The 144179-nt window shown below is 37.3% G+C and overlaps 1 protein-coding gene across 1 annotated transcript; it reads right to left on the bottom strand.

Annotated features, from left to right (window-relative positions):
* Nucleotides 1-42118: 42118 nt before the first annotated feature.
* Nucleotides 42119-126318, bottom strand: vegfc.S (vascular endothelial growth factor C S homeolog; the record flags this gene model as incomplete). Its single annotated transcript, NM_001095814.1, is given in 5 exon segments — nt 42119-42256; nt 42629-42783; nt 53966-54156; nt 56258-56459; nt 125745-126318. Coding segments are annotated over 5 exon segments (720 nt in total). The 3' UTR covers nt 42119-42201.
* Between the last annotated feature and the right edge of the window lie 17861 nt (nt 126319-144179).

The following is a 144179-nucleotide window of genomic DNA, read 5'->3' as shown; positions in this document are numbered from 1 at the left end:
AGTGATAAGCAGAAAAATTTTACTGCAATATATTGTGTAAAAAAAAAAAAAGTTGCCACAGGGGAAAAAAGTAGAACGGTCACCACCCATTTTTAGAATTTTGCTATTTTGCACATTTTTGCCAAAGTGACACACTACAGGAGACTCTTTCTGCTCATTTACTTAATTTTCTGAACAGAGAAACGTCACAAGAATTTCCTTTTTTACTAACAATTTTGTAACTACTGTGTCCAGTCAGCCAAAATGGTGGTACTGTTCATTATAATTTATTATATTAGCAGTGTAAAAATCTGAAAATAATTGCAAACCTACAAAGACAAAAACAAATTTTAAGTTGCAAAAGTGCACAGAAGAACACTGTGAGAAATTTTACTTGAATTTCTTTTGAAGGTTTGCATTCCCTTTAACTATGCAATAATCACTAGAGCTACTGTACTTCCATAAAAATGTTGGATATAACCAGCCACTAATATTTAAACAACATAGTCTAGCCCTCCCCTAAAGATATATTTAAGGCAAATTCACTTATTGATAACAATTTATTTTAGAAATAATATATAATCATTGTTGCATTGTCCAAAATAGCCAATGGTCATAGGTTGGTCATATTAGCAATAGGGAAGTATATGTGTTAAGCAAAAAAAAATTAGAAAATGTGGTCTTAAATGGCTAATTTATGAGCAAAGTACTAAAAAGGAAGTAAAATCGTATATGATTGGACAATATTCACAAAGGTACTTTGCTGCCATATCTGTGCAGTATCTTACAAGTACATAAACTAATGCTGTGCTTAATAACAAACAACACAATTTGTTCTCACGCTCAGCCGTGCAGGGGTTAATTCCTCAATGCTTCGATCCTCAGCAAAGGATTACCGCAATCCTATGTAGACTCAAAATTCTGCAGAATAGAGGAGAGCACTCAAATAGCAGTTACTGCTAGAAAAATATTTTATTGACTACAAATCACACGACATGTTTCGGGCTTAGCCCTTTCTCACTTGAGAACATGTCGTGTGATTTGTAATCAATAAAATATTTTTCTAGCAGTAACTGCTATTTGAGTGCTCTCCTCTATACTGCTGTGCTTAATAATGCAGCCTTCTCTGACAAGTTGCCTAAAACTACATGCAATGTTTACATACTATAGGTCACAGCTGTGAAAGGTGAAACCTCAGTTTTACATTCCCTGATTATAAGTTTAAATCTTTTTTGTGGTCCCACCTATGTATTTATTTCTCAGATTTAAATTTTTAGCAAAGTGCAGCAATAGGCAAAAAGTTTGCCATTCTTTGTACCAATTCTGGTTCCAAACTCTCACAAACACACAAATCTAATGCCAGGCGTTAACTGAAGTGATATAAAGGCTACATTACTGGTGTCTGGAGCAATGGAACTTCACCATATGGTAATCTGATGGATGGGGTTGGTTTTGGATGTCAGGGGAATCCCATCTGCCTAAAATATAAGATGGCATTCTTGACAAGTCTATGCTCTCTGCTTTGTGGAGAGTTTGGGGAAAGCTCTTACCTGTTTTAGCATGACCTTGTGAAAAGTCTGCACAGTATTTTCTGAGATGAAATTGAAAAGATCCTGATGCCTGACCTCAACTTAGTGAACACCTATGGGGTACACCTATGGGGTGAATTGAAACTCTGTACAAAATAGGGGTGTGGAAGCACTCTAAAGTCTAAGTAATAGTATATTTAAGTGTAATGGAAGTGCTAGTTTTAATGCACATTCCCTGGTCCCCTGTCTCAAAAGTAAGTTTACAAAACAGGGGTTTTTAGTTACAAAGTTATGATCATAAAGTTGAAAAGCCACCATACCACGTCAAGGTAAACCCCACATGGCGGTCCCTAACTTGTTTGCCTTTCGGCCATAGTATAAAAAGTCTTACTGCATAGTAGCATTCAGTGTAATCAGTGTCTGTTGAACCTTGGTTTCAGTGAAAAGGATCTATCCTCCCCCGCCAGTATGTGGCTTTTAAGGGAGAAGAATTGTCCAAACCAACGCCCATTTTTAAAAGTATAGGGCCCCATTAGTTTAAGGGGGGTATGGGGTGCTATTAAAAACCACATGAAGCTCAGCCACAGCTTCCGGCAACAATACAATGTACAAAATAGGGGTGTGGAAGCACTCTAAAGGCTAAGTAATAGTATATTTAAGTATAATGGAAGTGCTAGTTTTAATGCACATTCCCTGGTCCCCTGTATTTTGTACAATGAATTGAAACTCTGACTGCTTTCAGGCCTGATCACCCAACCTCAGTGTGGCCTACCTCACTAATGCTGTTGGCACATGCCAACAATGTGATGACACTCTCGAGAAGCAGCAATTGGCAAATCAATCTCATATAAATACATTTGGTTTTGCGATGGTGGACAGTATGATGTCTAGATACTTTTGGTAATACAGTGTATAATAAATAGCATATTTATTTGCATTTTGATGTTGTCACTTCATTTTCCATGTAAGGGAATATGTTGAAACATTTCATAAGTGTTACATTTTTACATGTGTGTGTTTTTTTATGCTTGTTAATTACATATGGGTAACTCAATCACATCCAAGGGTGCCTGAACAATTTCAGAAAGACTGTATGACTCTGCTTTTACAGAATAGCATTGAACCCTGTATGTGTAGCGTTCTAGCAGTAGTCTTCTTATTATTCTTGACCGTTGGCTTACTGGCACTTACATGATTTTGCAAAAGAGCAAACAGATTTTTTATATTTAATTTTAAAATCTGACATGGGGTTAGATATATTGTTTGTTTCCCAGGTGCCCTCAGTCATGTGACTATTAATCTTCAGTCACTCTTTTCTGCTGCACTGCAAGTTGGACTGATATCACCTCCCTCCCTTTTCCCCCAGCAGCCTATCAACAGAAAAATGGGAAGGTAACCAGATAACAGCTCCTTGACACCTGCATTGCTAGGTGTAAATATGAGAATAGCACTTAATAATAAAAATACATATCTCAACCATATCGTAAAATACATGTCAGGTGGAACTGAAATGTAATAATCATGGAAAAACAAAAAAATTAGAATGTATTTTTATTTTTAAAAATGTAATTAGATATAAATATTTAAGTGGTAACAAAATTTGAGTCATCACAAATGCTGTCCTTTAAATCACTAATCAGCCAGCTTTTTACCACTCTGTATCCCCTTATGCCAACAGTGTGAGGGAATAGAGCGCTAGAGGAAATCCAGATTAATTGTGATATTGTACATCTCGTTATATTCAAACTCACAAACATGAATATAAGAAGTGTAATTATATCACAAACATGCCAACCCTGCCTTTACAAATAGACTAGATATTGTATGTATAATGTATTTTACAATTGTGCTTGTTTAGGTTCAAATCAGCAAAGTTTGTTGCAATTAATTTCATGTCGCACTCTGGCTTCTACACAATATTTATTGATGATTTGATTCAATGTGGCTGAATTTCCCATGCCGACTCCTTATCAGATTTATATCTCTGTTCTGAATTCTTACAGCCCTTCATATATCATTCAGACATGAAAGATAGCACTTTAGCGATTCCTCATAAAGCATCCTCCCACTAATCAGCCCTCACATTTATTTGATTTACTTTAGCTCTCCCCTTAGCAAGGTTTAGGAACAGATGTGTAATAATAATAATACAGAGTTATTATTTTTCATTTGTGATGATATATTTTGTTTTCAACGTATCCAATTAATAAGCACCCATCATGAAAATATCAATATCATATAGTCATGGTTTCTGTTTATTACATGCCTCACAAAATCCCAACATTATTTAAAATGATATTCATGGAGATATAATGGTTTTACTTGTGTGTGAGTCCACATGAGTTTACTTGTCTGAGAAACAGATATTTTACTTTTAGTTGTGTGACTTAGGGATGGTTAACTTTTTGTATGTTATAGAATGGCTAATTCAATTGGACTTCATTTTTTCTTTTTTTAATAGTTTTTTTTAGTTATTTTCCTTCTTCTTCTGATTCATTACTGACTCATTCAACACTGAAAAAATGTTTATTAAAAATCAATTCTACCCACTCTAAGGGGCCGATTCACAAAGGGTCGAATATCGAGGGTTAATTAACCCTCGATATTCGACTGGGAATTAAAATCCTTCAACTTCGAATATCGAAGTTGAAGGATTTTAGCGCAAATAGTGCGATCGAACGATCGAAGAATTATTCCTTCGATGGAACGATAAAATCCTTCAGATCGAACAATTCGAAGGATTTAAATCCAACGATCGAAGGAATATCCTTCGATCAAAAAAACTTAGGAAAGGCTAACATTGAGTTCGGTAGCTTTTACATGGCGTACTAGGGGGTCGAAGTATTTTCTTAAAGAGACAGTACTTTGACTATCGAATGGTCGAATAGTTGAACGATTTTAAGTTCGAATCCTTCGATTTGAAGTCGTAGTCGAAGGTCGTAGTAGCCCATTCGATGGTCGAAGTAACCCAAAAAACACTTCGAAATTCAAAGTTTTTTTTACTTAGAATCCTTCACTCGAAGTTAGTGAATCGGCCCCTAATAATAGAACTGCATAAAGTTTATTAATATCAATGCTTTATTAAAAAAATACTGTTTGAGAACACTGCTTCCTGTCTACTGAAAAACAGCGATAGGGCGACTCACTCTGTAGATCTGCTCTCCATATTGATATCCTCGAACTAAATGGTTTTACTGGGAAGTGTAGATAGTTAGTCAAATGTAGGAAGTTGCTCCAAATATGAAGCAACTTCAATTTCGCCAAAGCTCAAAAAATAACATAGGCCAGAGGCAAAAGTATGTTCAGCACAAGCCCTATTCATTGTATTGATGCTGAAGGGGGTATACTGCCCCTTCAATACTATAATGCTCCTTACAATAACAGCTTATTATGTATGTCTAATGTTGTTCCATCCATTCCAGTAAGAAAGATAAATGTTCATTTAAATATGCATTAGCAACATAGCACTGGATAGAGTAATGTGAAAGGTTATGGACACAGGAAGGGAAAGTGAAGGGGGAGGAACAGACAGTGTGGAGAGCACAGCCGGGAATAAAGTTGACTTCTACCCTACAGTCTAACATCTCTGTGTTCATTCTTCCAGTTTCACAACACCCTGCACTGGGTTATCACATCTAGCTAGGGTTGCCACCTGCCCCCTCCATGTCTGGACCCACCCCCTATGCATCACAATCCGCACGTCCATGTCAATTGATTGGTTGCATAATACGTCATTGGATTAGGAGGCATATTTATTATACTGCGGGATAATACAACAAATTTCATTTTACACAACATAATAAATATGGCCCTTAAAGTGTACCTGTCACCCAGACATAAAAAGCTGTATCATAAAATGAAACATGAAACCTTTTTTTTTTAATTAAACATCCTTATCTGTTATGATAATATTTAGAAACCTGAGCTGTCAACCATATCTTGCCTGCCCCACCTCTATGCCTTTCACTTTTCATTCAGAACTTCCTTAATGTCCCTGCACTCATCACATTCCCCTCCCGTCTCACACTCTATAATTATATAGCCTGTATATGGGCATGGACATTAGATGCCGTATTCTTACACATGCACAGGATTTTAGGGTGCTACAAATCTTGCCTTGATAACAGGGTCCACAAAATGATTCCTGCCTGTCTGCTGTGAGTGCAAATTCTAGGGCTGAAGATTTAAATAATTTCTATAGTTTAAGTAATGTTTATTTTGTTCAACTAATATAAAAAAGAAATTTGGAATTTAAAATAATAGGCAGAATGAATGTCCATCATTTCCTAATTATTTATTGTGCTCATGTTGAGCTAAGGTTTATATACAGGAGGTATACTGACTATTTAGGAGCTGGGTCATAATTCCAAGAAGGTCTTTAGATCCAGCCTTAAACTGTACTGAAACATTTGTCATTCATATTCAAGCAAAAACATAAGACAAAAAACATAAGACATCAGAGTTTTCAGGTGAAAAATCCAAAAAAAAAAACGTGGAAATTTTTTTTCCCACAAAGCAAATTTTCGGGAAAATGTAATAATAAATAAGCTTAAAAAACCAGAGCAGATTTGATCGGAGTTTGCAGCAGAAAATGTTAGAATGTTGAGATAGAATCGGACTTTGATAAATAACCCCCTAAGTCTTTGGTCAGTTATTTATCTTGCAGTTGCCAGGAATTTTTTTCTTTGACCAATGTAAATAATATGTTCTCAGTAGAAATCTGTATTTTCTCAATTATTAATTTAAATTTTTTTAAAGATTTTTCCTTTTTTTTGTCCTCACAAAACTGATTTTTTGCAGTATGCTGTATCCACCTCTATATCTTCAGCTTGTTAAATTGACACCTTTCCTGAAAACTGCATTTAATTTTCTTATGAATTATTTGGCATTTCTGCTGGCATATGTATATTGTGCTAATGCCAAAGATATATTAAAATGGGTTGAAGATCCAAAATCTCTTGCTTTATAGTAATAGTACCAACCACTCCTCTTATAAACCAGAAGGAATTCCTTTTCTTAAATTCTAATTTTCCTTATGGGAATAAATGTTGATTAGATCTTTATATTCCATCCTTGAACTTTATCCAGGAGGCCTGTGTATATTTATATTTTTATGGTAAAACAACCCCCTTTTTTTCATGTCTACAAGAGTAGCCATCTGGTTAATGTTACATTTCTGTAAATTCCAATGTATTGTTGTATGCATGTATCTAGGTGGGGCCTTTCTTAATATCCTACAGATCTTAATATCGTACAGATACTGGGATTTACAAGGTGTCTGTATATCTTCATATTTAACACTTCCTTAACTGTTTTTGGTAAACCTAATTATAACTGCCCATAAAAATATTTGCGATGGTTCATTGAGGATTGTGTAGTAAAGAGATTATGCTTGCACAGAAAACTAGAAAAGTCAACTAAAAACGATTAAAGTGTTCTATTATATGCAGGTTTCTTATTTTGTAGAATTCATTGAGTTGTACTTAACAGGAGCCATTTATAAACATTAAAAACATTCAAATATTTCATGGAAAATTGAATAACTTTTAGGGGCAGATTTACAAAATTCGAGTGAAGAATTCGAATGTAAAAAACTTCGAATTTCGAAGTATTTTTTGGGTACTTCGACCATCGAATTGGTTAAATTCGATCGAATTCGAACGATTGAACGATTCGAAGTAAAAATCGTTCGACTATTCGACCATTCGATAATCGAAGTACTGTCTCTTTAAAAAATACTTCGACCACCTACTTCGGTAGATAAAACCTACCGAAGTCAATGTTAGCCTATGGGGAAGGTCCCCATAGGCTTGCCTGTGATTTTTTGATCGAAGGATTTTCCTTCGATCGTTGGATTAAAATCCTTCGAATCGTTCGATTCGAAGGATTTAATCGTTCGATCGAACGAAAAATCCTTCGATCGATCGATCGCAGGATTTGCGCAAAATCGTTCGACTTCGATATTTGAAGTCGAACGATTTTAGTTCCCAGTCGAATATCGAGGGTCAATTAACCCTCGATATTCGACTCTTGATGAATCGGCCCCTAAGTCATTTATTGCATTAAATGTTTCTTGACCAACTTGTCATAATATGTTATTTTCTGATTTGTATGATTAGTAGACATTAACTTAAGATGGCACGTCATTTAATAATTGGAAGACAAAAAAATCATGTTATCAAAGTCTGATATTATCTTAACATTTTCTGCTACAAACTCCGATCAAATCCACTCGGTTTACATTTTCCTGAAAATTTGCTTTGCTGGAAAAAAATCAGATTTTTTCGAATTTTTCACCTGAAAACTCAGATTTCTTATGCTTTTTTGCCCAAAAACTCTGAAAACTTTGGGGTATTGCACGAAACCCATCAAAAAAATCATTGGGACTTCTCCCATTTTCTGATTCAGACATTTCCATCCTCAGGGTTTAATAAATTCCGAAAAATTAGCGATTTTTTAAAAGTCAGATTTTATTAAAAAAAATCACAAATTTTTCAGGATTTTGGCATTCGGAGTTTATAAATAACCCCCTAAGTGTGCCCTCTATTTCAGCCTCATGAAAGAAAAAGAAAGAAAATCCAGGATTTGGGTAAGTCTACTAATAGCATAAAAAGATCTCTTTGAAACATAAAGTTAATTTTGCAGGTTTAATATGACCAATGCACTCCAGAGTAGCTGAAGCGAACAGCCATTTAACCATGAACCTGTCACCTCATTGTAATTGTATTGGGGCATTGTATTGGTACCATAAAATCTTTCTGGGAGTAGTGCCAAAGCTTTAACTGGCTGGGTTATATCAGTTCATATAACAGAACAATTATTTTTACCATAAAATCATTTGATTTAGGAAAACAGATTATATTCTTGACCGCTACATAAAGCTTAATATAATGTGTTCAGTTAATCCTGCCTAACCTTTATTGTTGTCTGTGGAAACTGATAACACCAGTTCAGTTTGAAGTGATTATGTCTGAATTTCATAAAAATATTTAATAGAATGCTGCAGCCTCCAAAAACTCAGATTTTTGCCCAAAAACTTGTCTTAAAAACTTGACTTATATGCAACCTTGGCAGGTCTAAAATGCCGGATTTTCCATCCTTGGGGGTTTAAAAAATTCCAAAAAAATCATGATTTTTTAAAAATATGATTTCATATAAAAAAAAAAATCGTGATTTTTGCATTCGGAGTTTAGTAAATAACTCCAAGCTCAAATAAGTAGCTTACTCTTTTCAAAACTAGACCTACATTAAGGGGGTTATTTATCAAAGTCCGAATTTATCTCAATATTTTCTGCTACAAACTCCGATCAAATCGACCCAGGTTTTTTGTGCTTATTTATTATAACATTTTCCCGAAAATTTGCTTTGTGGGAAAGAATCCGATTTTCGCGATTTTTTCGGAATTTTCACCCGAAAACTCCGATTTTTTGGGTGATTGGACCAAACCTAGCACACATCAAAAAATAATTGGGACTTCTCCCATTGACAAATATGCAACCTCGATCGGTCTGAGATGCCTGATTTTCTGATTCTGACCTTTCCATATTCGGGGTTTAATAAATTCCAGTAATTCGGGGTTTAATAAATTCCAGATAGTAAGTTGCAGGTAAAAATTAATCCCTTTGTAAAATGTATAATGAAGCAATAAAATTCTTAATGAATCAGATGAAAATTAAGCGTAGGACTGGCCAGATATGGGATGAGTTTGACGCAGTTGGGCAGCTTAAATATATTGCAATATATGGACAAATAACCCCTATTTTGTTTAAAGGGTAAGGCATTTTTCAGTAGCAGTATGCACAAAATGTCTCTGTCTTAAATATATTGATAATGGGTTGAGTGCAGAGGACTCTTGTATTTGTCTATATGTATTTTGTGGTCGCACCCTCATTGCACCCCCACCTAATGGTTTTAAAAATTAGTGGTGAGCACAACTTTCCCTTGTTTGTTGTCAATTGTGATGCAGAATCCACCGGTTTTTACACTTCCACTAAAAATTAATCTGAATGTGGGGGTGAAGAATTCTCACTTGCTTATTTTGCGATTATGGGTACTCCAAGCCCCAGAGGGGGTGACATGGTGGCCAAATTTCTGAGGATACTAAGAAAAGAAAAAAAGTGTATCTTCTATCTCAACAAAAGACAGCCAAATAGGATCAATTTAGAATGACGTTTCTTGATATACTTAAGCTTTGTCTTAGCTTTAGTGGTCTTATAGCTATGCTCATAATTTTATACTGAATGCTTTACAACTGTTATTTACAGTATATCTAATGTTTCTTGTATATGTATTTTGTAAAGATTGTTTTATATATATATATATATATATACATATATACATATATATATATATATATATATATATATATATATATTTTTTTTTTTTTTTTTTTTACCAAGAATCATAGTGATATATATATATATATATATATATATATTTTATTTTTTTTTACCAAGAATCATAGTGATTGGCCAGTCTTCTTTCCTGGATTGTCTCATTAGCACGCAAATGGCACACATTAGGCCCTTTTGAAAGATGTAATACAATTTTTTTTTTAAATAAAATAACTTTTTAATAGCTTTTTTTTTTTTTTATACTGTGGGCCGGTTTTTATACATGGTCAGTTTTATACATGGTCATGTGACTTCTCCCATTAGCTGAAGGTCTGGGGCATGTGTACCTGGACCCACTGAATGTACCTGAATGTACTTCTGTTTGTTCTTCATGTCAATAGTGTGTTAGACTGATACACATGAGAACCATAAAATCCACCCTATGCAATCAAGTGAACTTCCCTGTTTTACAAAGTTGTAGATACATCAGTCTTTGGAGAAAATGCCCTCATGAACACTGAAGTCACAAAGTCTGTAATAAACTTACTTTATGTTCCATCCATTCAAAACTCTGAATTCAATATCATCAACATCTGAAGTAAAAGTGTTACTGTTTAATAAACAAATGCAGCCACAGCTCCTTATTCTCCATGCCATTCTTACTGAGGTATTTGTGCGTGCAAAATATTTCCTATTAGCAGCCAAGTTTGTTTCAGAATTGCAAATAAGCATAAGATTTTGGAAGAAGTCATTCTCATCGCACACTGAATAAATAATATATAAGACAACAATTTGTAGAAAGTCTTATCAACAATACTTGTGTTTATAATATACTAAAAGGAAAGCCAAACATTTTCATTCATTTGCAGAGAGTTTGGTTCTGCTACAAATGATACGTAAGATGAGAAGAAGCGATAATAAAGCTGAAAGACATATATCACAGCGGACAAAGACCAGATGATCTCTGAGCCTTTCCTTCCATGTTGCAAAGAACATCTTTCTTGTACATTTCTCAGTTCCATTAATATATTATTATCCACTGTTCATACTGAAAGCCAGATCTAATCCGTACTTTGTCAGTTTTTTTCTCACAACATTATATATTTATACTTTTCCTGTACAAAATCCCTGTAGCAAATGTCCTGGAATCTACAATCTCATTTTATTCTGTTGAAGGGTTGGACAGCTGTAGTATAGTAATGGGCGAATTTTCCAACGAAATCCGCGAAACAGAGAAAAATCCTCGATCCACGACTTTTTGATGATTGCGTCAATTTTGACGCCAGCATTAAATTAAATGGGTGTCCGAATAATGTTTATGGCTGCTAATGGGACCAAACCCCATACCAATCTGTGACCAGGTGTATAACAAATAAGACACTTGATACTGCTCTCGAGGAAATAAAGGCACAGCTTTATTCATTATTATAAACATTATTATAAACATTATAACCAAGCCTAAAGCTGGCCATAGCCGCAAAGATAAAGTCATATGAATAATGTGGATCGTCCTGACATTTTTCGTACCATGGAGATTGATCGTTTAGTCAATGGGACAGGTTAGAAGATAACAATAGGTGACTGTCACTACTATTTGTCAGACATAACTTTCATACGATTGCTGTCACAGCCAGAACATCATGAGATTTCGTCTTTTGCTACTTTATTTAATCTGAATGGTTAGTCACAGGTTGGAGGATTGTGACGTAGGATCGTTCACGGATACAAGGCTAAAATCTGCTATGGCCAGCTCTACACATTATGCTGCCATGAAGTGACAACATTATATACAAGAGTCTCCTACCACAAAATGGGGCAAGCCATAGGTTCCCGCCTACCAAATTTGAATCCAGAAATATTCGTTGGCAGTGCAAAGCCCCTAAAGCTGTGGCACAAGAAAATAGTAAAAAAAACAACCCATATCAATAACAATTGAAACAGTGCATTGCAATAAACATATGGAGACATAGGAAGCTGCCTTCCAAGCATAGGGTGAGTGGGAGAGAAGCTGCCTTCTCTGCGCTCTTCTATGCCTAAGTGATGTGGCAAATATAGTGAGAGGGGACTAACTGGCTGCCTACCAAAGGCCAGAAAATGATGTTAGCCTATACAGATGCAGCCACTTTGGTTTGTCTGTTTGACACAGAATAACTAAACACAGATATCCCATTTATCTCATTTAACACAGAAAACTGTGTCACAACAACCCATCTAATTAAAGCATTCACCATTGTGAACAATGGAGCTTTGGTATGCTAATGAAAAGGTTAAATGCATTAAATGAGTTAAGATGACTTAAGATAACACAGTTTCTTCAATTACCCCTGAGTCATGACGCATTTAACTCATCATTAACACAAATCCAAGTGGCTTCATCTGTATATGGAAAAACCCAGAGGGTTGGCCTGCTCTCATCTACCTTGTTATGGGTGTTAGGCAAGCTTTCTCATAATTTTTATTTGTTGCCATTATTTCCAGAGAAATACAGAAAGAAATTGTCAGCGCTCAGTCTAAGTCACTCTGTGGCTTTGACCAGCTGCTGTAAACACCACTGTGCCAGCACTCGGTCTAACCCACATTCTGGAGTTGACCAGCTGCTATAAACCATAAAAAGCCAATATTTGTACACAAAGAGAGAAATTTTGCCAGCACACAGTTTGCCTTTTTGCAAAAAAAAAAAAAATGAGGTGTTAGTACCACACTTTGGCCAAAAAATGTAAACTCATGTGCCTCGTCAAGGCCCCTCATTGAACATGAGTCCTAAATCAAGTCCCCCAGCAAGCAATGTGAGTAGTAAGACTATTGTGCACTTACCCTTAGTTCTGGAGCTCTAGTTTGAAAGGAGGGAACTTTTAATCCCCAGCCAACAAACATTCACCTGTGAATAATTACCTTGATTCAAATTCGATTCGAGTTTTCAGGTCGATTTAATTCTTCCAAGTTTTACTCTTTTTTTTTTTTAATACATTTCGAATTTCGAATTTATGGGAGTTTAGGGGAATTTTTAAAAACTGAAATTCAACCTTTGATGTGCCTCTCAATATTGGGAAGTATGATTCAGTTCTCAATGCAGCCCCCAACCTTGCAGCAGTTTTTCAATCACCTGTGAGTGGAACCCCACCTCTGGCTGCAAGTCCAACCTGAATGAGCATTAAGGGACTCACTTTTGCATCCCAAAGTGCTCTTGCACTCATGGCAGGGAAAGTTGTTAATGACCCCTGTAGTTACTGTGTTTTCCTATGTCTAGACATAATAAGGATTGAAAAAAGGAGACTTCAACAATTCAAAACTTAATCGTAAAATATAGTCCTTAGAAAGTAGGATGCATTTTTCATCCTTTAGTATGGACTTTAGTCCATACCAACAGACTGCCCCGTTCAGCTAAGCTTTACTTTCCATAACATTTGGAAGGAATGTAGTGATTTGTATCTGCTTCCAAAAGCAAATAACTAATGCATTTTATAGAAACTATACTACATCCTTCTTAATATCCTGTACTCACAGTGACTGCCAACAAGTAGATCAACAAGTGAATATGTCAGCAATGGACAATGTACAACAAATACACATTAAAGTCTAAAGACTGATTTGTGCTAAGTACATTTGGAACCAGATAAAGCAGTAGTCTAAATCTGGAACATAGAGAGTCATTGTTGTTTCCTTAAATAGCCAAGCAGTCGTCCAAATATCAGACCTGTAGTTTGTGTTGACATAAGACTATTTAGTAAGAGTGAGCCTTTTGATAGACCAGTAAATCCTCATAAGGCAACTGTGTCAGACATAAAGGAAAAGGGGATAAAACAAGTTCTACATTCAGCTCAAAGTAGGAATATGTTAGAGAAACCGAGCAATACAAAAACAAACATTATTTCAGTTTTACGATCACTTCTAGATCACATTTAACATAATTTCTTGATCCCCTACAGCACCCCACCATGCACATAACTAAATTATTAATAATAACTAATCATTCTAATAATTCTGAATTGTTCACAGGGTTTTAAGTTTAAAATAGCACATCTGCACAATTATTCCACTCTTCAATCCATACCTAATGGCATGCATAGTTTTTTTTTTTAGTTTGACATGCTCTATAGGAAACCAGAGTTACTCTTTCTCCTCTCGAAAAAATGTAGTTATTGTAGTTATAGGAACTGTTAAAGGCTAGGATATAGGAGACCTGTAAAAAACAACAGAAATATTTTCTAAGGAACTGTAATCATGCATCTTTCACTCCCTAATGATTCACTGAGCAAATGCTCCTAAATTATTATCCTTTCTGTTGTCCCTGGAAGGCTCATAGCAGAGTGTGATTACTGTAGCTTTACATTCAGTGGTCGATCTTGCTTGGTGCATGGGTCAGTATCACATTCTAAGATATAGTTCACCTCATCCTAAGGGCACTAAATCAATTTCAGAGAAAACTTTATCCAAAGGTGGTTATTTGAAATTTTCAGGTGAGTCAGATGAGTTCACAGTCTCATGTTTAAAAACCATGCTGTTTCTCAGTAGGAATTCTGAATAAATAAGCTAAAAGCTCATCAAGGAAATAAATCTGTTTTTATTCAAGCATTCTTTCCAAAGATATGTCATTTTCACTTCTAATTACATATCACTAAGTCATGACATGCTCCTGACAAGCTGCTGGAAACTAGGTCTTTCAGACATACAGTATCAGCCATAATATGAAGCCAATATTCCCAGCCCAGTATCTTGAGCATTAGCGATATATATTCTGTGGATCTCCGGCTGTTCAGAGATTATTTAAATTATAACATTTTTGAGCGGTACCATATTGAATATTTTCACACAATTGTTAATTATTATTTATAAATGTCTAAAGAATCATAGATACCAGCTATATTTATATTAAAATCCCAACATTAGTTCGCTACTAAACTAGAAAAGTGTTTCTTCTTTCTCTGGCATTGTTTCAAGAATGCTATCGAATCAATAAAGACCAAAAAAAGATGCACAGATAACAGCGGGAACAATGAGTTGTTTAAAAACACTAAACAGATGTTTAAATAGAAAAGGTGGTTCCATCCTGATTAGAAACACTCAATCAGCTATAGGGTGTGTGCAAGCTTGCAGAAAACATGTCCATAAATTCAGCTATGGTCTAAAATACTGATAGACTCTGACAATTTTATTTCTTAAAGGAAGAGTAACATCAAAAAATGAAAATGTATCAAAATAATGAAATATAATGGACTGCTGCTCTGCACTGTTAAAAGTTGTGTGTTTCAGAAAGCTAAAAGTTTATATAAACAAGGTGCTGTGTAGCCACAGGGACAGCCATTCAAGCTGGAAAAAAGGCACAGGTTACATAGCAGATAACCGATAAGCCTGGTAAAACACCATTATATTCTACAGGGTTTATCTCTTATCTGTTATGTAACCTGTGCCTTTTCTCCTTTTTCCAGCTTGAATGGCTGCCCTCATGGCTACACAGCAGCTTGTTTATATAAACTGTAGTTGTGTTTCTGAAGCAAACACACAACTTTTTACCCTTGCAGGGCAGTAGTACATTAAATTTTAATTAATTTGATACGCTGTAATTTTTTGTTCTTCTTCTTTTAAGCTTAAAGGGGAAAGAAAACTATTTGGCGCAAACCCCCCACCCCCCTCCCGTTTGTTGCCCCCCCTCCCTCCTCCCCCCTGGCCTACCCGTCCCGCTGGGCAAATGCCCCTAACTTGTTACTTACCCTTCTGCGCAGGTCCAGTCCAGGGAGTTCACCGACGACATCTTTTTCCACGTGATCTTCTTCCTGCTGTGAACAGCGTTTTGGCGCATGCGCAGTAGGAGCATTTCGCCGGTACGGATCTACTGCGCATGCGCCAATAGTCACGCGCATGCGCAGTAGATCGTACCGGTGAACTGATCCTACTGCGCATGCGCCGGTCAAAGCAGGAAGAAGATCGCGTTGAAGAAGATGTCTAGGTTTCCTTCCCCTTTAAACAGTTCTTCTCATGATGAGAAGCCAAATAATTTGAAGTGTTCTATGTACCAATGCAGCCATATACAATCAACTTGACTAAAGTTGCCAGTGGCCATTGATGCCTGGAATTAACCCATTCAAAATTTGCCATAAACAAGTACCCAATCATAAAAAAGTATTGCCATCACATCCATTTATTAACATCACCATTTTTGTGGTTTTAGAACTTTTAAAAACCATGAAAAACCCAATTTTCACGAAGTCACAAAGGCTATTGTAAAAAGTTAATAAAAAAATTATCAAAAAGAATGCGAAAATTATGAGAACTCAATTTGCACAAGAATGTTTGTACAAATGAATGTTCTGTAAAATCCAAACACCTCTAAAAGCATGAAGGAAAGAAAAAATTTCAGTTTGAAAAAGTTTTTTGGATTAGAGATTTTCGTGTGTTTTTCTTCATTTGATAAATTGATAACGAAATTCAATAGTTTATAAATCAGCCTCTTAGTCGTGAATTTTTTGTGCTTCCATTATCGGCTTTCATTATCGGCCCACCACCACTTAGGTCAGAAAAGATCCGGCTCTCGGTTCCACAGTGGTTGGACAGCTCTGGTCTGGACAAATGTGGAGTATGGAGACAAGCATGGAGAAGCTGAGAGGTGCAGGTATGTTGAAGCAAGGTGATGAAGATAACAAAAAATATCATGTTGGCATCATAGACTGCTCTTTAGGAATCAAGAAAGTAATGTTAACATAGTGGAATATCCCCATAACACTGGTTTTAAATGCCCACTATAATGTCATTTTATGGCTATAATAATCCTCTTTAACATTAGGAACATCTCTGTGTTGTTGGGTGTGCTTTAATATAGCGAAACTTCAAGTTTACATCCACCCATTGTAAGTATTCCCACATATTACACTATTTTTTTGTGGTTCCCCAAATATATATTACATTTGCATAGATTCTTTACACCAAGTTTTTCAGATTTTGCACCCAAATGGTGTCCTGATTTTTCCAAAAGAGGTTTGTTCTCTATGAAAGTTACAATTTATTTTTAGTTGTTTAAAAACACTAACCAGATGCATACTTTGCCCTGGATCTATCTGTAAATTGTGAATTCCGAATAGTCTGACCCTCATATAGTCATACACAAATCACTTATTGCTTTTGGTGAATGTAACAGACAGAGAGGCCTTACACATGCCCCTCTCTTTGTCGTGTAACATTAATGATTTAATGCTCAACCCTATTCATTAACACTGTAAATATTGGATTTCAAAGTCAAACAGCCTCCTGTGTTTATAGCCTTTCAGTGCTTGAAGTATACGTTTCTTTAACAAATTTCCTTGATTTGTAACTACAATATGAAACAATGCAGTACGACTTATTGGTTCTAAAACTACGTTCTAAAAATCAAAACAAATACAGAGTAAAAACACTTCCACTGTAGTTGGAAAAATGCTAATGTCAAAATTGACCATACTTATAGAATAAAAACAGTTTGAAGAGGTCCCAAGACCTTTTTAAATAAGAATAATGTATAACTGCTAGGTTAAAATAAACTTATTTTCACCTTTAGCCTTTTCCCACAAAACCCCTGTCTCTACTCTACTGACGTATTCCTGTGCTATTCCTTTTATATCATAATACTTTTTTTTCTAAAGGCAACACAGTCTCAAAAATAAGTATATCATTTTTATAATATAATATAATTTATTCAGAGTAATTACCCTGTGGTGTTTTTTTCTGAATTATTTCACTGTACCATGCATTTAATATTAGATGACCCTTTGCTCATACTATAAAGTCACTGCCTTTTTTTGTTTTATAATCTGTATATTTGCTGGCAAAACCATGGGAATGGTATGATAGGTAGAATATATGTTTTAGGTAATGCTTTGTGGGTTCAAATCCTCTTTGTGTTAGGTAACAAGGTTACATAAAAGGATATAAAAGACATTCTCGTTATTGTCACCCTATGTCTCAAGTAGAACATGGAGCCCAAAGTTTACCCTCTGGCTGTGCCTCTTTGTCTACTGCATTGAGATTGTTTAGAAAATAACTTCCACAGTCTGGGAACAGTTGCTGTAGGTGGTGAAAAAAACGCAAGTTGAGTACCATTGCATATTGCTTTGTTGATACCATTCTATTTCAGTGACCGACACTGTAGATCATATACCTTGACAAAGGAAGGATGCAAAGTGAAACAAATGGTCACAATCCACCATTTTTTGCACTATTTGAGTACCTGCAAATCTCTGTGCCTTAAAACAGAGCATCCACCCTGTCAGTGGACATCAGGTCAGTGTGCAAGTGTCTTCATGGCAGAGTAGAGAAAGGGAAATTGAGAGATTACACGATAAAAGATCAAATAGATTGAAAGGCTATGGCTAGACTGCCACTGATCTGTTGCCAGTAGGTTAACTGAGCATCCAAAATGCAGGCATGGGTACTGAATTCATGGAAAGTAAACAAGGCTGGAGCACATACGCACTGAAACCTGAGGTTAAGAACTAGCTCTACTGGGCAACAGGAACAGGGAAACTTTGAAAGAAGCAGTGGGCTCAAAGGTCAAGATGACAAACACAATTGGGCATATTTAAGACCAGGGACAAACTGAAAGGTAGAACAAGAGCAGAAGCTGGACAAGACCAGGGGAGGGATGCAGGATCATAACAAGTGGAGCCAAATTATATGGACAAATCATGGTTTCACAGATTTTAATCACTTTGAAGATTGCTAAATAAAAAAGACAGGTTTTGGTTTGAAACGTTAATGGAGCTCTGGTCAGAGCCGATAATTAAATAAAGGCTTTTAAGAGGATTTGCTTCTGGCGGTGCTGTCAATTGTATGTGTTTAACAAGTGGATGGATGTGGCCATCGTGTGACTTGCACCCTGTGTATACTACCAAAAAAGTGCTAATAAAAATATACTTCACAGATTTGAACAAACACCATGTCCCCATGTCAATTGAGTGCAGGCACACGGAGCAGAGAGCTGTCTGAAAATGCCTGCCTTCATGTTTTCAGGCCAATGTCAGCTCTGCTCTGTGTGCTTGCACTAAAGTGGAGGCTGCACTTTTCAGAGCTGAGGAGAGCAGTGGAGCCAACGCTCCATGTGCCCTCAGCCTTGTGGACGCTGTAAATTTGAGTGCAGACAAAAGGACCTGAGAAGAGAAGTGGACCCAACCTTTCATATGCCCTCAGCATTATGGAAGCTGTACTTTTAAGAGAGCTGAGGAGAGCAGTGGAGCCAATGCTCTGTGAGCCTTAGGCTTATATAGGAGAAAGTCTACAGGACGTGTATGGAAATGTTGCATAATGCTGTACAGCTGGCAGAAATGAAACTGAACTATAATCTAACTTTGGCGAGAACAACGTTTTGGGAAGAATCCTGACATTTTTAGACATACTGGCAAAGGAACAGCAACAAGAATGAAGCAGGTCACACACTCAAGCCCAGATACAGTAAGTACAAAACACATAAATGGTGAATAGAATGACCATAATTAATGTTTGGTGAAATGTACTGATTATTTAGAGGGTGTGGAAAGAAGGAATGGAAAAGGGATTTGACATGTGAGACTACAGGGCTTAATTATAACTCTTGGGCAGAAGTGCAGGAGCAAGAGGGAGGCACTTAGTGATCATGCACAGATCATTTCTGCCCAGGCATAGGCTGCAGATAAAAAAATACTGTGCAGTGTGCAGAGCCAAGCATTAGCTGGCAAAGGGGGTCCTAGTTCTTACCACGCTATAGGATAGAAAATAATTGCAGGGTTTGTCAGAATGACATGCAAGTGAGGGGTCGTTTAGCTGGCAGGAGACCTACATGCCTCCCCCCTCCAGCAACTCAAGAATACGGCATTGTATTCATAGGAGAGGCCACAGTCTCTGGGCAGGATTATGCAGCAACCCAAGGAGAGAGGAAGCCATTGTGTGCAAAAAATAAAAATGGCAGATTGCACCTGTTTTTGCACTTTCAGCACAGACGTTGAACACTGTACACAATTGTAAATGAGCCCTCATGTAATGAATCTTCACAATCTGGAAGTACGTTTTTTTATTATATTTCACAAATGTAGTTAGCGTTCCATCCCTGTTGATCATTTACCACAGACTGAAATATTCCATTATTGTAGAAATGATAAAAAGGGCATGAATTCTACTCATTATTTCAAGATTTGGACACAGTTTAGGTAGAAAAACACAACTGGCCATGTTTTTATATTGTTTGGCTCTCTAACTCCAAATCCCAGAAGTACTGGAAACAAACGACAGTATGTAAACAGAATTTGCAACAGAAATGATTACACATTTAGCAGTTGAAAAAAAAAACATATAATAATTTGATTATTTCATGATATGAATCACTAACAGTTGTGGTAAAAACAGTGAATAAGTTGTCAAAGTATTATTGTATGTAACATAATCACACCAGGCATGTGGCCCTGAGAGGAAACCAAACACTGTAGTTTATGAGATTCTCGAACAACAGAATGCCTGAGAAAATACTCAAGGAGCAGATGAATCATAAGTAAAAAAATCACCTAAAATGTTCTTTTGGTACTCTACCATAGTATAAACTGGCTTGATATTGAAATATACATACGGTATAGTTGGGTAATGTTCCTTAAATATAACTGGGTTTTATATAAGTGTAGAAGAATGATTTAATTCTGCATTACTAGGCATTTCTATGTCGGTTACACACAGTGTCGGACTGGCCCGGCGGGACACCGGGAAAAAACCCGGTGGGCCCCGAACCTCGTGGGCCCCCGCCGGGCCAGACCCCCGTACATATAGAAATTTTCGGGAAAAAAAAGTTTTCGCCGATGCGCATCGCCGCTCGCGCATGCGCACAAGAAGCGCCGCTCGCGCATGCGCAAGAGAAGCGCCGATCGCGCATGCGCATGGCGGCGTTCCAGCGGCCGAATTCGGTGCGGCGCAGTAGGAGGCGGGGGGCCCTGGACCAGCAGTCCCGGTGGGCCCCGGGCCCCCCAGTCCGACCCTGGTTACACATTAACTAAATAATCTGGTAAAGGGTACACAATCATGCAATGATATAGACAAGAGATAAGATCTATGATCACCATTATAAAGATGCCATTAAGCATGAACGAGCTGATGCTTCGTGAGGCAAAGGATGGATAAACATCAATTTCCTTAAGTCCCACAAGAAAGCAAAATACTATTCATATACTATTCACATTTTACTAGTGAAATATATTCAAGTAGACTATAAGGCCAGTTATCCCCACACGCCCCTATAAGGCATTTATTACTAATATAAACAGTCAAAGCAGAGAAACCAACCTGGTTAAGATGAGATGTGCTAAAAGGAGCCAAAAAGCCCATTAACAATGCAAGACATTGGGGGCCTTGTTTATAAAATTCCAAATTTTCTGAGCATTTAATAAAAAAAAAAGTCAGACTAAACTAGAATCCACGATTGTACTTTATTTGTTATTTAAATGGCAAAATTTAATCAGATTGGTTAACATCTCAATAAATCGAGCAAAAATCTAAATCGTATGATTTTTTTCTGAATTTTTTGCTGAATTGCTCAATTCTTTTGGACAGATTTGGTCACATTTTTTTTTTTTGGATTTTTGCATAAAAAGCCCCAAATAGTTGGATTTTCAGGCTAATTCCAGTGCAGAACAGGGAAACTTCCAAATAGGATAGGGATTTTTCCTATTGCCTCATTTACAACCTCAGTAGGTCTGATTCAGACTTTTTCCATCCTCTGGTTATAATAAATCTCGAAAAATTTGAGGTTTTTTTCCCTTAAAATTTGGATTTTATAGCTAAAAAACACGATTTTATTTGGATTCAGACTTTAATAAATAACCCCTATAGTGTAAAGCCTTCTGAAAACAGAATGTATGCCTCATGCTACACACATAGCACTGCCTTCAAACCAAAAGTGAGAGCCATGTTCCAATATCTTGAACAAGATTGAAACAGGTTGGAAATATGGCTCTGAACTACTAGGCTGTATCTGTGCTATAAAACCAGTGGTTCTGGATGCATAGTCGGCCACAGGGATACAAAGGAGTGATTTGCATGTCTTCACCCATAATGTCTTATGTGAGAGTTAAAATCTCATTTTTGGTTTGAAGACAGAGCTATGTGTGTAGCATGAGGCATGTCAATACCTTCAGAAGGCTTTGCACTAATATAAACGGTCAAACCTCTCTGTTGATGAATATCAGTTTATTTGTATATACTGTATGTATTCACTGAGAAATTCATCAATAAGTAGAAAAAAATGAATCTACCGAATGTAAGCTCAAAGTTCATGGTAATGTATGTGTTAGTTTTTTAAATGTTCTGTAAATAAACAGTTGGAGAACCTATATATGTCCTTTAGCACATGCAGTGAGAAGCTTGGATGGACTCTGTTCTCTGTAGCCTTGGTCACTACTATCCTGGCCTTGAGGGCAGAGCCACCTGTTTGGCTGTAAGGCAGTGCTTTGGTTTTTTTTTTGCGCTGTGAAGAGATATCTCTATGCTCTCCCACCATGTCCAAGGCTATTAAACCTCTGTAATTCCCTTGTTCAGGATTCTGACTCTTGACAACAGAGCCAGGCCAACCCAGCCGGCTGAGTATGCATGTGCGTAACCCTGCTCTGGTGTGCATGCACGAAACTGTGTGCGCACATGCGCAGAAGCACAGTTACAAAAATATATGCGTGGCAGTCGGGGAGACGGGACCGGACAATGGGGTAGGCGTCAGAGCAGGTACGTGCCTGGCACCCCCAGCTTTGCACCCTAGGCACGTACCTACTCTGCCTACCCCTAGTTCCGGCCCTGCTTGACAAGCTCCATTGAGTCCATGTAAAAATGAACTTTGTTTTTCACCTCAAGTGGTCTCCGGTAACTGAATTTCCCCCAGAACATTGTGTTTTTTTCCATTGATTTTGTACCACCAGGCTTTAAAGAACATATTCCACCTTTTTATGTCAGTATTTATGCACATACATACACCCAATCCTTGGATCTCCACGGGATTTGTTCTTGATGTTACTCTTTGTGCTTTGGCTGCTCTGAAAGAGTATTCAAATCACAATCTGCCTTCTGGCTTTAATATCAGTTTGTAGACTGGATGCGTTACTTACAGTCTGTGATGGCAATGAAGCAATAATGAGCAATAAAGCTCTTTGTGCAACAAAAGGGAATTTGATTCCACTGTATAAATATAGAAGGTCAACAGAAACAATTGCCAACTAACATCTTTCCTTGCAAATTGGCAGCCCCCCAGTAAATTTGGTTTGTATTGTCCATTAAGTGGCAGTAACATGCACAAAGAACCAATTTATAGTGCACAGAAATAAGGAGGTGTCACAACCTCGATGTTGTTCTATTACATTATATCTACAGACACAATGTATGACTCACCTGATCTATCGCATTACAACAACATGCACTGTAACTGCAAGAAATCTACATAGACCAAATTGTTTACCATTATTGAAACCAATTAATCCGTAACCCTGGTAATTGTAAGGCAACTAGTAAACATTACATTTGAATGTCTGATAATGGCCTTACAACTACCAGGGAAACGGTTTAATTGATTTCATTAATGGTATACAATGTGGTTTATTAAGAAGTGGGAGACCAAGTTTCCCTGGTAGTCAGGGTATTGCTTTCACTTGTTGCATAGAGATTAAGTTAGAAATCATACATAGGTGGCGACAGAAGGGAAAAAAAAAGCAGGTGGTTATTTCTCACATCACAAGATCTGGCAAATTTATGAAAATATAAAATAAACAGTCATGTAAGTAACAGGCATCATGGGAAAGGTGGGTTTTCTGGAAGTAGAAAATTTGTCTCCCAGGATATGGAAATAAGTTTCATGTACAAGTAGCTGAATAAAAAAAACCTGATGGTGAAAGATGAAAGGACAAGTATCCATGAAGAATACAGAGGCTGTAAAGGGCTATATTTGTAAATAAAGTGCTCCTAGCACTCAGCACTTCCAAACCACTTGAAGAAAATTGTGTTGAACTGCTCAGAGCAGATTTGTTCTTTTGATAAATGTGTCACTTTATTAAACGCTTTCCAGACTGCCAGAAAAATAATGTTCCTCTCAGCTCTGATGAATGGGGAAAATACTAAACTGCTGGGAATTTGTCCTGAATCCCCAGTCTGTTATCTGATAAATCAGTCCCACTGACTAAGCAGAGGTGCCTTATGCCAATTTGTTTTGTTTTTTTTTTTTTTAAAAAAAAGGACTGCTTAAAGGAACAGTAATACCAAACAATTAAAGTGTTTTAAAGTAACTAATACATAATATACTGTTACTCTGAACTGGTAAAACATTTGTGTTTGCTTTAGAAATACTACAGTAGTTGATATAAACACGCTGCTGTGTAGCTGTGGGGAAGACATTCAAGCACAGGATACACAGTAGATAACAGATAAAACTGTAGTCTACAGGGCTTATCTATTATGTATTGTGTATCCTTTTTTTCCAGCTTGAATGGCTGCCCCCATGATTACACAGCAGCGTGTTTATATAAACTACTGTAATATTTCTAAAGCAAATACAAAAGTTTTACCAGTACAGAGTAACAGTATATTATGTATTAATTGCTTCAAAACATTTTTTGGTGTTACTGTTCCTGCTAAATGTAAATAAAAGCCTCTATGCTGCAGTTCTGCACGGTGTCACATCATTCTGACTTATCATCACCACATACAGAAAGCATAGATTGCAAAGACTGAGTACATTAAATCTGGTCCCGATTCCATAATACTGTAAGCATTTCTGGCACCTTTAGTGCCGCATGCAAGATGGTGGCCTCCATGGCAGCAATGTCATCATTGTTTTATCACTGTGATTGCTGCCTGCCTTTACCATTTCCTGTCATCTGAATATGATTAACAATTCAATTATCTGGCTTCTGTACTTTGGCCTGTTCTTTCATGTTAAGGTTCCTCAATATAATCCCAACTACAAGTTCAGTATAAAAACTGGGTAAATAGATAGGCTGTGCAAAATAAAAAAATGTTTCTAATATAGTTAGTTAGCCAAAAATGTAATGTTTAAAGGCTGGAGTGACTGGATGTCTAATATAACAGGCAGAACACTACTTCCTGCTTTTCAGCTCTTTAACTCTGAGTTAGTCACTGACTTGAAGGGGGCCACATGGGACATAACTGTTCAGTGAGTTTGTAATTGATCCTCAGCATTCAGCTCAGATTCAAAAACAACAGTTATGGCCCATATGCCTCCCCCCCTCAAGTTACTGATTGGTTACTGCCTTGTAACTAATCAGTAGAAACCAAGAGAGCTGCAAAGCAGAAAGTAATGTTCTGGCTATTATATTAGAAATCCAGTCACTCCAGCCTTTATCCATTACATTTTTGGCTAACTAACTATATTACAAACATTTTTTATTTTGTAAAGCCTAGCTATTTACCCAGTTTTTATTTTTATACTTAACAGTTCCTTTAAGGGCCGGGGCCTTGACAAATACAGAAACGAGTGGCACAATTAGGAGGCAAATGGGGTTGGTCATTGCTGTTCCTCTCTCTATATCTAACTATACTTATCATGGTTCTGCATGTACAGTATACCAATCAGACTTCATTAACACAGGAAAATTGTTTCCAAGAATCAACATTAAAATGGATGATAAACATAGAGAAAAATACATAAACTTAAATTAAATGGGTACATAACATCAGCATTCCTAGTAATCATGGTAACACATTAGAAAAACTATTCAGCATTTTCTGCATTCTAACTACAAAGATTTACCTATTATATAGATACTGGGGGTGAAATTCACCATGGAGCTCATTCAGGCATCATATCTTCTGTGGCTCTGGCTGTGCTCTCCTGCACTTTGGACAAAAGAACTTACCTGTGTGAACTGAGGTTAAAGCTATAAAAGGTGGGAACAATGTGCATTTTTATTCCACGTGCTTGAAGAAGCAAAGAATATATATATATATACCTCACCTTGACTCCAGAAATAGTAAAACTTCCATTATAATATGTTTTAGAAATGACTGGGCAGATTGGAAGGAAAATACAATATATGAGAGAGTCATTTGTAAACTATTATGAAACCCACAAATTGTCTCATTCATAGTTCCAGGTATGGGACCTGTTATCCAGAATGCTCAGGACCTGGGGCTTTCCTACTTTTTTTTCCTACTTCATAGCTTAAGTCTACTAGAGAATCGTGTAAACATGAAATAAAACAAATAGACCAAATGGAACCAATAGGTTATGCTTCAAATAAGCATTAATTATACCTTAGTTTGGATCATGTACAAGGTATCGTTTTATTATTACAGAGAAAAAGGAAAGTATTAAAAAAAAAAATGTAATTATTTAGATAAAACGGAGTCTATGGGAGACTGTCTTTCTGTAACTCAGAGCTTTCTGGATAATGGGTTTCCAGATAACGGATTCCATACCTTTTTCTGATCTGTTTTTCTGTAGCTCCTCAGCATTCAGCCTTGGGAAAAGTTGTTGAAACCTGTATTCACCATATGCTAACATCTCATTCATAACCAACAGTATTAAAGTGGACCTGTCACCTACACATAAAAAGCTTTATCATTAAGGCTCTTTGCAAATTAAACATGGAACCCAAATATTTTTTTTCATTAAAACATCCATACCTGTTATAAAGGTATTTAAATATCTGAGCTGTCAATCAAATATTACCTGCCCCGCCTCTATGCCCATAAAGGTGGGGCAGTCAATTACTTTCACTTTCCATTCAGCAATTCCTACGTCACTGCACTCCCCACATTCCCCCTTCCTTCCTCACACTCTAGAATTCTGTTGGGCACTGCACATGGGCATTAGGTCCCCCTTCTGGTGCATAGACAAGATTTTGGGGTGATACTCAATTTATCTTAATAACAAAATGGCTCCTGCCTGCTTGCTGTGATTGAGTAATTCCAAGACTGAAGGGAACAAAATGTAACTAATAAATACAGTGTAAGTAAAGTTTATTTTGCTCAACTAACATAGAAAACTAACATAGAAAACAATTTGGAATTATTTCTTAGGGTTACAGGTACCCTTTAATATTAAATTGGTCCTTTCATTGCTATTGTAAAAGACTTTACTCTTCTAGAAAGCTTTCTAATAGATGCTGCTACATTGTAGGAGTTTGCTTCATTCACCTTTATGGGCAGATTCACTAAGCGACGAATTTGCGTTAACGTCCGCTTCGCTCATATCGGAACACTTCGCCAGGACAACGCTAATTCACTAAAATCAGAAGTTTTTTTCCGGGTGCAGAATGCTGGCGAAGTAGTGCTAGCGTTACTGTAGCAAGTGAAGCTTAATAAAAGAAAATAAAGTTGTTATATTGCCCTACACATGAGTCCACTGTATAGTTTATGTGCCATATGTTCGGAAACGTATGGGGGAAGCCGGGTACCCCAGAAAAAATTTACGATCTTTTGCAGCCTCTCACCCTGAAAAATGAAAAGTCGCCAGCGTTTTCGGGACTTAGATAAATATTCAATTATTGTTTGCGGAACTCCTATTTACTCTATTGCACTTCGCCTGGTCTGAGGTGGCGAAGGCAAATCTGGTGCAAGAGGTAACGTTCAGTAAAATCCACATCTTAGTGAATTTGCATAGTTACGTTCATTCGTGATTTCTGAGACCATCACGAAATGGGGCTCAAGGTAAAAGAGCAATATTTACTGATAGTTTTCCTTTAAGTTATATTACAAGCCTACATACTGTATTAAGCCACAGTTTTTTTTTTATGATTCTCAAAATAGACCCAGGAAATTCATTAAGTTAGACCACATGTAATTTTTTGGCCATACAGAATAAGCTTTTCCCTTTAATCCTACATTAAGGGGGTTATTTACTAAAGTCTAATTTTTTCTCATTATTTTATTAAAACACCTTGAACAAACTCTCATTCACAATTCAAACTTATTTAACATACAATTGTGAAAAAATCTAAAACATATGATTTTTTTGGATTTGACACCCGAAACTTAAATTTTTTTAATATTATTGCCCAAAAACTCAGTGCAGATCATGATATCTTCCAGTTGTAAAAGGGACATCTGCCATTGATCTACATGACCTAAACTTCCTATAAAAACTGGTTAAATGTTTAAATGATCTTATCATACAATAAATGACTGAGCGTGATGTTAGTTTATTGGGCGCCAATCCTGGGACTCACCAGCTTCAATTCCCAAACATGACTTTCCTGCAAATACAGCTCGTTTATGTAGATGTTTGACTCTCTTGAGAACATTGTTTCGTTCAGAGTCTGTGCTATGAGTTATGGAATCCCACTTAGTAGTATATAGTACAAGTTTTGTCTTTTTTTATTTTAAACATATTTTACATGATATAAAAATATTGGTCACAGTGCACCTTTACATTGTTACTGTAAGAAAGAGGAATGCTGCAAAATATTTTAGTGGAAATAAATTATATAATCATTATCTGAATAAAAAAAATCACATGAAAACCTTGGCTTTGCTTTGCCTTTGGCAGGAAAGTCTTTGTGTGTCCGTAGAATGACAAAAGCATCAACGGAGCTTTTAAACTTGTATCCCATACTTATACATATATCACAATCTGTGTCCTTGAGAGCCCCGTAGGGTTATGTGATGTAAAAGTATATCCAAGTCAGTAAAAAAAAGTCTTCTTGTATTTGAAAGGCAATGACTCTTTCATATTCTTTTGCTTATAACACTAGTTCATATGAGGTCTTTTCCAGTATGTGGGGACACAACGACACACTTCTTCACTGTAATAAAAGCCTGGTTCACAACGTTTCGGTCGAGTTGAACATGGTGGTCTGTAACAGCTGGTTGAAAAATAATAATAATAATGATAATTACTATGGTTTCATTGCAACGGGCTAGCATCATATACATTTATTTAAGGTCAGCAGATAAATTGCCTGTTCATTTTCACATGCCACCAGCAGAATGGTAAGAATACAAACAGAGGATCATGAAGGTGCTTCTCCTTTAAGTGCTTTAGGGAACCTTGCTATCCTAGAAGTCTAGTAGAAACAAGTGGGACCTGATTTAAAGTAGCACAGTGAGAAATTCTGTCAAGGGAAAACATGTTTTTTTTTTCCAAAAAGCATCAGTTTTGCATTTGTGTGGTTCCGACAGAATTCTGCACTGAAAACCATTTTTCAAATGAGAAAACATATTTCTTTAAATGGGACATGTTATCAGTTTCCCAGGTGCCCCCAGCCATTTGACTTGCACTCTTATAAACTCCAGTCACTCTTTACTACTCTACTGCAAGTTGGAGTGATATCACCACCCAGTGGTGTAACTAGATATTACTGGGCCCCACTGCAAATTATTTTTTAGGCCCCCAAAATATCTAGACGTTGACCTGTTTATCAATATCTATTGCAATTCTATACTAATGGGGCCCCTTTACCTCCTGGGCACCCCCTGCAGCCGCAGGGTCTGCTTCCTCTGTAGTTACACCCCTGTCACCACCCCTCCCCTATCCCCCAGCACCCTATAAACAAAACAATGGGAAGGTAATCAAGTATCAATGACACAAAATAACAGCACGCAATAGTAAAAATCCAAGTCTCACCCTCCAGTTACAGTACAGTGTGTAGAAGAAACAATAGCTTATCTAAAAGCAGTTCCATTGTGCAACACTGGCTTATTCTAAAAGGTCATGACCAGGTAAAATAACTTGGGATGGCTGCATATACCAAAATCAAAGCTAAAAATACACCAGTTGGTTCAGGAATAACATTTTATATAGTAGAGTGAATTATTTGTAATGTAAAACGTGTAATTTAGAAATAAAACTAACACCATAAAAATCATGACACAATCCCTTTAATAATGCTATTTCATCGTTTTATGATTATAATGCACGCAAGCTGGAATACCATATAAAGATGAGGTAATAAATGGTGCTTAGTGATGCCATGACTTGTAATCTGTTATAGTGATGTCACTTTGGTCATTGTAATCATTTAAAAAAATCAAGTGCCATTTATTTTAAAATAAAACATTATTATACATCACAATGAGTTACTTGACCTGTAAAAGCTCTTGGTCTGCTGTACCTATGATTGGGGTGTGAGAAAGCGATGCTTGGGTGGAGGATGACCTAATGCTCTGCAGTTTAAATCAGTTTATGAATTCAAATATTGTTTGAAATTAGATGTGAATTAGCCTAATAAAGAAACACAACTGCTGGTCCCAAATTGCTATACCTTATCTTGTTATAGCTGACACCCCAATTAGTCCTACATCCATACACATATAGCCTACCTGCATGTTGAATGATGAAATTTTTTCCCCTTTAGGAAGCATTTATTTGGTGATTCCGTGCACTCACAGGCACATCTTGCACTGTTTAATGGTTGGTGTTTTGGACAGGATTTTTTGCACACGCATCGGCATCTTTCCTCATCGTACTCTTTATTTGGTCCACATGAGCTGACGAGGAGTTTATTCTTGCAGACACACTGGCATGATGTTCTATCGAGTTCTTTTTGAGGGCCACAGCTTGAAGGTACTAATCCACCTTTACAGACACACTGACAGGTCTCTTCATCAAGCTCCTTGTTTGGGCCACATATATCATTAAAGTTCTCTTCATTATCTATAGGAAAAAACATAAACCCGCATTTATTGTAGTGCAAAGTAAAATATACATAATGTGTATATTTGGGGTGTCTAATAAATAACACAGTGGGCTTACTTTGGGTTTTTTTCCTGGATCAACTACAAGCCAAGAGCTGCATTATTGATGTGTGTGTCTTTATTTACTTTTATCACCAAGTAACAGTATTTATAATCCTGTATCCAACACAAATTTATGTTGTACAAACAAATGCCATTGGAATACATCAAACATCCCCATTTCAACACCTATTAATCTGCACTTGCTGCTTTTTTTCAGCCCAGCATTAGACAATGGGAGATTTGCTCTCTGTATTTATACTATATGGGCAAAAGTACTGGGCAACCCTTCTAAAATTGCATATACACAGTGGGAACACTTAAGGTGGCCATACACCTAACAAGAAAGATTGTTTGTTTCAATACACACATGTAGAGCTAAATCGTCAAACATACAGGAAGAAACAATAGAATTCTACCTGTATCTGACGATTCAGCACTAACAGTGGCCGATGTATGGGTCCCTTCAAAGGCACCCGATCAAAATGTTCTGTCCAGCCCGATCGATGAGCCGACCGCTATCAGTCGGCTCTTTTCCCACCATACACGCACCGAATATCGTACGAAGATTTGTTTCGTAAGATATTATCTGTGTGTCTATGGCCACCTTTACTGTTGGATACTAAACTGTCTCTGATAACAAAAGAGCTATTTATCAGCACCATATATGTTTGTGTACTGCTCAAAGACAAAACCTAACATAATCATGCATATTCCAAGTGTTTGTTGCAGTTGTCTAAAGGTTACTGCAATTTAATTAGGAAGTGGTGGGTGAGTAAGAGTTTCATGGATGCCAGTACAACCTCTGCGTTTATAATTCCAGCTATAGGTTATGGCTTGGGTTAAGACCTATGGTACCAGTGATTGTACAGTGTGCACAAAGTCCATATACATGATATTAGTTTGCAGAGATGAGGATAGAAGAATCTGACTGGCCTGTACAAAGCCTTGAACTGAACCCAACAGAAGATCCACAATATGAATAGGAATGTTGAGCAGGCATGAGCCCAATCAGTGCTCAACCAACAAAGTTTCACCATATAGTGGAAAGCATTCCCAGAACAGTAGAGCTTGCAACAAAGGAAGGGGACATACTTCATATCAATATCCTTTGTTGAGAATTACACTTATGTTTATATGAGTAATAGCTGCCATGATTGCTCTGACAAGTTACCCTCACTCTGTTAGGGTTGTGACATACTAGCTTTGCATATTGCTTTCTGGTGGGGAAAAATGGGAAGACTACAAGTAGATCGGGGTCCTATGCAGTCTAAATAATAAGCCAATGTGTATTTTAGTCAACAATTTGGAAACAATCTGCTGCCGTCTGTTCACTGCTATTAGTTCTGGCAATTTAAATAAATATTTTGCTTTAAACCTAATGAAAAAGTTAAGAAACATCTCAGATAAGGGAGTTCTGTTCATTTACGTAATATAAAAATCCTTGAAATATGTTTTGCACATAAAATGAGCCAAAGGAAAACTTCAAGCCTATAATTTGCTGATAAGGTTCCACCTGGAACATGAAATATGAATTATGGCACTGGTTAAATACAATTTTGAAAAGATTGCAATGACAGGCAGCAAAATAATGTAAATAAAGGGAACAAGGAATGACTCACAAAATTTGATTGTTTACACAAGAAAAGAGCTGGCTATGAGAAGTTGAGCTTATAATTTCCAAATTCATTTCAAGTCAGTAAAGAGGAAATTCTCCTTAAAAGAGCTTTCAGAATGCATAAAGGAATTTATACTGGTTAGAGTGAAAAGATTGCTTGAAAGAAGGCATTACATATAAATGCATCTATTGTGCATGCACACACATAGAACATAAGAAACAATATAATAGACAATATAATGTGGTTTTCATGAATGTCATTGCAGACCAAAATATCAATTGTGAAATCATTTTGTGTTGTCTTTTCTTACATACAGCGAATATATATATATATATATATATATATATATATATATATATATATATATATATATATATATATAAAAATATATACATACACACACACACACATACATCTACTGTATATATATTTATATCAATCCTTGATTAGACGCAGGGGGTAGATGTAATATTGGTGGCTTGTGCAAAAAGCATTCGCAATTCATTCGCAATGCAAATAAATGTTCACAAAGTGAAAAATATTTCCTATGAAAACACTTCGCCCCTCACATGACAGTAAGATAGCAACTGCGAATTATATAGTTTGCGAACGCTCACAGTGTATGTAATAAAATTTTGCAATTGCAAACCAACAGAGCAGGTGCTAAAGGTTTACAATGCCCAATTACGATTCGCAATGCAATAAAAGCAGAATGAATATTAGATCGTGACATGAATTTTTATTCGCAAAGTTTTTCTCTTTGTGAATTTTATTACTTTTCCCCCCATAGTGTTTCGGCACTACAAAAACAATTTTAGAAGTTAATTGGCATGCTGAAAATAGAATAACAGAGAGCACCCCTTTGCCACTTTTGGGAAAGGCATGGGACCTGTTATTCAGAATGCTTTGGATAAAAGATCTTTCCATAATTTGGATATTGATACATTAAGTCTACCAGAAAATCATGTAAACATTAAATAAACCCAATAATCTGGTGTTGCTTCCAATAAGGATTAATTATATCTTAGTTTGGATCAAGTACAAGGTTCTGTTTTATTATTACAGAGAAAAAGGTAATAATATTTAAAAATTTGAATTATGTGATTATAACAGAGTCTATGGGAGATGGCCTTTCTGTAATTTGGAGCTTTCTGGATAATGGGTTTCCAGATAACAGATCCCATACCCTGTATAATAAAACTCAATTTAATTGCATGTGTTTAAAAGAACAGCCTTGATGCTTCATGAGCTAAAGGCACATAATCATAGGCCCCGGTGGTATTGGTCCTTCATCATCTTCTGCTTTTTACGGTGCTCCTCCACCAAGTTTTGGTCTGAGTGAATATTATTTTTGAGTCATCACCAAGGCCACCTCTCTCTCTCTCTCTCTGGCTCCCCCCGTCTTGTCTGTTTAATGCAAGATTTGGTCAGAAAGTTCTGCTGTTTTTGGACAGAACTGCCCAACATTACATTATTAAATAACCCTTGCTGATATATAACCCATGCATTTTATATCTGTTTGAAAAATAATACAGTTGCCTAATGAAATACTTAACCTTTGAAGAAGTGAAGGCTGTCACAGAAAAAGCCCATGTATTTTGTTTTAATATATGTTTTGATGATTTTTGCCTTACCTTCTTCTTCTGGACTAGGTGAAAATTCAAAATCTCGATGCATGATACATCTGCATATATGGTTGTTCCAAATGTGATTCCTAGGGCAAGTCTTGTTTGCCACCTGACACCTATAAGAAGCATATGTTACACAGAATTAAACATTTTTGTTGCTATCAATTTCAAGGACAAAAAGCACTTTGTTTTTTTAAACGAATCTCAAAGTGGGGTTATGTTTCCACAGCAGGGGCTCACCCAGCAAGCAAGGCATAGGTTCTGTGCTATGACTCCTGGAAGCCTATTTTTGATTGGTTGCTCTCTGAGTAACAAATTATAATTTAGCGCCACCAGAAATCACATAGGGGCAGTGTAAAAGGAAACGCAGAAATAACATTTTCTATGACACTTTTTACAAAGTCCATAACCATGTAAAACATGCTGGATTAATTATTCTGAGAAGTGCCTGTGATGCCACAAATAAAACTGTAAAACAAAGTGGTGCAAATCAAGTAGAAACATACAAACTGTCATAGCTATTAAAACTATATAATATGTGCATATTGTTTTGACACCAGTTTCTACATAAGTTTACTAGACTCGTATCACTTTTTACCCATACACTTCAATCAACACTGGCAAGTCCAAAATGAATCATTCTACGGGTACATTGCTGAATTACTTTGGGGTATGCACCAAATACAGGTAAATACAGATATGAGATCAGTTATCGGGAAACCAGTTATCCAGAAAGCTCCGAAATTACAGAAAGGCCATTTAATCAAAATTTTTAAAAATCATTCCCTTTTTCCATAGGTACAATAAAACAGTACCTTGTACTTGAGCCAAACTACAATATAATTAAGCCTATTAATTAAGCCCAGTCTGTTTGCATTATTTAATGTTTACATGATTTTCTAGTAGACTTAGGGGCACATTTACTTAGGGTCGAATATCGAGGGTTAATTAACCCTCAATATTCGACCGTCTAAGTAAAATCCGTCGACTTTGAATATCGAAGTCGAAGGATTTACCCCATTTCCTAATGATTAAATCCTTCGAATCGAATGATTCAAAGGATTTTAATCCATTGATCTAACGATTTCCCTTCGATCAGAAAATTGTTAGGAAACCTATGGGGACCTTCCCCATAGGCAAACATTGCACCTCGGTAGGTTTTAGGTGGCGAAGTAGGGGGTCGAAGTTTTTTTTAAAGAGACAGTACTTCGACTATCGAATGGTCGAATAGTCGAACGATTTTTACTTCAAATCGCCAATTCGATGGTAGAAGTAGCCAAAAAAATCATTCGAAATTCGAAGTTTTTTTTATTCTATTCCTTCACTCGAGCTAAGAAAATGTGCCCCTAAAGGTATGAAGCTCCAAATTACGGAAAGATCCATTATCTGGAAAACCCAATGTCCTGAGCATTCTGGATTAACAGGTTCCATACTTGTACTTTCCAAAGGATAAGCAAAGGGATCCATTTCCAGCTAAAATTAGTTCCATGACAAGTAGCTCATTACACAGAAAACGTAATCTTGCTCTAGATACAGTATACGTCTGTCCAGTCATTGTGAAATGATCACTACTCTTGGGACACTGAGAGGCTTGTTAGGCTTTTATTCATCTATTTGTGTTATCTGAAAGCAAGCTTGCCTTAGGCATTGTGTAATACTAAATATAATGATAAAAAAAACACTAATGGCACCAGCCAAAATCTCCAAGAATGCACACTGGTATACATTAATCAAGTTAATTTAATTTAGCCATATCTGTTCAGTGACATAGTTCAAATGTTACAAGACAAACATTAACCATTATTATCAAATGGCAATTTCATACAAATTCTTATGTTTCATCCCTTCATTTTAAAACATATTGGGTGTATTTTTCCACTGGGAGCAATTTTCTTCATTAGAGATGGTGACAGACAAGGTTGTAGAGTTAGAGAAGGCACATTCATTTGATTTCTTAAAGGGAAAATACAGTTTGTCTTCTTTGTATGTTGGTAGCTGGAAAGAAGAAATGAAAAAAAACAAGGGAAACCTAGATAAAAGGGGCAGTTTCGGGATTTATACACTTCTGCTAAAGACATTTAGGGGCTGAATTATCAAAGGTCAAGGTGATTTTTTTGAATGAAAAAAATGAGAATTTCAAGCTATTTTTTGTGTACTTCGACTAGGGAGTAGTCCAAATTCGATTTGAATTTGAAAAAAATTCAAAAATTATAAAATTGAAATTTTTCATGTACTGTCTCTTTAAAAGTTTGACTTCGACCATTCGCTGTATAAAACCTGCCAAATTGTTGTTTTAGCCTATGGGGGACCTCCTAGAACCTGTTTGGAGTCAATTGGTGGACTTTGAAAAAGCAAAGTTTTTTTGGGAAAAACGCTGAATCGAATTCGATCGAATGCGCTGTTACTTCGATTCATACAATTCGAATTCAGCCGAATATGGACCTATTCGATCAAAAACTGACCTACCCGACCAAAAAAAACCGACTTAATTTCAGTTGCTCTTTTTGAATTCGAATTTCAAAGTTTTTTCAAGTTTCGAAATTCGACCCTTGATAAATATGCCCCTTAGATTTATAGAAGGCAGCTTTCTTTCTGACTGACAATGACGGTTTTCATATCTACAGGAAAAGTCTGATCACAATAGGAACTGACACCTTCAGCAAATGTAAAATTATAGGCCTGCTGGCAGTTTTGTTAAAACTGACATTTTCATCAAGTTTGTTAAAATGTGTGCATCGCTAACAACTTTCAGATTTGTGCTAGAATAGAACATCATTGCCTCTATCTTCTGAAATAAAAAAGGAATTTTGCTAAAAGCAGGCTTATCTAGACAAGTAATCAGGACCAAGCCATAGTTTATTAATCCAGGTTATGTATATATATATATATATATATATATATATATATATATATATATATATATATATATATATATATATATATATATATATATATATATATATATATATATATATATATATATTCGTAATCACACACATATTGTTGAAATGCCAAGCTATTTGTAGCATTTAAATGACAGAAGGAACTGGTATGCCTGCCGTTAGTGTATTACTAAACATGGTTGAATTGTAGCAACTGGCCTGGGGGGTGCACTGTATCCAGATCATACAGACTAATTGAAAGAGTGCTATGTGATGTGTGTGTTGTTTTAATATGTGTCTAATTCAGGCATATACTATACTAGATACATGGCTACCATTCTAATATACCCTGCATATAGTTGTTAACCAGTGTAATGGAAAAGGAAGCAGCTGCATGTTTCCCATTGCAAGAGCTACCTAATGTGTGGGAAGTAGTTATCACTATGAGAAATGTACAGTGAGAAGTACAGTTGCCTTCCACCGCAAAAGGAGCTTCATGAACATGAAGAGCAGACTATTCTTCAAAATGAGGTAAGTGCAGGGCTGGAGAGGGAACAGACTTTTGTATTGTAGATGCAGCACAGATGCATTAGCTGCATGTCATATTTTGTGAAACAATGTTTACCATTGTTAAAGGGATACTGTCAGCGCCGATCCGCGCCTTTATGCCGCCTGAGGCAGCCTTCCGTTGCCGCCCCGACCCCTCCTCACGGCGCTCACATTTTCTGCGCAGGAGGGGGTCGGGGCGCTGCACGAGGCTAGTGCAGAGAGCGCAATTGCGCTCTCTGCACTAGAAGAGCCGAATTTCCGGGTTGAAAACCGGAAATTCGGCTCTTAGTTACCAGGAGCGTCATTTTTGCCGCCCCTGGTAACCAGGGGGGCGCTGCCGCCTGAGGCGACTGTCTCAACTCGCCTCATTGGTGGAGCACCCCTGGATACTGTCATGGTTTTTATGATGTATTTTTTTTTTCTAAATTACATTGTTTACACTGCAAATAATTCACTCCACAATATAACATTTTATTCCTGAACCAACAGGTATAACTTTTTTAACTTGTAATTTTGGTGTGTAGGCAGCCATTTCAGAGTACAGCAAAGGAATTCCAACGGCACACAGGACTATGAGAAATCTTCAAAAATTTATTTCAATGCATCGCACTCCGCATTGAAATAAATTTTTAAAGATTTCTCATAGTCCTGTGTGCCGTTGGAATTCCTTTGCTGTACTCTGTTGTGGGGCTGCCGAACCTCTGCCAGTGAGCACCTGGCATATTGCTGTTATCTGTTGGGTGTGCGGGATCCTGCTTTGTTCCTAGCTTGGCAGCCATTTCAGGTCATTGTGCCTGACCCTATGCTTTCAGAAAGAGCCAGCACTTTACAATGGAACTGCTTTCAAGTAGGCTATTGTTCCTCCTACTCAATGTAACTGGCGGCGTCACAGCGTGACTTGGATTTTTACTATTGAGTGCTGTTCTTATACAGTATCTACCAGGGAGCTGTTATCTTGTGTCAGGGAGCTGCTATCTGGTCACCTTCCCATTGTTCTATTGTTAGGCTGTTGGGGGAAAAGGAGAGGGGTTACATCACTTGCAGCAGTAAAGAGTGACTATAGTTTATAAGAGCACAAGTCAAATGACTGGAGGCACCTAGGAAAAGGACATAATGTCCCCCATGTCAAATTTAAATATAAAAAAATCTATTTGTTCTTTTTAAAAAAGATTTCAGTGCAGAATTTGGGTAGAGCAGCACTATTAACTAATACATTTTTTTAAAAAAAAAACAAACATTTTCCTGTGACAAAATCTCTTTAAGACAATAACACTCCTTTCAAATTTAGTCATTTTACCATACTGGGATGATTTGTTCTAGTGTGAATAATAATAATCTGAATAATTATTCCATGTGTGCAATTTGCATTGGGTATGATTCATTTGAATGTTGATGCTCAGTGCTTCTGTTGAGCTGCACTGAGCACTAACACACCTTTTAAAACATAAGTGTGTGAGATTGCTCAAAGCAGTCATACAGATTGAGATTAATTGTGTTAACTCATCAAGTGTGATAAATTCAGATTCATTTATCAAATTTGATAAAAGAGCCAATTCATTCTTGATTTCCTGAACGTCACAAAATTTTCCTGCAACTTGGTTAAGTGTTGAAAAATGTGACAAAAGATAGAACTACCGTACATCCTTCTAAATTCAATCTTCGATAAATCAGACAAATAGCGCATAACGAATATTGCATTTAATCTAGATATCTGAACAGTAGTCAGCCAGCTCAGCAAAGTAGTCAGACAGAGTAGTCAGCAGGAGAGCAGGGGGCTAGGCTAAGGGAACAGAAACCATTAAAAATCATGAAAAGTCTACATATTTAATGATATATATTGCAAAGTTGCTTGAAATTGTTTACTTTTCAAAAAGCTTAAGTTATGTTTTTGTGGAGTTCCCATTTAAGAACATTTCTGAAAATGTTAAATTCTATGAAGCATTTGCACAGGCAAAGAAGATGGTGTTACATCCATTATCAACAAAGTATTCATCACTCTTTGATCATTTTTATAGAACATACATTTTTTAAGCCTCCCCAAAAATCACAATTTGAATTACAAATAAAAAGACTTGTATGTAATAATGTGATCTATAGCCTTATGAAATAAAGATATATATTTATATGTGAAAACTAGTGATTAGTGAGTAAATTCGGCAGGCATGGAATTGCTGCGAATTTCCACATTTCGCAGCCAACAAATAAATCCATGAAACTGCGGCAAACTGCCGGTGAAAAAAAAATCTGCCATGACAAAAAAAAAAATTAGCGTGCATCAGAATTGTAGCACGCATAAAAATTGTCGCGTTAAAATTATTTTGACGCCCTTGATTTTGATGCATTTGCAAATTTTTCAACGTTTCGTGAATTTCTAGGTAAATTCGCGAATTTTTCGGTGAAGCAACACGCCACAGATTCGCCCTTCACTAGTGAAGACTTTTATCTAGGGATAAGTAATATGAATATTTAAGAATTTGAAATCATATAATGACATCATGGTCCAAGCACATATCCCAAAAGCCTTTAACACTAAAAATACTGCACTTAGACTATGCTTAAAAAGTGGTTGATGTAAAAAAATGAACAGTTAAATGTTTGGTCTGCTTTCATGCAAGCAGATAGTGGATGATGAAGAAGGCTGATATCCCTTGAAAGTACCACTGTTTTTTTGTTTAGTTCACATTAGGGTTGACACATTTCCATGGGATGAATTCCAGACAGGTGACCAGGCCATGATGTCACATGGGCGTGGCCAGAAATGTCACAGAGAGACAGATTGGCCAATCGCCATGTCAATCTGAGAATCCTGTCCAGGTTTCCATATTTAGAAAACTGGGCAGGAAGGCCCAAAACCAGGTTGCCGGGGTCAAAACTGGACAAGTGGCAACCCTAGTTCACATGTTCATATTATCTAAAGAAAACATACCTGGGATAATGGTGCATGAATCAGATGGGGAAACGTAAAATAAAGTAATATGCAAAAGGCTAAATTTTTTCTTTGAACAGGAATTTAGTATCCCTCCACCAGTGAAACTAAATTTTAATTGTTTGCTGAGATAGTCAACTGAGATGTTCTGAGGTTCCCGACTGACTCTCATCCAGCCCACCTTCTGCTTCCAAGATGCAGCACTTTACTTGATCAGAGCTGGTTACATGAGACAAAGCCACACATGTCAGCTTTCTCATTCATGTTGACTAAGCCTTAGGTGTAAGAACTGGGGGTGCCACTGAATGTGGGGGAGCAAGGGGACAACAGAGGCTAAAAGTAATTGTTGATCACTTGGGATTACATGTATAATGAAAAAACAACATACACACGTGAAATAGAGCGTGAGAGATGGAAAGAGGAGATAAAGAGATATTGCAACAAAATCAGTATTCTGTTGTTTTCTTGGCAGAATATAATCTATCTTGTATTCAACACAGATGTTGCGGAAGAAAAATTTTAATTGGTTGCAGTGCGCCATGGAAAAGTTACGTGTCTGTTAGTAGTAAGAGTTATTCATGGCATTGCGCTTAACAAGAATGAGCCCAAACAGCTAGCTTTATAAAGTAAACCATATTATATAGGTCCTATTCAAACAAATAGTAAGGGTTTACACTTTACAGCCGATAATTTGCAGTGACCTATTAGAACTAATAAGATGGATTTATTACAACAGATCCTTCTTGGAATATCTCAGTATCCGATAAGTAAGAGCTTGCCACCGAACATATGAACTGTTCTACTGAGAATTATATTGAGATTTCAGCCCTAGAAGCAGAAGTGAAGGGAAACATAAATGAAAGCACATTTTGCAGCCAATGGCATGCACAGCCCTCTAACAACCAAAGTGTTTCCTCAGGACCATCTGTGTGTGAGCCGAAGATAAACGATGTTCACTCAGAACAATGGAATGCACAATAACTCTGTGGCAGCATACTTTACATTTTATGTCTTTAAAATCCAAAGTGTTGTAGAATTACCCCAGGCACTTGATGCTACAACACATGTACTGTGTGATAAGTTGTGCCAGATGACCTGATCTATAAAGTCCACTAAGGCTGTATTCTCAACACTGTACAATGTAAACAACACATCACTCCCTAACAATAAATGATGAAATTTAAAGTGCAGTATATAACTGTGCTTAGTATATAGAAGGAGACTGGCACAGGTATTGTTTTAGGGGTAGATTTACTAAGGTTCGAATGGTAAATTCAAATTTAAAATTTTTTCTTTTTGGTCAAAACTCAAATTTTAATCCACCAACTTGAATTTGAATGTGAGATTTATCACAACCTCGACCCTGGAAACAGTTCTAATTTGAATATTCGTCACCTAAAACCTGCCAAATTCATGTAGATGTCAATGGCCTTGAACTATTTGAAGATGATAATAGTAGTGATACCCTGTGAATAATTCAGAATTATTAGAATTATTTGTTATTTTTAGTAATTTAGTTATATGTATGGTGGGGTGTTGTAGAGAAGCAAGAAATTATGTTAAATGTGATCTAGAAGTGATAGTAAAAATGTAATAATATTAATTTTATAGAGTAGTGTTGGGTGAATTTATTTGGCAGGCATGGATTCCCAGTGAATTCACGCATTTTGCCACCTGCAAATTTTTTCTCGAAATTGCTGGAAAAATTTGCAACAAAAAAGTTGTAAAAATTGTCGTGCGTCAAAATTATTTTGACACATATTGACATTAATCCATTCAGAAAATAGAGTCACACATGTAAAAATTGTTGCACATGTAAAAATTGTTGCACATCAAAATTACTTTTTACATTTTTCGCCAAGTTTCAACATGAAAATGATGTCCCCATAGACTCCAATGGGAGAAAAAATGTAAAGCACTATCTGCAAGTTTTTTTTTCTTTTGAGTTTGAATTCGGGTCGGGACTATTTGATAACATTTTAGATGTTTAAATTATACTATTAATATACTATAATAACATACAATTGTTAGTAAAATCAAATTTATTATCGTTTAAAAAAATTAACATTCACAAAATTTGCCCTTTGATGAGGTATGACGATCCGGAGAATTACGTTATCCGGAAAACCCCAGGTCCCAAGCATTCTGGATAATGGGTCCCATACCTATACATATTAAAACAAATTGTACTAGTGTACAGTGTTCTTATCATTAAACTCTACAATTTTGTTCTAAAATGCTTGAAGACAGAAAAGAAAATTCTAGAGACAATAAGATCATAAAATGTCTTAAACCATAATCATTTCTGAAATGTATTGAATGTTTTATAGAAAACACAATCAGTATTCAGTTCTGTCTTCACATTTACATGGGATTCTTACATCTCCTGGTGCTTTTTATGATGTTGTATACACAATGTCCATTTTAATATGACTGCCAGTGTCTGAGATGCACATGGCGTGACATATCTTTAAATATTTTAAAGAAAAATCCAAATAGTTTTATAGGTGAGAAACCAAGATTAGTTTGATACTTACTGCAACTGGGTGGCTGGCAAGGATCGTCTAATAATGGAGTGAACTTGTCTGTAAACATCCAGCTTAGACATGCACCGGCAGGATGTATGGTTTGCAAAACTAATTGTGACTGGTTTTACTGGTCCTTGAGATAGCGGGACTGTAATCTCAAACAGCTAGGAAAAGAGAAGAAACAGAATGGGCCTTTCAGAATGCAACAACTTTAACAAAGACAACCCTAAACAAGCTAAGGAAAATAAATGAAACATAAAGATATATATATATATATATATATATATATATATATCATTTATATATATATATATATATAAACTGAGCTCACAGGAAAAGTTTAATAAAAAACATTTTAAAAATGATGAGTGACACTTACGACTTGAGGATTGCGTAAACGCACAGACGATAATATACCGGAAGATAATTAAACTTTTCAAAGTATGTCATCAGTTTCTTATGCCTGATTCCTTTAGGGTAAGGCCACACTAAGCGATAGCGCGGCGATTTGACTCGCGGCGACTTTTCGCCGCGACTTTTAATCCACAATCGCTGGCGAAACTTTGGCGCTGGCGTCTATGGGGAATCGCGCAAAATCGCCAGCGTAAAAACACACGCGGCGATCTTTTTTCTATTGTCGCTCGAAATCGCCTAGCGAGGCGATTTCGAGCGACAATAGAAAAAAGATCGCCGCGTGTGTTTTTACGCAGCGATTCCCCATAGACGCCAGCGCCAAAGTTTCGCCAGCGATTGCCGTTTAAAAGTCGCGGCGAAAAGTCGCGGCGAGTCAAATCGCCGCGCTATCGCTTAGTGTGGCCTTACCCTTAGAAGGGCTTCCTTTTAGGCTGTGCTCAGGTTAACATGCATATTGAGATAAATGAAAAATAGGTGTCCTTGTCTTTACCCTATTAGGCTCGTGTCACAGAGGAAGATAATAAGCTGCTACAGACAGCTGGTTCCATCAATAACATAGTTGGCAGAAAATATCCTTGTAGAATATGCATCATGCAGTCTTACAATCATTTATTTAATGTCTGAACACTGCTTTTTGTGTTTGTCTCCCTGTGTTAAGGAATTGTGAGGGAACTATGTAATAGAGAAACTTGTACATAGCTGTAGATTTAATCATGAGCCAAATATTGGCAGTGTAACTAGACAGCAGTGTAACAAGAATCGGCCCCTTGCTTGAAAATCTTCGGAGGGGCCAGGCTCATGCTGCTACCTAAATGACACCCTCCAAACTCACACACGCTCACTGCTGAGCATCAACATTTTTTGGAAGTAGAGTAGCTATAGAGTAAGCACACCCCGCGGTCCAGGATCCCTGTTCCCAAGCCCCCCGTGACCGTGGGGTCTGCTTTTTCTATTGATACGCCACTGAGAGATGATCCAGTTTGTGAGGGGCTAGATGGATGCATAAGACATGACCAAAGTCGCCATTTGTCAACCTGAAGGCAGGGAAAATAGGATTTAGAAAAAAAAAATCCACTCATTTATTAAAAATAGAAATGCACTAAAATGATAATAAACTTATGATTAAGATGATTAAGGGATCTCATCCCAAAACGCGTTAGGTGTACAGCTACCGGCTACAATAAAACAAGCCCAGAAGTGCCGTCTATTTCTAGTTTTTTGTGTGCAATACAGTGGGGATACTGGAGACTGAGCACCTGGCAGAGGGAGAAGTTAGCGGTGAGTTTTTTGTGTTTTTTAAAATGATAATGTCTAAAAAGTCAAACCTAAATTATATTCTATTATTATTATATTATATATTTTGTCTGAAATTAGAAAAATTTTCTTGACAATTCTTAAAAGTTACAGAAATCCTCAGGAGACCGTCCCACTCACCAAAATCTGCATGGTTCATCTGAAAACATACATTAAGTTTGCTTACTTTAGTTCTAGTCTTCAAGTAAAAACAAATTGTCAAAGTGGTGATAATACATTTTTAGGGTGAGAACTGCTCCTAAATATTCTGGAGGGCTTTTTTTTTGTCTTGTGTATTGGTTCATCATTTAATTTGGACAATGACTTACTGAGCATAATTTTGCATCAAGGATTAAGGATTCAGATGAGTGATAGAGGTCAGTGATACTTCCCCCATAACCACAGGGATATAGAGTAAAAAAAAATAGTATTGGAAAAAGATGCCCTGGTCTATGAAACAGGGATCATTTATTAACACTGGGCACATTTGCCTGTGGACAGTAACCCAAAGCAACCAAATTGTTGCATTCATTGATCTACCTGCAGCTGACTGAAAGAAGCTAATCACTGATTGGTTGCTATGGGTTACTGCCAATGGGCAAATGGGCCCAGTGTTGATAAATGAGCACTACCGATTATTTATCAAATTCCAAATTTTTCTGATTATTTAATTTAAAAAAATCTGACCAAACTAGAATCCACAATTTGACCTTATTTATTGTTAAAAAAAGCTCGATTTAATCGGATAGTGGAAAAACTCAAAACCCGAATCATATGATTTTTTAGATTTTTTTTCCTGAATCATTCGTTTTTTTTTCAAGCTTTTTCCTGAAAAGTCTGAAATTTTCAGATTTTTGCCCAAAAAAGTTGTATTTTCGGGCTATTTCCAGTGCAGACCACGAAAACTTCCAAATAGGATAGGGCCCTCTCCCATTGACCTATATACACCCTTGGCAGGTCTGAGATGGCAGCTTTTCAGATTTGGACTTTTTGCAGTCTCGGGGTATGATAAATCCCGAAAAAAAATTTTTTTTCACGTTTCTAGCATTCGAACTAACCCCCTTAGGTCTAACATTGTCTAAATCATGATAGCAAATGTATATGCTAAATTTGTATTGGTTGTAGCAATACATGCCCCTATGTAGAAAGTCACCTACAAAGCTATATTAGTGTGTATTAGAAAGTTTGTTTGGGTGTGCCGGTTAGTTTGACTGCCCCGGTGACTCAAGTAAAAACCTATGTCAGAGGAAATTGCAGCAGAGTGAAAGCAAAATGTTTGCTTACTCCCACTTTTCAGCTAATTGCATCTCATCATCTTTTTCCAGAGCCAAACAGGAAACTATTAATAAAGGAATCCAAGAATGAGATTGTGCTGAAGGAAGTGAGATAACAAAGACCAGAGATGAAATATACCCACACATACACATAGGAAAATAGCTAAGGATGGCACAAAGGTGGAAGTGTTATTAAAATGTGCTTCTAAAGACTGGAAATATATCTATAAATATTAAAACAGAAAGAAGCGCAACAGAAAGATTAGTCTAAAATGAAGGACACTGGTGTAAATGCTGCTATAAAATATTTGTACAATTATATGCAATCCAATATCTGTTATACATATTGCCACTTCCAGAATTGTTCTCTTTATATTTAATTTAAATGATTTAAAAATATATTACACGTGAGCAGTGTCCTAAAATCTCCTATGAGACAAATGCTGACGTTCCTTCTGAACAAGGATACAGTATTTGTCCACAGAAATTCCCCATGACTGTAACATTATTCCTAATAATGTTTTATCGTTTTTCCAGTATCTTTCCCCAAGCTGTGAGCGAGTAGTAATTGATATAGCAAAGCACAGTCAGGACAGTTTTACAAGAAACTCCCTCTTAGCTTTTCATGTTAATGCGCCTACTGTTAATAAAAAACGAATAATAGCTGCACGTAGCATTTGAAGTGGTTTATTATTAGACAAATGACTTTTCTGGTGAGCAAAGTGATCGCTGTTTTTCTTTAATAATGGCTTTTCAGGCTGACTTGTAGAGCCTATTAAATGAAGAACCTGTGACTTACAATCTCTATTTGTCCCTATTTTACATTTTCCTATGCAGTATATACAAGGTTGATATAAACGGTGCTCAAACTTCACATAATTACACCACAGTTGGTTTCCTCCTTTCCAGTAAAGAGGACATCATAATTGCTTTTTTACTGATCAGCTCATTGGTGGTGAAGTGAAGGCTGGGAACTGAGAGACAAATGGATAATGGGTTTAAGTGGAGAGCACAGGATAGAGTGGGTGTTAGGGGTAGGAAGGAAAGTGGTGGGATAACAGGAAATGTTATAGGCTATTGCTGCAAACCTACAACCACATGTTTACAAATCATGATTAGGTGGCTTATCATGACTTGGATTGAAATACGCCAGGACTATTTAATATAATTTTCTTTTGCCAACATATTAATGTCTCAACACATTTGCGCAGAGATTGTCCATCACACTCAGAAGAGCATGCTCTAGTTGAGCTTACAGGCTACATGCATGCATGTTTTCCACAGTGGGAAAAAACCGAAGTACAAAGAGAAAGCCCATGCAGACAAGCCTAATGCTAGGGTACAGTATAGAAGGGTTCAGGCCCGGACTGAGAATTAAAATAGGCCCTAGCATTTCAGGTACACAGAGGTACCAAACAGCCCCCACCAGCCCACTAAATACTGACTTTCTATGGCACCTTATAGCAGCCCCTCTGGCATTTGCCAGAACCCACAGATTGCCAGTCCAGGCCTGGAAGGGTTACTGTACTATATACGCTGATGCCCATGTTCATGAAATGCTGGGATGGCTGTGTGATGGAATTCTGGGGTTACTGTGCCATATGTGTTGGGGTCACTGTGTGATGAAATGCTTTGCCACTATGTAATACGTTGCTGAGGCAACTGTGTTGTGATGTGTCTTAAAATTTTGTGTATTGCTGGGGCCATATATTGGCAAGTTACTTATAAGATATTGAGGCTTCTGTAATAAAATACTGGGATCAATTTGCCATATACATGTAACTAGAGCGACTGTACAAGACAGAGCCAACTGGGCGCCCTAGGCAGCCCGAACGGCTAACCCTTCCCGCCCACGTGCGTGTAGAAGTGTGCATGTGCCATATTGAAGGAGGAGGGCAGCGAAGGGGAATGAAAGGAAGGGAAGGAGAGGGGTAGGAAGGGGAGAGTGACAGAGGAAGGAGGCAAAAGCGGCAGAGGGTAGTGAATCCGGATTACGATTAGGCAGAAGACTCTTGAACTGGCACCTGCTCATTCCCCCCCCCCATCGTTGTGCCTCTTCTGCCTACCCCTAGTTCTGGCCCTGCCACTGTATCACAAAACAACTGCCTGGTTGTTAGGGTAAATTTGATGATGCGGAAGCTGCAGAAATACTAAACAGTTTTGTTTAGCATGTTAATAAAAAAAACACACAAGAGAGCAAAAAAAAAATGTCAACCAATGTCAACTTATCTCACGATATCACTGTCTGCATCACACAAAAATATTTTTAGGGTTAGGTTAAAGGTGAACTACTCCTTTAAGGATTCAAAATTAGAGCATTAAGAAATGATGTCTTCTGAATAATATATCCCACACCTGTACAGAAAATGAATTTGCTTAAGTTCCAGGTGAAATGGATGCCATTTTCCAAGAATGTTAAGCAAATACATTTTCTGAAATATTGTATGTATACAGTGCATTGTGTAAATAAATATGTATGTGTATATGTGTATATATATATATATATATATATATATATATATATATATATATATATATATATATATATATATATATATATATATATACACAAAAATATTATACTTAGTAAAAGGCAAATTATCACTTCATGATACAAAAATGTACCACTGATAAACACTGATAAAATAAATCATTTAAGTGCTCTGACTGTGATTGATTCAGTATGCCGAATAAGACAGCCTGGAATTTATACATCGGAAAATATTTTCATGGTCTGGAAAACAACGTTTATAAAAATAAACCTAAGCAGAAGCACAGAATTTCACGTGAGTCCAAGCACAAAAAAAAGGGGGGGGAGATGTGTTAATACTAGCCTAACTGCAAATCTGGAGGAAAACAGACTAATTCAATTGTGAAGAAAATATGTTATTTCATACTCAAACGGAAAACGATACCATAGCTATTATTTAAAATATCTGCTCCACAATACCTTGACCATAATTCTCTTAAAGTATAGCTCACATTTTAAAGTCATATTATCCACGATATTCAGAAATATGGCATAGTTAAGTGCTTAGTTGCCATCAAACAATTCGTCATTTTGTTTATTTGTCTTTTCGCTACAGTTATATAAAAGTACAGTAGTTGATGTCAACTAAACTATGGTTTAAGGTTTAAAGAATGAAAGCTCCAATCCAAGGGGGATGCAGCATGTTAGGGCAAGGATTGCAATGAAACTGCACAGCCCGGGTACATGCAAGCAAGTGATCCTCTTCCTCCCTTCTTCTTTCTTCAAAATCATGCGGTAGACGCATGCGCAGTAGAGCGAAAAAGCCATTTTTTTTTGTTAAAGTTTACTGCCCATGCACACCACATAAAGAAAGAAGGAAGGTAGAGGATTGCTTCCTCGCATGTGTCTGGTGCAGTTTTCTGTCTGGGATATAAGGTAAATTATTACAATATTACAAATTATGGAATTAATAAATCCTACATCTGAACTAATTTTTAAGAATTATAGCCACTTTTTGTGTGTTCACAAGGAGAGTAAATTTATGGTAACAGTCTTGTTTCATGTTGGCTGAATTAAGCAATTGGATCAAAGTAAGATCAATTATCTCAAAAGACTGACTAATAATCACCTTTCTTAGTAGTGAGTTATGTTCATACCAAAGCTGTAGGGGAAGCGTAATGTTAAAGTCACATAGGTCAGGTGGTTTCCATTAAAGTCAAAAGGGAGTGCCACAGGCAGTTATAGGTGATTCGCTGCCATGTCATACACTATATGGCCAAAATATCCAAACCCCTGCCTGTTCAACAACCAAACCAATGGTATTTATATGAAGTCGGACCTTTACTCTTCTGAAAAAGCTTTCCATCAGATTTTGGGATTTTCTTCCACTCAGCCAAAAGAACAGTTGGAAAATACACTACCCTCAAGAATCAAATGTTAAGAATTACATTTGCAGGGGTTGGTAAATGCTTTTTGTGCCCTCTTCACTTTTTTTTTTGGAATTTTAATGTGGAACTAGTTATTAGAAAGTAGTTTGTATACACTGATTAAAATTGTTTGGATTCAGAGTAACATACCAAAATGCTTTAGTCACCACTCTCGGCTCCACATGCAAATTGCTACTGCCATGAAGTCCACCAACAAAAGTTTAATCCAAACACTGTGCATTTTATTTTGTGCTGTAAAAAATGTAAGTATAAAAAAATAAATACATTGGGCAGTAAACTCATACAGTGTAATCATATGCCAAGTACACACTGCAGACTGGAACAGCCAACATACTAAGATATGTCCATGGGCTAAATGTTCACATACTGTAGCTGTAGGCAGTTTTGGAGTAAGTAAAAATGTACTCTGCCAAGGATATATATTAATGTGATGTTGATTCTCCCTTGTCAAGAATGTCATTGTACAATGTAACCATAAGGTTTGCATTCGACAGAACCAGGGACCTGAGCCCTAACCAAGAAAAACAGCCCCAGACCATTATGTCTTCTCTGCAAAACTTTACCATCAGCATTATGCATTCAGGCAGGTAGTGTTCTCTTGTCATATGCCAAACCCAGCCTTTTATTTTAGGCTGCCAAATTGTAAAATGCCATCTTACTCTATGATTCCACTGTTCCTGAATCCAGTGGTAATGACCTGTGCACTAGTACATTGACTGTGAATAGTTATTGTGTTGACATTGTTTCCAGAAACCGTAAGGAACTGAGCAGTGGGTGTTCCAACTGAGGACATATCACTTTAGACAGAGTGCCAGGATTCTTTAAGTAAAAAATGTATATAAATTATTTTACCCATAGAATGTGTATGATGAGCGCCACTCTCTGGGTAGATTACTCTCTGGGTAGATTACAAGATAGTTGTATTACACAGTGGTCAGTGTTTCTACAGGATCCAATTATTTAGTTGTTCACAGGTGAGAAAAATGCTGACACACATAGACAAATTACACTTAAATACATTGATAATGGGTTGAGTGCAGAGGACCTCTTGTATTTGTCTATTAGTATTTTGTGGTCACAGCCTCATTGCACCCCCGCCTAATGTTTTAAGAACTAGTGGTGAGCACAACTTTCCTTGTTTGTTATAGTTATACAGGAGCAGTGACCAGCTCCATGTTGTAGCTCCCACCCTTCCCAGCTATAGTCAGGTGATCCCACTGGTGTCTAATAAAAGAGCAGCCAAGTTTGGGAGTTTTACTTTGAAAGCAGCTAGTAAGTTGCAGGTAAAACTTAGTCCCTTTGTAAAATGTATAATTAAGCAATTGAATTCTTAATGAATCAGATGAAAATTGAGCATAGGACTGGCCAGATATGGGATGACTTTGACGTAATTGGCCATCTTAAATATATTGCAATATATGGACAAACAATCCCTGTTTTGTTTAAAGGGTAAGGCATTTTTCAGTAGCAGTATGCACAAAATGTCTCTGTCTTAAATATATTGATAATGGGTTGAGTGCAGAGGACTCTTGTATTTGTCTATAAGTATTTTGTGGTCACAGCCTCATTGCACCCCCGCCTAATGTTTTTAAGAATTAGTGGTGAGCACAACTTTCCCTTGTTTGTTACAAATTACACTGATCCAGGTGATGAGCCCTGGGTCAATAAAGCTTTGGGATGAGTTACAGCTAGAGTTTATGCACTATTTTTTTCCCCTTGTCATATGTTAACATCCCACACATGCAGAAGTATGTTAACCAAAACAGACCATGGTCCATCGCTACATTCTGAAAATCTAAGGTATAGCTTTCAGTATTTTCAGTAATTTGCCACCAAGAAATTGGTGCTTTATTAGGCCACCATTGTATTAATTTTTATTGCTTAGCTTTCTGTTCAGGCTAATCTTTGGATGTTGCAGTGCGAACAAACCTCCACAGATAAAAACTGTAAACTTCTATTGGCAATTAAAGAATGTTTAGTTATAAAATAACCTTGCAAAGAAACATATCTTAGGAAGCAATTTTTTCCACCAGCGCAAAGATACTAGGCATCCTCCAGTGATTCTAATCGCATACAGGCACCACCTAAAGATAACAGTTGCTTACCTGTTACCCTGGGTTGGAGCCTCATCTTCTTCCAAAAATACACCAGACTGGAGTACTGTTTATTAAGGGTTGCACCATTTTCTTTCATCATTCCAGGTGTCCCTGCACCAATCCTAGAAGAATGCATGTGCAGTAGTGATATGCAGGCTATCCCAAAGTCCACAGGACCCGTAGGTTTACCCGTGGGTTGGGCAGATCTACCTGTGGGTTGGGCTGGTTTGGGCCTATTTGTGCACAAAGCCTTCAGGCCGCAGGAGGGTGCAGGCTGAACTTTAGCCTAAGTCCACCCACAACCTTCTACTGCCCTAATTACACCTCCATGCACACTTTTTTATGCACTCATGCCAAAACTTGCTCCGTCCTTTTCTGTGACATCACAGTGGGGTGCAGGTATATAAATGAAACAGGGTTAGGGTCAGGTGCGGGCACTGCTGGACCGGGTTAGGGTCAGTTGTGGGCCGAGTTTTAATTGATGCTCATTTTACTCATGTGCAGAATTTTGTACTGCACATGTACCCATCAAACCTAATGTGGGATGCCTGGAGGAATGGCAAAAAATGGTGGTAAAGCACTCAACAAACCATACCGTGAGCTGGTGCATTATTTGGTGAAGGAGAGTAACAGCTCAAGGTAGCAATTAAGCAACTAAAAGCACTGGGTACAAGCCATAAGGCATCAATAGACAAAATTTTCTATTACTATATTTAGGTAAGAATCTTGCATTCTCCTGCTTGCACAGATACCCTATACCTCCTCCCTGTGCTTTTCCTTACACACTCCAAAAACATACGTTAATGTTGGCTCCTGATAAAACTGACCCTAGTGTGTGCATGTGATAGGAACCTTAGACTGCAAGCTCTACTGCGGCAGGGACTCCTGTTAATGTTAAATAATCTCTGTAAAGTGATGTGTAAATGTGTCAGTGATATAGCAAATAAAGTATAAATATTTTTTAAAAAGCTACTTTTATTGGAAAGGCACTTTATTTTGAAATATTTACAAGTATAAAGTGAATCATGCATGCTGGCCAATTTCATGTGAGCAAGTCTGTGAGTTCCCAGGCATGCTGTGTAATCTAAACATAAATCCAGAAACAGAGAGTCTACAGCACTGGCACAGTGTACATTAATTGCCATGCTAATTTATGGCTCTTTCAGGATTACAATACTGAATATCTTGGGAATCAGATTTAGGGGCAGATGCATCAAGGGTCGAATATCGAGGGTTAATTAACCCTCAATATTTGACTGGGGAATGAAAATCCTTCGACTTCGAATATCAAAGTCAAAGGATTTTGCGCAAATACTTTGATCGAAGGAATAATCGTTTATCCTTCGACCAAAAAAAGTTAGGCAAGCCTATGGGGACCTTCCCCATAGGCTAACATTGAGCTCGGTAGCTTTTAGGTGGTGAACTAGTTTTTTCTTAAAGAGACAGTACTTTGACTATCGAATGGTCGAAAAGTCGCACGATTTTTAGTTCGAATTGTTCGATTCGGTTGAAGTAACCCATTCGATGGTCGAAGTAGCCAAAAAAACACTTCAAAATTTGAAGTTTTTTTTCTTCTATTCCTTCACTAGAACTTAATGAATGGGGCCCTTAGTGTGGCCAGTTCAAGGCTAATGTAAAATACAGCAAGACAATTAAAAGAATCATGAAAATGTTACCAGGGCAGAGAATGAATGTAATAGATATTGACTCACTCATTTTGAAAATAAATTAATAAATAAGTATAATGAATACTGTATAAAGGTAATATAACAACATGCAATTGAGTTACTGGTTTATTGTAAAAGAAGAGGAACAGCAAAAATGCTTATAAACTTAAAACCAATTACTTGCTCACCATGAGGAAGATTTATCAGCTATGGAAATGTGGAATCCAGAAGGATTCACAGTATTTTGATCTTTCTCCATTTATCAACATTTTCGTGATCATCAGGAAAAACTTCAGCAGTCAAATGTGATTCTGCTTTGTAGGGGGGTTAGAGCTCAGCAGCAGCAAAATACCTGATTTACCTAATCATTGTTACCACTCAACAAAAAAATTCAGGGCAATACTAGATAAAGTACACTGGTTTTTAATTTGTAAATCCAAGATTCTGGATATTTTTTTTTTTACAGCGGTTAAAATGACCTTAGCATAGCTTGACATTTAGCAGTGAAGGAAGATGAAAAATTTACAAATACCATTTAATTTTCTTTTGATCTTCAGAAGGGTGCAAATCAATGACAAATGAAGCATTTCCTTGTAAAGAAAATGAAAGTTTGTGTAATTGAGAATGTACTGAGAATGTGTTGTATGCCCTATAAAGTAGATATGGGTCATGAATAAAACTTACAGTTTTGCTGATAAAAGTCGAGCTGGTGTTCATACAGTGCATCCCTTCACTGTTACAGCAGCCCCCACATCTGTAGACGGATACACATGGGGGTTTAAAGAAGGTGTTTGTTGGTGCTCCAAATTCTTTTCCTACGTCCACACATACTTCTCGGGGCATGCACTGGGTTTTTCGCCACTCATTTTCAATACCTGCCAGAGTATAGGGATAAATAAAAGTTTCAATCCAGCCCCTAAAGCAATAAACATGAGAATGTGTTAACAATGGCCAGGAGACAACACTTAAGCATTTAAAGAACTTCAAGAACTCACTAACAGAGACAGTTCAAACTGTAATCATCCTTTTTCAATATTCTCACAATTTCCTTTTTAGTTTACCCATTCTCTTGTATCTGCTTTCATTTCCCTTTCCTTTTCAGTATTCTTTTCTCTCTCTTTTTTCTTTGATCACCTTACAGTTGCCTGTCCCCCATACATCACATGGCAGCAGCACACCCCAGACCAGTCATTCCAAAACTGTGAGACAGTACCCAATAGTGGGCACAGAACATTAGCTGGGAGCAAACCTCAAGGGTAGATAGGGTGAAATGTGGGGAAGTATGCCAGTTTGCTCTCCTAGAAACACAACTTGAAGTTTAATTGTCTGAAAATGTTCATTTAGATATTCTTGAAACTACTGCTAAAAGCCTGATATTCTGTATTTGCGAAAAACGATCAACATGACCTATAGATAACTTTTATAAGTACTGCAAGTTAAAAAAACAAAAACAGAGACCGCTCAAGCTCACCGCAGACTTCTCCCTATGCCAGGTGCTTAATCTCCATTGTCCCCACTGTATCATACGCAATAATCTGAATAGACGGCACTTCTGGGCTGTTTTTATTGTAGCAGGTAGCTGATCACACACCTAACGCGTTTCGGGATAAAATCCCTTAATCATAGGCTCAATAATTAAGGGATTAACGGATTTTATCCCGAAATGCGTTAGGTGTGTGATCAGCTACCGGCTACAATAAAAACAGCCCAGAAGTGCCGTCTATTCGGATTATTGCGTAACTTTTATAGGTATATATTTTGAAAAGTATTCTATAAGGGGGTGATTTACTAAACTCCGAATGCAAAAATCACAAAAAAAATTGTGATTTTTTTTTTTTTAGAAAATCAGACTTTTAAAAAAATCACAAATTTTTCAGAATTTATTAAACCCCGATGATGGAAAAGTCTGAATCTGAAAATCCGGAATCTCAGACCTGTCGAGGTTGCACATAAGTCAATGGGAGAAGTCCCAATGATTTTTTGATGTGCGTTGGGTTTCGTGCAATACCCTGAAGTTTTCAGAAGAAAATTCTGAAAAAAACTTGAAAATTGGATTAAAAAATCATGAAAATCTGATTTTTTCCCGCAAAGCAAATTTCGGGAAAATGTAATAATAAATAAGTGTAAAAAACCCGAGCAGATTTGATGGGCGTTTGTAGCAGAAAATATAGCGATAAATTCGGACTTTGATAAATAGTGTCAGTATCACTTTAAATTAGCTAAATATAAACAATCTTTTGGCGTATTTCTTGTTTGCTAGATCCCTTTCAAAGAGTTAACTGACATTCATACCAGTACCATGATACCAGTACAGGTATGAGACATGTTATCCACAATACTTGGGACCTGGGTTTTCTACTAGAAAATCATGTAAACATTAAATAAACCCAAAGGGATGGTTTAGCTTCCAATAAGCATTAATTATATCTTAGTTTGGATCAATTACAAGGTACTGTTTAATTAGTACAGAGAAAATCATTTGTAAATTTTGGATTTATTTTATCAAATGGGGTCTATGGGAGCCATTCTGTTATTGAGAGCTTTCTGGATAACAGGTTTCCGTATAACTGAGCCCATACCTGTACCACAAAATTCTAAAACAGACATTTTTAATCAATTATCTTTTAAAAAATATGACCTACAAAAACACTTTGGTTCAGCAGTGAGGAATGAACCCCATTTTTTTCAGACCATTCCCTTATAATACCTTGAGCTTCGCCTCTGAAACAACCTTATTTACTGTTGTTGACTAAATATAGTAGAATACCAATTTTATGTCCCTGCATTTTATATTTGCCAGGAATTTACATATTTTGAGTCCCATTCAGGCAAGCTGCCTTTTTTCTTTCTATATTCCTGGAATTTATGCTGATTTGGTGTGGTTCCCTTGGAAATGTAACTTTGGGGTTCTACTGCATTTGATTTGCATGATGAGTGGATGTGCATGTGCCACTTTTGCACTTCTCCTTAACTCACTTTTCCAGATGTCAGCGTTGTAATTATAATGAGCAGCTGCAAATTTAAAACTGTCATCCCTCCTGGTGTCAAATCCGGTGGTGCCTCCTTGTCGTAGCTGGCACTTAAACATTTTCCAGGATTCGGGGTAGAGGAGAGTCATCAGTTCATCCACACTGGACACTGACCTCAGCTGCTCTTCCAGTTCTTTTCCTGGTTGATCCTTTCAAACAGAAAATAAAGATAGTTTAGCTTTACAACTTCTAATTTATAGCATTAGCAATAAACATGACATAGTTAATAGGCAAATATATTTTAGATATATGGGCAGGTGTTAAACAAATTAGGGTCAACCTATTCAGGTTGCTGCCAGAGGAAGAAAGGGAAATTTTTGATCCAAATGAGGGCCCTGCTATGTATCGTCAAGTTACACAAATTGTGTAACCTACACAATGTAGAGTAGCGCAACAGAGTTCTAGGGCACCATCTTCCACATCTTCGGTTTTCTTAAGAAAAGGACTACCGATACTGAGCTATTTGACACATGCGCAGTTGGAGTCGGTCAGATATTTGCACCAACTACGTGCCACAAAACTCCGTAAATGGCCAAAGGGAAGGAAGAGGATCCAAAGAAAACCAAAGATGCGGAAGATGTTCTATAGTTAAATCCCTGCTTTTCAGTAAAATAATTTGTACATTTGTGGTTAAAAAAAGATCTATACAGGTCTGAAACGTTGTGTTTTATCTGGGTCAAGAGCCTATGTCTCAATAAAGGCATTTTAAGAAAATACATTCATGGATGGTGCTGTCTGTGATACAAAGAGTTAAAAAACAACAACATCCATCTACTGCAGTCTTTTTTTCCTAGCAAAACCTACCTACCTGCTAGTTGATCTTTTGTGTAGCACATATAATAGGTGTGGACAAAAATATTGGTACTATGCACTTGTTTTCATCGGAGGCCCCACAGACAAACAACTTCTATGGGGCCCTGCATAAGCATCTGGTATGAACAGTAGCAGTCATATAAATATATTTTGTAGTATCTATTACGATTGCCTTTGTATTTGTAACAGGTAGGAATAGGCCTATTTTTTTAGATGATTTACCAGATTGTGTTTGCCTACAAGCTAACATTAAAAAAAATCATTGTTTGGGGGGAGAGGTGCTGAAGCATATGCAGCTCTGCATTAACTAAGAGGGTGATTTATCAAGGGTTGATTATAATTTTTGCCACAATTCAATTTTTTTTAACAAAAACTCACAAATTTAAATTATATTTTTAAAAACTCTAATGTCTTGTATTTAGTAAGCAAAAAAACATTGAATGTAATAAATTGGCATCTAAAAGCTGGCAAGGTCATGTAGAAGTAAGTGGGAGTTGTCCTAGGCAAAATCAAAAACATTTTTTAAATTTGAGATTTTCAAGTTTAATTTGAGTTTTTTCACAATTGTATTCAATCACGTTTTTTACATTCTGATTTTTTTCATAAATAAGCAAGCATTCTATTTTAAAAAAAACCTACCAACTTCAATTTTTGATAAACAAGCCCTTAAATTTCATATAAATGTACAAGTTACAATATAATTTGTTTGGACTGGCTCAATGGTTGTGATTATTCGGGTGAGATAAAAGCTCTAAAATGCCTCAGAGTAGGTCTTAAAACTGAAAAAAGTAGGAAAAAAGAAAAAAATAGAACTCATTTTAGGAATGTGCAAAGGCTTACACTTTAGCACAAAATGGCATGTTCTAATAAAAAGTATTCTACTAATAATTAAAGCTACTTTACTCTACTAATATCCCAAAGGTACTTTACTCTTATAATATGCCAGTGGGCAAATGCAAGCCTCATAATTAGTGATGGGTGAATCTGACATGTTTCACTTCGCACAACGATTTTTTTCACCCACTGGAGTCTATAGACATCATGTTTGCTGCAAAATTTTGCAAAAATTTCCATAATTCTTACTCCAAGGCTCATCTACCATTCCATAAACTTCGTGTGCCAGCAGAAAAATGTATAGTGTGGGCATTGTGAGAGGAGTGAGCAGGGAACACTTTACCACCAACATTTTAATTTAAAAAACAAACAAACTCTGAGCTGGCACATCTGGCAGTAAGTGTCTGTTATGGAATATGATAATCCAACACTATACCACTGTACATGATCAATAGTTGTGATTACATTGTCATGTACCTCTGCTTTCAAGACTTTGTAGAGTCACCATGGGAGAAGAAGATTTGATCTATCATATGGAAATCATTAACAAGGTTTTTCTAAAATATCACTTTTCCATTTTCCATAGTGATCAATTTAAACAAAAAATGTTGAAACAAGATCTCACTTTACTGGGGTTTTCCATGGAATACGTTTATTAAAGGGAGTGGATCAAAGAATAAACACCTTTTTACAAACAAGGTTTCGTTACCCTTTAAGTAGGCAGTGTTGTCCAGTTGGTTCTTATTAGAGTTTGCATTTCCAGGTGAACTCATGGAGTTCTCAGTGCTTGTTGCATTCAGCAAGTATTTCATTTCTGGCATGCACGCAGCACTGCCATGCTAAAGTAATTTACAGAAATGATTATGAGAATGACATGGCCTTTTAGAGATCATTGTCAAGTCATGTATTTCTCTGCACAATGTTCCAGATTGAAATGAAAGATCACAGCGAAGGCTACCCTAATAAATTTGTTTCATGTGTCTGCATTAATGCTATTTAAAGCCCTGTGTATAATTGGCAAGAATTTAAACTATGCCAAACAGAGAAAAAAAAATGCATTCTGCAGACGAGTGGCCAAAACGGAGACCTTTCTTGCTATTCTAACTATAAAATTAGCAGGGTTGTTTGTGCATTCCAGATGTCATTTCTCAGCAAATGGAACTGTCTGCTTAACGCCAGTTGGTTGATTTTGAAAAATGAATCTGCTCCGAAAAATTACATCCTGATGTTGATCCAGTTTATTGCCATTGCTGGGGCTTCACTTTTTCCTCCACATGTCCCTCTCAACAAGTATGAAAAGGTCAAAATGCTTATTTTTTTGGAAAATGTGCAAGCTCTGAATTGGCGATGAAACGTTATAACAATTTCTGTCATGTATTGTACTGCCATCCTTGGGAGGATCGTGAGCTATGGAATTCTCTGACCCTGCTACTTCAAATCATTAAAACCATTTATAAGATTTCAGTTTTCTTTAATAGAAACATATCAGAAGGTCTGACATTATAAACATGTCTGTTTTCAGCTGTTTCCATGTGCTTGGCTTGGTGACTTCAAGCTGTTCTCTATTAATGAAATATAAATATTTTTATTTTAATGTAAAATATTCTCTCATATATTAAACAACCAGAATATATGCTCATTAAGGACCAGAGTCCTTTCAATTTAATGATTTAGTTGTTGCTGATATAATAATTCCACTTCTACCACAGCATGGGGCAGCAAAGGGACAACAACCTCTCTATTAGGACTGAGTCTGCAGCTTTTATTTGCCTGTGGATGGCCTCCTTTATTATATTTATATAATAAATTATATAATAATTATAAATAAATAAAATGAATAATTAGTTAACATATATATGATTAATAGGCAGTATAATGTAAGGCATGAAAGGGAGTTGCCATGTTGATTGCCCTTACTATGACAAGCTAATATGTGTTATAAATAGATATGCTGTGGTTACTGATATCAGCTGACAACATGTAAATGGGTACAAGTCACGACACTTAGGGGGTTATTTTTTAAGGTCTGAATGCCAAAAACTAGAAAAATGTGAGTTGTTTTTTTACTATAAAATCCGATTTTTTTGTGATTTATTATACCCCTAGGATGGAAAAAGTCAGAATCCAAAAATCCGGCATCTCAGACCTACAGACGTTATATATTAGTTATTGGGAGAAGTCCTGAAGATAACCTGGTCTGCACTTGGTTTCATGTAAAAATAGATTTCGTAGTTTTCTGCTGGTAAAATTTGTTTTTTGGGGCAGAAAATGCGAAAAAAATTATACGATTTGAATTTTCATACAATTTAAGTTTTTTTTTTTAGTTTTTACCTGCACTGGAATTTTTCGGGAAAATGTATTGATAAATAAGGGAAAATAACCTGTGTGGATTTGGTCGTTGTATATTTCAGAAAATAATGAGATAAATTAGAATTTTGATAAATAACCCCCTAAGGTTTAAGAATACTAAATGGAATGAAATAACCAAATTTGTCTCATATTGTGATTAAGAATTGTGGTCCCCAAAAGGGCTGTTATTAAGCTAATTGCAATTGGCCTGTAAGAATCATAATAGTGACCAACATTTTTTTTAATATGTTAGGTATGTCTGTAATTGATCTCTTACTCACATTCCTAGATTTTATCCCACAAGATCATACACTCTGTACTACCCCATTGAAGGAGTTTACTCTGCCCTCTGTACTTTTGTTTTCTCTGCAATCATGGACAGACTCCTTAATTATTCTCTATTTCATTAAATTGTTCTCGCTAGTTTCCCATAATACACATAATTAGAGACATTAATAGCGTATAAATGCCTAATCAAAGGAAAACAGTCTCCATTCATGTATATAATTCTTTATGGTCTAGTTACTGGAGAATAAACCTTGAATATAAATAGGGTGTAGTTCCCTTTGACCTTATTGAGTGGTTGAAAGTAAATCAATGTCATAGTCAACACTGTCAGTAGAGGCAGAAATGTGTGTGTGTGTGGGGGGGGGTCTCCAACTCCAACAGCTACAGATCAAAGCATGTATTTATATATTTATGTCTAAAAACATGTAAATGCATACCAATTTTTGGAAGTCACCCAATCCCTACTCTACCATCTGCTGGCCCTAACCCACTCCCTGCAAGCCTTTTCCTTGTCATGCATATAAGAAAGAGCTGGCATTCCTGAACAGTAATATCATATACAAGGGTGTTTCAGGAGATGCTATGTGGTACTATTTAGAATTTAAAGCTACAAGTGGAAAGTTTTGGTAAGTACCGATATAAGATTTTTCTCATTTGCAGCATTGCTTAACAGTAAGTAAAAAATTATCATCAATAAGCAATTAAATATGAGAACCATCAACAAATTCAAGCAGTAGTGAGAATAAATGGGAAGTTAAAAAGTCATAAGTCATATCTCTACACACCATTTATACTTATTACTTGTAAAAAATGAGTGCCTGAATTATTGTTGTTCAATATCTTAGCTGCTTCTTGCCCCCCCCCCCCTCGACAGATGCTTTGTCTATATAAGATTGCTATTTGTGGTTTGGGGTAGCACATACGGGTAATGCCAGGGTTTATTATCTTGTATTATATACAGTAAGTAAAGAATATGTGTGCATCATCAGGGTGTGCTTTGTTCCATCTGGCTCTATCTATGAGTGTGTGCCAGCACGGTTTTATGCATAATAGATCTTGCCAGACTAACTTCATTTCTTTTTATGAGAAGGTGAGCAGGGACCTCGATTCTGGGATGGCAAATAAAGTTCTGTCTTGCATAAAAAAGGGCATTAACTCAAGGGATGAAAACATAATTATGCCTCTTTATAGGTCCCTGGTAAGGCCTCATCTGGAGTATGCAGTGCAGTTTTGGACTCCAGTCCTTAAGAGGGGTATAAATGAACTGGAGAGAGTGCAGAGACTTGCAACTAAACTGGTTAGAGGGATGGAAGACTTAAATTATGAGGGTAGACTGTCAAGGTTGGGGTTGTTTTCTCTGGAAAAAAGGCGCTTGCGAGGGGACATGATTACACTTTACAAGTACATTAGAGGACATTATAGACAAATGGCAGGGGACCTTTTTACCCATAAAGTGGATCACCGTACCAGAGGCCACCCCTTTAGACTACAAGAAAAGAACTTTCATTTGAAGCAACGTAGGGGGTTCTTCACAGTCAGGACAGTGAGGTTGTGGAATGCACTGCCGGGTGATGTTGTGATGGCTGATTCAGTTAATGCCTTTAAGAGTGGTTGGACAGACATAATATCAAAGGCTACTGTGATACTAAACTCTATAGTTAGTATAGATATGGGTATATATAATTTATGTGAAAGTAGGGAGGGGTGTGTGTATGGATGCTGGGTTTTCATTTGGAGGGGTTGAACTGAATGGACTTTGTCTTTTTTCAACCCAATTTAACTATGTAACTATCCAATGGTGAAGTAAACAAAGGAGCCCTATATAGGACCGTCCACAAAATGGTAACAAATACCAGGGCGTTGCCAATAATGGCATCTATTACATATTCGATGAAAACAGTGTCTGGCCAGCCTACTCATAGTACACTATATTAGCAATAAATGCATTGTTGAAAGATTATATAAATACCCCATAAAAACATTCATCAGCAGTAAAATGCATCAATAGCTATTATATGTTAAAAACCCCTCATAAAGTTCATAAATAGTTCATTAACACAGATTTGTGCATTAGAATTTTCTCCTTTCCACATCTGGTATTCAAAGCAGTTATTAGAGCAGAGTATTATATGGTACTTCAATAAATAAACCAGTACCATACTGTAAAATACTTTGCTAGAATATTATTCTAATCTGCTCAATCTGCTGTGTTAATGAACTATTTATGAACTTTATGGGGTATTTTTTTAATATATAATTGCCACTGATGAATATTACTGTTGATGAATGTTTTATGGGCTATTGATATAATCTTTTAACTGCTAATGTGTATTTATTACTAATATACAGTGAGTAGGATGGCCAGCCACTCTTTTTAAATTATGCAATTTTTGATTTTTTGATGGATTGTTTTTTTTTAGCGTACAAATCTAATTAAGTTTGGGTATTTTTACTCCCACCTCTTAACCCATTTGAACCACTAATATGTTTCTGAAACCATATAAATGAAAACCTTTGATAAAGGGGCAAAAGATCCCCAAGAAATGCTCAAAAATAGTCATGAGAAAGTTGACAACTATAAAAGTCTCTGCACGGCTCCATCCCACCATTGAAAACAGTAGAAATTTATAAGGTTTTGAATGCTCCATTTTTTGGAGTAGCAATTTCATACAAGTGGTTACCATAATTGTGTAAAAAGTTTACAAGCAGGCAATATCTAAACCCATAAAATATATAAACACTGGGGACGTGCAGCTGGATCTGGAGTTTTAGAGGTGTACTGAAGAAAGTGCATTCATCTATGTTAAAATGAAATTACAAAAGGCAGGCCCAGGTACTGGTAAAGATTGAGAAAGTACCCCATGGCCCTCTGTATTCCCAAATGCCTATTAGGTATTACTATTTGGTGAAATGTATCATATTTAATTTGCATGACCCAAAAGGTAAACCAATAGTTCATCAACGTGATATTAAAAAAAAAAAATTCAAAATGCATCAGCTAATAGTGCTGCTCCAACATGTATGTTCCATGGGTGGCATCCCAGGGGTGGACCTTATTTTTTAAAATGGTAATTTTCTATTTATGATTAGCCAATGGCACATACTACTAAAATGTATATTATTATGAAGATGGTTTATTTACATGAAGCAGGTTTTACATATGAGCTGTTTTATTCAATATATTATTATAGAGACCTACATTGTTAGGGGGTATCATTTCCCTTTAATTATATACGTCTGAAAGAGGACAAGGCTGCAGGGCTGACATACAAAATACCAATATTTCTTCACTAGTTTCCAATAAAACTATATCCTGTGGAGTGTGTTTGAAAGGGCACACGATGATATGAAAGCAGATATATAAAACATCAAAACACGTTCCTGGACCATAGGAATAACCTGCCCACTTCCTTAGACAGATATCTATCTGATTTAGATATTATGCCCCTAAAATAGCCTTACCAGTGGGATAAGTTCAATTGTACATTTCTGTATTTCATTGTGAATCTGGAGTTATCCATTCATTTTACATTATATTTCAACACAATTAAGTATATACCTGAAGAAGACTTGGAAAAGTGTGAGGGAGGAGAGAAAAATGTAAAGCGCGAGACCTTATAGATCTCTGCCACCAGACATTTGTTTTCATTGGCTGACAAAAGCTGGCAATGAAGTCACCAAATCAGCAGATCTCTTCCTGATATGGCAACCTATGTAGACCTCCGGTGACCTGTTGTGGAATGGCATCAATGTGCCAACGCAGTCCATGCTAGATGATATTTTAAAACCTGTTGTTATATATTTTGGTGTTTATTGTCAGATATGATTCAAGAAAGGCAGGCCAATAAGCTGCCACACACTTATATTAGTGAGTGTAAGCATATCTTTAGTCATGTTGTTTTTAGAAAAGAATATTGGAATGTATATACTCAGCATGCCAGCACAAGATAATTGTTATGATCTTCTTATGCTTGTGTGCAAGCTACTTGGTACCTTGGACTCAGATCCTGAATTCCTTGAATCCTGATTACAAGGGATTTTCAAAAAATGAGTTTGAAAACAAAGTCAGATGATCCCATTGGTGGCCAATAAAAAGGCAACCAAGTTTGGGAGTTTTAACCTTTAAAGCAGCATTTTAAGTCTCAGATAAAACGTAGTCCCTGTGTAAAATGTATAATAAAGCCATTGAATTCTTAAAGAATCAGATGAAAGTTGAGTGTAGCCCTGGGTAGCCCAGGGATGGCTTTGAAGTAGTTGGCCAACTTAAAGGAGAGCTAAACCCTAAAAATGAATATGGCTTAAAATGCCATATTTTGTCTAATGAACTTATTGCACCAGCCTAACGTTTCAGCGTCTCAATAGCAGCAATGGTCCAGGACTTCAAACTTTTCACAGGGGTTCAACATCTTGGAAAGTGTCTGTGATGAGTGAGCTCTGAGCAGCTGTTGAGAATCTAAGCTTAGGGGTCATTACAAATTATCAAGCAGAAAATGAGGTTCGCCTGTAATATTAGATGATGCTACAGGGCTGATTATTAAATTCTGATGCTAGTTGCACTGGTTTCTGTGCTGCCATGTAGTAATTATCTATTAATTACTAATCAGCCTTATATTGTGACATTTATATTCTATGTGTACTGTATATTGTGAGTCGGCCCCTAAGCTCAGTAAGTGACAGCAGCACAGAGCATGTGCAGTGAATCAGCAGAAAAGAAGATGGGGAGCTACTGGGGCATCTTTGGAGACACAGATCTTTACTGTAAAAGGGCTGTGGTTGCCTTGGGCTGGTACAGAAGCCCTTACCATAATGTGCAACATTTCTAGCAACTTCTTTTGTTAAGCTTTAATTTTCCTTTAAATATATTGCAATATATGGACAAACAATCCACATTTTGTTTAAAGGGTAAGGCATTTTTTAGTAGCTTAAGGCACAGAATATTTCAATGTCTTAAATATATTGTTATTGGGTTGAGTGCCGATAACTTCTTGTATTTGTCTGTATGAACTTTGTGGTCACAGCCTCATTGCCCCCCTGCTTAATGTTTTTAAAAATTAGCAGTAAGCACAACTTTCCAATGTTTGAAAACAAAGAACAGTAAATATTTGGGATCAATTAAGAATTGATTTAAAGTGAAACAAAATCCAGTTCAAAAGTTTTTGATGTATACAAAAGTATACAAATCCGCTACGTGGCCAAAAGTAATTATCATTTGGTTATACCCTCTGTGTTCCTGCTTGCAACACAAGTGCTGCTCACGACCCTATGGGGTCCTCCAGGTCAGGTATGGATAACTAGCAGCCTTACTGAAGTTCATGGTCTGAATATTTATCGGATGAAGCAATTCTCTGAGGGACCTGCAGTGGGGGGGGGGGAAGAAGCAATTCTTAGGCAGGCAAGTAGGTCAGAGGCATTTGCTGACACATGCATAAGTCACATAAATCTGATAGATGCTGAGGGTTAGATAACTTTAAGGCTGGGAAAAAGAACTTCAAACTCTCCAAAATTCTTTAAAAATCTATACTCGTACATGGAGTGCAAATCTCCAGCCTCACATAAGGTATTTTTCATTACTTTTACAAAATAAATTACTCATTTTGAAAGTTTGTCATGTTTTCTACATAGTTCACTTAAAAAGTATCGAAACAATTCGGAGCCCCCCCCATCAGTAAGGTTTTAATTTTTTCATTATTTAATAAGAAGGCAGCAATGCATTTGTGAGCCTTTAAAACACTAAGGGGGTTATTTATTAAAGTCAGAATACCCAAAAACTAAAAAAAACCTCGAAAAACTTTTGACTATAAAGTCTGAATTTTAAGTGGAAAAGAAAAACTTGAATTTTTCCGGATTTATTATACCCCGAGGATAGAAAAAGTCACAATCTGAAAATCCAGCATCTCAGACCTGCCAAGGTTGTATATAAGAGTAAGACCAAACTCGCCTGCACACCTTGGCCCTCCTTAGTAGCTGTTGCTAGGTGCTCAGTCCTTGGGGGATACGGCTCTCCCCACTAGTATAGTACTGGCACACACTAGCTTTGAAAATGGGTGATTTCCCTACGTGTTTATTACGTCAAACAAAAGGTTCACAACGTTTCGGGGGTGAGGATCATTTGACGAAGGGGCCAGCCCCCAAAACATTGTGAACCTTTTGTTTGACGTAATAAACACGTAGGGAAATCGCCCCTTTGCAATGCTATTATGTGCCAGTAGGTTGTATATAAGTCAATGGGAGAAGTCCCAAAGATATCCTGATCTTCTCAGGGTTTCTGCAATAATCCGAAGATTTTGTGGTTTTCAGGCAAAAAAAAATCTGAGTTTTTTGGCGGAAAATCTGAAAATCCGAAAAATGTGTACAATTCGAATTTTTGTACTATTTTCACGAGGTTTTGAGGTTTATTTCTATGAAAAAATTGTGTTTTTCTCCTTTAAAGTCCGACCAGAAAAAACAGAAAAAACTTTGGGTCTTTGCGCCGCTTCAGGACTTCGGCTTCGGCTGTTTTCGTGTCTTTTCGGCGCTTCGTGACTTCGGGTCTTTTCAGCGCATCGTCTTCGGCTTTTCGCACTTCCGCATTCGGCAACGCAGAGGCAAGACGTACGGCTCGGGCACCCGTAAGGGGGGCCCGGATCTTCAAAAAATGTACAGTCCTTATTTGTGGCAAGTCCGACCAGAAAAAACAGAATTTAATAAATAACCCCCTACAACTTGAGTGCCAGTGCCATCAGGTTTACATTTCTGGTTTAGATATCTATTAAGGGGTGGGGTGTGAGTTGTCTACCAGTTGAAAAAGGAATGATGACTGACTGGAAATTGTGAAGGGGTTAAATGTTAGCCTATAAAGAAGTCCCTTCTTGTGGCTGGCTCTGTTTTAATAACATATGTCCAGAAATAAAACTTGAGATTAAAATAAATACCGATACCTCACTGTGTCAAAAATAATCACCATGAAACTTGAGCGACTTGCCTCTTTTAAAGTGGGAGAAATATTTGTTGAATGAAAACTATTATTATCCTGCATTGTCATAGAATTGGAGAAAGCAAAGCCATGATGCATTTCATAAGCATTCCTTGTAGTGTCAGGGGGCGCACGCTCAATTCTAACCAATGTTATGCTGGAACACCAAGCTTAAATGTGGAACATTTTAATTACAATAAAACTGCCAACAAGATCAAAGAAAAGCTGTAATATGTTACAATGTTACATCAGAAATGGAAGACTGTGCTTTACGTCACTAGAGGAACATATATAAATATTTACTGAGGAATCTGAATAGCAAAATGAAGCACAGTTAAATAAATGATAGGAATGATAGAATGCTTGTAAAACGACGCAAAAGAATGCACAAGGTATTATGTACAGTATATAACACGTTACCATAACAAATGCATGTAAGTTATTTATAACAGACAAGAGAGCAAAGGATCCAGTAAAATATATCAGAGACGAGCTCCAGATCCCTAAAGTCTTGTAACTCAGAAATAATGCTTTCTCCAAAAAACCTTCCCTCCAGACAGCCCTGTCCTCCCTCTGTCATCCCAACACCTGAAAACTCCCAAACTTCCATCTCCCCAAATAGCTTTACCCCCAAGCAATCACCTCCTTGTAAAGCCTTTTTTTGCTGAACTAGTTGTCTCACTAAACAAGTGTCTCTGCAAAAAAGCTCACTCCATGAATAATCACAAATCATTTAATAAAAATTCAACCAATTCACAGAATCATAACGGCTTCATTAAAATATACCTATTCATAATTCCTGTCATATCTGTTATTTGTGTGCTATAATTAATATGCCCCATGCTGAAAAAAACAAGGATTTTAATATACACTACAGTGTATGTGTTTCGTGCCTTGTGGGCACATATTTAAATGCTAAGACTATTTACCATACTGTGTAAAAAAGGGCAACCAAATACAACACACATCACTGGGCATTGATGCGTAAAAACAGTTTTGTATTGATTTTTAGGTCAGGTGTAAAAGTTAGTAGCCGTTTGAAAATGCTATGGGATGGGAAAATATGGCATTCATCCATTGTGTTTTTTACTTGTTTTCTTTCCAGACCGACTTCTGAAGAGGTGTAAAATAATGGTGCCAAATGCAGTGTAAAATAAAACACATACCTTGATATATTCCCCCCACTTTTTTACACTGTTTTTTAAAAAATCTTTTACATAGTATGATAAGTAGGCCCTGTAGTGTACTAAAGAGTTGAACACTAAAGTCATTTTGATGGAGAATGCACATGGACATTGGCCGCATTTGTGCACTTCCACAATGTGGCCGCAATAAGGCTGGAATTTGGGTAAAAATTATAGCAGTGCTAAAAGCGTTAAGTTGGCTTCTTCACTGATGTATTGGGCAAGACAATGGACTCGCATTGGATAAGGGCAAAATAATGGACTCACCTGGTAAACATACTAGCTACCCTGAGTCAGTAAGAACACCTACCTCCCAACATTTTGGAAAAAGAAAGAGGAACAACTTTTTTGACCACGACAATTTTTATGGCCACACCCCTAATTACCATGCCCATTTTACAAAATTTGGCAGGTTATGAAAGTTTGAACACATTTCTGTGGTTTTTATGTGTTATTACAGTTTTGCTAATGAAGGTGAACTGCCCTTTAAACTGTGAATCTTCCCAAGCTTTCCCAAGAGACCTGCTTATCTTAGATTGTTACAAAAGTATCTAAGTATCTATTCTGGGCTCTCTGCCAAAAACCAATTAAGTTAAAAACTTAAACTGCAGGAGATCAAAGAGAAAGTTGGAACATTTCAGGAACAAGCCCGGAACTGTGGATTGAGCTGTCAAAATCGGGACTGTCCCATGAAAAAAGGGACAGTTGAGAGGTATGTATTCCTTACAAACTGATCTAAAAGGAGAAGGGTTACACTCCCAGATGTAAGTGAAATGTGAATATGAAACTAATTTATCACCTGCAATTAGTAGTTACTAATCTGTTGGACATAAATCTAAACTTTAGTCTTATGTCACATAGAGAGTTTAGGAGCTGCAACTTTACCCTAAGGTGATGTGGGATCAGTAAATCTGTTTATAAGAATTGTTTTCTGTCTACAGCTGTTTTTGAAGTATAAATCCCATCTTAGGCTATCAGTGGATGCTGGAAGTTGTAGTCCACCAACACCTGAAGCTCTACGAATAACTACAAACAATGTGCTGATTAAAGCATGTACATATTCCGGGCAGTAAAGAGGATACATATATTTATTCTGTCTCTCAAGCCAAAGTGACCTTTTTATTAAAAATCACTGCCAGGAACCGCACATTCTTGTCAGAGCTGCAAAGATTATTTTGTTCTCATATTGTTTCACCCACTTCACATGTTTGTTTTGCAGTGGAAAAGAAGCATTGCCTTTCGTATCTAAACCACACGTAGTTTTCAATTAACGTAATAGTATTCCTTTTTTTGCATTTAAAATAATATTTATTCTCATTCTAAACAAGACATATAAACTTATAAAGAGATTGGTTGCTAGAAGGTCCTGACGAGTACTGAGCTACGTCCATCATTCTTAAGATTGGTTTACATTGCATTTATCCATTTGGATAAAGTTTACAGGAAAGGGAGAGGGGTGTGGGTGGATCATGGTATGGCGTGAATGGGGAAAATCTGGAGTGTGCTTAGACTTTTCAGATGTTGGGAGGTATCCTTAAGGGGCACCTATTGTTAAAAAATGGTATTCTCTGCTGAAAATGCATGCTATTAGAGGCCACACACAGGTAGGGGGGAACAATATATATATATTTATTTGTTAATAATTCTCCCCCAAGTGCTAAGCAACCCACATCAGTAGGATACTAAGGGGGTTATTTATCAAAGTCCGAATGGCAAAAACTCAAAAAATTCTTCGTTTTTTTACTATAAAATGCGAATTTTGAGTGGAAATAAAAAACTTTTCAGCATTTATTAAACCCCGAGGCTGCAAAAATTCAGAATCCGAAAATCTGGCATCTCAGACCTGCCGAAGTTGTATATAAGTCAATGGGAGAGGTCCCTATTCTATTTTTAAGTTTCTGTGGTCTGCGCTGGAATTAGCCCAAACATGCGATTATTTTGGACTTCACGGGCATAAAATACGGGAAAAAAATCGTACGATTTGGGGAAAAATCACAATTTTCTTTTTTTTTGGGTTTTTTTTTTTTCACAAACCAATTCATTTGTGCTTTTTAAATAATAAATAAGGTAAAATCATGGATTCTAGTTTGGTCTGATTTTTTAATTTTAAAACTCATGATAACTTTGATAACCCCCCCCTACATATAGTGTCGCAGCTTTCACTCATTATACATGTAAGGGTCATATGAATCATATCAATGAAAGAGCTAGGAGGAAACACTCACTCACTATATTAAAACTGGCCAAGGAAGCCCCCGGTGTGGGTTGTGCTCACAGGTGGTATTTTTTTTTTTTTTAAAATATATTGTTTTCCCCAATTTTAACGATAAGTGAGTTTTAAATGATGTGGTGAATTACTTGTGAGGAAAGCATGGCCTAAGTTGATGGTGCCAACTGGTGATACCTGACCAACCTGGTCTGCCAAACTGATTTACTGTACATACATACTAGACCTGTCCCATCCCAGACTTCACTGGAGAGAGTAGGGCTAGTGCGAGTATATAAGCAAGTTTTGCAACATCAGCAGTGGGCTTGCAAAGTGAGGAGTCAAGGAGGGACTGAGCTTGCAGTAAATATGGCCTTTGGTGGCAATGGATTGGCCCAAACTTCCCCGATTCCTAGCCTGTGCATTATTAGTGCAATGTGCTATGCTATTAGTAAACAATGATTTATTTAGACCAGGGGTCCCCAACCTTTTCCACCCATGAGCCACATTCAATTGTAAAAAGAGTTGGGGAGCAACACAAGCATGGAAAATGTTCCTGGGAGGTGCCAAATAAGGGCTGTGCTTGGCTATTGGTAGCCACTATGTGGATTGGCAGCAGGTCCGGACTGAGAATTAAAATAGGCCCTGGCATTTCAGGTACACAGAGGCCCAATCAGCCCACATAGAGGCCCAAACAGCCCCCACCAGCCCACTAAATACTAACTTTCAATGGGACCTTATAGCAGCCCCTCTGGCATTTGCCACAACCCACAGATTGCCAGTCCGGCCCTGATTGGCAGCTACAGGAGGCTCTGGTTTGTAGTACACCTGGTTTTTGTGCAACCATAACTTTCCCCAAACCAGGAATTCAAATATAAGCACCTGCATGGAAGCCACTGGGAGCAACATACAAGGAGTTGGGGTGCAACAAGTTGCTTGCGAGCTACTGGTTGGGGATCACTGCTTTAGACAATGTGAATGCCACCACTGCATCACCAAGTGGAACAAAAGACATGACTACAGATTTGTCATCCATCTCTTATGTTCAATCTGTTGCAAAGCAAATATTAGTGCTAAAGAGTCCAGCATGGAACCACATCCTCCTACAGGAAATTCTTAAAGAACTTTTTTACAATGAAAGTTTCCACTCGGCAGAGAGCACTTTAGTCATACAGAGATCCAGCCGGCTGCAGAAATGGAAAGGTTATTAGTTTCAGGGAACAAATAATAATATCCCCATTAGAGGAAAAGGAGCAGTGAGAAGCAGTGGAATACTTATCAGTGCCAATGCCTAGCAAATCATTTCTGGCTCTTGTATTTGATTTTCATCTGGGATTCCTTTTACTGTATATGCAAATGATGAACATTTACAAACACTGAAGTCCAGAAAATAAATGTACCACAAATAGCTGAAATTACAAAATAAACATAAAAAGAATACTAAAGAATGCCAGAATGCCTTTAGGCTTACATCAGATATAGACATTTGCCGGCATTACTTTTATAGAGAGGTAGCGATGAGTAGCAAGAGTAAAACAGAAAAAGTGGCATGCTTTTTGTCAAAATGCACCCCTAGGTTGCACCTTTTGCCCTCAGGAGCAATTCTTTATGCTTTATGTAGAGAAACAGAGTACATTGGTTTTAGACTTGTTTAAAAACGATAGAACTGGTGTAGGAGCACTAAAGAGGTGCAAAACTGTATCCCTTGCTGCTCATTCAGTAAGGACCTGCATCTATGTTCTTGCTGTGCATTATACCTTGCTAGCACCCTGTGTTTTTATTGATGGAATAATATGGAAGTTAGGGGACAGGATGGGGGACACCTGGTCCCATGATATAAATTTGCAAACAACATCTGTGCTCCTTTTTTGCACCCTGTCCTGCAATTTATAAATGTGACCCTTGATAGGTATAAGCAAGTCTCTTAGTTGCACTTATGCACATACAAAAATGATTTATATAGTGAATAAAGTACACCTTATTGTAAAATATAAGAATGTTATGTCACCAAGGAATTCCATAACCATGTTTAAAAGCAAGAGGATGAATGCCGAGTGCTTAAGTCATGGAACTCCAAAGTTATTTCTAATATCCTCATATTTTCCAACAAGGGATTCTTTATTTATTATAATACACTCATTTAAGTGAGTTATGTGACAAAAATGACATCAGTAAGCTTTGTTTATAACTGATGGCATCACTACATTAATAGTTGTTTATAAGGATACCTGTATAATTTACAGGATATTCATGGCTCTTGTGTATTATAAGGGGCAGATTTATCAAGAGTCGAATTCCGAAGTAATAGGAGTTTTTTTGAACTCCCATAACTTCGAAATTCAAATAAAAAAAGACCAACCAATTTTTTTTTTTGCGGGTGAATAGGCTGCATTCGATAGTTTGAATCGAAGTAATATAGAATTCGATATGAAGTAATTTTCAAAAAAAGCCTTCGATTTTTCAAAGTCCATCAATTGACTCCAAATAGGTTCTATGAAGTCCCCCATAGGCTAAAACAGCAATTCGGCAGGTTTTAGATGGCGAATGGTTGAAGTCGAAGTTTTAAAGAGACAGAACATAATAAATTTAGATATTCGAATCTTCAATTTTTTTCAAATTCGAATAGAATTTGGATTTTTCCCTGGTCGAAGTACAGAAAATAGCTTGAAATTCGATTTTTTTTTTTTTTTACTTCAACCCTTGATAAATCTGCCCCTAAGTGTATGTCATAGCATGATGTCATATAGCACATATAAAACAAATCCATGTAGCAGTAGGAAATGTTTATTTGAAAGTCTAACAACCTCTGAAACGATTATTCATCAAAAAGCCTGTTAATGAATCAATGAATCAATTGATATAATGCAAATATTCTCTAAAAATGTAAGGAAAATACCTCCTGAACAACAAAGTGGCCATCTTACTGGCAAAGCAAATCCCGTTTCACTGATCTCATCTTACACACGCTGTACTTGCAATGGTGGGAGGATGGAGATCATTTTGTTCCAAACACGGTCCAAACAGCTGCTTTAGGCAGCAAGGTATACAATGACATTGCATTATAGAAGCATACTAAATCCAGCAGACAATGCAGAGCAGGACTGACAATTTTCTTTAAAAAAATTCAACTTTTATCTGTACCTTTCTCTTAAAACCATCATTTTAAAGTTAACAGAGATTTGTTAATGTTGGTTAATGAAGTTACATTTAACCTTGACAAGGTGGATAAAAGAGAGGATGCAAAAAGTAGTTCTTTACAGTAGGGAAGCACCAATTCCATTATTTTGGGATTCGACTGAATCCTGAACCTAATCTGCATATGCAAATTAGGGGCAGAAAGGGAGAAAGAGAGCAGTGTGCTGCATGCACAGTTAAAATGATTTTACTTCCTTCTTTATGTGACAAAAAGTTACATGCTTTTAAGTATTCGGTTTGGCCAGGTGCGAAGATTTGGCCTAATCCGAATCCTGCTGAAAAAAGGCCGAATCCTGGATTTGGTGAATCCCGACTTTCCAGGGACACTACTCTTATGTAAGGTTTTTGTTCTTCTTTAATCAGCCTATGTTCAAACATATGGAATGAGTGTTACAATAAACAAAATGAAAACTGATACCAGCAGTGAACAAATTTGTTTATAAGGATTTCTGGTACCAATATAATGATTAGCTGAGAAAGCTAACAGAAGTAGGAAAATCAAGAATAACAATTTTCCAACCAGGTGAGTTACTAGACCTGGTGCTAGCTTTGTCACATTAATTACATTAACTTCTACCCAATTCTTAGATGTTCAATTAACATTAAAGAATGATAAAATTTGCACAGATCTGTATAGGAAAAGCACAGATCGTAATAACCTCTTGAATGCATCAAGTTTCCACAATCCAAAATGCATTAATGCCATACCAAAAGGCCAATTCATGCGAGCTAGGAGAATTGCTTCAGAGGAAGGTGGGTATCAGACAGCCGCAGTAGAATTGATTGAACGTTTCACAGAGAAAGGGTATAAGAAAGAGAGACTGACCTCAGTGGCAAAGGAGGTGGAAAAAATACCTAGAGAAACATTATTAATTGAAAAACAAAGAAACATGGAAAATAATAGAATCCCTTTGGTAAGCCTCTATGGTAGACATAGCAAAAATGTGGAAAAAATTGTTAAGAAATTTTGGCCTATTTTACAGAATGACAAAGCCCTAAGTAAAACCACCACAGATATACCACTGTTCTGATATAAACGGGGCTATACAGTCAGAGATATACTTTGTCCTGCTGAACCAAAAGTAAGCAGAATGCGGAAAATGTTTAAAGGTAAACCAATTAAGGGCACATTCCCTTGTCTAAACTGTGTCTGTTGCCCATCTATTATAAAAGGGGATAAAGTACAACACCCGACAAAGGGAAGTAACATTCAGCTACACAGCTATGCAACCTGTGAATCAGAACATTTGGTTTACATGTTAAAATGCCCGTGTGGCATAGTATACGTGGGCCATACAATATGCAAGGTTAAAGAGAGGATTAAGGAGCATAAAGGGGACATTCGTAATTTCAAAAATGGCACAGCAAATGACACCCCGGTTTCACGTCATTTTAACCTAAACAAACACCATGTGTCCCTACTAAAATGGTTGGTGCTAGAGGTGGTGGAGCCACCTCAAAGAGGAGGTGATGTTAAAAAACTATTATTACAGAAGGAAGCAATTTGGATAAAGAAACTGAATAGTTTAGCCCCAGCAGGTATGAATGACCAATGGAGTGTTGCAAGTTTTTTGTAACATTTAAGTTACAGTCCTAAAATAAGTGTGTATAAATATACTATGTTGCTATATCTGTGTACTAATTTAACTTTGTATCTTTTCCAGTGAAATGCGGCTGCCCTTTAGGTACAGATTAGAATAGAAACAAGAATCTACAGTTACAGCACTACAGAGTGGTAAGAGAAATTGGGCAGTATCGCTATAGAGGCAGGTAAACTAAATATGTATTCGTGCAAGTATTGCTTAATCTACAGTATACAAAAGATTGATCACATGTATGTGAATACTAGAAGCAATTCTGGACTCTTTCTTGTAGGCTTGATTGCAGTACAAGGGGGTAAAGTGTAACAAATGGATTTTAATGGACACTTTGTATGGACTTATAACAATGGACACTTGGCACTAATGGAGGGAATACTAATTGATGCATATAAGATTGGATCAAAATGGAGGTTAGGCGAACAAACCCCCTTTGCAGTAACCTTTGATGACCTTGGCTTTTTTAAACTAATTTTTTAAACTAATTTATCTACCTATCACGGTGGAGGGGAGGAGTCAAATGTATTTAAAGTCTTTTGTATGATGTGCACCTGTGAACACTTGATAAAGAGCCACAATGCTCGAAACATGTTGTGTTGAATAAACCTTGCAGCAAAGATTCTGCGGTTTTGAGCCTGTTTTGTCCACAACCTTTACAGAAATTGAAGTGCATAGAGCTGCCTCAATTTTAAGCAGAAAAATTTTCTAAGTCCCAAAAAACACTGGCGTCCTTTCCTTTTTTCAGAGGTAACCGGGTTCCCCCATACATTTCCTAACATATGGAACATAAACTATACACTGAGCTCATGTGTAGGGCATTATAACAACTATATTTTTTATTAAGGTTCCCTGGATTGTGTAATGTAATGTATTTGCTGCAACATATATGTCCATTTAACTTTATCATTTCCCACCGTATGCAAATTAGCCAGATCGAAGACCTCTAACCAAGTTGTGCTAGGATTTAATCGCATTGCTGAAGTAACGCTAGCAAAAATTTGCCAGCGTTCGGCGCCCTGGACGCAACTTCGCATTTTAGTAAATTAGCGAAGTGCTGTGATGGCTGCAAAGCCATCACTGGCAAATTTTGCAGGTTAATAAATTTACCCATAAGGGTGTGATATTGGTTGAATACTTGTTTGCTGTGCCATATATTTTTGGAACTATGGCTGATGTTTTCCAACATCTGTAACCTTGTTATAACCTAATGGGAGCCCTATACAAACTCCTTTAAGGGAGGCTTGAACTAAAAAGTCAGATAAGTTCTGCTTTAGGGTGAGATAAAAAATCCAATTCCAAATCACTGTGCCAGACGGCAGCTCTTGCAGTTCACAAACGTAATGTAATAATAGACATCTGTATATAACAGCAACATCTGTATATAAGAGCTCTCACCATGCCCGTACTTTCTCTACCTCTCTGACATCTCCTTACACGGTACATTGCAAATTGCTGGTTAAAAATGAGCAGTGCAATGAAAGGAGTTTCCTAAAGCCCCTATCAAAGCCAACATTTGAAATGTCATAAAATATGGAAAGTCGGACATACCATGTAGGGGCATATTTTTCAAAAGGTGAAAGGACAGCTCTCCAGATGGGAACTGTACATGTAAGAGAATAGGGAGATGTAGGATACCCCTCTGGTGAACTACAGTGAACTGTACTTCCAACCTTTGATAAATATGCCCCACTGTAAGATCACAGCGCAGCTATGCTATAAATTATATCTTAATAAGTCCCCTGAGTGCAATACATTTTTCTGCATTAGTATTATTTTTCTTATGAGCCCTAAAATCTTTCCAGTGCCTTTTGTCACTGTTTGTGTGTTTTATAAAATTAGCACTCATAATAATAGTTTCTCGCATATAGGAATGTGCAAAAGTTGCCCCTGGGCAAGTTCTTGAGCATAATGAGTGTTACAATTCTACAAATGATTTCGTTCCAACATCTGGTCATTCCTATAAACCCATCACATCACATCAACCGAGTTGCTTCCAGGTACAAAACTGCCATTTACTGTCAAATTAGGTGTCACCTAATTAGCTGTAATTTGGCATGTGTTAACGATATAGACAGAGCTGTGCAAGAAAACACTCTTTTAGGAATTACAAGAGCCATTGTTAACAATATCTGTACATATTTATAGTGTATCTACCTTTGAATATTGCCTTTATGCAAACACACCTCGTGATAAATCCATATTTCTCCAGATGGCTGCAAAATGCAAGAGTTGTTTCTTTAAGGGGTTGTTCTCCTATAAATTAACTTTTAGTATGATGTAGAGAGTGCTATTCTGTGAGAAGTTTCAGTTGTTTTTTATATTGTATTATTGGTTTGACCTTTGAGTTATTTAGCTTTCTATTCAGCAGCTCTCCAGTTGTTGCTGGTTGCTAGGGTTTAAATGACCCTAGCAACTATGCATTACTTTAAACAAGAGACTGGAATATAAATAGGAGAGGCCTGAATAGAAAGATGAGTAATAAAAAGTAGCAACAACAATATATTTGTAGCCTTATAGAGCATTTGTATTTTTAGATGGGGTCAGTGACCCCCATTTGAAAGCAGGAAAAACTAAGAAGAAGAAGGCAAATCATTAAAACACTATTAAAACAAGGACAATTTACGGGGCAGCTTTAGTAAGGTTCGAGTGAATTTTCGAAGTTAAAAAAGTTCAAATTTCGAAGTAATTTTTTGAATACTTCGACCATCGAATAGGATACTACGACTTCGAATTTACTTCGACTTCGATTCAAATTAAAAATCGTTCGAATATTCGACCATTCGATAATAGAAGTACTGTCTCTTTAAGAAAACTTTGACTTCAATACTTCGCCAAATTAAACCTGCCGAAGTGCTATGTTAGCCTATGGGGACCTTCTACAACCATTTTTTGTAAATCTTTGTACATCGAAGGAAAATCCTTCGATCCTACGCTAAAATCGCTCGAATCGTTCGATTCAAAGGATTTAATTGTTCGATTGAACGATTTTCCTTTGATTGTTCGACCCTTAGCAAATCTGCCCTTAAGTGTAGCTTAGAATAAGACATTCTATAACATACTAAAAGTTACCTTAAAGGTAAACCACTAATGATGGGCGAAAAATTTGCAACACACGGATTTTGACGCCCGCGTCAATTTTGCCGCTGCCGGTAAAGTCAATGTGCATCTGAATAATGTTGATGCTGGTGAATTTTTGTGGCAGTTTCAGAATTTACTTGCAGGCGGTGAAATGTGGAAAATCATCAGGAATTCACGCCTGCACTTTAAACCTCTCGAGTTCTTTTAAAACAGCTTAGGAGATACTGGCTTGACAACAGGGACAAATGAAGTAAATTGCCGTTTTACATCTCTTGCCTTGAACCACCATTTCAATATGGTCTGTGTGCTGCCTCAGAGATCACCTGACCAGAAATACTACAGCTTTAACTGTAACAGGAAGAAAAGTGGGAGCAAATACAGAACTCTGTCTGTTAATTGGCTCATGTGACCTAACATGTAAAGTTTGTTTGCTATGTTTGTGTGCACCATGAATCCTACGATCCCAGGGGGTGGCTCTTATTTTTTTAAAATGTAAATTTTCTATTTAGGATTACCCAATGGCTAGAAAAGTATATTATTATGAAAATGGGTTATTTGCATGAAGCAGGGTTTTACACATGAGCTATTTTATGCAATATCTTTTTATATGGACCTACATTGTTCGGGTATAGTTTTCCTTTAATACAGTCCTGCCGTATTTTATCAATGCCATCTTGATGATTATTTGTTGCCAAAGTAACCATGAGGGATTGCATTTTGTCAGATAAATGCAAGAGATTCCTATGCCATAGCCAAGCTGGTATATTCAGGATTTTTGTTTATGGCATTTCAGTTAGAATGATGTATAATATGCGCTTTAAGCATTTTCCCACCTTCTACAGTGCTTCAGTACAAACATTTGTACGCTGATATATGCAGCGCAAAAATGCAAGTTATAAATAGCGCCATGTCGGTATCAAGGATAAGAAACAGGTGTGTATCTTGCAGAAATGCAATTCCTTTCCAATTTAAGCCTACAAATAACTTCCTGCAGTCATATCCAATATTTCTGTTTCTTAGAAGACTATTGTCAACAAAGAAAAGGCATCACTTTTACATTAATACAAACATTGATACAAAGAGAATGGGAGCAACTTCATGACAAACAACTGCTACAAAACAACCATAAAACTGATTAATCAATGCACATTCCCTGTTCTGTTTTAATTTCTTCTGTGCAAGTGCATTTATTTAAAAAGAAAACATGGGTTGCCTATCACGTTTGTGACTATATAATTGCTAAGCAACTATATCCACACTAGAATTAACTGAATATTGTTTTCCTATTTACCTTACACTGGCACATTCCTACCTGCTAGGATTAAAAGTGTCGACTGACCAATGCATTTCAAAATATGCCATCTGGAAGACCTTACCCCATGTATATCAACACACAGTGCCCTTAACACAAGATACCTGTATATGATTTAAACACTGTGGATCCAGAACCAGAGCACTTCTGTCTTTTGCACTTTACACGTGCCATGTATGTTGAGACCTGATGTGCAACTCTTTGCACGGTGCTCCTCAATCTATATGCGGAGCTGCCTGCTTTTAACATGGCTGCATACAAAATATACACAGTGATGGTGCAAAACCTTCACCAGGCCACCCTTGCACTTCACCCCCTTTGCCCACCACCAGCTTTACTCCTTGCCATGCTGTAGCTTAGCAACAATGTCTCAGCATGCCCCAGTGCATTCAAACCCCCTTATTTCTAGTACTACACCACTGAAAATGGAAATTGGTGTCACATTGGGATCAGTGCCTTAATAACAGTCTACAACCGCCAAAAAAATCTTTGGAGGTGCTTGTATAGCTGCACTTACCTGCAACCTCCTCCCCCACGGCAATCCCCTTCTCTAGGCGCATGCTCTTGCTGGCCAGGGAGGGGGGATTTTAATGCTATACAGGAAGTTGACTCCACGATACGGGTTATCCTGCGGCTGCGGGATCTGCTTCTTCTATAGTTACGCCACTGATAGGAATCCAATGGAATATGGGGAGTGGGGAGGGCCTGAGTATGTAATAAGTCCCTTGTACCTGTGTGATCTGGGCTTTACCAGATTATTATTCCCAAATTGCTGTCCACAGCTCGCACCCTTCTATGGCAAAGAGGCAAATGCTCCCTGTAAAGTTGTAATTTTAAACCTATTGGTAAAACCCTTAAAAGTTCAAATCATAGATCCTCTGTTTTATTAATTTAAAAAGAGAAAAGAAAAGTAAAACCCCGTATGTCTTTATATTCTAGCATCACTTAAAAGAGTTTACACTGCTGCCAATAATTAACTAAAAACCTCTAAAGTGCCTGTGCTTATCTATATGAAGATCACCAAACTGCTATGTGCTAAATTATATTATACAGTCAAATTAATAAAACTGCAATTCATTGAACATTCTAATACATCAATTTTAATTAATACTGATTCTTTATAAAAAAAAAACACCAATTGAATTCAATTCATAAGACCAATTTTAAAATTATTACCTATGTGATTAATTTGGTTCTCCTATGGCCTGTTATAATACAAGGTATTAAAGATAGAGACAAACCTCTGAAGTGCATTAGTGCTAATTAATTAACCACCATAATTACCCCCAGGGGATTTAATTAACAAAAATAAATAAATGAATAAATTGTGTGTATAAATTCCACAAAGGCTAAGGTAAAATTGTTGAAAAACACAAGCTCCTTTCATAGGACTTCCTGTGAATGATAAATTGTATCAACCTTATCAGTTGGATGGCAGGATATACAATGTAACAACAGATTCAAGAATTGTATCACATTCACACTTGTAATATATTAATATTAGAATTGGAAGAAAGAGATAGTGGTGGAGTCATCCCGTTTGTTACTGTCTGGTCATTTTGCTATCTAGACCCTGGGATTACCACAAGTAAAGAAGGCAGAACGTGGGGAACTGTGGTCTCAATAATACCTTTTCTAACTTGAATTGTTTTCTGTCTTTCCTAAAAAAACACAAATTCCCCACGTCTTGTGAAAAGGAAGAAAGGATAAAAAGGAGTTTGCTAATCGGTAACTCCTGTAATTAATTTAAAAGAGTAAGGATAAGAGATCTATTTAAAATTCAATAATAGAGAGAGTGAACCATGCTGACGCGCGTTTCGCAAAAGCTTTGTCAAGGATCTCTTATCCTTACTCTAGCCTTGACAAAGCTTTTGTGAAACGTGCGTCGGCGTGGTTCACTCTCACTCTCTCTATTATTGAATTTTAAATAGATCTCTTATCCTTACTCTTTTATATTACAAGTGTGAATGTGATACAATTCTTGAATCTGTTGTTACATTGTATATCCTGCCAATCAACTGATAAAGTTGATACAATTTATCCTTCACAGGAAGTCCTGTGAAAGGAGCTTGTGTTTTTCAACAATTTTACCTTAGCCTTTGTGGAATTTATACACACAATTTATTCATTTATTTATTTTTGTTAATTAAATCCCCTGGGGGTAATTAGGGTGGTTAATTAATTAGCACTAATGCACTTTAGAGGTTTGTCTCTATCTTTAATACCTTGTATTATAACAGGCCATAGGAGAACCGAATTAATCACATAGGTAATAATTTTAAAATTGGTCTTATTAATTGAATTCAATTGGTGTTTTTTCTAAAGTATCACAATTAAAATTTATGTATTAGAATGTTTAATGAATTGTACTTTTATTAATTTGACTGTATAATATAATTTAGCACATAGCACTTTGGTGATCTTCATATACTGTAGATAAGCACAGGCACTTTAGAAGTTTTTAGTTAATTATTGGCAGCAGAGTAAACTCTTTTAAGTGATGCTAGAATATAAAGACATACAGTGTTTTACTTTTCTTTTCTCTTTTTAAATTAATAAAATATATCAAATTGGTGATTGTACCCCGCTGTGTCCTTTCTTAAGGTGATAAGTTGCTGAGAATATACAACCTTTTGAAGATCCTCTGTTTTGTCTTATAGTGTAATTTCAACTTAAGCAAAGTACAAAACAACAATTTGAGTATCTTAAAGGTACACTAGTGTTGGCTAATTTGCATACGGTGTGCAGGTAAAGTACAATGGACGTATATGTTGCAGCAAATACATTACACTACACAAGGCCAGAGAACCTTAATAAAACAAAATAGAGTTGTGATAATTCCCTACACATGTGCCCACTGTATAGTTTATGCGCCATATGTTAGGAAATGTAGGGGGGAAGCCGGGTACCCTAAAAAAGATTTACGCACTTTTGCAGGCTATCACCCTGAAAAAAGGAAAAGACGCCAGCGTTTTTTGGGACTTAGAAAAATTATCAACAATATTTCAAGTAAGCCCTATCTACTCCATTGCACTTCGCCTGGTCTGAGGTGGTGAAGGCAAGTCTGGCGATAGAGGTAACGTTCAGTAAAATCAAAAACATAGTGAATTTGCTTAGTAAAGCTCTTTTGCCAGAGCAAAAATTTGCCTGGCGTTAGAATGCGAAGTTGCGCCAGAGTCTATCTCCATCACTAGCTAAATTACGCCAGCAGCCATTAGTAAATCGCAGAAGTGCTGAAATGATATCACGCTGGCGAATTTTTGCCAGCGTTAGCCACTTCACCCTTTAGTAAGTTTGCCCCCATGTGTAAAGACTGTATTCATTTAATACGTACCAATATGTTTATGGACAGGACAGTAAATGGCATGCTGGGACAATAACGAAGAGTTATATGGAAACATTGCAATTCAAATGTATTTTTCACTCATACTGTTTATATAGTAAACCAAGTTGTGCATTTAAAATGAAGCAGAAATGTCTATTCAGCTGTGCACTTCACTGTTTTGTTCTGTACAATACAACATTTTTGCTTTGGATCTTGCGCCTCCTTGATATCGGCACTAGGCAGAAAATCTTTGTTTAACATCAAGAGGAAAAAAAACCCCCTTTTCTAACAAATCTATTACACGCTACACTCTACAAGATGGAAATACTTCAATGCTGAAACCGAACATTGCTCCATAATAGATTCCCTTTACATGTATTCAGCATTTTATAGTACGCTATTGGCAGATGAACAATCACATTTAGTTTCCATACTTCAATATGCATATCAAAAAAAGTATTTGGTTTTTTGATAACAAATCCAAAAATGTGTTTATATTTACAGAATATGAGTTCATCTCTGCAATAAAACTAAGCAGTTGGGGCTACTCCAACCATACATTCTAACAAAGAGGTCCAGATTCAGCAGGGCCTTATCCAGGGCTGTTATGGACTGACATTAAGCATAGAGAAATGAGTATAAAGAAATGGAGTTGGAGGAACTTTTTAATGCCCTCTGACCTTGCATTTTTAAACATATAAAATAAAAATGAATTAGCACTTTGTAACAATTAGCACTTTGACCACTAGGTGGATATCTATTAATTGTATAAAGTGGTAATATAAGACTGTTGTCTTGTGATTGGCTACAGCCCCTTTATAACCTGTGTACAGGGGTAGGCCACTCAGCCTATGAGTAAGTGCCCCAGTAGGCACGAAACACGTTAGGTCTTGTCGCTTATGTCCTAATAAATTTTTGAATTTTTAACTGATTGATTTATTATTGTTGGAGGTACTCACATCTCTTTTTTGAAATGTTGTCTTGGACTTGCACCTTGGGACTGGGGTGAACTGTGAGTATATCCTCCAAGATTAACTTAATATTTGCTTTTGAATTATTAATCATTCTTGAGTAGTAACTATTTATATTTTTTGGCATTGGCACAAACCCTACCATTATAACTTTTCTAACACCCCTCTTTCCTTCAGTACCTCTAACTTAACTATTATAATACAGTAGATGATTTTAGCATTTGATTTAAGGCCTAAATTTAAACAGATGCACCCTGCCCTCACCATTTGCATGAGTACAGTAGGTGTATAAAACTAAAAAGGATTTACTTTCTCATCTGACTATATCGCGCACATAGCTCACATCAACAGGAAAATAAAGTAGTGAAAGTGCATTCCAGAAGTCAAAATAATGTGGGTTCTATCAATAAGATCATTTTAAGCAGACCAAATACATTCTTTTTTTTTTTTTTTTTTTTATTATTTATTTTAACAAATTTTTTCAAATACATTACAATACCACATACAAAAATAGATAAACAAATAAATGAAGAGAAAGAAAAAGAAAAGAATAGAATAGAATAAAGAGAAAGTATAAAAGAATATATAGGGGTATATAGGGCCCTGGCTGTCGCGCCACTGGGTACATCTGGCCTCCATTACCTCACCCTCCGACCATATCTCCGGCCTTTAGGGTTGCTAGAACCGGTTGCTACTTTAAAGGGCATGTAAAGGCAAAAAAATAAAATCACATTTTTACTTTCTTTAATGAAAAAGAAACCTATCTCCAATATACTTTAATTAAAAAATGTCTACCGCTTTTATAAGAAACCTGACTGTATGCAGTGAAATTCTCCCTTCATTTACTGCTGTGGATAGGAATTGTCAGATTGTCCCTAACTGCTGAGCAGGGAAACAATCATACTTATGAACAGCAGGGGGAGCCCCCGCCTTACTTCCCAGCCATGCAGAACTCAAGCAGCTTTGTTTATGACGATCCCTAAGCAGCCCAGACCACACTGAGCATGTGTCTTAGTCTTGCAAAGATGTATAACAAAGTTACAAGATGGTGACCCCCTGTAGCCAACTTTGAAAGCATAAATTATTTGTTTGATTCGGCTTGTGGTGCAGTAAGTTCATGTTTATATTTAGTATACAAAATACACCATTTCTAGCCTTATTCCATTTTAGACTTTACATGCCCTTTAATTATTTTGCCTGCCTTCCTTAACCAAATACATTCTAGTTCCTTCATTTAGCCACTAGCTCAATCAGGAACTATGGGCAGCAAATTTAAGTTTCTCTAAAAGCCTACACATGGACACAGTTTTTTGCACGTTGTACCCTGACTTGCATTATCTTTATACTTATACAGTGTATGGGAGCGACTCAATAAAATATCACAGAAGTAGATTACACAACAGCAACCTCTGAGTCCATACAATATGTGCATAATTCTATAGGTCTCTGAAGACTGCATCAGCCTAACTAAGCCCATTGCCATAACATGGCTTTGATAAATTGAAGTTTAAGGCATAGGAATGCCAGGCATGCTCACTTGGTTCCTACTTTCAAGACATAGGATGTAGATTTAATATGATTCATTATGTACATGTACAGTATCTAGTAGAATTAAGTCAAAGGCAACTGGACATTTAGGGGAATGTTTACTAAAATACGAATATTTCTCATTATTTATTAAAACCACTTTGACCAAACTCCCATCCACATTTTTACCTTATTTATCAATAAAATAACTCGAAAACTGGTGCGGGAAAACTCGATAAAATTGTGAAGAAATCCGAATCTTATGATTTTTTCGGCTATTGCTCGAAAACCACAAATTATTCCGATTATTGCCCAAAACGCAACGCAGATCAATATATCTTCCAACTGTCAAAGGGACATCTGCCATTGACCTCGGGAGGTTTGAAATGGAGTATTTTTTATTCTGACTATTAGCAGCCTCAGGGTTTATTAAATCTCGAAAAATTCAAGTTTTTTTTCCTCCGAACAATAGTGTTTTTCCCTTTAAAACCCCAACCACAAAAATTTGGACTTAAGTAAATAACCCCCTCAGAGTTACTGTTGCACCGTTTCACCACTTATCCGAGACAGTTCAACTAAAGTGGGAATTCGCCAGCATTTAAATCCTTGAGGGTAGTAAAGTCCCAGACATCCAATCGAATCATCATGAGTAGAAAAACTCGAAGGGGGTCCGAATGCAAAAAACTAAAAAAAAATTAAGGGTTTTTTTTTTACTATAAGAATCTTTTATCAGAATTTTCAGTGAAAAAAAAATTCATATTTTTCAAGATTCATTATACCCCAAAGGATCGAAAAAGTCTGAATCTGAAAGGTTGTATTTAAGTCAATAGGAAAGGTCCCTATCCTATTTGGAAGTTACTGTGGTCTGTACTGGATGTAGCCCAGAAATCTGACTATTTCAGGCTTTTCGGGGGAAAAATCCAAAAAATTTGGACTTTTTGGGAAAAAGCCTGAAAAAATCGAGCAATTAGGAAAAGAAATCTGAAAAAAACGTATGATTCAAATTTTTGCTTGTTTTTTCGTGTTTGTCCCCAATCCGATTAAATCGTCCTTTTTTAATAATAAATAAGGTCCAATTATGGATTTTAGTTTGGTTGGACTTTTTTTTATTAAAATAACTTTGACTTAATTTTACTAGATATAGGGTAGCCACCTTCCCACACGACAGAGACTGGGTAGGGGGGTGGGGCAGTGCCGTCCATGGGCAGAGTCGTGACATAGATGGGAGTGGTTGTGACATCAGGGGACGGGACTATGTTGTGTCAATCAAGGGAATACCGGGCAGGAAGTTTTAACCAGGGCAGCCCTTCAAAATACTGGGCTGTCAGGTGGCAACCCTAACTAGATACTGTATATAATGACCTGAATAAATTAGAATCTTTATAGACATGAATAATTACGGTTAATTAATTTAAGTGCAACAGAGCTTGATCTGCCATTTCCGGGGTGCACATAGATGATCATATAGTATAGTAATCCTATTAATGGCAAACAGTATTGTAAGAAATATCATGTGTGGCCATATTAAGTATTCCGTTATTATTGTGAGTATTCCTTTATTATAAAACAGATTATTGGGGGTGGAAAAGCAGACTAGGCATGGCTCGGCATTACTGTCGATCTGAGGTTAGGATGCATTTAAGAAAAGAGATTTAACATTTACTTTACAAAACATTACACATACTTGTGCATAACAGCACATTATTGCTTGGACAGAAATAGTATCCTGATTTAATACCTGATGACATTAAAGATACCATTTCATTTCACAGGACAGCTTTCAAAAATACATTTCAATAATCTAGTCAATAGCTAGGTTGACAAGGCCACGCATTATAAATTATGTGAAAACACATTGCAATCCAATATTGTTGTCAGTGCATTTAAACAAAAGCAATATCTTTTAACATACATTAAATTCTCCTTTATCATGATCACCTTGTGTGATTTCCTGTTAGAGTCAAAGAGGCATCATATATCACTATAGCAGTGAATGCAGCACCAAGGGAATAAAATCACATGTTGCACAGACAAAAGCAGTCTGTTCAGAAACGACAGTAAGAAGTTTTTCTCATGATTAACATAATATATCATTTAGTGTTAAAATATTCACATTTGTTTGAAAATTCATGTCTGATATGCATCAGTGTTTACCTTGGTTCAACCGGAAGCAACCCCATATATACAGTATATTTCTATTGATTGATGCGTCTGTGGTCCTCAGAGTTCAGCACCACCCATATCTTTTTAAGCCTTGTAGTAAGGGCAATGGACACCCACATTTACGTTACTACTGTATCCATTGGAACTAGGGATCTTATTGATAACATCATTTTAGGAGGCCCAAAACATTACTTCCTTCTTCTGCTCAGGAAGTCCTGGTTACCTATGCCCTGTGGGAGGGAAGTTACCCCCAACTGACCTAGGAATCTAGTATCCATAGCTTATATAATGGTCTCCACCTAGTACCAGGAGTGGAGGTGCTGTAAGCCTGAAGCATAAGGCCCTAATATCAACCTTTGGACCCTAATGAGACCAACAACCTTACAGAAGCCTGGGCTTTAAACTCCCAGAGGACACCTGTCTGAGTTTAGGGACCACCGTTTGGAAAGGGACTAAAGGTGGCGATAGTCATGCAGGTTTACCTGCAATAAAGTAGTAAAAGAACAGATCAGACTATGTTCTGCCCTGACAGCAAGCGTGTGACTGAACGACTGATCGCTATGGCACAAAAAAATGTCAGGACACTCCCCACACGGTCCGAAAATTGTACGAAACAGGGATTTGTACGATTATATCTGTACGTCTATGGGCAGGTAAAGTCTCTTTACTTCTCTAAGTGGTTCCTCTGGTGGGGATCCATTTCACACATTTGCCTCTCTGCTGGAGAGACGTTAGTTACAGGAAGTCTGAGGGTCAACCTGAATCCTATAATTAAAACGTACCAAATGTTGATTGAATTTGTTTCCCACTTGCCATTTACCGGTGTGCAATTTAATTCACAAATATGAAACATTATTTTTTAAATGTTTAAATGTTATTTTTTTAAAAAAATAGAAAAAGAAACGGTTAACTCACAGTGTTCAGTTCCTTTATTTAAGTAGTGTTATTTTTATCCCATGAATGCCCCAGCTCAGTTTCTAAGAGTAAGTACAAAAGATTAATATATCTCCATCAACCTTCACAACTTCGTACAATCTGTAAAAACAAACTGATTCATGTCTCCAAATACAGCAATCACACGTCCCCTGGATCAAAACCCAAAGTGCTATGAGCAAAAGCATCATAGACACAGATACTGCTATTTTATAAACACTGACAAGGCTCAGGGTAACAAGGGAAATCACTTATCAGCAACAACAAACAAAGTAACCTGAGGCAGGTACAACTCAGAACTGAAGCTAACTAATGTACTTGTGAAAAACATAAGGATGCAAGAGTGCTTTTTCACAATGAATTACAGCATGTTGTTTATGAAACTGATTGTCAGGGCCGCAACTAAGTGTAAGCAGAAGAGGCCTGTGCCTAGGGCGCAACCATGTGTATTTGTGGGGTGGGGTGCTAGGTAAGTACCTCTTCTATAACTTACCCCTATTCTGGGAATTTATTCCCGGTCCTGCTGCTGATAATACAAAAAAGGAGGCTCTAACAGTTAATTTCACAGGCAATTCCACATGACATTAGCAGACAAAATGATAACTTAGTATATATCCAACCCCTTTATATTGTATGATTTACATTCATAATTTAATTGAGCAGTAGCACTTGTTTTGATATCCTTCAATATACTTTTCTTTTCACTGACCGCAGATCACTCCTCGTCTATGAAAAGCCATTATTATTTGAGGCTTATTTTGTCAGCATTGTTGCAGTTTACATTTCTCTGTTGTTTGATACAATGTATTAAGTATGAATGATGATTGCAAAAATGTAATGTTCTCCATAAATTTTGGCCTTTAGCCAAACTTGTTTAGCTCTGCTCGTAATAATCAATTTTACCAGGTTTCTGGCATCTTATCTCTAATCTTGTGAACTTTATCAAAGTGTATTACCGATAGTTTCAACATGCCCTCAAGCTCAACATACACTATCTAAAATCTATCAAAACTCTTTTTAGACCCCCTTAGCAGACAGAAACAAGGATAGATGTCCTGGGAGGTTTGATTGCTATAAGATAACTATGTTTGGTTTCTAAGAATACCAGTACATACAAACATTTATTTAATTATGTCTGTTACAAGCTTTACAACATTTTAAATATAGTTATTTTGATAAGATCACGGGCAAATACTGGAATATAATTTGTTAGTAGTATTATTTGGTAGATGTAAACACTGAATGCAGGGGGGAGATGAGCATTAATTGCTTATTTATGGCAAAACACAGCTTTACAGCTTCAGTAATAACAGTATATTTTTCGTATGATAAATAATGTACTCGTTATTCTACTATGACAAAGATATTAGGGCTCATTTGTGTCTGCAATTGAGTAAATTATACTTTCCGTGTAGTGAGTTGCACATAAGCCCAGTTTCATTATAGGTACTTGCGGCAAAATGTGCTCCTTTTGTTGTACTCATCACCACTCAATCCTTCCTGCCTTCTGGTCCAAATTGAGCACTGCTGCACCCGCTGATTCAAGGCAACCCTGACGCTACCACCTCCATACCAGGAAATAGCCTTTGAATTGATAGCAGTTGAGTTGTGCCAAAAGTATAGGGCACACACATTACTTACACACCGACCACCAGAAATGATGTCAGAGAACACCAGAAATGACACCAGGCAGACTTTGAAATATTTGGCACAATTGAGCCTAATCTGAGACGGAGCATTGCTCTAATTTTTCAGAAGTACCCAATATTGCAATAAGTACAGAACAGTTGCACCAGGTGAATTGCCCTGTTGCACCCACAATGATGGTGGAATTTTTTTTGAAAAAAAAAACGTCAATTGTGCTCAAAACGACACCTTGCTCACTGTGCTTTTGACATAAATGGGGCAGATTCCCTAAAGGGTGAAGTGACTAACGCTAGGGAAAATTCGCCAGCGTGACGTCATTTCGTAACTACACCAATTCCCTAACGGGCGCAGGCATAACTTCCGTAGTTAAGGAGATAGACGCTAGCGTTGCTTTGCACTCTAACGCCAGGCCAATTTTCGCTCTGGCGAACGGACGTAGCTCCGCAAATTCAGTAAGATGCAGATTTTACTGAAGGATACCTCTTGCGTCAGACTTGCCTTCGCCACCTCAGACCAGACGTAGTGCAATAGAGTAAACGCTGGCGTCTTTTCCTTTTTTCAGGGTGCAAAGGACCGTAAATTTTTTTTTGGGTTCCCCCATACATTTTCTAACATATGGCACATAAACTATACACTGGGCTCATGTGTAGGGCATTATAACAACTCTATTTTATTTTATTAAGGTTACCTGTGTAGTGTAATGTATTTGCTGCAACACATACGTTCATTCAACTTTCACTTCCCGCTGTATGCAAATTAGCCAACGCTAGCGCAACTTCGTTTTGTTTGGCTCCCTAAAATACTCACAAAACTATACTGGTTACCTAATCCTGCAGCAGTTTAAGTGAAATCTAAACAAAAAAAGCATTTTTTTACCACAAATTCTATCCACTGAGTTTTCTCCTTCTCCCAGTTTGTTATACCGAAGTTGCGGGCAAACAATCAGTTGGGAAGTGATTTCCTCATGTTAGTCTCTTGATTGCACTTCAGGGGACAACAACACATTAAGACCTTGAATTCAAGCCCTTAGCTGTGTAGCATGAAGGCAACACACTAGCTGGCAACCCAAATACGTATATGCTTCCTTGTTCATTTTATGCCCTTGTAACTTTCTTTAAGTATCATATAGTTCATGATTTAATTCTAATGCTTCCAAACTGGAGAGCAGGACCTTTCAACAGAAAACATGATGTGGGGTAGAATGAGTAGTGTGGCCTTCCGAGATATTTTCATGGCCTCCTTTGTACTCCAGAGTTCCCTAGATATCTTACTATGACATCAGAATAAGCAATAGATTTCCAAATATGGTTCCCATCCCCTGTCTGCTTAGATACAACCTGCAATGCTTGTAGAAATGGAAAACATATGATACAAGTGACTATGTTGCTAAATTATAATACTGTTCCCTGTAAAAAAAAATACCTGGACAAATTATAACTATAACTAGGGTAAGCTTTTTCCTTCAAACAGCAAATAGAAAACATTATGAAGAAAATAACAGCAAATGCTGATAAAGTCATTATTGTTAATCATATCTGTGCATAGTCTTTTGCCTGTTTTCCCTTACAGAGATTTAATTGTGCTTTTATTTCTTTACTAAGAATTACAGAAATAGTTTCTGCACTTATTGTAATCCTGCACACCAGGATTAAGCGTTTTGTCCCAAGCTATGCAAAATGCAGAGATGTTAGATAACTGGCTGCCAGTACAGCTTTGATTAGTACTATAACAAAATTCAGATTCTTGGATGTAAAGTTAAATATAACCCTGAATAATGCTATTGGCCATCATTTTCATTGGTTGAAAAGGCAGTATAATGTTCTTTCTTTGCTTGGCAGCCATGTGCAACATTAAAAGGAATTATAATCTTTTATAGGTAGTTTTTACATTTAATACTCCCATAGGAATAAATAGGGAGTGATGGAATTTTACTGTGGCAAGTTCTAATATCACACTTAGATAAATCTATTCTTAATGTAACCTGCGGGTTGGGACCCATGCTGTTTAGGAGTCTAGGACTCTATGATCCCTATTAAAGCAGTAATAAATCTGACAAGGGGGCTCCTTAATTTGACCCTTTGCCTTGATGAACCCCATTATTGTATACCTTAATGAAACCAGGAGACATGTAAAATGGCCACAGCATTTATTCACATTTTATCAAATAAATAGGACCTTGCCAGCCTTACCCCAAGGCAATATTTAAAGCCAGAATTTAACAAGCATTTACTACTATTCTTTGCAGCCAACATGAGAGAAGTGGCTCGATGATAAGTAATCCAAACAGACACCTAGCACCTAGCACAAGCAATAGTAGCGTCTGTATCAATTAACCCACTGTGCAGTCACAGGAGAGAACCTCCTTTCTCCCTCTTCTAAATTTACCTGTGCAGTATTCGGGCAAGGCCCTACCACTGCTGAGCCAAATAAAACTTAAAATACATTATCATATATCCACTGTTTTGATCCAGACGAAGGCAAAAACCCCACCCTGAAGCCAGTGCCAATTATGCTTCAAGAAAATTCTTTCCTGACCCCAATGGCGATCGGACACATTCCCTGGATCAAGCATTTGACATTCATTTAACATGAATTAATACAATGCAGACTCTCACATTTATACTATATAAAGATACAGAAACCACAGTGCAGCAGCACTTTCAGGAAAACATATTCAGTTATTAATAAACAATATGAAAACTATGGACATTTCACAAAATATGCAAAAGGGGAGGGTGGGTGGGATGTTTATACTTGCTCAAATAAGGAAGTGATCTGCTTCTTCCCCTGACATCACATCCCTCTCTACCCCTGGGCCCAGCCATCTCCTGCCTTAACTCATTCCTTCTCACCTAAACACAGCTACATGTGATTCTGCACATCTCTAACCTAGAGCAGTATAATCTGGCTGCTGGTTATTCGGATCCCTTGTCATGCAGCCCCTGTGCTTATAGCTCCAAGGCTTTCCTTCAATAGACATTACCAATTAGGTCAACAGCAGAACTAATTTTATCAAATCTTGGCCCACAGTATGATGTGATTGTTGGCCCAATTTAGACCAACTTGTGAGTGACAAAATAAGCTAATTTGTCAATTAAACCAAATGAATGGATCTTTCTGTGTATGCATACCTTTATTATTATTATTATTATTAACATGTATTTATATAGCGCCAACATATTGCGTAGCACTAGCTGAAAGTCATGAAATATTCTGAACTGCTTCTCTTAAGATAGCCATACAGGCAACAACATTGGCTGCAGACTTATGGACTGGACAGATATCTTTCAGATATATTTTCATGGTAGAATATCCTGTGTTTTGAGGACTGCAATGCTATCAATATGGTCTTCTCTTGACTGAGGGCTGCATACACCACTACTACGATCCAAATAATCAGATCATCCCAATTTGATCCACCAAACAGGTGGCCAGATAAGGCAAAGATTTGCTTATGCAGTGACTTCACCAAACCTGCAGATCTATCTGTGCATAACCAGCTTTCCACATGCCTTTTATACACAGTTTTGTTTTGCCTTTCCAAAGCCTTTTTAGTGCTCATTGCACAATTATGCAGAAAATGCCACACACAACAGCTTTACAGTGCCTAATTATTTCCTTAAATCCCTTGTTTAAGCAATGATTTTGCATATGGCATTCTGGCACATGCTAGCACTATTAATAGCAAGACTAGCTGTCACCAAGAGACAGATCTTTCTAAATCATTCTGGGTTGCTTGTTGCACTGCTTGTTGCACTGCTACAAGAAAAACATCTTATTAAAAACATTGTGCAATGCAGTTTAGAATTTATTTTCTGGCAAAGCAACAGGATTTTCTAAGGGCAAACTAGCTGTAAAATGAAAGGAAACTTAACATGAATCTCTAACAGTGATTTATAAAAATATCTTCTTAACCCTTCACTTCACCATGATTTTTTTTGTCCTTTGGTTTTCAAGAAAAGGAAAACAAATATTTCACCAACAGGTTAATTTGCTAGTATAACAATAGAAGATAGTTGTAGTTTCTCTGTTATTCCTGCAGGTTGTACAGTCATATGAAAAAGTTTGGGAACCCCTCTCAGCCTGCATAATAATTTACTCCTCTCTCAACAAAAAAGATAACACTGGTATGTCTTTCATTTCCCAGGAACATCTGAGTACCGGGGTGCTTTCTGAATAAAGATTTTTAGTGAAGCAGTATTTAGTTGTATGAAATTAAATCAAATGTGAATTTGATTGTAATTTGGCTAATTTGAATGCAAGTAACTGCTCAATACTGATTATTGGTAACACCAAATTGGTTGGATTAAATTTAACCTTGAACTTCATAGGCAGGTGTGTCCAATCATGAGAAAAGGTATTCAAGGTGGCCAATTGCAAGTTGTGCTTCTGTTTGACTCTCCACTGTAGAGTGACAGCATGGGATCCTCAAAGCAACTCTCAAAAGAACTGAAAACAAAGATTGTTCAGTATTATGGTTTAGGGAAGGCTGCAACTGTAAGGAATGCTATTAGTAAATGGAAGGCCACAGGCATAGTTGCTGTAAAACCCAGGTCTGGTAGGCCAAGAAAAATACAGGACCTACAAGAACATCTTACTGTAGATGGTGTATCTGTACATCGTGTTCTACAATTCAGCACAATTTGCATAAAGATCATCTTTATGGCAGGGTGATTAGAAAGAAGCTCTTTCTGCACTCACGCCACAAACAGAGTCGCTTGTTGTATGCAAAAGCTCATTTAGACAAGCCACCGTCATTTTGGAACAAAGTGCTTTGAACTGATGTGTCATGTGGGTGATAATACAGGTAGAGGATCCCTTATCCGGAAACCCGATATCCAGAAAGTTCCGAATTACGGAATGGCTATCTCCCATAGACTCCATTCTATCCAAATAATCCAAATTTTAAAAAATGATTTCCTTTTTCTCTGTAATAATTAAACAGAAGCTTGTACTTGATCCCAACTGAGATATAATTAATCCTTATTGGAAGCAAAACCAGCCTATTGGGTTTATTTAATGTTTAAATGAATTTCTAGTAGACTTAAGGCATGAAGACCCAAATTACGGAAAGATCCATTATCCGGAAAACCCCAGGTCCCGAGCATTCTGGATATAGGTCCCATACCTGTAATATTATTTATTTAAGGAAGATCATTTTGGAAAACCATTTCACAATGAAGAACTGGTTTAACCTCTAATTAAGAGTGTGAATTTAAAATCTGGACAAACTACTGCCTGGTTAATCCAAACTGAAAAATACTAATCGGTCTATCAAAGGAGGATAGAGGATAGGCATGGCCTGACTAATTTGATAATAAGTCTACAGATACAGGTAACCTAAACTGGCTGACTGTCTATTTTCTTTCTGGGGGGGTTGTGCATGCATATGAAATTCTTGTTCTCTCTATGCATTCATATACAAGGAATCCTGCAAATCTGTGACATTTGTTCTAGAAGGATAGAAAATGAAGACATCCAGTCAAAGAATGTACAGTCCACATGGAATGAATATGCATTTGCCCATATGTCTAATGAAAGACAGGAATGTTTTATAATTACATATTAATTGTTGCAGCATTTGGCTCAACTTCTCCTTATAATTCTGGGCAGAGACAAACTGACGGTATGTATTACCCCATTACAGGAGATGATGAAAATTCTAACATAGTTTTAAAAGACTGAAAATAATAAAGATATTTGGCCCATTTTCAGATATCAAATCATATACTGTATTTAATGCTCTGTTTCTTATCCTTGCAAACTATATGCTGCTGGATTTCATCTCCAAGCATTCTAAAACTTATAATCAAGGATAAAAGAATGATGGGATTTGTAGTCCAGCAACACCTGCAGACCCAAGTTTATAAAACCAGCCCTAACAGGATTTAATCTAAATTATTGTTTTTCAAAACTCTATTTATAGAGCTTTTCTGGAAAGTTATTTAAATAGAAGTTCACCAATTGATTCTTATGAATACCAATTCTTTGAGATAAACCTCTACTGCTTGCAATAAGAAAAAAAGTTGAACTTTTGTCGTATGGGGCCCTGTGATTTCTGATGGCGGCCCTGGCTTCAGTACTGATGATTTTAATGCCAAAACTAAAATTATTGGGAGGTCACTCTGACTTAAATTTTAACAGAAAGCAGTACCTCTGTTTATCTATATCCAAAGGGTTTTTTTTTTGTAAATACCTTTTGAAAAATAGCGTAGCTGACCATGCTCATATCAACATCATTGTATCAAGTACTTTTATACGTACATGACTATTATAATACAGTTATGTTTAGTTAGGGTTTTAGGTGCATATTTCTGATATGGCTGGGTAATTGAACAACTTCAGCAAGAGAATTCAATGTTCTGCCGATCCTAAAATGATGTGCCAGTACAGTCATGGTTATTGAGTGTTTTTTAGGGCTCATTCATGCATTGCAAAAGAAGGCTGCAGTAAGAAACCTGTGGCCTATGTCTAAGACCAAGCACTACCTGACTACTGAGTATTGCTATTGGTGAACAGTTCTGACCGATATTTATGGGTATAACTACAGAGGAAACAGACCCTGTGGCTGCCCAGGAGGAATGGGGGGCCTTATGATGCCCTAATTAATGAGCAATTTCAATATATATTGGTAAAACAGGGCAACATCTGGATATGTTGGGGGCCCATAAATGAATTGTATGTGGGGCCCAGTAACATCTAGTTACACCACTTCTGATGCTAGTTCCAGTGACAGTGCTGACCTTCAATATCCCAACTGAAATTGAAAAAATGTATTAGAAATCATCTTGGAGTTTCTGTTGTGCTGTTTATATGTTTATGGAACTCCCCAGTAATGGAACTCCACTTTACAATTGGTGGTATATTACCCTTTACATCTTTGCACAGCAATAATCTAGTGAAAGTTATTTCATATTGAAATTCAATTTCTCTGGTAGTTTATGACTTTGACCACATATTCCGTAACTCCACTGACAACTATTTCACTTGCTGCACACTTTGCTGAATTTAACAACAACAATGTAATATCTGGACAAAAAAATGCTGTAAAGGGAACAGGTGTAGAAATAGTCATAACTATCAGTGTGGGGTTTACTCTGGGAACAGCTTTTCAGTAAAAGAGCCCCAATATTAAATATGCTATTTAGTACAGTAATACTGGTTTTAACATGCCAGTAGCATCTCGTATATTCAGTTGCGGCCTCTTATTCTTTCTCTTCACTTAATATGCACTTTCAAACATCTTGTATAAATATGTTTTGAATTATGCCTTTACTTTCTTTTGGTAGGGCATTATGGCTCATGTTGTTAATATGTTTGTACATATAAAGGATATTCATAATAATAATAAAAACATTAAAGGCATTCCCCAGGTTACGTACAAGATAGGTCATGTAGGGTTGTTCTTAAGTTGAATTTGCATGTAAGTTGGAACAGGTACATTTACCTATTGAATGCAACTTAGACAGATGTTAGTCTTAACAAAGTATTTATTTTTACCTTTCTGTGCATTCTGAGTGAAGATACACTTCAGCAAGAGAGGGGCAGTAGACAATACATGACAGAGGGGTTATTTTGGGGCAGTTTTTAGTGCTAATAAATGCCAAGCAGACCACTGTACGTTACTGTTATAGCCTCCGTTTGTAAGTACGAGTTGCAGGTAAGTAGAATGTTTGTAACTGGAGGACTGCCTGTATTTAGAGTTTAATGAGAAAAACACACTACAAACAAAATAAAAGATACATCTTCTTTCTTCAAAACTGGCAATTGTAACACCTAAAACAGCTTGTTACTGCCTTGTAGTTGATCCCAACTAAAATATAATAAGTCTGTATTGGAGACAACCCAAAGGTCATTACACCATAATTCCCATAACCTCCTGCACTATGTCCCTCGATTAATTATAATTGTTTGTAGACCTGCTCCTAGCATCCTCTTTCTAGCTAGTTGGGGTTGATATGTTGCACTGGCGTAACTATAGAGTATCTGACCCTCGGTTGCGGGGGGAACCAGGGAAAAAGGGGGCCTGGACCCGGTCTTGCCTGTCCCTCCTGGGATGTCTGTACAGTCCTTCGCACCTGCTGGCGGCTTCCTGAGTGTGCGACCGCGGTCGCACACTCAAGAAGCCGCCAGCAAGTGCGAGCAGCAAGACGGAGCAGCAGCAAGCAGGATGAAGAGCAGCATGAGGCTACAGAGCCGCGGGTTGCCTAACCCTACTCTGTAGTGTTGAAGTCCCCCTCTCTGCCGCTGAGGGGGTTGCGAGCAGGAATCCCTATGCGAACCGAGCCCTCTGAATATTTTCCTGTCGGGGGGGGGGGGGGGGCAGGCACGCTGTTGTTATGCCCCTGATATGTTGTGACATCTTCAAGGATATGTTCTGACTGAAAAATGTACTGACAGTCAGGAAAGCATTACATAAACTGACACATTTATTAAAGTTCTCAGTTAATAACTGCTTTGGGCACTCAAACTAAATTATTTCCTACCATTATCAGAATAAACTCTAACACCCTACCATTCAGGAAATACCGCCCAAATAAGAACCATTATTGTGAATAAACTTTTCAAACGAGTAAAAAATAATTTTTCACCTTATTTATGAATCATAATGGCTAATAAATTACAGCCACTCATTCTTTTTAATGTGTTAGAGATCAGTTATAAACAGTAAAGCACTCAATTAGACTGCTCAAAACTGTTCCGAAGGATTAAACATTTATCTGCTTTCATCTGCTTCTGTTTGTTAGTCACCACTTGTAGAAATAAAATTCAGCTTCATAAATCTGCCCCTTTGTTTTTGCAAAGTTATTTCACAACTAAGTACGGTAGTTGAGTAGTAGTCACTCCAAATACAGAAAAAGGTGTTATAATCTCTCTCTCTCTCTCTCTCTCTCTCTCTCTCTCTCTCTCTCTCATCACAGAAAAGAAGTGTGTGTGTTGTATACATTACATTTACATTATGTAGCGATGTTCATATGCTGCTACTGTCGGCTGTGATATCTGCAGCTACAATCGCAATAATTTCCACAGCAAATAATCCTGGTGCCTTAAAACATGTTTCTAAGTTCATGTTTGAATACTTCCATTTTTGCACTGCAAGCCAAGGGAACCTCTCTTAATGACAAAAAAAGGAAGGAAATTCATATTGCCAAGAGAGCAGCTTGAAGTATTGCACATTAAAAGCTTTATTCCACTGTTACTTGATATTAACTTGGCAACTGAGAGTATTTTAATGCATGGCATTGGGGTTTTTCCATTAACTAATGTGGCCGCCACTAGGTAAAAACATTAAAGCGCCTTGGATTTTTATCAACAGTGGAGAAGGTCAAATTGCAACATTAACGTTTTGCACTTTCAGAAAGTTCAGGTCGATTGGAGCTGTAAATATTTAAACTTGCTGGAAACAATGGAGACCAGTGTACAGCATGAGTAGCACAAAATGCTTATCTGAAATCTCTCTTCATATTTGTGATGTAATAAAGGTAAGATAAGTATATCATTAAAGCTCACAAATACACTAAAGAGCAAAGATGGCCATGCATGCCCATGATTATTATTACTATGAGGTTTAGCTAATGTGTTGAAACTGAAAATTTAATTTGATGGTGCACCTTGTCAGCTTGTGTATGGTGTGTACACAGATGAGGAAGTGAGTGAAGCTTCAGTTCAAATAATTTGGGTTGTTTAATGGCCATTATCCAAAGTATTCGATTATAGTTATTATTCCTTTGTATACCCATTAATCCCATTAGGTGGAGGCTGCAAGCAACAGTGTTCATCTTTTCTCTAGTATATCCCAATGTTTACAATATAAATTTATTAAAGTATAGTGCAACCACAGTTTCCGTGGGCCCCCTTTAGTTCCGACTCGGTATTCCCGTTTCTCCTTGGGTAGGTATTCACAATTTCAAAGTCTGTATGATAGTTTTGAGATGTTGTACCCTGTTAGCCATTGAATTGAATGCTGAAAATGTAAAGTTTGGTGATTACTTTTATTGGATAACTGAATAAGTAACAATTGCAAGCTTTCAGAGCACACAGGCCCCTTCTTCAAGCAAAATACCTGAAGAAGGGGCCTGTGTGCTCTGAAAGCTTGCAATTGTTATTTATTCAGTTAGCCAATAAAAGGTATCACCAAACTTTACATTTTCTGCAAAGACTGTATGAGTCCGCGCTAAAAAAAACTTGGGAAAACAAGAATGCAGCATAAAGGGAAATCTAAGTGAAGTAGATTATCGGTTGTTGTAGTTATTGTGTAATTGGGTGGTGCAAATATGTCTACACGGAATAGAACTTTTACTCAAGCCTTAAAGATTTAACCTGCTAAATATAATATACAAGTGAAAGGTTGAACTTGACTCCTGATATCTTCAAAAGCTATTATTGTATATATACAGGTATGGGATCCACTATACGTAACCCCATTAACCAGAAAGCTCCGAATTATGGAAAGGCCATATCCCACAGACTCCATTTTATCCAAATAATCCACATTTTTACAAATGATTTCCATTTCTTCTAAAATAATAAAACCGTACCTTGTACTTGATCCATAACGAAATATAATTAATCCTTATTGGAAGCAAAACCAGCCGATTGGATTTATTTAATGTTTACATGATTTTCTAGTAGACTTAAGGAATGAAGATCCAAATTACAGAAACATCCATTATCCGGAAAGATCCAGGTTCTGAGCATTCTGGATAACAGATCCCATATATGTACTTGATATTACCATATGTATTGTATTCTACTATATACACTGTATATGTCTCCACTGGAGCTGGGACTGACGTGAATAATGGAAAAGCTCTTTGTAAAGGCATGGATATATGGGTCACCACTATAAAAAATAAAGGACAATAATGATAACAATGCCATGGACAAGGAATATGGATATAATAGTGCAGGCCAGAGCTTACATAAACCTTTGTTAGTATCACTCCCCTTCCCTTTTTCTCCAGTGCAGCATGCAAAATGTCAAATGCCAAAAACTTGCACATGAGAATAGTAATGGTTATCTATGGGTCATGCAAGATACCTGTGAGCCTTTGCAGAGCCTGCACAGTAGGCTACATTGCCAGGATAGCAAGATCTGCTGTAGGACCAGGAATGCACAATATTGCCTGTACCGTTAATTTGGCAGGGGAATACTTAGAAATTTTTAAAGGAGAAGGAAAGGTTAAATCTAAGTAAGCCTTATCAGAAAGGTCCATCTAAATATACCAGTAAACCCCCAAAGTAATGTTGCTCTGAGTCCCCTGTCAAAAGAAACACAGCATTTCTTTCCTTCTATTGTGTACACATTGGCTTCTGTATCAGACTTCCTGCCTTCACCTTAAACCTCATTGCCCTGGGCAAGAGCATGCTCAGTTTGCTCCTCTCCCCCCCCCTCCCTTTTCTACTGTAATCTGAGCCCAGAGCAGGGAGAGACTCAGGCAGGAAGTGATGTCACACCACATTAATACTGCAGCTCCTATCCTAAACAAACAGAGAGTTTCTAGAGCTTTTTACTCAGGTATGGTAAAATATTTTACAGAATAAATATAGCATTCTAGCTTGCACTATTGCAGCTAATATATTGGCAATAAAATGCCTCCGTAGCTTTCCTTCTCCTTTAAGGTCTGTGAGACTGGTAGAATGTATTTCTCCTTTAAAGGAGAAGTAAAGCTAAACTAAAGAAGTAGGCTAGAAATGTTGTACAGTATGAGTTGAATTTCCAGCCCAAGGCAACCACAGCCCTTTAGCAGTAAAGTAGTTAAGATGCCCCAGTAGCTCCCCATATTCTTTCCTGCTGATTCACTGCACATGCTTTGTGCTGTTGTCAGTTACTGAGCTTAGGGACCGACTCAAAATATAAAGTACACATAGAATATAAATGTCACAATATGTCTGATTAGTAATTAATACAGATAATTACTACATGGCAGCACACAAGTACATCGGCCTTGTAGCATCAGCTTACAAGGCCTCATTTTCTGCTTGATAATTTGCAATGACCCCTAAGCTTAGCTTCTCAACGGCTGCTCAGAGCTCAGTGATCATGTGAGTGTCACAGACACTTTCTAAGATGGTGACCCCTCTGTTACAAGTTTGAAGTCCTGGATCATTGCTGCTATTGAATAGCTGGAACTTTAGGCTGGTGAAATCAGTTCAGTATATAAAATATGGCATTATTAGCCACATCCATTTTTAGGGTTTAGTTCTCCTTTAACACCAGGTACAGTTATCAGTTTTTGGCAGGTGCTACACCATATTACTGAATAATCTTTTGCACATGAAGCAGCCCTGTCTTGCCAATCATGGTCTAAACCCTCATCAAATAGAAGTCACTATGACTACGACATAATGCATTGACTACAGTTGTGGAAATAATTATTTTCCAAATGTACCAGCCTGACTCCTATAAAAAAAAAACAAATAAATACTAATATTGGTAAAATAAATACTGACCTTAAGCAAGGCTCTGGGGGGGGGGCAGAAAGTATGTAAACTGTTTAGCTAATTGATACAAAAGCAAAACGAGAGCTGCATACTGTATAACAAATGTGCCTCAAACAGTGGCATGGAATATATGGGAAAGAAGGAATTAAATTGGTTTAGACATAAATGCTAGATGTTGGTCTCCATGAACAACAGTTATTACAGCTGCTAGTTCAATCTCAGTCCTGGCAAACAAGACTCAGTAGAATTCAGATTTGTCAATGAAAGTGATCCCAGTGAGAGAAATTATGGCAAATTACAAATGTTCGTGTAACTAGAAACTGCACAACTACAAATGGGATTTCCTCTGTTTGATAAATGCTGAGCTGAACTCTCGACCAAGTAAAACATTGTTCTTAAGCTTGTGAATGTAAGATAGATAGGTTTTCAGGGAACACACACTTTAACCAATATTGTATTATAGGAAGGATGTGGCTTTACAGTATGATCACCTTCTCATATAGCTTTTGAAACAGATACATCAAACATCTCCTTGGAAGTTGCACTTTCAACTATGTCAGCAAAAAGCCTGGATCATTTCTGTAAGATATAGCCATAATATTTTCAATTTTAAAAGGGACACTCTTTGCAACACTGCCATTTTACCAAATCAAACTGTCTCACCATGACCTGTGGCCCATTTGCATGGAGGGATCCAGGGACACAGAAATTAAAAAACACATGCCAGTTATAATATTCCATTTTCATTTCTATATTGGTTCTTCTTCCTATACTTTTTTCTAAACCCTCTCGTAGAGATACACTTTTATCATGTTAGTCAACTTTATCAAAAATTTAAATGCAGACAATGGAGAGCATATATTGATGCAATTCATTAACATACAAAAATCCTCCTGTACTTTCTTATTGATGCAAATGGAGATTGTGGCAATAGGTGCACCCAGTCAATTTAGATGTGCATGCCATTTTGAACTGTGCTCTCAAAGTGAAGCAGTCCCCACTGAGAATGCTAGCTGCAACTTGCTGCAGATTTGAATTAAAACACAATACAACTACATCGATTTGCATTGGGCAAGACTGCAGCAGAGGCAACTCAGAGTGTGGTTGCAATTACTGTACAGTGGAATAATGGGAAAAGAGATGCATTTTGGGTAAAACACATGACATGTGGGGCATCATGTGTCGAATTGAAAATTTGAATTTCGAATTTTCGTGTTTTTTATGGCCAAAACTGTCAAATTCGACTAGGGAATTCTTCAATTTTCTTTAAAAATTTTGAATTTGGTTTTCGAGATTTAAAGTATCATACACTGGCCCTTTAACCCTTTGCCTGCCAAGCACGTACGGCGTACGTGCTGGCAGGCAAATGCTCAGGCTGCCAAGAACGTACATTGTACGTTCTTTAGCAGCTGAGCGCTCTCTCTGCTTCGGCGGCTTTTGCCGCCTCCGCAGAGAGTGGGGAGAGAAGACAGCCCCCTAGGCAACGAGGCTGGGGGGCTGTCAAGTCGGATCTGCGACTCGATTGTCGCAGATCCGACTTCAAAGTAGCAGACGCATCGCATGGAGCGTCTGCTACTACACTCACCTTCTTCCTGCCTGCAGAGCCGCCCACGCACTTCCTGCTGCGCAGCAACTCTGCAGACACGCTGCCAGGACTCCTCCAAAGAAGACAGCGATTCTCCTGCTCCAAAAACGGTAAGTGCACGTTTTTTTACACACTTACCTGCACCTACACATACTTACAGTACATTTATGCATTTTAGTAAAGATTGGAATTTTTTTAAATTTTTTTTTTTTAATTTTAGCACACTTGGTCCCTTTTGTACAGTTATTTACACTTATTTACACTTATTTACATGTATTTGCACACTCAGATAACTTTTATTAGTGCACAAATATGTATACACAAACAGGTGTTTTTTTTTTTTTTTACGAATTCATTATACTGTTATCTTTTGTTTTTTTTGCCTAAAAACGTGTTATTTTGGCAGCGTGACTATTGGATAATCGATTTCGGCCACTAATTACGCTGTCAGAACAATTATTTTGTTATTTCATTGATTTACGCTATTTTTGTGGTTTTATTGCAATTTTATCCCTGCATTATTGTTCCCTATGTATCTTTAGTATCGTTTTGCTGTTTGGTGCTTTGGTATAGAAAGATAGATTTTACTTAGTTTGATCCGCCAAAATATGTGCTTTCCAAAAATATATGGGTTTCTGGGGGTCTTTTTACAGTTTGGGGGTCTTACGGCACATAACGTACAGTTAGGGTTCTCTTTTCTGCAGCTTAGTTGGCTAGCGTGAAAATTCATAGTTACGTTTTTCATTTGGGGTCCATACACAACACATACTTTGGTAAATCTATACATATTGGGCATCAAACTATTTATTAGACCTCTGACGTCCATATTTAGAGAGATTTTTCTTTGTACGTAAAACATTGTGTCCGATAAATGCGGCAAACTGCAACATTTTTAGGCGATTTTCAGAAATGTTGTAAAAACCTATATGTTTAGAAAAGCTTTGCAGTTTGGTAGTTTCGTGTAGAAAGACGTCGTTATCTTTGTTGGAATCGGCAGAATGTGTACTTTCCAAAAATGTATGGTTTTGGGGGGTCATTGCTGTTAGGAGGGTCTTGAGGCAAATAATATGAAGTCAAGGGTCTATGTTCACAGAAGGCGAATGGGCAGCGGAGAAAACTCATATTCACTATTTTTATTTGGGGTCCGCACATGCCAGCTGCCTTGGTATATCTATGCATATTGGGCATCAAACTGTTCAGTAGACCCTTGGCATCAATATTTATGGTGTTTTACAATTGTATGTAAGAAATTGGGTGAGATAAATGCGGCCAATTGCAATATTTTTAGGCGATTTTCAGAAATGTAAAAACAGTTGCTTTTATCGCCAAATTTAGGAAAGGCTTGCGACTTGGTACTTTGGAGTACAAAGACATGCATACCCAATTTGGATTCGCAGGAATGTGTACTTTCCAAAAATATATGGTTTTATGGGGTGAACGCACTTTTTTCTACCTTTGCCCCCCCCAAAACAATGTAAATGTGTTGATTTTGCAGTACCTGAAATGACAGACCATATGGGGGTCTTTGTTTTGGGGCCCCTATACGCCACGTGCTTGGGTACACCTATACATATTGGGCATCAAACTGTTCAGAGGACCCCAGGCTTTCATATTTGGGGTGATTTGTCTTGATACCTAAAAGTATGTGGGTAATACAATGCTGCAGGGTCGAAATTTTGAAGTCATTTTTGGAAATGTCCCCAAAATCACCAAATTTAGGAATGGTTTGCGGCTTGGTACTTTGGAGTACAAAGACATGCATACCCAATTTAGATCCGTGGGAATGTGTACTTTCCGAAAATATATGGTTTTCTGGGGTGAACTTACTTTTTTCTACATTTTCCCCCCTCAAAACAATGTAAATGTGTTGATTTTGCAGTACCTGAAATGACAGACCATATGGGGGTCTTCGTTTTGGGGCCCCTATACGCCACGTGCTTGGGTACACCTATACATATTGGGCATCAAACTGTTCAGAGGACCCCAGGCTTTCATATTTGGGGTGATTTGTCTTGATACCTAAAAGTATGTGGGTAATACGATGCTGCAGGGTCGAAATTTTGAAGTCATTTTTGGAAATGTCCCCAAAATCACCAAATTTAGGAATGGTTTGCGGCTTGGTACTTTGGAGTACAAAGACATGCATACCCAATTTAGATCCGTGGGAATGTGTACTTTCCGAAAATATATGGTTTTCTGGGGTGAACTTACTTTTTTCTACATTTGCCCCCCTCAAAACAATGTAAATGTGTTGATTTTGCAGTACCTGAAATGACAGACCATATGGGGGTCTTCGTTTTGGGGCCCCTATACGCCACGTGCTTGGGTACACCTATACATATTGGGCATCAAACTGTTCAGAGGACCCCAGGCTTTCATATTTGGGGTGATTTGTCTTGATACCTAAAAGTATGTGGGTAATACGATGCTGCAGGGTCGAAATTTTGAAGTCATTTTTGGAAATGTCCCCAAAATCACCAAATTTAGGAATGGTTTGCGGCTTGGTACTTTGTAGTAGAAAGACATGCATACCCAATTTAGATTCGTGGGAATGTGTACTTTCCGAAAATATATGGTTTTCTGGGGTGAACTTACTTTTTGCTACCTTTGCCCCCCCCAAAACGATGTAAATGTGTTGATTTTGCAGTACCTGAAATGACAGAACATACAAGGGGGGGTCTTCCTTTTAGGGCCCCTATATGCCACGTGCTTGGGTACACCTATACATATTGGGCATCAAACTGTTCAAAGGACCCTAGGCTTTCATATTTGGGATGATTTCTCTTGATACCTAAAAGTATGTGGGTAATACGATGCTGCAGAGTAGATATTTTGAGGTGATTTTTGGAAATGTCACCTAAATCACCAAATTTAGGAATGATTTGCGGCTTGGTACTTTGGCGTAGAAAGACATGCATACCCAATTTGGATTCGTTGGAATGTGTACTTTCCGAAAATATATGGTTTTCTGGGGTGAACTTACTGTTTTCTACTTTTGCCCCCCCCAAATCGATGTAAATGTGTTGATTTTGCAGTACCTGAAATGACAGACTATATGGGGGTCTTCATTTTAGGGCCCCTATATGCCACATGCTTGGGTACACCTATACATATTGGGCATCAAACTGTTCAGAGGACCCTAGGCTTTCATATTTGGGGTGATTTGTCTTGATACCTAAAAGTATATGTGTAATACGATGCTGCAGGGTAGATATTTTGAGGTGATTTTTGGAAATGTCACCTAAATCACCAAATTTAGGAATGATTTGCGGCTTGGTACTTTGGCGTAGAAAGACATGCATACCCAATTTGGATTCGTTGGAATGTGTACTTTCCGAAAATATATGGTTTTCTGGGGTGAACTTACTGTTTTCTACTTTTGCCCCCCCCAAATCGATGTAAATGTGTTGATTTTGCAGTACCTGAAATGACAGACTATATGGGGGTCTTCATTTTAGGGCCCCTATATGCCACATGCTTGGGTGCACCTATACATATTGGGCATCAAACTGTTCAGAGGACCCTAGGCTTTCATATTTGGGGTGATTTGTCTTGATACCTAAAAGTATGTGTGTAATAAGATGCTGCAGGGTAGATATTTTGAGGTGATTTTTGGAAATGTCACCTAAATCACCAAATTTAGGAATGATTTGCGGCTTGGTACTTTGGCGTAGAAAGACATGCATACCCAATTTGGATTCGTTGGAATGTGTACTTTCCGAAAATATATGGTTTTCTGGGGTGAACTTACTGTTTTCTACTTTTGCCCCCCCCAAATCGATGTAAATGTGTTGATTTTGCAGTACCTGAAATGACAGACTATATGGGGGTCTTCCTTTTGGGGCCCCTGTATGCCACGTGCTTGGGTACACCTATACATATCGGGCATCAAACTGTTCAGAGGACCCTAGGCTTTCATATTTGGGGTGATTTGTCTTGATACCTAAAAGTATGTGGGTAATACGATGTTGCAGGGTAGATATTTTGAGGTGATTTTTGGAAATGTCACCTAAAGCACCAAATTTAGGAATGGTTTGCGGCTTGGTACTTTGGCGTAGAAAGACATGCATACCCAATTTGGATTCGTTGGAATGTGTACTTTCCGAAAATATATGGTTTTCTGGGGTGAACTTACTGTTTTCTACTTTTGCCCCCCCCTAACGATGTAAATGTGTTGATTTTGCAGTACCTGAAATGACAGACTATATGGGGGTCTTCCTTTTGGGGCCCCTGTATGCCACGTGCTTGGGTACACCTATACATATTGGGCATCAAACTGTTCAGAGGACCCTAGGCTTTCATATTTGGGGTGATTTCTCTTGATACCTAAAAGTATGTGGGTAATACGATGCTGCAGGGTAGATATTTTGAGGTGATTTTTGGAAATGTCACCAAAATCACCAAATTTAGGAATGATTTGCGGCTTGGTACTTTGGCGTAGAAAGACATGCATACCCAATTTGAATTCGTGGGAATGTGTACTTTCCGAAAATATATGGTTTTCTGGGGTGAACTTACTGTTTTCTACTTTTGCCCCCCCAAAACAATGTAAATGTGTTGATTTTGCAGTACCTGAAATGTCAGACTATATGGGGGTCTTCCTTTTAGGGCCCCTATATGCCACATGCTTGGGTACACCTATACATATTGGGCATCAAACTGTTCAGAGGACCCCAGGCTTTCATATTTGGGGTGATTTGTCTTGATACCTAAAAGTATGTGGGTAATACGATGCTGCAGGGTCGAAATTTTGAAGTCATTTTTGGAAATGTCCCCAAAATCACCAAATTTAGGAATGGTTTGCGGCTTGGTACTTTGGAGTACAAAGACATGCATACCCAATTTAGATCCGTGGGAATGTGTACTTTCCGAAAATATATGGTTTTCTGGGGTGAACTTACTTTTTTCTACATTTGCCCCCCTCAAAACAATGTAAATGTGTTGATTTTGCAGTACCTGAAATGACAGACCATATGGGGGTCTTCGTTTTGGGGCCCCTATACGCCACGTGCTTGGGTACACCTATACATATTGGGCATCAAACTGTTCAGAGGACCCCAGGCTTTCATATTTGGGGTGATTTGTCTTGATACCTAAAAGTATGTGGGTAATACGATGCTGCAGGGTCGAAATTTTGAAGTCATTTTTGGAAATGTCCCCAAAATCACCAAATTTAGGAATGATTTGCGGCTTGGTACTTTGGCGTAGAAAGACATGCATACCCAATTTAGATTCAGGGGAATGTGTACTTTCCGAAAATATATGGTTTTCTGGGGTGAACGTACTGTTTTCTACCTTTGCCGCCCCCCAAAACGATGTAAATGTGTTGATTTTGCAGTATCTGAAATTACAGAACAAACGGGGGGTCTTCCTTTTGGGGCCTCCTATGCCACGTGCTTGGGTACATCTATTCATATTGGGCATCAAACTGTTCAGTGGACCCAGGATTTTATATTTGGGGTGTTTTACATTGATACCTAATGATGTGTGGGAGATATGTTGCTGTAGAGTGGAAGCTTTGAGGTCATTTTTCAAAAAATTCACCAATTTCTATAAAACACTATAACTTTAGGAAACAATTGCAACTTGGTGGTTTGGAGTACAAAGATATTTCTACCCATTTTTGATTCACCAGAATCTGTTCTTTCTAGTAATGGGTAGTTTTCTTGGGTAAACCTACTGTTAGTGGAATGTTTGGCCTTGAAATCAAAAGTATGCCGTTTGGGGAGTGTTGCTTTGGAAATTTGGTTGTGTACTGCTTGTAGATTTTGAGCTATACAAGTGAGAAATCTCCATAAAACTATATATATTTGGTATTGTCGCGTTCAGGAGACATAGACCTTTCTAAATCAGCTGTGTTCTCGTACGTAAAATGAATGATGTTTCTGATATATGTGATTGTTCTTCGTGCAACATGATTTTTTTCATTTTATTTGACACTTAGAATCCAATATTTTTTTAGAGAAGTAGAATTACACCAAAATTCTTGCATATTGTGAAAGTTCAGGTTGTCCTGAAAAAAACAATATATTGTTTTCCTGGGTTAACTAAAAGACCACCCCAGGAAAGGCCCTTAAAGTGAAAGAGTGCAAAATATCTAAAAACTGCTTGGCAGTAGATGTTCGCATCTAGGACAAAACGGCTGGCAGGGAAAGGGTTAAAGGAGAAATAAACCTTTAATAAAAAAAAACCCAACCCCCCTACCCTACATAGACCCCCCTCCTTCCTCCCCCCTAGCTGCCCCTCCGGGCAAATGGCCCTAACTCTTTACTTACCCCTCCGTGCAGATTCTGTCCAGTGGAGTTCACGGCCGCCATCTTCAGCTGCTATGGAAATCTTAGGAATGAGACCGGCGCTTCGACAATTTTCGTGAGTTTTGCCGAGAAACAGAAAATTACACCAACTGTAAATGCGCCGCTTCGTCTCTCTAATTCCGAAGATTACCGAAGAGAAGAAGATGGCGCCCATGAATTCCGCTGGTTAACTTTTAGTATGTTATAGAATGGCTAATTCTAAGCAACTTTTCAACTATCCTTCATTATTTATTGTTTATAGTTTTTGAATTATTTGCTTTCTTTTTCTGACTCTTTCCAGCTTTCAAATGGGGGTCACTGACCCCTTACCACATCTCTAAGGCTACAAATGTATTGTTATTGCTACTTTTTATTCAGTCCCTCTCCTATTCATATTCCAGTCAATTATTCCAATCAATGCATGGTTGCTAGGGTAATTTGGACCCTAGCAACCAGGTGGCTGAACTTGCAAACTGGAGAGCCGCTGAATAAAAAGCTAAATAACTCAAAAACCACTAATAATAAAGAATGAAACCCAATTACAAATTATCCTAGAATATGACTCTCTACATCATACTAAAAGTTCATTCAAAGATGAACTATCCCTTTAAGAAAACATTAGAACGTGTGAATACTTGGATCCAACGGGGATGGATAAATTATGACACCACATTTATAATAGATTTGATACAATGTGTATGTGGCTTGCAATATATTGGAAGAACCACTAGAAAAGCAGATTTTCAGAACACATAAGAAACGTAAGGAAAGGGTTAGAGACCCACACATTATCGAAACATTGTAAGGAATTCCATGATGGAAATCCGGAAGGGTTAAAGATCATGGGTATAAAAGTAGTGACCTATGAGCTGAATGTTGTATATACACCAGAGAACACCACAGCTTCATTGTAATCAGCTTGAAAAAGTAACTAAAATGTTCTGAAAGCTTGCTATGATTATATTAGTTAGCCAATAAAGGTATTACCTTTATACCACTTTTGTTATTTTTTTATTTCAAAAGGGTTGCCCTGTTACATTTTTACTGGCTAACACGGTACAGCAACTTTACCTGAAGAAGTGGAGGGAAATAGTAGAGGTGAAGATAGATTAAACAAATTGAGAAAACGAGAGACTTATTGGATATGTACATTAAAAATATGGTACCAAATGGATTAAATGCAGATATTAATCTGGCATCTTTTATATTATGAATGCAACTGATATAAGCAGCATGAAATATAAGGTCATTTTTATAATTTTATAATAACATATTATGTTATGTGAATTTTATGGGCTACTTCATATAATGAATAATGTATCATGTTTTGTGTGTTTTAAGGTGTAAATATTTGTTGTAGTTTTAATTTGGTAATTAATAAAGTGATGTATGGAGGTTAGGGAGAAATAAAAATCACAGACAGAATAAAAATGGGAAATGAGGTCAAGTCAAAGCTGGCCGGTGTCTGTGAAACGCACTGGACAAAAGAACTCAAAAAGTCTGTGTCTATGAGAAAAAAGAACTGTTCCCGGAGTTCTTGGGCATGGAATCTGGATTCTCTAACTGACTGAATATCGCTATGAGAATAAAGACGGAGTAAACTAGAGCTGTGAACACACGGAGGAGGCTGGACGTTAACAGGATCTGTTAATGAAGGATATGGACAGATACTGTGAGAGTTCTATATGCAGTTATTGTAACTGCGTATTATTAGTGATAGCTAATTTATTCGCCAGGAGCGAATTCATGGCAAACTTCGCGTTTCGCCGCTTGCGAATACATTTCGTGGCGAAACGGAACAAATTCGCCCATCACTTCATATTTTGGGTGGGGATAGGGCGGCAGAAATGAAGTAAATGAATTACTACACTTAGAAAAGCTTCCCTGCTGTTGCACTTTTATTTATTTTTTACACATGACAAGAAAAGTGTCCATGTAAAATTGACCACAACATAGCCTTTTTCTAACTAAAACCTGACCTTACATGAAAGACATGGGTATCTGGATTCATTTTCATGCCCTAAACACCTGCATCACTTAAGTTTGCAACAACCCATCTTTAGTAATGCTATTTTCATGCTCCTTCCCCCCCCCCAGTGATGATTGGTAGCGCTCTGTTGTACATTAGATTAAGATCATTAGAGGGTCAGTGTGTCAATAAGCAGATGCCTTAAGGACACAGAAGCTAAGATTACAGTTTTCCTCCATAAATAAATGATGATGCCAGGGCTCACATAACCCCTGCCTATTACTGATATGATCAGGCTCTTGAATCTTGAGAGATTAATTTATGACCAAGTAGGGAAACAGTGGGAAGTTGAATAGTAGGAAAGGTTGGAAGATGATAAGAAAATCCAGACGGTTATTACCGGGACAATTAGCTACGAAAGTGCAGATTCTTGGAAAAATGCATTTGAGCTTACCAGCACTGAAGGAACAAGAATAAAGGAAAAAAGGAAAAAAGGAAAAAAAAAATGTTGTTAGCTTTTGTTGTGTAGCAAAACAATAGTTAAAAATGCTGACTACACTGATAAACAAAGAAATGCAGTGTGAGAAATCAGACACTTGTCCAATATCCCCAGTGAGATTTTTCACACACCAATTTAATAGTGTAAGGGCCCGGAGGCTCCGGTAAAGTTGCGGACCAAGGAGGAAACACCAGTCCAACACAGTTCGAGGTATCCGACAAGGGTGAGGCAGAAGAATAGTCAAGTCCAGGCAGAAGGTTCAATGCAGGCAGAAAAGGTTCAAAGATGAATAAACAGGCTGAGGTCAAACACAGGAATCAGTAATAATCAAGAATAAAGCGCACCAAGGAACACACAAGGTAGAACCTATAATTGGGCAATGATAGGAATGTGTAAGTTTCTTATATATGCCTCTTTGGTGCCAAACAGGCGTGATGACGTCATGACGCTGGCATCCTGACGTTGCATCCATTCTGATGTGCTGGTGTCAAGACACTGCGTCCATTCTGACGCTGGCGTCGAGACGTTGCGCACGGTTGACACATTGGCAACGGAACGTGCCATGTGGGATCCCTGGACGCCATCATCTTGTCTCTCCGGAGTGGCGGTGAGTAACCCTTACAAATAGGAACTTTTGTGCATTAAACCATTTTAAACCACACACTTAATTTCAAGGAATTACAGTGTAAAGTTAATGCACATAAAGAGTGACCGTCAATCTGAGCCAATCTGTCTTTAGGCACAGTTAGAGATAGTATACAAGGAAAGAGGGGCAATAGAAAATTGCTGTATTTATAAAAAATGCAAGACAGCCGAGTCCCTGTGAGCTTATTTAAAACCATAGGTGGGAATGGTTGGGAGCTGACATGTTCAGCAGCACATCACAGAGATTATACATCATTTACATCAGTCCCTGACCTGGTGAAGCTTACAGTCTGCTGTCCCTATTTACACACACTATGGTCAGTAAAGCAGAGGAAAGCCACACAACCCACTTGTACAGTTTATGTTCATAAATCAGCCTCTTAGCCCGCTGGCCAATAACTACCTTCTACTCTCTTTTCTTAGGTTTCTTGTCAACCCAAATATAATGATATGGACAAAAAAAAATAAAACAAAAAAATAGTTCTTCCAATTTTACTATGAATGCATCTGTTAAATATATACCATGAAATAACTGGCAGAAGTTAGTGATTTTTTTTTTGTCAACAGCTGCTATGAAGATGTTTTGTATGATTTCTTTCAGCACATGCTTCAGCACAATATTTCACTCTTAAAACTATTTGAAACTTAAAAGAATTATAAAGACAGTTTCCAATGCAACAAAACAGCGCTGTCCAATACAACTTACAAATGCTAGCATGCATTTTTCTTTATAAAACTGGAAAAATAAGGAATAACACTCCACAAAGTAGGATGAAAGGGAGAAAGCCCAAATCGACTGGGTTGCAATTAAAAGCAAACCTTTCTCCCTTGTCTGTTTTTTTTTTTCTTCTGTTCTTTCACTTGAGGATGCTCACAACTGACCACAGTTTAAATTAGCCAGGGAAGGCAGTGAAGTGTGTGCACACAGAATAGTTGGTGAATATTTACCATATATGCACCATTTATTAAATTCTGCAAGAAATCAAGATTATACTTCTAACAGAAGCAGGATTTTTATTATACTCAAAATGCATGGAGATCCCTGTTTGGCATTGATGGGTTACCGTGCAGCTCCATAAAGCTGAGGAATAGCTACAGCAGAACTTCTGTTTGGGGAGTCAGATTATCACTAGAGTTCAGACTACTCAACCATGGCCATGGTCATGACCATGAAACAGTGGTGTACAAAAAGCTTAAATTTAGAACCAAGAGAAATGAAGTTCATGCTAAACATTCCAGAGAACTTCCACCTGAGTGACAATAGAAGACTTTTCATTCAAAGTCCCAAACGTACCCACCAATGTGATTCAGAGACTGAGCCCAAAGTACATGGTTCATACAGGTACAGGGCAGACCCTGTGTAGGAATCACAGACATTTCCAGAGGAACAAGAACCTTCTGCCCAAGTCAGTGAAACCAAGTGCAACACAAGAACACCCTCATTCTGGGGGAATGAATGCCACAGGAAGTCTGTCAAACAATAGCCAAGAGTGAGACAGCCGTGAAGTAACTTCATCTGGACAAGTTATTCACAAACCATTGCTTCTATTTGAACAACGCTAAAGTTCTCATTTTAGATTCTCTGAGACTTTCAGTTCACTTTAAAAAATAAGTGTATGCATGTTATAATAGTTAATGTTACAGTATTTCTTTCTCTTCATCTTTCTTATTTTTACAGGCTGAAAGGGGAAGATGTGGTGTGGTTACCTCCAGCCACTAGAGGGAATCAGTTGATATTAAGGGTTTCTGTGGTTCTTACTGTTAGCACTTTTGTTTGTTCAGGAACTAACATTCAGCCATGAGGCTCAAATGCTGCGTACTATAAGTACGGTTGCCACCTGTCCTGTTTTGACCCGGACAGCCCGGAATTTGGAAGGGTTGCCCAGGTCAAAACTTCCTGCCCAGTTTTCCAAATAAGGAAAATCGGCAGGAGTAAGGAAAATCGGCAGGATTCTCCAAGATTGACACAGCGGTCGGGCAATTGCTGTGTCATAGCCCCACCCACAATGTCACTGCCCCACCCCTGGCAACCCTAGCTATAAGCTCTGAATAATAGTCTGAAATTCTGATCAGTGTGAGTTTACAGAATAACACTGTGCCAACGGTGTGAATTTTGTGGCTGCTAAAATCCACTACTGCCACTTTCTGATTTTTTTAATCTTCCTTAATAGTAGTATTAAATGCTTTCCTAAATTTTTTTGTAAAATAAAGATATGTACAAAGATGCAAATATTTTGAAACACAATAGGCAGACAGTATACCAGGAGAAAGCCACAGCTCTATTCACATGTATAGCATTTTTACAGTTCTCCTCTATAAACTATCCTTTCAGCCTTCCATATGTATACCCCTTTATTTCATACTTGTCAGACATGTATCACTGTCTTGTTTTGGCTGCTGAGAAATAAGAACATCAACTTTTCAATTAAATTTGGGGGGGGGGGTCAATTTACAAATAGCGACACTGGTTGTAAATCCACTCAGGATCTCCACATGTCCCACTGACCTTATAGTATGAAAAACAGAATGGACAAACATTAGGAATAGCTCATATGTCGAAATGTGTTTTGTTAAAACATTCTATTTTTGCCTATGCTACATGCACACTGATGGTAGGAGTAAAACCACACTGCCCAAAAAGACATTTACTAGCCATGTTTTCACTAATCAATTTTAACACCTAGACAAAAATGCTAAAGTTGCTTATTACAGTGATGCTTGAAACAAAGCACATCTTCTCTGCAATGTTCACTTCACTTCAACAAGCAAGATATACATGTATGAGCCCATAGACATTGTCTTTAGAGAAATGACAGGCGTAGTTGTTTGTCATCTGCGGGACACCATATACAGACATAGAATGGCCAAACAATGGCTGAAGTATGATGATTACCATGTGTAAAATACTTTTTTTATCATAAATACTTTTTACAATTCCATATTCTGGTACAACAGACATTTGCCAAGCAAGGGGTGGCCATTTCCCATTTTTCCCATCTTGTATAAATTAATTCAAAGATGAAATTATGTCTGAACTTCAAAGCATACCAAATTTTATTTTTATATTTCAAACATATTTTGTATTTAGTTTGTAAACATTCACAAACCCCTTGAGGAATTTACAAGTTTATTATTAACTTGTGTGGTAAATTGTTGGCAAAATCAGAAGTTAATTTCCATTAAGCCTGGATTAAGCTTCTTTTACCCTCCTTTCCCTTCCTTCTTCTAGGTATGGCAGGGAGAAATTGTGGTTTTAGAAAGGAATTTATTAAAAATAACACCTGTAGAAAACTTTGTAAATTAATGTTTTGTACCCTTTTGTGATCCCAGCTCCCACCACAGAAGGAGAAGCCACTAGAAAACACAAACGCTACTGTCCCTTCAAAAGTGGGTGAACAGAATAGATGTCTTTATATCTGGGCTATATTAAACAATTTATTCATTTATACAATGTGTTTGTTTGTATGACCTTTATACACAGGTGTTGGGCACATTGGTTGTACATGATAATAGGGTAAAACTGAGTATAAATTCTTAGAAACAAGAATAAAATATCACATTCCAGTATTATTCTTTTTTTAATTGTAAATATAGCATAAAGTCACCATTTTTTCTTTATTAAATGGCAAGGAAAGTGATACATATCATAGAATCTCCACCCTGCTCCTAACCTAACCAAACCATACCACCCACATTCCTTAACATAGCCCTGCCACCTGTTAGTTGCAATGGCGAACCAGGAGCATTTGCAGTTAAAGCTGAACTAGACTTAAAAGCACATTGTATTTTAAATTAGTAAGCAACGAGTCTACAAGATGTTCTACTTCAAAGCAGGTCTTTGAGGTCCACAAAATGAAGAATGAAAGACATTGAAAAGAAATTAAAGAAATTGCCCCACACTGTACCTCTAATGGTTGCATTCATTTCATTTTCAATGCCTGGAGTAGCACTCATTCCATATATCCATACAGGATGTAACTGGAATTAAATACAGCAATTAACTAATAACATCCTTACCATTAACATGTCTCCTTCCTTTGGATTTATTTGATAAACAGAATGTAGGAGGAATGGAACTTCCCTCAAAGCAAACATGTACGTGAGCAAAAGAATGCACTTAACCTCTCTGAGGGAGCTGGAAAATGGCACTTTATCCAAAAATTGGACTTCCAGGGTTACCAGCAAAACAGTGAAAATGTATATGCTAGTGCTAATCTTCCAGGCCACATGGCTCATCAGGCAGTAAATCCACAAATATAAAAAAAGAAAAAAGGGTCACTCCTAGTAAAATTCAAGACTTATTTAAAGCATTGAAAAGCTGATATGGTGTGTCTGCTCCTCTTTTTTTCTTCTTATTTGCAATGCACTAAATCTTACACCATCCACCTAATTATACATTCTATAGAAGGGCTTTACCCAAGATCAACTAGCTGTAAAATGACAACTGTCAGCTAGCCTTAAAAGTCAGGATTCATAGTTCAAACCAACAAAAGGACAGTGCATTTAGGACTGTTTCCGACTGATTCTTCAGTGTCATGTTTATTTCTAGGTATCCTTATTCAAAAAATGCTGCTAGGTCAATAAAGACTAAACTAGCACTACTGTGCTGTCACTTAACAAATGACTTACACATGTTTCTGTGCAATTATCCCTTGCTCTGAGCAAAAAAAGAGAAATGGATGAAACAAAGGACAAAGGAATTTCGAATCTTCTTTCATCTGGGGCAGAAGGCTGAGAGCATAGTATAGATAGTGGTTTTCAACCACAAGATGGTGCTGTCTCTCATAACCACTTCCCTACAGTATTGCACTGCACCTGCTCAGTCATTTTTTTTCTTTACATATGTGATTAAAAAAACAACAAAAAGATCCAGGCACTGTGGTAATTACAGAATTCACTGCACTTTTTCTGAAACAGTTGAAATGCTTCAGTCTTGAAGTCAGAATGCAGCATCATTTTTTTTTTTACAATATTTCTGTCTCACTGAAACTACGATTCATGGGTCAGTGGTTAGCATTGCTGTCTTGCAGTGCTGAATCCTAGGTTCAATTCTAACCTGGGAACTACATATCTGTGTGCAAAGGGTGCTCACATGCTAGCAGCTAAATTGGCTCCTAATAAAATTGTCCGAAGTGCATGTAAATGTGACTAATGAACAATCTTTGTAAACCTGTAGTGTAAAATGTTGCTGCTATATTTTTAAAGGATAGAAAAAATTGGTTTTAATAAATTAAAAGTCTCCTTCCTCCATAGCAAGTAAGCAAGACCCCGTAAAACGGTAGACTCTTTGGGGCAAATTCCCTAAGCAGTGAAAATTCACAGCCATCGCAGGCATGAATTTGCTCCGACTCCGACAGTTCACTAAAGTGCAAAGTTGTGTCCAGGGCGCAGAACGATGGCGAATTTTCACTAGCGGTACTTTGGCAATCAAAACGAAGATGCGGTAGCACTGCCTAATTTGCATACGGCGGGAAATTATTAAGTTACATGGACGTATATGTTGCAGCAAATACATTACATTACACAAGTCCAGGGAACCTTAATAAATAAAATAGAATTGTTATAATGCCCTACACATGAGCCCAGTGTATAGTTTATGTTCCACATGTTAGAAAATGGAGGGGGGAACCCGTTTACCCAAAACAATTTTATTATGGACCTTTGCAGGCTATCCCTCAGAAAAAAGGAGAAGACGCCAGCGTTTTTTGGAACTTAGAAATATTACGCCCTAAAAATTGAGGAAGTCCTATGCACTCCATTGCACTTCGCCTGGTCTGGGCTGGCGATGGCAAGTCTGGCGAATGAGGTAACAGGCAGTAAAATCCGCATCTTACTGAATTTGCAGAGTTCATCTCGCGTTAGAGTGCAAAGGAACCCTAGCGTCTATCTCCTTCGCTAATGAAGTGATGCCTGCGCCCCATTAGTAAATCGGCGAAGTAACTAAATGACGTCACGCTGGCGAATCATCGCCAGCATTAGTCTCTTTGCCCTTAAGCTGGGCCATCCGTGGCCCTATTTTATTTTATTTTTTCACTGCCATGCACTATATTGTTAAAACTATGTTTACACTAGGCTGTGTAACATGTCATCTTCCGCTCTTTGCCCTCTACTTTTTTGGGAAGGCTTTCTACTAGATATGGGAACATTGTTTTTTTGTGAGTTGCTTTGAATTTATTGTTGAATTGTGGTCAGGGTTATGTGCAGACCAGACAAGTTCTTCCATTCCCATCATTGCAAACCTATTCTAAATTACTGTACTTTATGCACGGGGTTATTATCAAAATGGGAAGAGGAAACAGCTTTCCCCAAATTAGGAAGCACAAAATTGTTAAGAATATCACAGTATGTTATAGCGGCAACTGTTTTGGCAATGATAGATATGGCTCAAATGGTTCAATAATGAGAAAGGCATGTGCCAGTAACATAACAAAATCCATATGGGCCTGGATGCAAAATTTGCACTGGTTTCTGCCCCTAATCCATGTTGCTTGACCACCTTCAGGATAGCTTGCCTATCCTCCTTAATGATCTTAATGAGACCTTTAGTGGGCCTCATAGGTGGGCAGGTTGTGGTATACTCACACCCCTAACACATTTTAATCCTACTCAACTACTTTATCTGTTTCTACTTCCACACCACCTCACCAGTAAAAGTCACATTAAATTTAGGTTACTGGAACTCATACAGACAAAAAAAAATATCCTCTGCACTCAGTATACTATAAGGACATAATGGGGCAGATTGACTGAAGTGTGAAGTGGCCGACACTAGCGACATATCGTAAAATGCTGGTGACTTTTCCTTTCAAAAGTTCGAACAATGAAAGGTTTATGTGTGAACAATTTTTGACTAAAAAACTAATTTGAGGGGCATGCCACATTTGTTTAAGGGTGGGCTAATGTCTAGGGCATTAGAGGATCTCTTCTGTCTTTATTATGGCTCATTGGACATGTGTTAGAAATAGTGGCCACTTCAAGGATTTGCACCAACATTACTAATAAAGACATTCATATGACTTTTAGATACCCACCCTATTCAGATTAACCTAAGCATAAAATAAACGCTAGCGAAAATTCGCTAAGAAATGCTCCCCCAGCCAAAGTAACGCTAGCGAAAATTCACCAGCATTCGGCTGCTGAGACCCAACTTCACATTTTAGTGAATTAGCTTAGTGGTAACGAATTTGCATCTGGCGATGTCGTGCGAGGTATGGCGAATCGGTCACTGGCGAAAATTCACACGTTAGTGCATTTGCCACTATGTGTCATACCTCCCAACTGTTGCGGTTTTAGAGGGACAGTCACTCTTCTGACAGCTCAACCCTCAGTCCCTTGTTTGTACTGGAAAGTCCCGTTTTTCTCTGCACTGTACAGCCAGAAAAAGAAACAAAGTTTCTAACTTAATTGGCTTTTGCCAGAGCCCAGAACAGCAAGAGCAACAAAAATTAGATACTTCTGTAACAATTTCGAGATAAGCAAATAAGTAATTGTAACAATATAAGTTTGCCCTTTTTATTATACACCACAGGGATCCCCTGACAAAGTTTTTTCTATTCTTTAGAAACCTTAATGTATTCAAATAATGCACTAGAGTGCTTTCTTATCATTTCTACAACAGTAATATGTAAAGTTGGCTTCAAAGTAACTCAGACCACTCAAGTGAGAATGGTCTATTATAAAGATAGCTATAAAGCTTGACAGGGCTGCCGCTTGGAGAGTAAAGTTTCCAGACTCTATATTTATTTTTTTCCAAAACTGCTCTACATCACAAACCATTAAACATTATTTCAGGCACAAACACAAACTTTTATCTTTTTATTAAATTGGCCCTTTGGAGAAATAATTATTTGTCAGAGATACTCTCCTGCTAAAAATACAAAGGTTCAGCATGTAAGCCAAGTGCTGGCACATTACCTTTAGCTGAACTGCCTGAAATTGGAGTAATTCATGATGGAGAGCTCAGTGCCATTTATTAGAGGTTGAAGAAAGAATGAGAACTGTTTTTTAAAAACACATAAAAAAAACACTGTATATTGCCCTTCCATGTTAATTTTATTTGAAATATTAATCATGTGAAACCTTGAAATTACCAAAACGACAATCAAACCTTAGATCAGAGGTACGAACATCTGCCAAAAAAGAATAAAATTGCAAAATGTCAAACTGCTTTTTTTGGAAGCATTGCTAAAAATGTGAGCAGGGGTCAGAGAACTTGGACAAATCCTCAGGCTTGGTTCTACTACATCATCAGTATTGTAATCCAAATTTGTTGAAATTTCCATTGCTCAAGTGACTACATTCTTGCTTCCAAGGAGCACAAGATACATTCTTTATGCTGGTACTGATGACAAGACGGAGGGCCCAGTCTTCGGCCTGTCACTAAATTATTTTGCTTCTGGCTAATAATTTCTGCGATCATGCAACATGTTCCAAATAGAAAAAAAAGTATGGGTTGCAAGTAGAAAGTAAGAACATAGTCTGTCTCAATATATTATATAAATTTGTCACCTAATCCATTCTAAAAATCTAAATTTCCTCAGGAAATGCATGTCTTATCTTGAATTCGCAGCCACTTAGCTGAATAGAATACATAATGGATCGAGGTCAGGCTAAAACAGCATATATCTCCACAGCCAGAGAAATAAATCTTATGTGAGATGCACATAATTCATTCAACAATACATTAATAGTGTTTGCTATCCACCAGCTCACTCATTTCACTCAGACAGATCGCAAATGCATTTATTCAGTTTAAAACTACCTACAAATAGGCACCCATTTTGACAAAGCTGATTTATAATCTACCCATATTTGGGACAAAACTAGCAAAATAAAGTATCTCATGCAACAGTACAAAGTATATCGACAACAGTGCAATGTATCTCATGCAACAGTACCACACAAAACATTACAACATAAAATCCCTCCATTGCAATTTACACAGATATCTAATTGAAAAGATTTAAACGAGGGTTGTCCAAACCAGCTGTGGAATGATAACTTCCAGGATTCTCCAAAACTATTTTAGCAATTCCATGTTTTATGTCCTGTTAGTACTGCATGCAAAGGATGCTCTTATAATTACAAATGCTTACTTTGTTACATACAGCATGTTGCACTAAGCTCCCTGTATTTAATACCCATTGAGAGCATGTTCTCTAAGGGTAGTGGCAAACAGGCAGATTCGCGGAGATTTAGTCGCCTGGCAACTAATCGCCTCTTCTGCGGGGCCACAATCTCCCCGAACTGCCTTCTTCCTGCCTTCCGCCTGCTTGAATGAGAAAACACCAGCGCAATGCACTCATGGCGTTCTGATTTCCGAAATATCCCAAAGTTTCCGAGGCAACTTTGGGCGATTTCGGAAATCGAAGCGCCGCGAGCGCATTCCCCGAATCTGCCCGTCTGCCCTTAGTCTTAAGCTGGCCATAGACGCAACGATCCGATCGCACGAATCGGAGATCGGTCGTTTGGACAGGTTTGCCGATAATATCTCTGCATGTATTGCCGATTGTACGATTTTCAGTGGGAGACTGTGACTAGCTTTATCAGACATAACTATCGTACGATTGCTGTCAGAGGTAGTATATTGGCTGATCTGTTCTTTTACTACTTTATTTGATCGCATTGGTAAGACTTTGATCTGAATGGTTAGTGGCGGGTCGGGAGATGGGAAAGTCTGATTCGTACGATCGGATCTTTGCGTCTATGGCCAGCTTAAGACAAGCAGTCTAACAACTTGAAAGTATTTGGAGAACACTGATCAAAGTTAGCAAGGAGCTGAGATCAATAAAATAATGTTTCCTGCTTTTAAGAAAGTTCCTCCTAAAATCAGGGACACTACTGGCAACTAAAACAAAACATATACCAAATGAAAGAAAGCAAGAGATACAGTTTGTAAAGTCTCTAATCTAGAAAACAGCTCCCGTTCAGTTGAATAAATATCATTATCTCAGCATGGCTTTGTTTAAATAACAGTAATTAAGTAATAATAACATTGCCCCTATCTGGGAGTCTGCATAAGTGGAGCACAAGCAAAACACTACAAACTGTGCCACAATGCCACACAAGATGCACCCCTCCAAACACACACTTGTGGTGCAGTCCTCTGCTCAGTGGATAAATGGTTGCTCTCCCTGACCAGCATTTCATTTTTCACTGAACATTTCACAAACGGAAAGCTTTTCTGATTATAAAAACAAATTGTCTGTGAAAGCTTGATGTGAGTGAAAACACGTGCTGGTGCATTGAGCAAGGGAATTCTTGGGATGCAGTAAAATCCATATTAACCTATGTGCTTCCAGATGGGCTAAATACCCTTGTAAGTGTGACTGCTAGGACAGAAAAAAAAAACATACACAAAGGGGAATGAAGATTATTCATATCAGTGAGAAGGTTAAAACAATGTGACCCTGTGCGGAGCTGCACAATTTGTTCCCTGCTGATCTGGAATGTTAATAACCTGTCAGGCCAGAAGAAGCCAGAAGCCTATAAGGGACAATAGCATGAAGGTGTTCAGATTTCATTAGTTAATAAAGTGGCAACATATTCCGTAGCATGGTACAAAGAAACACTAAGAGCAATTAAAGGAGAAGGTAAGCTGTGGAGGCATTTTATTGCCAATAGATTAGCCACAGTAGTGCAAACTATAACACTATATTTATACTGCAGAATGCTTTACTATACCTGAGCTCTAGGAGCTCTCTGTTTGTTTAGGATAGCAGCTGTCATATTAGCTTGGCGTGACGTCACTTCCTGCCTGAGTCTATCCCTGCTCACTCATAGCTCTGGGCTCAGATTAGGGAGGGGAGGAGGGAGGGAGGTAGGAGCAAACTGAGCATGCTCAAGCCCAAGCCCTGGAGGTTTAAGGTGAAAAAAGGAAGTCTGATACAGAAGCCCATGTGTACTCAATAGAAGGAAAGAAATGTTGTGTTTCAGAGGACTCAGAGCAGCATTACTTTGAGGGGTTACTGGTATATTTAGGTGGACCTTTCTGATAAGGCTTACTTAGTTTTAACCTTTCCTTCTCCTTGAAGGGTCATGAAGCAACAAGAATGACAACCAACCACTTTCAATACGAAAATGACATTTACTGTACGTGGCACTACAACTTGTTGATGTTACACATAAATCTATTGCCCCATTAAAGGCCACTGAGACTTGCGGTTCATTAGAAGCCAGGAGGCTGAAGGCACTTGGTATCCCCATCTGTATACTCTATAGGCATACACATAAACAATGCAGACAGCGTGCATGTGAAGGTAAATGCTCACTTTAAAGGGCTGACACAACAACACAAGCAACATATTATATATATATATATATGACATTTAACACACCATTTTTCTTCTTTCTTGTTGAAAAGCATTAGGGTGTCAAAACATTGCAGTAGGGGAAATAAATGGTACCAGTATAAAACAGGGTTCACACACTTGTTTCATGAACAGGAAGAGCTCATTCATATTTGGGGGGGGGGTTTATTTAGACCCCCCCATCACAAAATGTACTTTGTTGCCAATTATCCCCATTTCCAGTAGAGAGAGTCATTTAGGAATGGGCAGTGCCACTTGCCAAGGGAGAGGCATCTTAGTTACTGCCCCAAGGACACTGCTCCCAAATGTCCTTACCTGTGTGTCACCAAATTCCGGATCGTCGTAATAGCCCTGTCCCGACTCATAAGCTGCACCCGGCTGCACCCACACTGTGTAGTAAAGTACAAGTAACGCTCCCTCCAGCAAGTACATTTTCCCCTACGGGATGAGGCTCTAGTGGCACAGTCCAGTCACACTGCGCTCCCCACAAAGGGCAGCCGGGAAATCGTCACTCGGTGCAGCAGCGCCGCAATAACCTGGGCATCAGCCTCTTCCCAGCCAGTGAGCAGAGATCTGCTGCCAGTTAAGCAAAACTTGTCTCAGCGAGTTGGACATCCGTGTCGGTCACTGCATGAAGCTCTGGGGCAACTGCTCAGTGGCAACATGGGCAAATACTGACTGATGCAGAAGCCTTTGCCTCAGAAAGGTGGCTGCACGTGGTTGCTATGGGAGGCTGTCTCGCTTGCACTGCTGCTGTCTGGCATCAGGGAATGTCAGTGCTGAGCGCACACACATACACACACATACATACACATACACATACAAACACACGCAGAGCGAATGCAGTTCGCAGGAGACTATTACAAGAAGCGTGTGAGGCAAACTAACCACGCCCACCCTACACTTCTCTCCGCCCCCGCTCTCCTCTAATCCGCCCACACACTCCTCCTTGTCAGTTTCAGGAAGCTGCTGCAGGGCTTTACTAGTTCCTCACAAGTGCCCAGAGTGTCAGTGCTAAATCATAGAGCGCTAATAATTTACTTCCAAACCACAAAGTTGCCTATGTGTCACTACTGGTGTCTATGGTTGTTCACCATGGAGTTAGAACACTTTTGGGCCTTGATATGTCATAGGTACATTTTCTTACTAAGTCTGTCCTTAGGTCTGGAATCTACATGGGCCGACTGGATCTATCCCAGCACCAATGTTGCACAGACTCAAATAAACACTAGTGAAAGCTGCAGGGGACCGAGGCGCCACATATTTCCACTGTGACAGCACAACGAAGAAGAAATAAAAAATCCCACTGTTTCTGCGATCTAAAGGCCCCCATACACAGGCCGATAAAAGCTGCTGATTGAGTAAGCAGGTTATTGGCCCATGTGTGGGGCCATCTGTCGGCTTCCCCGATCGATATCTGGCCATCTTGATCGGGCAGGTTAAAAAATCCCGTCAGATCGCGGCCGCATCTGTGCGTTTATGCGATCCCATCAACCACTCCGCCCGTATCGGACGCATTATGATTCTATCGTTGGGCCCTAGGGCCCGCGATCGGATCAGCCCGATATTGCCCCTTCCCTTTATTCGCACACATTTTTGGAGAAATGGGGATTGGCGCACGGGAAAACATTGTATCTCCTGCGCATCCCCAGTGTTTCTGAACCAATGTGGGTGTGGTTGGGCAGCATGCCTTGGTGGCCTTTCCACAAATCCAGGCCTGGCAGCATGCAGGGTTGCCAGGTCTAATTTTCCAAACCAGCTAAGTCATTTACAAAACCAGCCCAAAACTAGCCAAGAGGCACTTCAAAAGTAGCCCAAAAAAGTAAAAATAAATAAATAAATGGATATATGTGAAAATACGCCTTTTTCAAATTTTCACAGTTTTACTAATTTTTCCATGAAGCAAATGGGACAGATTCACCCATCACCAGGGGTGTAACTACAGAGTGAGGCCCAGGAAGTATGGGGGCCCCATAAGGCCCTAATACAAATACAATTTCAATAAATATTGGTAAAATTCACTGGAAAATGCAAGAATGGGAGACTGGGGTACAGAGCCCAAAATCTGGTAACTCCTGACTTCTACACAAGTCAGTCCCATTGCATGCTGGGTATTGTAGTCTTAAATTAAACTTGTTAAACCAAAACTATATTACCCAGCATGCACTGGAAGACGTAGGCTTGGCACATTAGGCCAAGAAAAAACTTTGGCTGGTTTCCAAAGTACAAACCAGCCAAAGGCCCATAAAGTAGCCCAAAACATACCTTCGCTAGTGTGTACTTTTAAATAAGAAGCCCAATTTGGCTGGAAAACTGCCAACGTATTTGCATACGGCTCCCAAGTATTTTAGGTAAGAAAATTGATAAATATAACAAACTTATCGATCTGCAGGAGAAATGCTTTTCTAGTATGAGATTTCTTGTTCCCATGATTGCAACCTTTAATAAATTAGCCTCTTTTATCAAGTAGTAGCAGTTGATATTGCTCAGTACCTTTATATTGAATTATTAGGCCTCCAATTAACTTTGGGGGCTGAATGAAAGAAGTAAGTCCAGCTGCTCAAAGCACACAAATACTTTAGCAAATATTTTGCTATGTGCCAGGAATTTAAACTCATATCAACCTTATCAGGTTGCTTACCAGGCAGCAGTTTGGAAATTAAGGCAGTAATGTGACTTTGTATTGTTTTATTTGTTCTGGTTGATGGGAACAGCCGCTTTTGAAGAGGAGCTGCAGAGATATTCCTCTTCACTTACTCTTGGCTGAAAGATGAACATTTTACATAAGGACCAGTGTTGAAGAATTATTGGTCTGAATTGGCCCACAACTGCCTATAAATGCCCAGATAATAAGACAGTGTGGTTGTAATCTGTCCATTATCTCTCTATGAACATCCAGACTTTTATTTGACCAATAGTTAGTGCCACAGAGTGTTGGGTTGTGGAGGCAAGTTCTGCTTATCACCAGAGCAGTCAACTAGAACAGAATAATGGGTCTGTGGGCCCTGCCTCTTTCCCCTTTCCTTTGCAGTTAGTGATTTCACTGTTGACATGGGCAGTTCCTCTCCTTTACAACTAACCATTTTCAGTACACCCTACCTAGCTCATGGTTTCAAATAAATATATCTGCCTCTGCATTTTATAAAGTAACAACTGGTTATTTGCTCTCCTTTAGGCAATTGCATTATAACTCAGCACTTTCAGTGCTGTTACCTCACTATGGGAGAAGCACTTACACAGAGCCATACTTTTATAAACATGTAGATCATGGCTGCACCTAAGCTACATCCAAATTTATACATCTTATTCTGTATGTCTGTGGTTATCATTATTTAGGTAGTTACTTGTAGATATGCATACATGAAATTTCAGATTTGAGACCTATAGGATCCTGAAATTACAGACTTTAACAGAATGCAGTAGATGCCATTTAAAAAATAAATGTGTGTATGTCTTTCCCTGTATGTCCACAATACTTTCTATTTTCAGTGTTTTTTAAAATAGGCATTAACCCCGTGTGTCCATCTCTCTTGTGATTCATCTTTTGTTTAGCAGAGAGGCTAGGAATTACGTGTGCATGCGCAAAACTATGGAACCTGCTGAGTTCCCCTACTAATGCCAGACAATCCCACATAATTCTTTCTTAACCACAGATATATCCTCCTGCACATGCATATTTTATAATTTTGCTTTTACAAGGAAACCCCCCAGAAGTATTTAATGTTTCAATTATATAAACTCTTTATCAGTGTAAACAAAAACACAGAGACTGGGGTCAGGGGCAAGTATTATGTATTCATGTTGCCTTGCTTTACAGGGAAGGGAAAATAGAATGTTATAAAATGTTGGCTAAAGACTCTTTTTAAATAATCAGATTTTAGATACTAGAGAAATAAGTAGATAAGGATACCAGTGATGAATGCTGAATTTGAAGCTTGGAAACAATATAGCCCAAGAGAAATGGCAATAACAGCAATCAGAGTGGCCTTCACTACCAGCAGCTGCTTTTCTTTTATCTGAATTGGAAAAAAAAAAAATTGGGCTGCGGTAAGCACTTGTTTTTGTTTGGGAGTATCACTTTAAATCCACAAAATGATAAAATTGCTTATATATCTAGATGTGCATTTTACCGCAGGGTAGCTGTGTGCTGGGCATCTTACATTGATAAGGCGATTGCTAACAATCATGCCAATTGTAGTCTAATCTAGTCTAACCATGATATGTTTGCTTATACATCTGTCTAATAAACATGCTATCATGTATACATTAATAGGGAGTACTTAGACTGGGCAGTTTAATCATGCTTCATGGACGACATGAGCAAATATTTTATGAAATGTGCTGCAGAGAGCAAGAGTGAATGGGATGGGGGGGGTCTGGACTGGGATTCAAAATAGGACCTGGCATTCCAAATACACAGAGGCTCAATCAGCTCCCCACCAGCCCACTAAATAGTGACTTTCTATGGCATGTTATTGCAGCCCCACTGGCATTTGCCAGAACCCACAGATTGCCAGTTCGGGCCTGGGGGAGGGACTTCAGTGGCATGAATAAAGAAATCTTACCAAAGGCTAGCTGAAAGCATTGTTGTCTAAAAACAACCCAAGGTTCGGGTGGGTCCATCCTTTAGGTCCATCCAGAAAAGACACAAAAGCAAGTAAAATTCCTCAGACAAAATCACCAGTTATGGGAAAGTTCAAGCCACCCATATCAACCAAGGTGACCTGTGTGCCTCTTAGATAAGTAAGCCACCAAACAAGTTACAATGTCTCACTGGAATTTTAGCTGCCAATCATTTTTTTCTTTCCACACATTTTAGCACAAACAAATTAGAATTTCCCAGAAAAAAAATTCAGTCTTGGGGAAGTTACATTGTCACACTTTCTTATCTAACAAAAAAGTTATGCTTATATACCATTCACAAAGGTAAGCAGTACCTATACATGGTCCTAATAACCCAAGCAACGGTTCAGTCTTTTTTGATGTGCTGCACTCAAGGTGCAAAGTACCCCTGATACAAGGGTAACCTGTAATGACAACTGACTTGAGGAAATATCACTGCCAGGCTTCCTTAGGGACCTAGTGCAACACACATTAATACAATTATTGACTCCCTACACATCTTATCAGTATTCTGTTTTTATATTTTATAGGACAACACTAATCTATCCTGATCATTTTATCTGTGATTATTGAGTCTTTGGGGTTGGCAAAAAGCGAGCGTTAAAGAAAAAAAATGAATTGATGTCAAATTTGCTAAACACTTATTTAAGATACATTCATTTTCTGTTTTAGATATCTTCATTTTTAGATTTTTAGGCAATTCCAGTCATTTGCTCAAATGAGAGCATTTGTCAACAACCCTAGGGTTGCTAATAACAGTCTAAAGCTACTAATATCTCAGAAAAGACTACAAATAATGTGGAAAATGAATTTAAATTGCAAAAATGCTCAGAGGATGACTGTGCATAAGTTTGCATCAATTAATATTGTTGGGTTTAGATCTCCTTTGCAATGAATATGCAGTGACAAAAATGTACCCACCATGAGGGATCCCATTGATGCTCCCATTTTGTCATGCAATGACACACTCCCTTTGCAGCTGAATAAAGAGTTGTATGGAAATATATTTTTTGTGTAAAATACTGCATATTGGAAAATAGTTAATGCAGTAGTGAAGCTGCAAGTAAAAACAAACACAGAAATCAATGCAAGTCTCTTTTATAAAAAGTGCAACCAGAACCTTTACACTGGAATTTACACAAAAAGCAGAAGCCCAGAATAATGCTAATGTAGCAGCTTTATAAATAGAAATTTAATGTTACACCACACTGTACTTATTTTTTGGTGTCAATGAAATAAACACTTTCATAATATGCCCCAGAGATGTTTGCATCATTTACTAATTCTAAATTCTTTTTTTCCACTCCAAAACACAGAAAAGGTTCCAGTGCCGAAGGTGACTTTACATTTAAAACAAATATTGGTTTCTTTTCAAACTGACTTTTTTGCAACAGAATGCTGTAAGATTAGCAATAAAACACTGAAAGAAGATGTAGGGGATAAATAGCCCCCTAAGGAGTTAGACAAATAGAAATCTTGCAATAAGTGATAGGATTTAACCAAATGTTAGCATAATACTGGATTTGGTGCACTGGAATTATTTATAAAGGGCCAACGTATTCCACAGTCTTTATTGATATTATATATCACTCAGATCAGTCCCTGCCCCAGTGGAATTTACAGTCAAAGTCCTGTCTGTAAGTATTTTCCTGTCTGTAAGTATTTTGTTGCAGATATTCTTTAAAATTGTTGTGAAAAAAAGCTGCACACATTTTGTGTGTGTGTTTTTTAATCACAAACAATTGTAAATCAGCCTCTAAGGGCAATGTAATGCTAGGCAATTTCTCTGCCGGTGTATCTGATCCACTTCATTCTGCCCAAAATCATTGAGAAAGGCATGGCATAGGCCTGTTAGTACACAGATGAGGTGGATTTCTTTTGTGCAGAAACACCTGGGGGCAGATTTACAAAGGGTCGAATATCGAGGGTTAATTAACCCTCGATATTTGACTGCCGAATGTAAATCCTTCGACTTCGAATATCGAAGATGAAGGCATTAACGCAAATAGTTTGATCGAACGATCAAACGAAAAATCGTTCGATCCGAAGGATTTTAATCCATCGAATGATTTTTCTTCGACCTAAAAATTGATAGAAAGCCTATGCGGACCGTACCCCATAGGCTAACATGGCACCTCGGTAGGTTTTAGGTGGCGAAGTAGGGGGTTGAAGTTTTTTTTTAAAGAGACAGTACTTCGACTATCGAATGGTCGAATAGTTTAATGATTTGTAGTTCGAATCGTTCGATTCGAAGTCGTAGTCGAAGGTCAAAGTAGCCAATTCGATGGTCGAAGTTCGAAGTTTTTTTTATTCTATTCCTTCACTCGAGCTAAGTAAATGGGCCCCTAATAATACAGTATGGCATGTATACTTGTGTTAAAAAACTACTTAACCTCCAGCCATCCAAAGGTAGTCAAAAAAGGCTCATCTGTAGCTTTTGTCTAGTTTGCACCAAATGAAGATACACCTTTCCTGACTCCAAATGGCAACTGAAAAAGTTAGCATTACTGATGCCAGAAGTTTCACTACAAAACCATTTTTTAAAATGTTATAATGTATCTGCTAGTGCAGGCTTTTCATGGAGTGAAATGCACAACTTCACAGCTCAGTGATTAAACATTAACATTTTTACACCTTAAGATGACACTTCTCTTGTTCTCTGAAAAGCTCTTCAATTGCATTAGATTTACTTTATGTTTACCAAAGTAACTTGTATTAAAAGCTTTCTATTGTAATTTATGAGAAGTTTCTTGGGTGATTGACTTTATGTAAATTGGCACAAGAATTGTGATAGATAAAGAGGAAAGTTAAGGAGAAACAAATTGCCACAATCTTTGGGTAGTAGAGTCTGGCATGCAGATGTGACTATGTTGCATTGTTCCTCCACTATATTATGTTGTAAAAGTGTGATCGTACTCATCTGTTTGCAGTAAATCATGGGGTGCAATAAGTGCTAAATGAGAAGCGACCCAGGATGATTTTTACTATATTACCACAGACTAACAATTAATGGAATTTATGGAATTTTACTAAGAATATATGTCCCATGGAAAAGAATTTCCTAAGACAAATGCCCTCCAAAGCTTCCATTTTGGAGTGAGCCCACTGCAGAGATTGTTTATCATATAAATTAGTCACCAGTGGAGTTTACAATCTGAGGTCCCTACTACTAATATTAAATATCAAAGGCTACTGTGATACTGAGCTCTATAGTTAGTATGGGTATGGGTATATAGAATTTTTGTGAAAGTAGGGAGGGGTGTGTGTATGGATGCTGGGTTTTCATTTGGAGGGGTTGAACTTGATGGACTTTGTCTTTTTTCAACCCAATTTAATTTAACTATGTAACTTACACTCACACTAAGGTCAACTTTGTCAAAGTCAGTTTACCTACCTGCATATTTTATGATTATGGGAGGAGGCTTGCACTGGGAAGATATACAAATGTATTGCACATAGTTCCCTAATAGAATCTAGCCTAGGACCCCAGTGGAGAAAAGCAACAATGCTATCCTCCACACGACAACGCTTTCAACCAGAATAGGATCTGTTGTTTGGGGCCTGGGTTTTTTTAGGAATAGGGTTTTTTTGCACACAGTCTTATCATTTTAACATTAAACACAAGTAGGATTGTGTTGCTATCAATATAAGTTGCACGTAAATGCTTCTAAAATTCACTAATGATGCCAGAGCACAAAACAAACTACAGAGCTCAGTGAGATATGAGAGCGTTTGAAATGCATATGCATATATATAGTTAAGCTCAATACTCAATAATATTTGATGTTTCTTAAAAACAAAAAGGATGGGGAATTATTGAGTCTTTATTAATTTAGGTTTTCCATTTGTAAATCTTTAGTACATCTATTAAGGAGTGAACTTCTACTAATGTGTTAGTAAGCCTTTTTTAAGGTGTCTAACCTAGGTGTCCTAGGTTCTTAGTTTTTTTGCCTTAATTATTCTACCCAAATCCCTTCTGTAGTGTGATTAATTCCATGCCAACTGGTGCATGGTGATGCGTCACCATGGAGGCAAAATATGAGTACAGTTTTGCCATTCTATTTCTGTGGTCATAAAACACAAAACAAGTTATTTATTCATGTAGCTAAATTTAGTTTTTGCTACAGCAGTCTTTCTAATATTTTTTTTTTAAATAAAGTTCCTCAGGTTAAGTATCTACTAATTTGTGTAAATTAATGGCCAGCATAACAAGGAACTGAGGGGCTGGTAACTCTTAGCTCTATAACAGGGATGTTTTATCATGGAAGGGATATCAAGAGATTGAATATAGAATTATTTCCTCATCATTATCAATAAAGGAATTTTAAACAATCAGCATGGCTGATATCAACTACGTTTTACCAGACAATAAGTACAGAGTAAGTAGGAGGTATACAACCCCTGCTTTGGCCTCACCTTTATTATTTGGTATTATTTCAGGTATAATTACACCTGGAGTTTAGAAAATTCAACAGTAGTATGACTGCAATTATAACTAATTTATGAAAGATGGTTTATTAGATTGGAATGGTTTTAGTTAGAAGAAAGACACCTTAGTGTTGAAATGATTAATGTGTATAGACAAATCCAAGGTCAGTGACGGGACTATTTTCATGAGAACTCTTTTTCCAAACATCTGTTTAAATGACAGAAAGAATAAAGTATCTAAAACTGTGAGACTCATTGATGTGTTAGTGGTTTAGTGTGTCGAATACAACATTATGTTATTATTATTATAATTGGTATCTTACTTAACACTAGAAAATAAAGAATTTCATATAGTTCCACTTTGCATTGCACAATTTCAGTAGCCAGATTAGTGAGAATTTCCACACCATAGCTGTTGACTTTATCTCCTTTAGTTGTTTGACAGAGAGGATTTGAATATGTTTTGTCTGACTATGTATATACTCACAAAAATGCCCACCAGTAGCTCTTTTTCAGCTAATCGTTTTGCCCGGATTAGTCTAAAGCCCTACAAATAGGTACATTTATATTGCTTGCATTAGGTCTATGATGTATCATAATCTGTTACAAAATATGTCAGACATTTAACCTGTGTTTCTTCTCTGTGTAAACCCCCACATGCTGTGTATTTAACGGAGATGAAATGCAGAACTGTTTTTCTGAGTGCTGATCTCCCCTATTTTTCTAGCTCAGAATCAGAAAGCCTTGTTCATGTTCAATAATTTGTTAAATTCATAAGGGATTTCTCTTTTGTTGGGTTCAGCAGAAGTGGAATGACAGTCCAAGTTACATATATGGAATGTCCATATAGGCATAGGACTAAGAAAGCTCTAATTATATTATTGTTGTGTGAAATGGAATAAAAAATCAGCAGCTTATCTACCAGTGCATGGCCATTCCTTTGGCCCTTGCTTCAGCCCACTATTGCCCACCTCAAAGCAGATCTTTGCATGCATGGCCAGCTTTAGACAGAGAATGATAGATGGGTTGAGGGAACTGAAAGAAAAGTTTGAATGGTATGATCTGCTCTTTGATCTTCCAGTCCATAAGAGTGCATCTTATCAAGCTTCACTCTTACAATGACCCCCTCCTCCCTCTTAATTCCTAATCACCTACATCCTCCCCCTAGTCACTCCATCCTATTTGTCACACTTGACTGCAACTCTTCTCCATACCTGTCTCCCAATGTGTTTGCTACAATGAATTGTTTTGAACCATTGGATAAAAAGCAAACCTGAAATCACATTCTACCCATGATAACTAGATTTGAGAGCCCTTTTTGTCACTGAAATGATTTCACTCTAGGAAGCTTGTATGAGATAAGCATGTATACAAGTTAGAGAAAGTATTAATAAGAGCCATGTGCATTGAACAAGTATTATTCAGTGTACAAAACACATTTGTGAAGCTAATGATATTTATAATGTGCAAATACAACAGCATTAATACAATTAATTAAAACAGCATTAATCAACAAGACATCAATGTTACGCTATCAACTGTGTAAAGGTGTAACAATATAACATACTTGTGTTTGAATTAGTTGTATGGCACTTTCCATGCTAGGGAATGTTTGTCTAGTACAATTTATACATTTGCTCTATTCTAGATCTTTTAGATTGGCAACATTTTAGAATATTTGGGGGGTAGATCTTTTAAATTGGTAACATTTTAGATAATTTTGGGGGTAAATTGTATGTACTTTGTATGTAGCATAGGTTAGTAATATAATATAAATAGTCCCTTCTATAAAAAACAGCACTTCATTTTTAAAAAAATAATTCCGATAGTGTGGTATAAGTATGGGATCCGTTATCTGGAAAACGTGTTAACAATAAAGCTCCAAATTACGGGAAAGCATTCTTCCATAGACTCCATTTTAATAAAATAATTCCGATGTTTAAAATTGATTTCCGTTTTCCTTGTAATAAAGAAACTGTACCTTGTACTTGTTCCCAAATAAGATATAACAAATCTTTATTTGATGCAAAATAATCCTATTGGGTGTATTTAATGTTTAAACTATTTTTAAGTAGACTTAGGGGGTTATTTATGAAGCTTCGAATTTTTATAGTTGAACTTTTAAAGGGCAAAAAATTTTGGAGAAAAAAACCTAGATTTTTTGGGATTTATTAAAGTCCGATGGTATTAAAAGTCCGATAAAAAAAGTACTCCAACTCAGACCTGCCGAGAACATGTAAAAGTCAATGGCAGATGTCTTGTTAACAATTGCAAGATTTTTTAAGTTGCGCTGGGTTTTCGAAGAAATCATAGCTATTGGGTGATTTTACAAAAAAAAAATGTAGGTTTCGAACACAGTATCCAAAAAAACCAAAGGATTTTGATTTATATGATTTTATTGTGACCGAGAAAATTTTGCCATTTGATAAATAACCCCCTTTAATGTATGGAGATCCAAATTACGGATAAGACGGTAAAGTGGCTATTCTTTGGAAATTCTTCAGAAAGTGCTCCAAATGCAAGTGAATGTGAACTATTAGGGGCACATTTACTCTGGGTCGAATATCGAGGGTTAATTAACCCTCGATATTCGACAATCGAAGTTAAATCCTTCGATCGAACAATTTAAGGAAAAATCATTCGATTGAACAATTAAATCTTTCGAATCGAACGATTCGAAGGATTTTAATCCATTGATCGAACGATCTTTCTTCGATCAGAAATTGCAAGGAAAGCCTATGGGGACCTTCCCCATAGGCTAACATTGATGCTCGGTAGGTTTTTTGGGGCGAAGTAGGTGGTCGAAGTTTTTTTTTAAAGAGACAGTACTTCGACTATCGAATGGTCGAATAGTCGAACGATTTTTAGTTCGAATTGTTCAGTTCGAAGTCGTAGTCGAGGGTCGAAGTAGCCAATTCGATGGTCGAAGTAGCCAAAAAAATACTTTAAAATTTGAAGTATTTTTCATTCTAATCCTTCACTCGAGCAAAGTAAATGTGCCCCTAAGTATATAAAGATCAAACTGGGTTGTAACTGAGAACTGGTAACTGGTAACTTTTTGAGAAATTATTCCCATATACTGTAGGTACATTTTTGTTGTAATATGAAAAATGAAGCTTCTTTAATAATATAATCACATTCATTTTACATTGCTATTTTAGTATCAAAATATTTTTAGGTGATGGGTCCTATGACATAGAGAGTTATATTCTGAGACAATTTGCAACTGGTTTCCATTTTTTATTATTTGTTTTTTTGGGTTTTGAGTTACTTAGCCCTTTATTCAGCAATTCAGCAGCTCTCCAGTTTACAATGTCAACAAGTTAGTTGCTAGGGCCTTAATTACCTTAGCCACCATGCAATGATTTGAATAAGGGACTGGAATATGAATAGGAGAGGCCTAAAAAGAAATATGAGTAATAAAAAGTAGCAATAAGTAGCCTTACAGAGCATTTGTTTTCTAGATGGGGTCAGTGACCCCCATTTAAAAATCTTTTGTGTTTTGTCTAGCGTGAATAATGTTGAGGCAGAACATTGCAATATCACTCTCTGTAGGGGCAAAATGCAATGACAGGAATCAAAGGTATTGGAATTATAGACTGTGTGATGAATTTGTTCAGTTTCAAAACCTGATAACGATAAATTCTGAGATAACACAGTTGATATTATTTTCATTCTGATACTTAGGGCAGAGACACACGCGAAGACTTAGTCGCCCTGCAACAAATTACCTCTTCTTTGGGCAACTAATCTCCCCAAACTGCCTTCCCGTCGGCTAGAATCGAAATCGCCATGGGATGGCACTCGGAGCGATTCATTTTCCGATGTCGCTCGAAGTTGCCCGTTGGCGATTTAGATTCTAGGCGGCAGGAAGGCCGTTTGGGATTAGTTGCCCGAAGAAGAGGCGACTAAATCTCCCTGAATTTTCCTGTGTGTCTCTGCCCATGTAGACTGATTGGCTGGTGAATAGTCACCAACACTATAAACACAGTATAACAGTTATCTCTAGTGCCATGTAAGACTAGATATTTATTTGTAGAGATGTGCACAGGAACATTTATAGCAGCCCCTGCAGTGTCACAAACTGGTAATAAAAATTAAGTTTGATTACTTCTAATGCAAATCGTTCTATAGTAATGGGTTTTAATTATATTGTGCACACTACTTACAAATTTAGTCTGGCTATATACTGTATATGTATGCACATTTATTTTAATTACTTATAAAGGTTTATAATTTTCCCCCAAAAAATTATAGTGGATGGCACCCATTATATATATATAAACCTTCATAAGAGTCTAAATAAGTGGAAGAAGTAATTTTTTTTGTTTAAACAAGTACCAATAGAGTAACTCTTAAACGGAGAAAATTAAACAAAAAAGATAAAAATAATTATATTTTGCATTGTACAAATCAATAGAATACTAGAAAATACCAGTAGAGGGCAGTACTTTTTTCAAACTGTAAACTGAATATAAATATATGTATATCTCATAAAAATATACAGAAAATAGAGAGAGGCTCTAAAATCCAGGAGATTTAATAGTGAGTGATAATCAGGTAAAGTATCACATGAATGACAAGAAGGATTGTAAAGCGTTGGTGCTGTGACCATTTTTCTACTTAGCAGAATCACTAGTGGTTTTATGGTATGTAATAGAACAATGAAAAATACATTGTATATGTTATATTATGTATCAATACATGCTTTTAAAGGAAAGTATTTCTTCTTTGTTCTGAGCAGTATCACATCTGGTGATTTTATTGATAAACTTAAAGTGAAGAAGAATTAACCAGAAATGCACATAAAGAGATTGCTCCATGACCACATCCTGGATCAGTAATATGCTCATGAAAAAAGAAGCAAGTACATGGCCAAATGATTAAAAACACATATCATAAAGAGCCTTTTTATTAAAATCAGTAACATTCTTGCATTGTCTTAAAATGCTTCATCCATTTACAAAGCAGTTACAGCTAAAAAAAAAAAGGAGGACAATGTCACTTTTATTTATTATAATTTTTAATTTTTATATTATTTTGAATTCATTTTGTTCTTTAGAATATTTTAAAACTAACCCATAAAAATTATTTTTATTACTAGGTTTGCCATTCAGCCACGAAGTGGACCACACATTGAAAAGCTCAGCTGAACACTTGAAAAAAAATTATTTTAATAAAACACTAGTGATCGTAAACTTTTTAAAGGACGAGAATTTGAAAAAAAGTAAATTCAAAAGTAAATGTGGCAATTTAAAGAAATGCCACATTGGATATAATTATTCTCGACACAAGAAGAACTTTTGAGTGCAGTTCATGAATATGCACACAAGGATTTCTCCTTAAACTGATGCTGACAGAGTCCTATGAAAATCTTTAGGTATGTGTCTGTATCACTAAAAACATTGTAGGCTATATTTTTGCCTCCCTTGCCCCCTACAGTCCAGTCGTACTTACAGTAAAGATGGGATGAGAGAGCTTTAGAACTCTTCTTTCCTTTGTTCTTGCTGGGCTGGGGATGATCTTCCCATAGGCTAGAGTACAACAATAAATTGTATAGAAAGATTGCGCTGCCTGCAGCCCAGCATGAACAGCACAGGTACATCAAGTAATCTTTGCGTGCCAATTCATGTAAATTAAATAGTAATACTGGCACATTCCCGTGTTAGTGCAATGAGACATGGAGCTACTTGTAAGCCAGCTACTTGTCACAGTTACAATATAGATAATAATTATAATTGTCTCAGCTAAGACACTACGGGGGTATTTACTAAAACTCGACTGATCGTTCAATAATCATGTAAACTGAGTTGTCGAGGCGTCAATTCGAATCCTGAGACTTTTTATCGAATTGTTGCCTCGACAACTCAGTTTACTTGATTAATGATCGAAAACCATACTATTGAGAGTATAAAACATGTTTTAATTGTTAAAAGGACCATTGACTTCTACATGATTTTGACAGGTTTTAGCTGAAGTATTTTTGGATTCATCTTCAGAGCATAATAAATCTCGAACAATTTGAGTTTATTTCTCAAAAATACGAGTTTCCCCTTTAAAAACTCAACCAGAAAAATTTGAGGTTTAATAAATAGGGCCCTACGTGTGTTTTAGATGAGACAATTCTTAGTACAGGAACGAGAATTATTATCTGGAAACCCATTATCCAGAAAGCTCCAAATTAGAGAAAAGTAATAATTTCAAACCATCCATGAATCCTAATAAACTGGGTGCTGGTCTCTGACACTAGAGGGAAACTCACTAATTTCTGAGATTCTTGGGGAATCTCCATGTATCTATATCAATTCTTTCATCGCTAACACATAGGGCTCTATTTACTAACAATCAATCTATATTTCTAAAAAGCTCTAAAATTTTGAGACGTATTACGTTTAAAACCCTGAAAACTTCGCTAAGTAAAAGTCAATAGGAGCTGCCCTGATCCTATTGGACTGCTTTAAAACGGAAATTTGGAATTTTAGAGGTTTGTGGATTTTTCTTTTGCACAATTTCTACTGCATCATTTGGCACATTTTTTCATTTGTACTATTTATATTCGGATCCTTTAATAAATCCAATGACAATTGTGGTTTTAAAGTTTGAGTTTAGTCATGCTTTCCAAAACCTCAAAAAATCACAAAAATCTGACCTACAATAAATAAGCCCCCACAATACAGAATTTAGGCGCAGGGTTACAGCTTAGCTTTTAAAAAAAAAACTGTAATATTGAGTCATTTGACTAACAGAAAATTAATCAGCACTGATTAATAGTGTAATATTTAATTAGATGACTACAAAAGTGTAAAGATTTCATATAAAATGAAATATAAATATTAAAAAGTAAAAAGTATGCATTAAACACCTTTTCCTGATGATTATTCTCAGTTATATAACAGATGTGTGTATCAAACCCATGCATTTTACAATTACCAGTAACAGGAATTTTTTAGAGGAATGGGATTTAAAAATGTTCCATAAACATTATTTTTTTATGGGCTTGGTGGATAAACTAATCTGTCATTGAATTTAAAAGAGGTTGTCCATATGTAATTTTCATTAACAGTTCTCATTAATGTGCCATTCACCCATTCTCTTTACATGTTCATTCAAGAATGCTCTGCGTAGGTGAAAAAGACTAAGTGCCGTTCTAAATGGCTGTGAAGACAGTTACATGACATAAGGCAATTATGCACTTAAAATTTATCATCAATCTTCTGCATTCATATAGTCTGTCTTAACAAACATGCAACTTTTAAAGCTCTTTGGGTCTTGTTTCTAGTAATGTAGTGTATTTACAAGTTCCCACCTGGAAACTAGCCAAATGGTATTACAGAACAGCAATGACCTGGGCCTGCCTTACTAATGTGACGGATAATGGTTCGAGCAAAAGGATAATTTTTAGGTTCCATTTTTCTTTCAAGCACAATACTGTATTAATGAAAAAAGTTTAACCAATGCAGCAGTACTGTGATTCCTATGACACAGGTCTTCTCTGCATAAACCGCTAATAACAATAATACAGTAGATTGGTGAATGGGCAAACCGACAGGAATTCTTAATTCATGGAGGTCCCAGATATATAACTAGGTACACTGGAAGTGAAAGTTGTAATATGTGTGAAAAGCTATATTGAGTCAAAGTTATATTTTTATGGAATCATTTTTATATTTACATATATGTATACTGTATATGCTAATATTTATCTACATTGCTTAAGGGGGAAGGGGACAGGATCAGTGGATGGAGAAGCCAAAAAGCAAATTTCTGACTCTGAAAAAGGCCCCTAGAAAAATTTATAAGGGTTTAGAACCTTATGATCATGATAGTTACTGCCTCTAACAATTTTTTGTCCGTCACTGGAATGAAAACCAATCAAGCAGGTTGGAACATTTTGATTTTAATTACAACACCTGATTTCTACTTTTCTAAAATGGGCGTTGGTTAAGGCAGTCTCTCCCTCTTAAAAGCCGCTCAGCAAGTTGGCGGGGGAGGATCTAGCACAGAGTTGAAACCAAGGCACAGGAGATGTTTATACAAAGAATTGCTACTACAGAGAGGTAATGTACCTTGTTTACTATGACTAAAGATAAATAAGTTAGGGACCACCATGTGGGGTTTTACCTTGACGTGGTATGGTGGCTTATCAATATTATGATCATAACTTTGTAACAAAAAAACCCTGTTTCAAAATTAAATGCACTGGCATATTTACTTGAATTACTTAGACAGGGCTTTATACTTTTTGAAATTATACTTTTTGAAATTGGCCTTAGGTGTGCATCCACAAACCCCCCCATATTGATGTATTTGCCTGAAGCTTTGGCTAAGCTCATGTGGTTATTGCACCCTCATACCCCCCTTTATACTTTTGGTGGTCCCCCTCACTTGTTGTGCCTTGGTTTGTGCAATCGCTCTCTCTTAAAAGCCATAAGTGCTGGCGGCATGGGAGGGTCTAGCCGTGAAAAAACCAACGTCCCATTAGACACTACTCTATGTACACATACACTTATTATGTCTCTCATTTATTTCTTCTTTACATTCTTTTATTCTATGCTTTCTTACACATATACTCCCAAATACACATACACTTTCCCTTACCACTACCATACATACTTTCACTTTTCACTTACACATGTATACACACTATTGTGCAACTGCACATATCACTCTACCTTGATTTTAATTACAACACCTGATTTCTACTTTTCTAAAATGGGCGTTGGTTAAGGCAGTCTCTCCCTCTTAAAAGCCGCTCAGCAAGTTGGCGGGGGAGGATCTAGCACAGAGTTGAAACCAAGGCACAGGAGATGTTTATACAAAGAATTGCTACTACAGAGAGGTAATGTACCTTGTTTACTATGACTAAAGATAAATATGTTAGGGACCACCATGTGGGGTTTTACCTTGACGTGGTATGGTGGCTTATCAATATTATGATCATAACTTTGTAACAAAAAAACCCTGTTTCAAAATTAAATGCACTGGCATATTTACTTGAATTACTTAGACAGGGCTTTATACTTTTTGAAATTATACTTTTTGAAATTGGCCTTAGGTGTGCATCCACAAACCCCCCCATATTGAAAGAACATTTTCATAGTTCACATTGAAATCTATCCATTGTCCAATTGTTTGCAGGGCCAATCAGGCAGCTACCCACAGTTTTCCTTGCTTCAACTAGACAATATTGCTTAAAAATGGTCTTTTTTCACATTTCACAAAATTACAGATTAACATGTAAGAATTAAATTTCAATAATAATACCCACAACACTGTACAGCTAGGTTATACAGTAAATCATTATTTAGAAAAATTATTATTATTTGTATTAATATTATTATTATTATTATTATTATTATTATATAATCTGCATATTCTTATAAGTGATCTGTTCTAGAAGCACTTCTGTACTGCAGAAGCCAAGGTCTTAATAACATGTTAATGTGAAATAAATATTTCTACTACATTTAATGGGATAAGTATTTAAGTAACTAATAATTAGGAAGCCATCTAGAATCGATAGTAGACGTTGAACTAGTAACATTAACCTCCTGAATGCTTTCCGTTATTCACCTATTTGAAAATGACATTAGGAATTAGTGATGTTCATTTAATTGCAAATATCTATATTTCCTTACATTGTAACTAGATTATCGAACGATTCGAAGGATTTTAATCCAACGATCGAAGGAATATCCT

Source organism: Xenopus laevis, chromosome 1S (assembly GCF_017654675.1).
Source record: "Xenopus laevis strain J_2021 chromosome 1S, Xenopus_laevis_v10.1, whole genome shotgun sequence".
Classification (NCBI taxonomy): Eukaryota; Metazoa; Chordata; class Amphibia; order Anura; family Pipidae; genus Xenopus; species Xenopus laevis.
The sequence above is the reverse complement of the archived record's forward strand: the minus strand, read 5'-3'. Positions and strand labels throughout refer to the sequence as shown.